General features: G+C 45.6%; 2 protein-coding genes across 6 annotated transcripts; both read right to left on the bottom strand.

Annotated features, from left to right (window-relative positions):
- Positions 1-42,428: 42,428 nt before the first annotated feature.
- On the bottom strand, positions 42,429-57,932 carry LOC146064621 (5'-AMP-activated protein kinase subunit beta-1-like). 5 transcript variants are annotated; one of them, XM_083178348.1, is made up of 8 exons: positions 57,804-57,932; positions 53,627-53,825; positions 52,579-52,745; positions 51,547-51,640; positions 51,097-51,211; positions 50,502-50,635; positions 43,990-44,058; positions 42,429-43,903 (listed from the first exon to the last, which is right to left on the bottom strand). In XM_083178348.1, exons 2-8 carry the CDS (start codon positions 53,768-53,770, stop codon positions 43,826-43,828), a joined length of 801 nt encoding a protein of 266 aa, XP_083034474.1. In that variant the 5' UTR covers positions 53,771-53,825; positions 57,804-57,932; the 3' UTR covers positions 42,429-43,825. The 5 variants fall into 5 exon arrangements, with proteins under 5 accessions (XP_083034474.1, XP_083034500.1, XP_083034484.1 ...); XM_083178374.1 differs by lacking the exon at positions 57,804-57,932 and adding an exon at positions 57,556-57,769 and having other exon boundaries at positions 53,627-53,845; XM_083178358.1 differs by lacking the exon at positions 57,804-57,932 and adding an exon at positions 57,556-57,768.
- An 8,724-nt stretch (positions 57,933-66,656) lies between these two features.
- OSTC (oligosaccharyltransferase complex non-catalytic subunit) lies at positions 66,657-84,784 on the bottom strand. The gene is made up of 5 exons (XM_083178408.1): positions 84,632-84,784; positions 84,388-84,547; positions 73,433-73,526; positions 67,871-68,068; positions 66,657-66,834 (listed from the first exon to the last, which is right to left on the bottom strand). The coding sequence occupies exons 2-5, from the start codon at positions 84,524-84,526 to the stop codon at positions 66,816-66,818; spliced, it is 450 nt and encodes a 149-aa protein (XP_083034534.1). The 5' UTR covers positions 84,527-84,547; positions 84,632-84,784; the 3' UTR covers positions 66,657-66,815.
- Positions 84,785-144,179: the final 59,395 nt, after the last annotated feature.

Below are 144,179 nucleotides of genomic sequence, written 5' to 3' on the forward strand. Positions count from 1 at the left end.
TATGTCTTTCAAAGCTATTGAGCATATAACTTTAGATGAACGTGGTGGAGATGTTCTAAAAAAACTTAGCAAAAGGGAAACCTTCTGGATCTATACGTTAGGTACGCTCTCTCCGCGTGGTTTGAATGAGGGCTGTGACATCACCTCCTTTTTGCAATAGTCGACATGGGTGTGTCGACCTCCCTTGGTTGAAGTTACACTGTTGAGCTGTGCTCTGTACCTCTGGCCATTAGAGGGAGTTCTGACCTCCTGCCGACTGTGCATCTGGTGATTGTCATAGCTTAATATTGAAAAATTCTGGTCTCTTTTATTAGTAGTATACTAAATTATTATTATTCTCCTGTTTTTTATATATATATATATTTTGATTTTAGTTTATGGTTTATGATGTATTAATGTGTATTTCTTTACAGATTGGAGCCGATATTGGAGTAAAACATATGCGCTTATTTGATTGTTTAGATTGCTGCTATATATGCATATTTGCACAAGTCTATATATATAGATTTTTATCCATATGGATTTTTATTATGTACTATATATATTTTTAGTTAATAAATTAGTTAGTGAGTGAAAAGTGTTAATAGAATGTAAGGATGTGCCGCACTAAAGCCACCCAGCTCAACAAGTCCAGGGGCACCGCACCCCACACCACCGTTACCCTAAATTGGGTCTACGATTAACCAGCCACATGATAATGGCTCCTTACTTGATATATCCAAACTAAGAGCTACCTACCTTGGAGCAACCCCAGACTACTCCATGTTGCATATCATGACCCATATCTCCTCCTAATATGGGCTCCCTTCTGCCTCTCACAATATACATATGGAGAGTGGTAGATGCTCAATTAGTTCAGTAATACCACTCAGGTGCATGCAAGGGAGGGGTTAATACTGAGTAAGTAAAAAAATACATTTTTTCCCCCCAGCTCACTGAATGGTATTAGTAACCAATCTTGAACACTACATGATAATAGAATTCAGAGATATTGGTTACATATACCTGCGCAGGTGTATGATATGTCCCCAAGCCATGTAAATATAGATGATAGGATATTATTGCATCTTTCAGGAAACAGCTTTGCGCTCTTGAATAAGATAGAGATAGTAATTCCTTAAATATTAGGGAATTTTGATGCTGGCACAAGCAAAGAACTGTTTATGATTGTTTTACATTCAACTGTACATTAACAATTCTCTCAGGTACTAACAACTTCTATTTGTGAATAAGTAACCTACCCAGAATATTACATTAACCTAAGGATTTTTTATGTATTTTATGTCTTTTATTTCATATGTATGTTTCACGTACAGTATTACTTTTATTAAAACTGGCTTCACCATTATAAGCCCTTTTTCTCATCCTGTGCATGTATTGAATCTCAGTTGGAGACTCATTACTCATTACACCTGAAGAAAAGAGCAGGGTGGAATAATGTTTATGATAATGGAAGTATATTTTAATTATTTTACTATATACCTCAGTATTTAACTGTTAACCAATCTTTTTTACTTGTGGCTCCATTTGTAGTTATATTCTTTGTTACCAATTGTATTTATCAGTTTGGAGGATCAGGAATACCCTCCATTTATCATTTCTGTGGCAGCCTATAGAAGCGCAGAATTAGGGATTTTATTTGTTCTTTTTCATATTCCCACTGATGTAATGGTAAAGTTGCCCAAAGCATATGAGGAAACTAATTTGGGGTCCATGTGCTGAAATCTACAAATTGCCCCCCAAAAAACATCCATGTTGACCTTTTGTCTATGTTATCCATTTCCATGTTGACAATTTGGTTGACCTAGACACAGCGGCGTAGCTTTGTTTGGGGCGGCCCCCCGCCGTTAATGGGGGGGCGCCCCCCTCCCCGCCCGTCCGACCGGCCCCCCGTGCCCCCTCCCCCCATCGCTGCATGCTTACTTAACTGTCCGCGCGTCCCGGCTCCCCTCCTGGCTTCAATAAATTCTATGCAGACGGACCACGATAAAATGGCCGCCCCCATACTGCAGACCGTTTCAGAGAACATTCTGCTTTATGGGGCGGCCATTTTATCGTGGTCCGTCTCCATAGCATTGATTGAAGCCAGGAGGGGAGCTGGGACGCGCGGACAGGTAAGCATGCGGGGGGTGGGGGGCGGGGGGATTACCATAGCACCGCAGCCCCCCCCGGCGCCCCTATATGCACAGCGCCCCCCCCCCCCGCGACCGCGGGGGCTGCGGTGCTATAGTTACGCCACTGCCTAGACAATGTCAGCTTTTTGGCTAATGCAGGAAGGCCGATGCATGCTTGGGGTGGGCAGTGATGTCATATGATGCCTCCTGTGGTATTCATGTACTTGTATACAGCAGCTCTGTAAATCCATACATCCCAACTTTTGAGAAGTTAGAATTGTGACCTACCAGGTTGGAGGCATGACCAGAACAAAAATTGGGAGGGGCCACTGATGAGCATGGACTCAGGTGTAGGACGTGGCCTAGCACTGCAACCCCCCATTTTCTTAATTTTTGGGGGCATGCCCAGTGCTCCCTGAGCAGCTGAGGAGCCCCAGACTCCCCTCCCTGCACTGATAGATGCCTGAGATCCTACGTGCAGCACATAGGATAAATCGGAATGCTTTCAAGCGCCTGCAATGTATAGCATCCGATTTCCCTTGAACTCCCCCTCAGCTCCACTTTTACACGCGATAAATCACATGTGATTTAGTTAATGCAAAAAATGCCAAATCGTATAAAAGCCCTCCTGTGGAGCTGCCTTGGGAGTTCAAGGGAAATCAGCTCCGACTTGTGCCTCAGACAAGTTGGATCAGTGTATGGGCACATTTAATATTAAAATTGCATCCCTATTTTACACATTTATGCAATTTTTGTACTTTTATATATCTAGGGAGACATTGCAGCCTATAGTGTATGGGTTCTCTACATGCCTCCATGGCTTTGCCTCACCTTCTCCACTTCTCATAATAGGCCTTTGGAAATTTTGAGCTCCGACCCATTAAGCCATTAATCCAGGCCTGCATTCCACTGGTAGGCCCTTCATGCCCTAGTTCGAAACTGTTTGCAAGTCAAAATGTAGCATATATTTGTGGCCCTTATTCTGATCGGTGCGTACTTTCCCGACTTCTTACGGAGCGGGCCGCACGCCACGCTATGCGGACATCGTCCGTAGAAACGCCCATTGAGCCCCCGCATTCGGACAGACTCACTCTTTAAGAAGAGGGCGTGTGTACGGACGACATATAAACCCTGCGTGTGCGGAGGACACGTATAGATTCTGCACGGCCTTACCGCGTAAGCACGGTCTTACCGCGTCAGAACGTACGGGAAGCAGCCCGTACGCACCGATGCGGAGTATTTACGCACAAAACAACACTATTCTCATAAGAGCCAAATCTGTGCCATTACCCGCTTATGCAATTAGCCAACCTCATTCAAAAGGGATTGTTTTTAATGGTCATCTATTATTTCTCTAATTGATCATTAAACACTTTACTACCACTTTACATTAACCCTTTCATCATGCTAAGTGCACAACGTTTTTTCATGCCCCTTTACGCCCATGTGTTATCTATGAATATGTATATACATTTTGCACCTTATATAACTAAACACCATTATTTAAAGATATATATTTATAGTTATATTTATACTGTAAAATAAAATAATAACACACATACCACTTCGAACTGTCAACACAAATATTTATTACAAATTGGTTGTTTATGACATTGGTTGTAGTGATTAGGCGTTCCGTTTGCCTAGCACATGACGAGTGGTGTCCGCAAAGCAATACTTGCTTATGGACACCGCATATTTCTAGCCTTTTTGTTCGCGTGCATTCGGTGTGCTGTCCGAATGCACGCCCACCAAAATAAGTGCACTCCCCCGTGTCCGCCCATTTTTCCGCCCAGTTTAGCCCACTTTGAAAGTACGCCCCTGTGTCATACCGAATGACGCCCATAATACGCCCATATTTCACGAGTGATTGCGGTGCACATTTCTGTACGGTATTAGTGAGTACAAGTACGGAGACCATGCGTGGCACATGCGCATAGCGTTCCCCACGCATGCGCAGATGGCTAAAAAACGCCATCCGAGAGTATACGGAAAAGTACGCACCAACCAGAATAAGGCCCTGTGTGCAATAAGAGATACATATTTTTGTTCATGCAGGACATACAAAAATTGTTACGCAATGTTTGTCTTTCAGTTACACGTACTCATTTAAAAAAATATACCTTATTTTGTTTATGAGCTACAGCTCTGATCTCTTCAGACAAAGCTGCTCATACAACCCTGGCACTGTCAGATACTTGCCCTCTGGTGAATACCTGTAAAACAAACCGGTTATATCTAGTTTTGTGTGTACAGATCACCAATGTCATTCTCTTGTGACATAACAACAAGGTTGGACAGATGTATTTAGTCAGCAGGTTCTTCTCAAAACACAAATTGATGTTATTATGCATTTTTTGTGCGTGGTTATTTTCTTCAAACATCCACGAATAAGCCTAAAAGTTGATCAAGTACATTGGTGTCAAACTCATGAGCCGGCAGCTGTTGTAGAACTATATGTCCCAGCATGCCCTGCCACAGTTTTAGTAATCCATTACATAAAATCTGTGGCAGGGCATGCTGGGATGTGTAGTTCCACAACAGCTAGAGGGCCATGAGTTTGACACCACTGATCTAGTAGTAGATAATTAATAGGGTTTTTGGACAGGTGACTTAGTTTTAAAATATTACAGCAGTAGACTGTTAAGCACTGCATACCTTCCAACAGTCCTGATTTTCATGGGACAGTCCCATTTTTCGCATCCCGCCTGGGGCCAGCGGTGTCCTGCAGTGATGTGGGGGGCAGTTGGAAGTCCCCCTACTTGCTGCAGCTCTGAGCACAGCGTCTATTCCAGTCTTTTTCAATCGGTGTGCCTCGACCAGTTGCTAGCTGTGCTGCCACCTGCCTGACAGAACTGCAGCCAGGGCCGGGTGCCGCCACATTGAAGCCTGGAGCCAGCCTGCTTCTAAACTGCTCTTTGCATGCTGTGCGGCGCCTGTGTCTGACTTAAGACGTCGGCGCCGCACAGCGTGCATAGTGCGCACTGAAAAGTTCAGCAGCTTTAGTCCGCCCGTGGCCCACCACACTCCCCCCTCCCTCATCATTGGCACAAGTACTCTGCGGCCATAGCTGGCACTGTTTGGGCATTTATGTATTTGGCACTGTGGGGGCATTTATGTATTTGGCACTGTGGAGGCATTTATGTATCTGGCACTGCTGGGAGGGCATATCATGTCTATCTGGTGCTGCTGGATAAAAATATAAATAATAAACTAATATCAACATATATTAAATCTGTGGGTTTGAAGAATAACAGGTTGGATTGAATCCGGGATAGAAAAAAAAATGCCCCAGGATCAGCATTCCTAGACACAATATGCGCCACAATAATACATATCTCCCCGTTTATATAAACATCCATTCACAGGGTAGTGTACGGGGGCGAATCATCAAATGATTTTTTCCTGCTCACAAATCTATGTCAGTCTGGACCGACCTAGACTTGCAGCGTACAGGTCCGAGAACTGGGCGGGCAGGTGCCCACCTGCGTTCGCATGGGGATGCCCAGCGTTTTCATCTTTACTCATATTAGTTATTGGAATTGGGGAAAAGGTACTTTTGGTGTGAGCTTTTAATACGGTATTTACAAAAAAATATCTTTCAGTTTATGCTGCCTGTGAAATTTATATAGTTCATAATCAAAATCTCTATGTCAATGTTTCAGTGCCAAAGAAAGACTCATGGAAAATTCCCACTGATTTATAATCTCACTATGAATAACCCTATGGATTGCCATCCAAATGCTGGTGCTACAAGTGGTCTCATGGTACTTGTATTTGTCAATATTGCGCCAAAACCAAGTCTGTGTTACAGGAACCCTACCACAGCCCAAAGTTATCACATCTCCCCTGAGGTGTCAGCAGTGCTTAAAGTGGTCCTGGAGAGTTGGTGGAACTCATTCCCCCCACCGATCCCCCCCCCCCATATGTCACAGCCACGGTGGGTGCTAGGGATTTGGCACCCCCCTGCAAGCTTTAAATTTGTGGCCTATACCATGAAAACAATAATGCCACATAATACCACCCCTAATTCAAATTATGCCCCACAGTGCAACCCAACGCCAGAACAAAATGGAACATTGCGCGCCAAAGGCGTGCCGAGAAAGTTAGGGCATGGCTTTGTGGGACAGGGGATTATGCACACCGTAATGCCTATTACACAATATGCCACACACATGGATGCCCATTTCATATTATGCCACAAAAGTGCCGCTTACCTACATGCTCATTGCTAGGGGTTACATGCTCAGTGCCAGGGGTTTCATGCTCTTTGCCAGGGGTTTTGTGCACAGTGTCAGGGGTTACATGCATGGTACAAGGGGTTACAAGCGTGGTGACAGGGGTTACATGCACAGTGACAGGTGTCTTATCCGGCTGGCCACAGAGATAAGGGGAAGAATCTGACTGCTCTGTGAACACCATTACCAGAAACTCACGACCACACTGCTTGCAGCAAGCAATCCCCCAGAAGAGGGTAGGTAGTTATAGGCGAGGAGGCCAAGAGGGGGGAGGAAGGGGAAAGGGGGTGGGGCAGAGTTTTGTTGTTTGGTCATTATTTATAAATATACACATATGTGTGTTTAATTATTACTTACTGTGCCAAGATTATAATTAAACATTCAATGTAACTGCGCCACACCTTTCCCGGATCAGAGAGATGCTGCTGCTGCAGCCAGGTTCTCTCTTGTGTCCAGACAGCCCCTGAGTGGGGGTAAAATGAATAATCTCTAGAAACTAAGGCCCGAAATGGCTGCTGCACCTATGAATTATACTGTATTCATGGTTTCAGTACTTTATGCAAGCCTAAACCTCTGCGTTATTCTAGGAGTACCTTTTGTAAAGTGCTTTGAGACCAGTTCTGTATAAATAAATATTCTCAGTTTTTTTTTAATAATAATAATTATTATTATTGTTGGTTATCAGGAGATTACCACCCATATATCATGACATTATTGGCTTGCATTCATCTTTTAAATATATTGTCATCCTACCAATCCTTGATCACATATTACTCATAATTTCTCCAGAAATCTCTTTCATTTATATTGCCCCAGCAGAGGTCCTGAGGACTACATCCCAAGCGGGGGACCCGAAGGCCACAGTTCCAGCGGGGATCCCGAAGGCCACAGCTTGCAGGAGGCTGTGCAAGTGTAACAGCGCCACCTAGTACCATCTGGTGTCAATCATAACACCCACCCACTAACCCTGCATAACTTAGTCATCCCCTTATTTCCTCTTATTTGTTTTTCAACTTTTTTTCGAATGGTGAAGAACGCATCTACACTTGGGGCGCATATGCCATGGTGACTGATCTAGAAAGAAGAGAGAGAGAGACTGTTGAAATGGGTAGTGGAGACTGAGAGACATTATAAGGAACGAGAGAGAGGGGTAGAGGGAGAGAAAGACAGATAGAAGAAGTGAGTAGGGGAGGGAAAGATACAAGATTACGATTCCTGCCAGTGAGCTGTTCATTGCAAGGTCCTTGAATCTGCATGCGTGACAGGGGCTACACTGAACTGGGACGCGCGTGCGTCTCACATGCACGCGCGTCCCAATCCTCCGTCGGCAGGGCAGCAGCATCCTGCCCGTTTCTGCTTCAGGGAGACGGGCAGGGTTAGGGGGGGTCGGGGCGGCGAGGGGGACCGGCGGCGGGGACCCGGGGTAAGCTGTGTTGCCACGGGGCGCGCAAGCATGTCGTGCGTGCATGCCCCCGAAAGTATCGCCAGCACCTGCAAAGTTTAGGCCAGCTCCATCTGTATATTGAGATTTCCTCTTCAATCTTTAGCTACGTGAGGAATAGTATGAGCTCAATTTTAACTATGGTTATGTTGTTTTTTTAAGTTAGTGTATCTAGCTTTATCCTGCATGCAGGATTGTAATCGCCCGGCGATAGCACCCTGCATTGCTATCAGTGGCGTAGCTCTGTTTGGGGCGCCCCCCCGCCGTTAATGGGGGGGGCGCACCCCCTCTCGGCTGCCCCGCCTCTCGGCTGCCCCCCCTCTCGGCTGCCCGTGCCCCCTCCCCCCATTGCCGCAGGCTTACCTGTCCGCCGCGCGTCCCGGCTCCCCTCCTGGCTTCAATTATTTCTATGCAGACGGACCACGATAAAATGGCCGCCCCCATACCGCAGACAGTTTCAGAGAGGTCTCCATAGCATTGATTGAAGCCAGGAGGGGAGCCGGGACGCGCGGACACTGGACAGGTAAGCCTGCGGGGGATGGGGGGCGGGGGGATTACTATAGCACCGCAGCCCCCCCGGCGCCCCCATATGCACGGCGCCCCCCCGCGACCGCGGGGGCTGCGGTGCTATAGCTACGCCACTGATTGCTATGGCCCCTCCACACGGAGCAATGTAGGGTAATTTTCTAAGCGATCTTGTCAGATTGCTTAGAAAATGGGCTGAAATCGCCCCATGTGTAGGCCCAATTAAACAACTTTAAAGTAAACATAAAAAAATGTAATCTATTATCTATCCTGTATATGCAGGAAGAGCAGCAGCCTCTGTACTACTTACATACTGAGACAGAACTCAGGAAAGGTAGTTATATCACTATGCTCAGGCCAGAGGGGCCCTGACAGTGCAGGGTATGGCAGTACAGAAATGACTGCGTCCCCCCTTCTGACTATGGTCTACATGGCATTGGCCCTGCCCACACTGCACTGGTTACTTCCCCCTCTGCTTCTCATAATAGGCTCTTGGAACATTTTCATCCACAGGCACATGAGGCCCTTAATATAGCCCTTCATAGGAGCCTCATGCCTCACACCGAATAGACCACGCTGAGTGCAAAGAAGTGGGAACCACTCCATATTCCTGATGACCTCCATCTATCTTCTGGGATATTTTTAGGAAGATCATCCAATAAAAACTTTTGTGATCTTCTGTGCCTTATTTCTTATAGGCACTTGGGGGGATTAGTTGTCATACTCCATGTAGAGGGCAGAGGGTAAAGAGCTAATCACAGGCTCTCTCTGGTCTTAATACGCCTCTGACCACTGAATTGCAACATGACATTTCATTATTGGGCAAAGCTGCCTTGAATGCTGGCTGACAATGCATGTAATATTACACAAGCCATTCACTTCACCTCGCACATACACTGATTGCAGAGTGCCAAAAATTTATTTGGTGACACTGCTCATTCTACAGTACAAACTATCCTCCACCAGCACAGGAGACAGGAGGTCACAATGTAACAAAGAATCTTCCGGAATGGAATTTGCAAACAGCGTGGGAAGGAGGCTATGGCTTTAGGCTGCCCAGCTGGTGCTGTAGCACAATGTACACAAAGTAATGGTTCCATCAGTAAGTTACATTGGCACAGCCATCTGGCAGTCACCCTAAGAACTTTACCCAGTGCAGTACATTGGAATGGGTGATAGCTAACATGCATGGAATAAATTAGGCCTTTGTTTTATTTCTCAGCCGTCACGTGCAAGTGTCGTCTGCCCCCCTCCCACTCACCCCCAGTCCTGGTGGCCTAGGCTGAAGCCTAATGAAACTCAATTTATATCACATCAAATAAAACGGTGCAAACAGTGTCCAACGTTTCAGGGCATATCCCCGTTTTCAAGGTGCAGGAAAACAACGGACACTGTTTGCACCGTTTTATTTGATGTGATATAAATTGAGTTTTTCACTACAAGCCTGCAAGTGCCGCCTTTATTCTTCCCTAACTACCAATTGTATAGGAAGGCACTGCAGCACGCAAACCTGAGGGACAGAGTGCCGGTCCGCCCCACCAAGCTATATATATATATATATATACAAATAAAGAAAACGATGGGGCACTCACCGGATTTTGCTTGCAGAAGCAATTTTTAATCACATATCGACAATAACACCATTGTGTGACAGTGGGTATAGGTCAACGTTTCGGTCCTCCCTGGACCTTCTTCAAGACCCCCTTTGCTGCCTCCTCTGCATGCAACTACCCATTTGCTCCAATGGTCCTTAAATACCCCAGTCCAGTGTCACATAGCCACTCCCCTTCTCATATGCAGGAAGTAATCAGATCACATTAAAAACTAGGCTTACCATCGCCCTGAGTTCTCTATATAATTATAACGTGCCATCTGCCATCAAGACATCAACCTTCACACAAAACGCATGCACCAAAATAACAAACATAGGTAAACTACCTGAATGATAGCTCTAGTCCTGCGTTTCATAAACGCCAGCGTGCGCTCCAAGCCTCATTATAGACTACCGCCAGGAAGTGATAATACATATTGGTCTCGCAGATTACCGCTTCCGCATTGCGGTTCATCTGCGTTCCAGCCAGCCTCATTATACGTCACCACCAGGACGTCCTCAATAGTGGCGTTTACACATCAATCTAGCAGATTTCCGCTTCCACGCTGCGGTTCATCTGCGTACCAGTTGCCGGACATGTCGCCTCAGTAGGCGGACCGGAACTGGTAATCACCAGTCATTATAGGCGGGGAGGTAGATAGAGGCTGCGCAATCCTCTAGTGCTCTAATGCGCTCCACCACCCGGAAGGGGGGTATATTCTGAGCGCTGATATGCGTTCCAACCACGCTATTAGTAATAATGCAACCATGTTGAAGACAAAAGCATCATTTCATACTATTACCTGGTGATTTATCCAGTCTCCTGGTGTCGTTTTTTCCATCGAGTGCCGCCGTCTCCCACAACATATATTCACAGCCTGCGGCAGCAGGTGATTAGTGGCGGGCACCGTATCATTTGAGAATTCCGTTTGACCTGGCAGTGCCGCTCTACCCAGCACATATATATATATATATATATATATAATTTAATACAATAGCACTATAGTTTTTGCACATTTCTACAATTGCTAAACTTTAAGAATGTCTTTAGAATTGTAAGCTTGCGAGCAGGGCCCTCCTATCTTTATTTCGGTTAGTTTCTACCCAGTTTGTTTAATCACTGTTGTTTCCAATTGTAAAGCGCAACGGAATATGCTGTGCTATATAAGAAACTGTAATGAAATAAATAAATAGAATTATGTCAGGGTATAAAATGCAACAATATATAACATCCGGATCATTTGTAGGGTACCGTAGGAGACTTCTTTCAACAACACCTACATCTGAAGTACTGTAAAGGTGCATACATACCTAGGGCCAGATGTATCAAGCTTCAAAAAGTGATAAACAACCAGTCAATCAGCTCCTACAGTGACTGCCATTTTTCAAACCCAGCCTATAACACAGTGGTTCTCAACCTCAGTCCTCAAGACCCCCACACAGTTCACGTTTTCTGGGTCACCAAGCATGTGCACAGGTGCACTCATTACTCACTGACACATTTTAAAAGAGCCACAGGGGGAGCTAATTATTTCACTTGTGATTCTGTGTGGAAGCATGGAAAATGTGCATTGTGTTCTGAGGACCAAGGTTGACAACCACTGCTATAACATGACAGGTATTAGCTGATTGGTTGGCTGTTTATCACTTTTTGAAGCTTGATACATCTGGCCCCTACAGATTTATCTGTCCAATATAACCTGGAAATGTATGGAGCAAATGGCATTCAAAAATAATCAACATTTTTGGGCTGCAGCCACCCCAGGAAAAAACCATCACTGTGCTCAGAGTTAGTGAGACAGTCTGATCCTGTTTTGGGGGTGGTGACGGGCTCCATTTGGAAAGATAAAGGCGTGACACTCTGGCTTGCACACATGACCCCCTGCAGTGGCAAACGCAGGATTTTCAGAAGGGGGTTTCCTGAGGGGAGGAGCAAAGCACAGAGATGGACACTTAGGTGACCCAGTATATGCCGGGTCAGTTAAAGTATTATAGATAAACCAAATGTATATAAATAATAATAATAATAATATACACACACACATATATATGTATATGTGTATATATATATATATATATATATATATATACATACATAACAGCAGTGTAGAACCCTGGGCATAGCAATGTATTGGGGCCCCTATCGATCCTCCAGCGGTAGGGGTGGGGGAAGCTTTGATGTCCCGCGGGTGGTAGGGGGAATTATATCAACCGCTCAGCATGTAGGGCCTGGATCAGTAATTTCCACTAATTACCCCTTTACAGCACAGATGGTGGGAGATGGGGTGGGAGAAGGGGGCATTGGGCTGAATGAAGGGGCCCTGATACATAACTTCCAGGGTGGTAGAGGATGTTTAATATGCAGAGGAGGGGTGTTGTATAGTGGAGTGGGTTTATTATTCCTAATTTTCTGGTGGGAGGACAACTTGCTTGACTGCAGATATCTCCAGTTCCCAGAAATAGATTTCTTAGATTTTAATGGAATTAAAAACTAGAGAATCCCACCTACCAAATGGTATTGAGGACTAGGGGATCAGAATTCAGGAGGCAGAGAAATCTGCCAATGAGAATATAAAACTACATACCAGGTGTGTGGAGCTGGAGCAGTAACCAGCTGCTGGAAGGCTGATATCTCTGGTTCTGGGCACAGTAGAGACAAGCTACTAATGTCCCTCAAAGGGGGGGAGTCCCAGCTTTTGGAATATATATTCAAAAAAACTCTAAGTCAGACAGAACCTGAAATATCTGACTGGGAAGAGCAATTAACAGGCTTGGATGGGGGCCACTGTTTTGAAGTCAGATATCTCTGGTTCCCAAGGGCCGATTTTTAAAATTCTTGTATCCATGGAAAGAGGGGACCCTCAGCTTTCAGCCTAGAGCCCTTAGACTCCTGGGGGGGGTTTCTGAGTACTCAGAAACCCCCCCTGCGTGCGCTACTGCCCCCTGAACTAAACAGCTTGCACTAAAAACTCATCTTTAATGGTGAGCTTTCTATCTCTTCAGCTTGGGATAAATGGTATTTTGTATGTGAAAGTTCTGTTAGTAGCACTAAACCATTCATGGGAGATTTTCTGGGAGATTAACCCACAGATATAGCCCATATGGTAAATTAATTGGAACTGGAACACGTGCACAACTTCCTGAACAGACAAATAAATGATACTTTACACAGTATACAGGTGAGATAAGTGTTATGGCTAACTGTAATACTTTATAAAATATCACAAATCTAATCATTAACTAAAATGATCACAATTAATACATTACATTGACATTGATGCCTTATACATGTGTTACACAAATGAAAGGAACTCAGCAAAAAACTATACGCTGACAGGTTTCATTAGCTGTTTTGATAATGAGGTCAGTGTTTTGTGGAACTTTTCAGTTTGCTGAGAAAGTACAGCTTTTCACAGCGTCTTTGTGCTTGGCCTGCAAATGGATTGACATTCAGTTAACATATTGTATGTTTCTTTCCATGGGAAAACCACTGACTAGCTGCTGGCAGATGACTCGGGGCATGTGAGGTCCTCCTGGGCTGATTACAGAGTGATTCTAATCCAACCTGTAAACAGGTTTATTTCACATACTGAAAACTGAATAGCAACACTGATTTTGATTCAACTTTTTATAGTACTAGGCAGCCCTGTATAATAAATAATACAGTAAATCATGATTATTTGGGCCCATTTACATTTTTGTTAGTGGAAAAAGACTTTCAGGTATAAACAAACAAATTTTACTCACTTTACTCACTTCCCTCAGAACAAAAAAGGTAGTGTTTGCTCAAATGTGTCCCATGCTCAGGGTGAGAACAACTTCCTCCCAGTGCAAAATACACATATCAATGGTGGTGCTTATAGGCATTTGCCTCTGCTTGGCTGCATGCATCTTGGTGCCTTCCACGTCCTACTGCTATTAATAGTGTAGGCGTTGTGATCTATTAGCATTATTGCACAATCAAAAGCATAAACAATGTAATTTTTTTTTCAATGAAAAGGCAATGGATGTTTGTACTTTTTTACCTAATTAGTACTTTTATTATGAATTTGTTTTTATTTTTTTAATGCATTTTACATGGTAAATATGACTATTATTTAGTAATAACACCGTCAAGACTAGGGATGTGCACCGGCCACTTTTCGCGTTTTGGGTTTTAAGTTCTGATTACCTTCAGGTTTTGGGTTCTACTGGGTTTTGCCAAAACACCCCCTCAACGTTTTTGGTTTTGGGTTCTGATTTTTTTTAAAGAAAACATAAAAACTGCTAAAATTGCAGAATTGTATTTATTTATTTTGGTACTTGTGTAATATCTGGGCGCCCAAATTTTTCATTGTATTAGATCGCATCGCATCGCATGCAATATAGTGGCATACAATTCATGCGATGCGATTTTTCATTGTAAAGACCCGATTTTTAATTGTATAGTCACCCACTATCCAACTACGCATGGAGTTGATTTTATATTGTAGAAATGTGCAGAATTCATGTAAAACAATCCGCGCCCCCTCGCGGGGCACGCTGCGCTCGCCACACTATATAAAATCAACTCCATGCGTAGTTGGATAGTGGGGGTATGAAATCACCCATGGGTGACTATACAATAAAAAATTGGGTCTTTACAATGAAAAATCGCATCGCATCGCATGCCTTAAGTAGTGGCATGCGATGAAAAAATCAGGCGCCCAGATAATACACAAGTACCTTTATTTTTGCTCCTACGCTATTATTAACCTCAATAACATTAATTTCCACTAATTTCCAGTCTATTCCGAACACATCATGTAACATGCGAAGGTGCGTGCGAGCAGTGGTGGTGGGCAGAGCCCTCAGCCGGGACCGCTGTTTAGGACGGCCATGGCAAAACCCTACACTCTCTCTATTGGCCTTCTCGGGCAGGTGACCGTAGATTCTCCTTTAGTCGCCGCGTTCGAAGGAGCGAGTTAAGCCCGCTCCGACCCCGTAGGATGGCACAAATCTATGGCGACCGTCAGAGATTGGACCAAGAGGATGATCTAACTAACAGGGTCTATCTGGACAGAACACCCTAGCTAACAGCACGAGGCCAAGAAAGGGGGGTGAGTCCAAGTCACAGGCACCGGACCAACCAATAACGGGGTGCCACCAAAAAAAATACACGCCAACATAAAACAGTACCCTTAAAGAACGGTACCCCAAAACAGGCATGAACCCACAGCTGTGGGCCTCTCCGAATCACGGAGAGCTGGACTAGGACAAAAATAAGGTACTTGTTTCCTAGCACGGCCACACCGATTTCCATCGGGGTGGTCGTGTCAGATAAATCGTGTCGATCGCATCGCATGCGATTTGGTCGCATGCGATGCGACTGACGCGACCGACCCGATTTTTTGATTGAATCAAATGTGAATAGGGTCCCTGGGACCCGATTTTACATTGGATTCAATGTAAAATATTCCCTAGACCCCCAATTTTACAGCATAAACCCCACCCCACGATTGACGTGAACCCGAAGCGCGGCGAGTGCAGCGAGCCCGCGAGGGGTGGCGGTGCGCGTCCTCCGACCTTTTCATTCCCCTACTATCCACGTCGGCGTGGAGTTGAGAACGTATAGGGCCTTATTCTGGTTGGTGCGGCCGGGCCGTACGCGTACGTCCCGGGGTTTTTTATGATCTGCGCATGCGTACATTCGCTAATGCGCAGGCGCGAACACTCCACAACGCTTACGGACGGGTCTCAACGTGCGAAAAAACCTATACGCGAGTGTACGGGCATTGGGGGCGGCATAGGGGCGTGATGAGGGGAGCGGCCGAAATAATGAGGGAAAATGGGCGTAAATATGGGCGTACACGGGGGTGTGCACCAAAAATGAGCGCTGCTACTACCGCACGATCGACTAAAGCACCGTTCATTTCGGACACAAAACAGGCGGTCGCCAACCGCCATCTCAAACCACCCCTACAGATACCGCATGCCAGCGTGCGCCTGGATTTGCTAATTTACGCTGATTACTACCAAACACATACACCTGAATGTAATAACCAATGCTGCAGTCTATTAAGTCCAAACCATGATTTCACTACCTGCAAGCCACACACAGCACTCTACATTTAAAGGTTTGTTTAATTTAAGGTAAGAATCTTTGTAAGACCTGCTTATATATGCTAAGGTAGGTATTTGTTAAACAGTTATACACATTCACTACGTGCTTTCATAGACTTTACACAGTAGCACACTCAATCTACACAAGTCGACATGTGTCAACGTGTTCACTCTAATACAAACAAAGGTTTTGTATTTAGGATACAATAACATAAACCACATCTAACACCTACAAAGGATGTTTCAGCAATGTTTTAAGCCCATGGCCACTATTTTGCACATTAATTAATTCAATCAATTAATTAATTTTCATAATTATAGTTGAAAGGCAAGATTTGCAGGTCCATATATGTGAAGGGTATGTCAGCGTACACAGACGTACGCTCACTCTCACGAGCGGTGACATAAGCTGACTTTTCTATTGAAAACAATAGGGACCCGTCCGTGCAAGCTGGCGTACGCTCAGATAGCCGCAAGAAGTCGGTGGGAAGACGGACGAGAGACGTCCGTAAACGGTGGTGTACGCTCAATTGTACGCCAGTTGTCGGAGTGTAAGGGCTGGCCCGTCCGTGTACGTTGGCGTACGCACAATTGTACGCCACTCCCCTTTGACGTTGTTTCTGGCCGTACGTATGCGGCTGAGTTGTGGGTGGACTTAACCCCAACGGCCGCGTACGGATAGCGTACGTTAATAGCGAACGTACGCACGTTTGGCCGCTCCGATCAGAATAACCTCCATTGTGTGGCGAGCGTAGCGAGCCACCGAGCCCGAAGCGTGGCGAGCGTAGCGAGCCCTGCACGGGGACGCGCATAACTTCACAGGTATACGCGTCCGCTCGCCACACTTCGGGCTCGGTGGCTCGCTGCGCTCGCCACACTATATATTCTCAACTCCACGCCGACGTGGATAGTAGGGGAATGAAAAGGTCGGAGGACGCGCACCACCGCCCCTCGCGGGCTTGCCACGCTTCGGGTTCACGTCAATAGTGGGGTGACGACGGGGCCATATCTAATGTGAAATGGGTCATATTGGCCCATTTCACATTTTTTACTATGTGAGATGGACTTTATCATCTTGTGCCATTATAAAGTGGGTTTTGAGGGAGCGCTTGAAGGAGGTAAGGGAATCAGAATGCTTGATGGGTGGCGGGAGGTTGTTCTAGTGCAGGGGGGCAGCGCAAGAGAAGTCTTGGACACGGGAGTGGGAGGAGGTGATTAGGTGAGAGGTCAGTATATACTACTGCGGTAGGTACTGGTCGCCAGGGGCAACAGCCGACTGGAATTATATACTACTGCGGTAGGTACTGGTCACCAGGGGCAACAGCCGACTAGAACTATATACTGCACTAGGTACTGGTCGCCAGGGGTAGCAGCTGACTGGATTTATATACTACTGCGGTAGGTGCTGGTCACCAGGGGCAACAGCCGACTGGAATTATATACTACTGCGGTAGGTACTGGTCGCCAGGGGCAACAGCCGACTGGAATTATGTACTACTGCGGTAGGTACTGGTCGCCAGGGGCAACAGCCGACTGGAACTATATACTGTGGTAGGTACTGTTAGCCAGGGGCAACAGCCGACTGGAATTATATACTGCGATAGGTACTGGTCGCCAGGGGCAACAGTCGACTAGAACTATATACTGCACTAGGTACTGGTCGCCAGGGGTAACAGCCGACTGGATTTATATACTACTGCGGTAGATACTGGTCGCCAGAGGCAACAGCCAACTGGAATTATATACTACTGCGGTAGGTACTGATCACCAGGGGCAACAGCCGACTGGAATTATATACTACTGCGGTAGGTACTGGTCACCAGGGCAACAGCCGACTGGAATGATATACTACTGCGGTAGGTACTGGTCGCCAGGGGCAACAGCCGACTGGAATTATATACTGTGATAGGTACTGGTCGCCAGGGGTAACAGCCAACTGGATTTATATACTACTGCGGTAGATACTGGTCGCCAGAGGCAACAGCCGACTGGATTTATATACTACTGCGGTAGGTACTGGTCACCAGGGGCAACAGCCGACTGGAATTATATACTACTGCGGTAGGTACTGGTCGCCAGGGGCAACAGCCGACTGGAATTATATACTACTGCGGTAGGTACTGGTCACCAGGGGCAACAGCCGACTGGAATTATATACTACTGCTGTAGGTACTGGTCGCCAGGGCAACAGCCGACTGGAATGATATACTACTGCGGTAGGTACTGGTCGCCAGGGGCAACAGCCGACTGGAATTATATACTGTGATAGGTAATGGTCACCAGGGGTAACAGCCGACTGGATTTATATACTACTGCGGTAGGTACTGGTCACCAGGGGCAACAGCCCACTGGAATTATATACTACTGCGGTAGGTACTGGTCGCCAGGGGTAACAGCCGACTGGATTTATATACTACTGCGGTAGGTACTGGTCACCAGGGGCAACAGCCGACTGGAATTATATACTACTGCGGTAGGTACTGGTCGCCAGGGGCAACAGCCGACTGGAATTATATACTGTGATAGGTACTGGTCGCCAGGGGTAACAGCCGACTGGATTTATATACTACTGCGGTAGGTACTGGTCACCAGGGGCAACAGCCGACTGGAATTATATACTACTGCGGTAGGTACTGGTCGCCAGGGGCAACAGCCGACTGGAATTATATACTACTGCGGTAGGTACTGGTCACCAGGGGCAACAGCCGACTGGAATTATATACTACTGCGGTAGGTACTGGTCGCCAGGGCAACAGCCGCCCGGAATGATATACTACTGCGGTAGGTACTGGTCGCCAGGGGCAACAGCCGACTGGAATTATATACTGTGATAGGTACTGGTCACCAGGGGTAACAGCCGACTGGATTTATATACTACTGCGGTAGGTACTAGTCACCAGGGGCAACAGCCGACTGGAATTATATACTACTGCGGTAGGTACTGGTCGCCAGGGGCAACAGCCGACTGGAATTATATACTACTGCTGTAGGTACTGGTCGCCAGGGGCAACAGCCGACTGGAATGATAGAATTATATACTACTGCGGTAGGTACTGGTCGCCAGGGCAACAGCCGACTGGAATGATATACTACTGCGGTAGGTACTGGTCGCCAGGGGCAACAGCCAACTAGAACTATATACTGCACTAGGTACTGGTCGCCAGGGGTAACAGCCGACTGGATTTATATACTACTGCGGTAGGTACTGGTCACCAGGGGCAACAGCCGACTGGAATTATATACTACTGCGGTAGGTACTGGTCACCAGGGGATACAGCCGACTGGAATTATATACTACTGCGGTAGGTACTGGTCGCCAGGGCAACAGCCGACTGGAATGATATACTACTGCGGTAGGTACTGGTCGCCAGGGGCAACAGCCGACTGGAATTATATACTGCGATATGTACTTGTCGCCAGGGGTAACAGCCGACTGGATTTATATATTATTGAGGTAGGTACTGGTCACCAGGGGCAACAGCCGACTGGAATTATATACTACTGCGGTAGGTACTGGTCGCCATGGGCAACAGCCGACTGGAATTATATACTACTGCGGTAGATACTGGTCGCCAGGGGCAACAGCCGAATGGAATTATATACTACTGCGGTAGGTACTGGTCGCCAGGGCAACAGCCGACTGGAATGATATACTACTGCGGTAGGTACTGGTCGCCAGGGGCAACAGCCGACTAGAACTATATACTGCACTAGGTACTGGTCTCCAGGGGTAACAGCCGACTGGATTTATATACTACTGCGGTAGGTACTGGTCACCAGGGGCAACAGCCGACTGGAATTATATACTACTGCAGTAGGTACTGGTCGCCAGGGGCAACAGCCGACTGGAATTATATACTACTGCGGTAGGTACTGGTCGCCAGGGGCAACAGCCGACTGGAACTATATACTGCACTAGGTACTAGTAGCCAGGGGCAACAGCTGACTGGAATTATACACGGCAATAGGTACTGGTCACCAGGGGCAACAGTCGACTAGAACTGTATACTGCACTAGGTACTGGCCGCCAGGGGTAACAGCCGACTGGATTTATATACTACTGCGGTAGGTACAGGTCACCAGGGGCAACAGCCAACTGGAATTATATACTACTGCGGTAGGTACTGGTCACCAGGGGCAACAGCCGACTGGAATTATATACTACTGCGGTAGGTACTGGTCACCAGGGGCAACAGCCGACTGGAATTATATACTACTGCGGTAGGTACTGGTCGCCAGGGGCAACAGCCGACTGGAATTATATACTGTGATAGGTACTGGTCGCCAGAGGTAACAGCCGACTGGATTTATATACTACTGCGGTAGGTACTGGTCACCAGGGGCAACAGCCGACTGGAATTATATACTACTGCGGTAGGTACTGGTCGCCAGGGGCAACAGCCGACTGGAATTATATACTACTGCGGTAGGTACTGGTCACCAGGGGCAACAGCCGACTGGAATTATATACTACTGCGGTAGGTACTGGTCGCCAGGGCAACAGCCGCCCGGAATGATATACTACTGCGGTAGGTACTGGTCGCCAGGGGCAACAGCCGACTGGAATTATATACTGTGATAGGTACTGGTCACCAGGGGTAACAGCCGACTGGATTTATATACTACTGCGGTAGGTACTGGTCACCAGGGGCAACAGCCGACTGGAATTATATACTACTGCGGTAGGTACTGGTCGCCAGGGGCAACAGCCGACTGGAATTATATACTACTGCTGTAGGTACTGGTCGCCAGGGGCAACAGCCGACTGGAATGATAGAATTATATACTACTGCGGTAGGTACTGGTCGCCAGGGCAACAGCCGACTGGAATGATATACTACTGCGGTAGGTACTGGTCGCCAGGGGCAACAGCCAACTAGAACTATATACTGCACTAGGTACTGGTCGCCAGGGGTAACAGCCGACTGGATTTATATACTACTGCGGTAGGTACTGGTCACCAGGGGCAACAGCCGACTGGAATTATATACTACTGCGGTAGGTACTGGTCACCAGGGGATACAGCCGACTGGAATTATATACTACTGCGGTAGGTACTGGTCGCCAGGGCAACAGCCGACTGGAATGATATACTACTGCGGTAGGTACTGGTCGCCAGGGGCAACAGCCGACTGGAATTATATACTGCGATATGTACTTGTCGCCAGGGGTAACAGCCGACTGGATTTATATATTATTGAGGTAGGTACTGGTCACCAGGGGCAACAGCCGACTGGAATTATATACTACTGCGGTAGGTACTGGTCGCCATGGGCAACAGCCGACTGGAATTATATACTACTGCGGTAGATACTGGTCGCCAGGGGCAACAGCCGAATGGAATTATATACTACTGCGGTAGGTACTGGTCGCCAGGGCAACAGCCGACTGGAATGATATACTACTGCGGTAGGTACTGGTCGCCAGGGGCAACAGCCGACTAGAACTATATACTGCACTAGGTACTGGTCTCCAGGGGTAACAGCCGACTGGATTTATATACTACTGCGGTAGGTACTGGTCACCAGGGGCAACAGCAGACTGGAATTATATACTACTGCAGTAGGTACTGGTCGCCAGGGGCAACAGCCGACTGGAATTATATATTACTGCGGTAGGTACTGGTCGCCAGGGGCAACAGCCGACTGGAACTATATACTGCACTAGGTACTAGTAGCCAGGGGCAACAGCTGACTGGAATTATACACGGCAATAGGTACTGGTCACCAGGGGCAACAGTCGACTAGAACTGTATACTGCACTAGGTACTGGCCGCCAGGGGTAACAGCCGACTGGATTTATATACTACTGCGGTAGGTACAGGTCACCAGGGGCAACAGCCAACTGGAATTATATACTACTGCGGTAGGTACTGGTCACCAGGGGCAACAGCCGACTGGAATTATATACTACTGCGGTAGGTACTGGTCACCAGGGGCAACAGCCGACTGGAATGATATACTACTGTGGTAGGTACTGGTCGCCAGGGGCAACAGCCGACTGGAATTATATACTGCGATAGGTACTGGTCGCCAGGGGTAACAGCCGACTGGATTTATATACTACTGCGGTAGGTACTGGTCACCAGGGGCAACAGCCGACTGGAATTATATACTACTGCGGTAGGTACTGGTCGCCAGGGGCAACAGCCAACTGGAATTATATACTGCGATAGGTACTGGTCGCCAGGGGTAACAGCCGACTGGATTTATATACTACTGCGGTAGGTACTGGTCATCAGGGACTGGAATTATATACTACTGCGGTAGGTACTGGTCGCCAGGGGCAACAGCGGACTGGAATTATATACTACTACGGTAGGTACTGTTCGCCAGGGGCAACAGCTGACTGAAATTATATACTGCGATAGGTACTGGTCGCCAGGGGCAACAGTCGACTGGAATTATATACTGCGGTAGGTACTGGTCGCCAGGGGCAAGAGCCCACTGGAATTATATACTGCGGTAGGTACTGGTCACCAGAGGCAACAGCCGACTGGAATTATATACTAATGCGGTAGGTACTGGTCGCCAGGGGCAACAGCCGACTGGAATTATATACTGCGATAGGTACTGGTCGCCAGGGGTAACAGCCGACTGGATTTATATACTACTGCGGTAGGTACTGGTCACCAGGGGCAACAGCCGACTGGAATTATATACTACTGCGGTAGGTACTGGTCGCCAGGGGCAACAGCCAACTGGAATTATATACTGCGATAGGTACTGGTCGCCAGGGGTAACAGCCGACTGGATTTATATACTACTGCGGTAGGTACTGGTCATCAGGGACTGGAATTATATACTACTGCGGTAGGTACTGGTCGCCAGGGGCAACAGCGGACTGGAATTATATACTACTACGGTAGGTACTGTTCGCCAGGGGCAACAGCTGACTGAAATTATATACTGCGATAGGTACTGGTCGCCAGGGGCAACAGTCGACTGGAATTATATACTGCGGTAGGTACTGGTCGCCAGGGGCAAGAGCCCACTGGAATTATATACTGCGGTAGGTACTGGTCACCAGAGGCAACAGCCGACTGGAATTATATACTAATGCGGTAGGTACTGGTCACCAGGGGCAACAGCAGACTGGAATCATAAACTGCGATAGGTACTGGGAGCTAGTATCAAGAGCAGACTGGAATTATATACTGCTATAGATACTGGTAGCCAGTGGCAACAGCAGAGAGCAGACTGGAATTATATATATATACTGCAACCGCAATAGGTACTGGTTGGCAGGGCACCAGCAGACTGGAATTATATACAGCAGTAGGTAGGTAAGTAGGTAGGTAGGTATTGGCATACCCTCAACAGTACAGATTTAGCCGGTACAGTACCATTTTTTAACGGTCTGTACCAGCAAATAAAGTCTGTACCGAATGTACCGCTTTATTGCCCCCCTCTGGCTCCTGTCAATCAATGCTGCGCTCTCCATGTCCCGAATCCTCCTCCTGGATCCAGGATCGGTGTCAGCCACTGGTGCGCCATTCTCCCCTGCACAGCACCGGTTCCCAAGTGTGCATTGCGGGTGGTCCCGTGCTGGGCCAGCGTGTGATGCGTCATGATGTCAGGTGCCGGCACTGCGGACCCTGCACACTCAGGGGAAAGGACAGTCAGCCCTCTCCACATGCTGCCTGAGGGTGAGCAGCGCATGGGGTGCGGTGGCCAGCGCATGGTGGGGGGGGGGGGTCGGATCATCACATGAGTTAGTGAAGCAAGCACTGCAGCAAGTAAGGTGGCTGCACTTATTGATTCAATAATATTTACCCTCCAACTTTACTATTGAAAGTATAGAAAAGGAGGCGGTACTTGTTTCCTAGCACGGCGCCCATCGCATACCATATTTAGTGGTATAGAAACATAGAATTTGACGGCAGATAAGAACCACTTGGCCCATCTAGTCTGTCCCTTTTTTAAACATGTTGCCTCAAACCATATTTGATCCTTATTTTTTGTAAGGATATCAATATGCCTATCCCAAGCATGTTTAAATTGTACTACTGTATTTGCATCTACCACCTCTGATGGTGGGCTATTCCACTTATCTACTACTCTTTCTGTGAAAAAATTCTTCCTCACATTTCCCCTGAATCTTCCTCCCTCTAGTTTCAGTGCATGTCCTCGTGTTCTGTTGCTCCTCTTCCTGTGAAGAATGTCTCCCACCTGTACCTTGTTAAAACCTTTGATATATTTGAAAGTTTCTATCATATCCCCCTTTCCCTTCTCTGCTCTAAAGTATACATATTAAGATCTTTTAGTCTTTCCTGGTACGTTTTGTGATGTAGGCCATGCACCATTTTAGTTGCTCTTCTTTGTACAGTCTCTAATGTATTTATATCCTTCTGGAGATATGGCCTCCAGAACTGAACAAAATACTCTAGGTGAGGTCGTACCAAAGACCTATACAGTGGCATTATTACTTCTTTCTTTCTACTGCTGATACCTCTCCCTATGCAACCAAGCATCTGACTTGCCTTCTTCATTGCTTTGTTACATTGCCTACCTGCTTTTAAGTCCCCTGAAATAGTGACACCTAGATCCCTCTCTTCCTCAGTAGTTTCCATCATAGTGCCATTTATACTATATTTAGTCTTTGGATTTCTGAGACCCAAGTGCATGATTTTGCATTTTTTGGCATTAAACTGTAGTTGCCATTCTCTTGACCATTTCTCTAATCTACCTAGATCCTCAATCATTTGTTTTACCCCTCCTGGTGTGTCTACCCTGTTGCATATCCTGATATAGCTACAGTATGTCCCAGTCATGATTTTCATTGCACCATGTCTCTGTAATAGCCACAATATCCAGTTCATCCCTTGTCATTATTGCAATTAGTTCTGGGATTTTATTTCCTAAGCTCCTAGCATTTGCACACATAGCTCTTAAAGTTGTGTTTGTGCTTCTCCTGCTGCTAGCTACTGTATGTTCATCTTTCTGCCTATATCTATTCGGTTTTGATCGGCATTATCTTCTGTTGCAGTGGATAGGCTTCCTGTTCCATTTGCCTGCAGAGACAATACCTCTAGGTTGGGGGAGCAGATTTATTCATTCTTATTTGGTTCACTGCCCCCTCTGCTAGTTTAAAAAGTTGCTTATGAAGCTTCCAAACTTCTCACTTAATATTCTCGTTCCCCTTGAAGATGGGTGCAGGCCATCACTTTTATATAAGGCTCTGTCTTGCCAGGTAGCTTGACTTTGACCTAAATATCCAAATCTCTCCTCGTTGCACCAATTCCTTAGCCAAACATTGAAGTTTCTAATTCTCAGAGTTCTATCTTCCCCTTGGTGTACTGGCAATACTTCTGAAAAAGTTACAGTGGTTGCCACCTGTTTTAGAGCAGTTCCTAACTTTCTAAATTCATCTTTTACGGCCATGACTTCAGCATTAACCAGGTCATTTGTGCCTAGGTGTCAGGAACCAGGTTCAGTCTGTTTTGTTTTCTGTCAGTTTATGTTTGGCATTTTGACTCACTGGTGGCCTCCAGTGGCAGGGCTGTTGCCATTACAGCTTTGTGTTCTGGGAGCTAATTTATTCACTAGGCTGTGAGATAATTAAGCTAATCAAGCACTTGCTGGGAGACTGCCTGGAGAACCACCAGGTGTTATCAATCACATGAGGCCTTGATAAGGCATGCTCTTCTTTGGATCTCTGCCAGTTATAGCTTGCGGTTTTCTGTGCTGGTAGCTGCAGATCTACTGCTTTCTGGTCCTAGTTCCTGCTCCTGTTCCATTCAATCTGGATTCTGTCTGAGTCCTTCTCACTTCAGTCTGGGTCCTGTTTACAGTCTTGTCCTGTGGCAGTCTGGGTCCAGTCAAGTGTCCTATCCTGCTGCAGTCTGGATCAAATATCATTGTCCCGTTGCTGTCCTAGTCCGGGGACCGTCCAGCCGTGGTGCAGCAATTGTCCAGCTGCCGTCTCACTGCGGTCACCGTGCAGCCGTTATCCAGCTGCCCGATTGCTGCGGTCAGTGTCCAGTCTTGGGCTGGTCACGTAAGTGCTCCAGTGGAGCCTGGTTCCTTATTCTTTATTCCTACGGGCAAGCGGCCCTTTCTCCTTAGTTATTATCATTATTATCCTGGTTCTGCTCTCCGTGGTTCGGAGAGGCCCACAACTGTGGGTTTACGCCTGTTTTGGGGTACCGTCACTTTAAGAGTACTATTTTTGTGTTGGCGTGTGTTTGGTTTGGTGGCACCCCATTGTTGCTGTGTTCTGGTGCCTGTGACTCGGTCACGCTCCCCGACCTTGGCCAGGTGCCGTGAGTTAGGGTGTTTAGATCCTCCTTTTGGTCCAGTCCCTGACGGTCGCCGTGGGTTTGTCCCCACTTAAAACCTGGTTGCATCAGGGTTGGAGCGGGCCTAACTCGCTCCTTCGAATGCGGCGACTAAAGAAGAAGCCTAGCACCCTGCAGCCTGCGGTCACCTGCCCGGGACGGCCAACAGAGTCAGTGTAGGGTTTTGCTGTGGCCGTTCTAACCAGCGGTCCCGGCTACGGGCTCACGCCTGATCTCCAGCTCCCTGCCTCCTGCAGCACCACACCAACATCCTCACGTCACTGTCTCCGGACTCCAACGGTGGGTAACACCCAAGTCCGTAACACTAGGTGGACGATGACATCCACCTCCCCATCTTTTCTTGCTGCCTTTACAATTCTTAGCATGCGTTCTTTATCTCTTGGAGCTGTGGCTCCAGGTAAGCACCTTACTTGTTTCTCTACTATAGTAGCATTTCCCAGATGAACTCCTCTAATGATGGAATCTCCCAAAAGAAGTGCAGTCCTTTTTGGAGGTGAAATTTTCCTAGTCCTACAGTTAGTAGAGGTAGAAGTCCTTATATCTTCCTGTTCTTTATTGCCTACGTTGGTCATACATTCCAACCCTGCAAGAGCAGCATATGAGTTTTGCAGTGTGACCACTTGGGGAATGTGTCTGATGCCCTTTGTCAGTCTCTGCCTTTCAGAGCCCACAGCAGTCCAGGCAGAATGTCTTCTGAGGGCTCTCTGAGGCAGTGGTGGTTGCAAGGACATAGACATCCTACGTAGCTCAGCATGCAGTTTAGCTATCTCCTCCTGCAGCAAAGAAAATCGTTTGCAGATTGGACAGCAGCCGAGTCTCCAGAATGTCTCCCTCAAAACAAATGCATTACATCCACTGCACTGCACCAGGCCAAACATTGTATGCGTTGTGATGCAATGCAATATTCACGTTAAATTAACAAATGGCATGCAATGCGATGCAATTTTTAATTGTACAAGCACCCTGATGGGTGTTTACAATGTTAAATGCACCCCCATTGTCAACGCCAACCCGAAGCGTGGCGAGCGCAGCGAGCCTGCGAGGGGCGGCGGTACGCATTCTCTGACCTTTTCATACCCCCACTATCCACATTGGCGTGGAGTTGATTTTAGTGCTCGTGTGGTGAGCGCAGCGATCCACCGAGCCCGAAGCGTGGCGAGCCCCGTGAGGGGATGCGGAATACGAGCCCGAAGCGTGGCGAGGGGACGCAGAATACATGTAAAGTAATCCGTGTCCGCTCGCCTCGCTGCGATCGCCACACTATTTAATATGAACTCCACGTCGACGTGGATAGTGGGGGTATGAAAATGTCGTAGGACACGTACCGCCGCCCCTCGTGGGCTCGCTGCACTCGCCACTCTTCGGGGTGGCGTTGATAGTGGGGGTGGCGTTGACAATGGGGGTGCATTTAACATTGTAAGCACCCATTAGGGTGCTTGTACAATTAAAAATCGCATCGCATGCCGATATGTTGCATACGATGCAATGCGATTGCATAAGATGCACTGCGATCAAAATTGGGGGTGCCGTGCTAGGAAACAAGTACCAAGGAGGCTTTGCCACGCCCCCTTTCCCAGTGCTCACGCCCCCTTTCCTATTGTGTACCTAATTCTCCCCCTCAGATGTAGGAGGGTATGTACTGGCAACCACTAGGAAGTGCAGGGCAGGCACTAGCATCACCAGTGGACTAAACAGCAGAGGCAGGCCCCAGCATAAAGGAGAATAGACAGTACACAGCAGTTGTCCTTGCAATGGTGATGATCCCAATGAGCAGAGAGGAAAAACACAGCAGTACACAAGGCCCCAGCAGAGACACAGCAGCACACCCTATCCCAAACTGTTCCGAGACTGGAGTGAAGCTGGCGGTGCCGGGAGGCGAAATTTAAGGGATTCCGTGATCTCGCGAGAATCCGACGGGTGATGACGTTTTGCCTGCGCGCCCGGATCCAAGTCATGCGGGAAGCTCCGAGCGTCACTCGGATCCGGGCTCGGATTCATGCGAGCTCGGATCTGGGAAATCCAAGCCTGCACATCTCTAGTCAAGACATAAATAGATTATACTATAAAATATCGACTATACTGCATATAAATTGTTTACTGTAACTTTGGAATTTCATACTATCACTATCAAGTCACACATTTAGGCAGTGGAGTTGCATAAAGCATCCATTTCCTCTAGGCATAAACCAGTCACCCATGGCAACCTTGCAACTGCACATATGTTGATATCTGGCCAGATTTGCAATCAATAGATGTATCCAAACCTCTCACTGCATAAGATAGAGCAGCACTGGATAAGATAGAGGGTATAACTTCATACCAGGCGCCTGAAGGAGATATAGGGCGGTATTCAATCCAGGACTGACTGTTCCGACAGTCAAAGTCCTGGGCTATTTTTGCTCTGCTTCACAGATACTCGACAGCTGGAATTCAATGTTCTGCCTGTTGAGTGTCAAAAAGTGGGTGTGTTGCCGAAAATGGCTGCAGATTGTTGAAAAACAATTAGACCATCCGCAACCGTTTCCAACAAAACAGATCTGACTTGTTTTAGAGTTGGATCAGTTTTGTCGGAATCCGCCTTCAATCCTGTCGGAAACGGCTGCAATGAATAGGCTATGGCCACTATTTTCCCCGCAGATACCCCTATAGTTGTCCCCCACTCCAGATGATTCTGGCTTGATCATGTAATGTGCCAGTCATCATGTCAGTTGTGAATAAACTCTAGCCACCCCCATTCTCTCCAGCCTTATTTGCCCTTGTGTCTCTCCAGCATATCTTTCCAGCCCCCAGTGTCTTTTCAGCTCCACTCATCCCTTCTGTCACTCAAGCCCCTGATGTCTCTCCAGCTTCATCCAGCCTCCTTCTGTCTCTCCAGCCTCCCCAGCATCTCTCCAGCTCCAGTCAATCCCCTCTTCTGACTCTCAAGCCCCCTATGTTTCTGAGATATAGCTATGGTACAGCTTTTGAAGTAAGCAAGGTTTGGGGACAAAGATTTACTTAAAATATGCCCTAACTGAATCTTACAGATAAAACATTCATTATTAGGATTTATTTTTGATCAATAAATTTAAACCGGTTTTATGAAAATTATTATACAAGGCACATAGTTAACATTTTTGCACATAATAAAAATTAGAACTGTTTAAACAGTAAACCTTTATTATATGCAGTATGTTCACTGGATAATTGCCCAAAAAACTGCAGTTATATAAGTTAGCAATAAATTAGAATGCTAAATGCCATCACTCTGCCAAGGAACTTGATATTCTGCCATCACCCTGCTGAGTACATGTAGGGCTGAGACTGTTTCTCAAGCAGTAACTGTTGTTATTGCTGGCGAGACTCTGGCAAGCATGCTGAAATGAATCAATAAGGGTGCACAAAGATATGGCCATGCATGCTGCTCTTTTCAACTTTAATTATGACCACAAAGTCCATGTTTAATTGGACAATTATGTGCATATTTGTTGTCTAATATTCAAAAGGTAACACAAAGTTCATAAATCTAATATTAGAAGCAGGAGACTGAGTAACCCTTTGATTGCCAACATCTCTGTGAGAGTTGGGTACTTGTTTCCTATCTGGGCGCCCACGATCAAAATCGCGGTCATCGGGGGTAAAAATCGCGGTCATCGCGGTCATCGCGGGCATCGCGGGTAAATTGGGATGGCCGCGATGCCCGCGATGACCGCGATTTTCCCATAGGGAACAATGTTAAAAATCCTGATTGACCGCGATTTTACTGTTAAATGCCTCAATGGACCCGATTTGGGTCCAAATAGGGCAAATTAACCCTTAAATGTCCCCCCCAATTTTTGACGCCACCCCACGATCGACGCCAACCCGAAGCGTGGCGAGCGCAGCGAGCCCGCGAGGGGCGGCGGTACGCGTCCTCCGACCTTTTCATGCCCTACTATCCACTAGGGCGTGGTGTGAGAATATAATAGTGTGGCGAGCGCAGCGAGCCACCGAGCCCGAAGCGTGGCGAGCGCAGCGAGCCCCGCGAGGGGACGCGGATACCTTCACTGTGAAGGCCGCGAGGGGACGCGCATAACTGTGAAGGTATCCGCGTCCCCTCGCGGGGCTCGCTGCGCTCGCCACGCTTCGGGCTCGGTGGCTCGCTGCGCTCGCCACACTATTATATTCTCACACCACGCCCTAGTGGATAGTAGGGCATGAAAAGGTCGGAGGACGCGTACCGCCGCCCCTCGCGGGCTCGCTGCGCTCGCCACGCTTCGGGTTGGCGTCGATCGTGGGGTGGCGTCAAAAATTGGGGGGGACATTTAAGGGTTAATGGGCTCTGTGGCCCATTTAACATTGATTCCTATGGCCAAATCGGGTGGATTGAGGCATTTAACAGTAAAATCGGGTCCATCGCGGCTTTTAACATTGATTCCTATGGGAAATCGTGAGCATCGCGTCGCGGGCATCGCGGGTACATTTATGGCCGGCCGCGACGCGACCGACACGATTTCCAAGTTTAACATTGGTTTCAATGGGAAATCGCGGGCATCGCGTCGCGGCCATACATAAATGTACCCGCGATGCCCGCGACGGGCGCCCAGATAGGAAACAAGTACCGAGAGTTGTGTTAAAAAAGGCCAGCGTTGCTCACATTTGTTATATAAATTAAAAAAATATATGTTGAATAAAAAAAGATTATATTTCCTATATAAGGTAAACATTACAGGTCATTGTGATAAATAAAAGTGTTTGCTTGGCAATTTTCACACCTATATTGACAAATTCACTTGGCACTCAATGGGTGTTATCTATGAGAAAAAGGAGGATATTTTTGACCCAAAAAGGGTAAAAAAAAACCAGGTGCCTTTGTGGGTGTGCTGTCAAGCAGCTCCCACTAGGGGGTGTCAAACCCCAGAAGAATATACAGAAAACAAAACAAAAAAAGGTGGTGGAGCGCTGGATAAATAAATTGGATCAATTGGGTATTACAATAAAATACAATTTTCTAATATAATCAAACATAATCAAACTGTTAATCAAAGTGTTATCTATGAGCAAAGTTTTGTCAATTTGTGATAAAGCTGCCCTATTAATTTAGGACTAAAAACTTGAAAATGTAGATGCTGTCCACACTAGCCAGAAACACCTTAGACCTTATATAATTACAGTTTATTAAGCTATTTGCAGGACTATTTTTGTTGGAAAGGGAGCTAGGTTGCTATGGAGTATGGAAGAACCTGTACAGTAGCTGCTGTGCATCCTACAATGACAGTAGTATTGCCACAACCTGATGATAGCTATGCTTCACTGCTCATGGGCATGTTCAGAAGGGACTGTGGGAAGACGCACTGCATCACCAGATGCCCCCTATATTTTGACCACATCAATGTAGCGGTGTATTCCTGTACTGAGACACTACATACTGTCATTACTGCCATTACCTGCCATAACTGGCAATATTCAGACTGGCACAACAAAAAATATGATAGAAATTCAGAAAAAGGTAATGACTAAATGAATTAGGAATAATGGAAATAAATATAATGAAAGACTATTAGAACAAGGAGATCAAGGTGGGGTATAAGATCGTTGCAAATACTTAAATAGCACTAATGAATTGAGGTTAATAGAGGTTAGCAATTATTGCGGCATTCTCTCATTCAGGGACGTGCAGTGGTGGCTGTGAATGGAGAGGCACTGTCCCCCCCCTCCCCCCCCCCCCCCTCCCCGGCTCTTGTGCCTGGCTGCAGCCGACACCCGCTGCCCCCCTCCAGGAGCCGCCATCCATCAACCTTTCCCCGCCGCCATCTCCATCTGTTCTCGCCCACCAACCCCCCATCCCGCACCTGGCCGCCGCCGACACCAGCAATGCAGCAGCCGTCCCCCGCCGCCACCTCTGTCCCCCGTCATAAAATTGTACTTACCAGGCAGGGGAGAGGGACACAGCACGCGGCAGGGAACCGGGACTCGGGAGCCAGGGCACAGGGAAGCAAGGGAGGGGGAAGCAAAAGTGACACTGTCATGCTTAAATGACGGGGGCTGCTGTGATTGGACAGCAGCTGGATCTGCTGTCCAATCACAGCAGCCCCTGTCAATAAGGCACTTCTAGAAGTGCCGCTTTTGGCGTTATTTTTAATGGCTTTTTTTAGCCAACTGCTTAGCCCCGCCCCCGCTTCATCCCCTTGCCGTTCTTTGTGGGAGGCACGCTTATCGGTGCCTCCCAAACTAGGTTAAATAATTCAATCTAGTAAAATAATCTAAAGAAAATACTTATGACACAGAATATGTGTCATAGGTATATTCTTTGTATTATTTTGAAACAAAATGACAGGGGAAGCACTGCCTCCCCTGACTGCACGTCCCTGCTCTCATTAGATGTCAGTGACATAAGTGGAGGGGGGGGGGGGGGTTACAATGTTGTGCCTATGGGCGGCCTATTACTTAAATCTGGTGATGGGATGTGTTGGTTTGGTGGCCTGAAAAGTTACATTTTAGTCTCATCTGAACAGAGCATATATTTGTGCCTTCTTTCTTCTATTGAGATGTTGCCCATACCAGCCAATTATATTAATTATATTATCTTCTAGAAAGTGCTAAATAAAGTAGAATCTAATTGGTTGCTATGAGCAACATCATGTCTTCAGTAGAACTTCCATCTTAGTAAATTTACTCCTAGAGTGCCAAAAAAGGCAATAAAGGCAGCCTTGGCAGTATAGGATACATAGGTACATTTTTAAAAATTCTTTATTAATACAAATATATATATTAATGTAGGAAAAAGCATATCAAATATAAAAAAAAACACAAGTAAAAGAAAATACATATACTAATGTGTTACTGTGTCTTTTCTAGAGATACTTCAAAGTACAGTTTCAAAGTTGGAAAGTCATGTATGAGGCTTGTGCACGCCCTTATTTACTGGAAACATTTCATAGCAATAGCAGTTTGACATATCCCCTGGTATTGCATGGCCTGGGGGTAGGGAGGTGATAATTGGTGTTTGTGAGCTCTTCTCTGATGCTGTGCACCCAACCCAAATATTACTCGGTTCTCCAGTGGGAAGTTTATTGACTATCCCTACAAGGTGTCAAATTGTGTAGTTAGCAATTAAGAAATGCACTTGGTCCTGGGGCCTAACTCAGACACCTGATCGCAGGGCAAATTTGTTCTCAAAATGGACAAAACCATGTTGCACTACAGGTAGGGCAAATGTAATATGCAGATAGTTAGATTTGGGTGGGGTTTGTTCAAATTGAAATTAAATTGTAGTGTAAAAATAAAGCAGCCAATATTTACTCTGCACGGAAACAAAATATCTCCTCCAAAATGAACACTTTCTGCACAGATTACATTTGCCCCACCTACAGTGCAGCATGGTTTGACTATTTTGAGAACTAATTTGTCCTGCGATCAGGTTTGAATTAGGATTGTGAACTCTTAAATAAAGCTGGGTACACAGTAATAGATATATCTGCAGATTAACCATGAATATATATGCAGGTAACCATGAATAAAAGAGGAATAACAATGATTTCAAGCACCCAGGGCCGGATGTACTAAGCTTCAAAAGTGATAAAATGGAGAGTGATAAACAACCAGCCAATCAGCTCCTGCCTGAAATTTTTCAAACACAGTCTTTGACATGGCAGGCAGGAGCTGATTGGCTGGCTGTTTATCACTCTCCATTTTATCACCTTTGAAGCTTAGTGCATCTGGCCCCCAGTCTGTTATTCTAACATAATTAGTCTGACAAAGTTATCTCCAGCCTTATCCTCATCAACACTCTCACCTGTGTTAACGAGAGAATCACTGACATGATGTCAGCTGGTACTTTTGTGGTAGCGCTAAAATGCAGTGGAAATTTTGTTTTTGGGGATTAAGTTCATTGTCGTGGCAAAGAGGTACTTGCAATTCATCCGATCACTCTTCATGACATTCTGCAGTATATGCAAATTGCCATCATAAAAAAGGCAGCAGACTTTGTGAAACTCAAACGTTTTGGCCATCGCTATACAGTTTACTATCTAAGAGATATAGGGAGACTGATTACAAGTAACACGCAGACGTGGCTGTGTCTTTTGCTGTAGTAAGTATTTATGCTGGCCGATTTTGTGATTGCTGAGATACCTACTTGCAATGTTTTACAGCAGTGCAAATCTAGTTTAGTCATTTCTGTACTATTGATACATTATTGGACACAACATCAGACTTGCATCCAGGGCCATTTCTAGATAGCATAACGGATACCAATGTGCGTGCTGAAGGGTGTGTGGCCTCACTTTAAGGGGCATGGGCCAGTAACATGAATATAACACATTAATAATATAGATAGAGCAGCGGCGTAACTAGAATTTTTGCGCCCCCCCTGCCGATATCGGCAGTGCCGCCCCCCTCCCCCTAGCCCTCCCACCCACCTTCCCAAGTGAAGTTAAAACCCCCCTTACCCCTCCGCATGCCGCATTCAGGGTCCTGCCGCACATATCTTCTCCCGGCTCCGTCTCCTCCTGCAGTTCTATAATGACTATCAGAAAATGGCTGCCCCCTAACAGCAGACAGTTTTTAAGGATGCTAGAGGAGGCCTGCGCCTCCTCTAGCATCCCAAAAAACTGTCTGCTGTTAGGGGGCAGCCATTTTCTGATAGTTATTTTTCATTAGAAGTGAACTGCAGGAGGAGACGGAGCCAGGACAAGATCTGCGCTGCGGCCGGGACCCTGAATGCGGCGTCGGCATGCGGAGGGGTAAGGGGGGTGTGTAAATTTACTTGGGTGGGTGGGAGGGCTAGTAACTATAGCCCCGCAGATCAGCGCCCACAGTCCCTCCCCGCCACCGTGGGGGCTGCGGGGCTATAGTTACGCCACTGAGATAGAGGTATATGTACTCCAAAAAGGTAGCATGACAAATCAGGCACAGCTGGTTCCCCACAGTGTAGTAAACAGTCCTTTGCTAGTGAGAGAGGGCGACTCATTTAAAGCCGATGCCTCAGAGTATGGAAACTATATTTAAGTTAATCTATTCAAGCAGGCAGCGTATAGTAAATAATCAGGTCTCTGTACAGAGTATATACTACATTATAAAAGTATATGTGATGCATAGGTGCCGATTCTGTGGGTGCTTAAGGGCCCGAGCACCCACGGAAATTGATGAGCACCCACGGACCTGAGTCCCGCTGCTGGGCCACCATAATAACTTGCTCACAGTGCACCAGGTGACATCTCTTCAGAATGTGTCATGGTGTCCAGTGTACTACCTGTCTTCATTCTTATCCACCAGCCCCATACACCAGGAACTCAGTCAGAGGGCCACGAACTGCTGCTTCTTTTGAGCAATATCAATCACAATATCGCCCACTGTGTACACCATGCCCAAAGAATTATGCACGTTCCTGCGGGTCGTTAACGCCCCCCCCCCCCCCCCCCCGAGCACATCACTAACAACGTGGGCAATGGTGCTGAATGATCATGCCTATATCATCCTGGTGCTGCAGATTGGTGCTACTCTGCCTCAACAGGAGTAGACAGCTCTACCACTTGCAGCTATGGCTCAAGTTGCAGGGACCTTGACTCGGTTGTGAATTCCCAACCCCCAAAATTTGATGAGGACCACAAACGTATGTTTTTTTTTTTAAACTAGTTTTCAATACAATTTGAATTGCAGACTTCCAACTTCCTGATAGAATTCTCTGTGCAGGCTCTGGCCTGGGCCTGTCCCTTATGGAAAAGAAACAGCATACCTCCCAACATGACCCATGCCAGGAGGGACAAACTCCTCTGCTGCTGGACTTTCCTCTTAATGTAAGATTGCCATCACCTGCGTTGAACAGGTTTACTAATATGAAAGGTGTTTCACCACAGGTGATGGCAATCATAAATTAAGAGGAAAGTCCAGGAGCAGAGGAAAGTGTCCCTCCTGGAGAGGGTCATGTTGGGAGGTATGAAACAGTCCCCTGGTACACAGTAGTGTCAATTTCCTTTCACTGTTGAGAGCCAAAGCATTAAACTCACTCCGTCAAAGCATTAAGCTCACTTCTATATTCCCATCTGTTGACCTGTGCTAGTTGGGACTTACCAACAGGAGAAAGTGCGCAGTATCTCATCCTCCTCAACTTTTATCCAATAATCAACCATATAAGTTTAGGCTGTGTTCACAAATGCAGCACATATACATATAGGCACATATACATATAGGCACATATATGTGTTTTAATGAAATCACGTATAGTTTAATTCAAACATAAAGGAATGAACAATAACAACTTATGTACTAGGGGATTTCAACATGACGTGGGTCAAGCCAGATAATGATTACAGTAAAATAATGCAAAGTTGTGGTCTGTGCTAGACCTCCACTGAAGCTTGATTAAATGGGATGCGGTCAATATGCCGGTGGTCGGAATCCCGACGGACGAAATACCGACGCCGGAGTCCACGACACCCATAGAGGGAGAATAATCAACTGTGATGAATGCTATCCATACTTTCTCGAATAAGAATGATGAAAGGAGTAATTTTTTGTAATGTTGATCTGTAGATCAGGTGGGCAAATGATGGATTCTTTTTAATATTTCCAAAAACTTGTCTAGCATGCTGAACTTCCTGACCAGCCTGCAAATCATGCCTACTGCTGTCCTCTGCTCCATGCCAGCATGCTACACCAGTGGAATGACAGGCGAGGGAGCAGCATATATTCAGTTCACTATTAACCTGTTCCTTGGCAAACAGTGGAAAAGAGAAATAGATTTTTTACAGATGGGTTTTGGAAAGTTAGTACTAAATAAAACAGGATCTCTCAAGAGAGGACTTGTCCATGGCTGACTGATGTAATGTATTTTGGCAATATATTCGGTACTTGTTTAGTTTCACGGTGGCAGTATAGCCACCCGCTACTTCCGGGTTCAGCGCTCGGCAAACTTTCTAAAATAAAGTCCATGCCAACGTGAACAGTTCATACCCCCACTATCCACGTTGGCATCGAGGTGATTTTAGTGTGGTGAGGGCAGGGCCGGCAACAGAAATCTTGGGGCCCTGTACAATGATATTTCTGGGGCCCCCCACCTAATCCCAAATCCACACAATGCTCTTCTGCATGAGCCTCATTTAACCTTTTGGTGCTCCAGATCCTGCTTTCAGGTGTGGACTTCTCTCGTTCTCAGTCCTGCTGGCTTGGCTCCTGGCTGCATCTTCCTGCTGGCCTGTCACTTTCACAAAAGAATGCAGAGCACTATGAGCAGGCAGGGCAGATCATTCGCAGAGTGCAGACGACCCGCGCATGCGCAGTAAAAGTACAGGAGCCAGAGACTGAGGCCACAGCATCAGTGGTGGGTACGGCTGTGCACCTGTGGCACCAGGCCATGCGCACACACAGAGTAGATGGCTCTGCTCGCCAAGTGGCAGGGCGCACACACGGTAGACGGCAGTGGCACACACTGAGTCAGCCAATAACTGGCGGTGCACAGTAGACGGCCAGGCCGCAAGGGTCACTGACAGGCCAGCTAGTACAGGCATTGGCCGCGCCGGGGTATGGAAACACTGGGGCCCTTGAGATCTCTGGGGCCCGTCACACTTGTCCCCCTTGACCCCCCCTGTTGCCTGCCCTGGGTGAGGGTAGCGTGGGCGACCGAAGCGAGCCCCGCAAGGGGACACAGACGCTGCAGCAACTGAGACGCTGCCGCCGTGAAACTAAACAAGTACCATATATTCTTCTACTTTTACTGAATTATAACAAAATAAGTAATATGAACTATAACTTGTATAAGATATGTGAAGAGATTGTATGAAGAATGTTTGTCTATAATTGTACACTAGTAAAATATGCCAATAAAAAAATCAAAACTCCCAGGTACCAGACCTTTGCCTGCCTACAGTACTGTATATATGGAAAATGTATACCCACATTTTTTCCCCTCATGCAAGTAGTTGTTTGAGCATTTTTCGCTCAGCAGGGTCGCTGTGTGTATAGGGCCCATGACAGTGAGTTTTATCTCACAGTGGGGCAGATGTATTAAGCCTGGTAAAGTGGGTATAAAGCAGTAATAAAGTGTAAGGTGATAATGCACCTGCCAATCAGCTATGTGTGAAAAATGACAGTTAAGAGTTGATTGGCTGGTGCGTTATCACCTTCGACATTATTACTTTACTTAGGCTTAATATATCTGCCCCAGTGTATGATCAGCATAAAGGGGCATAGTCAAAATCATAAGGAAAGTTTGTCAAATTCGAAAGTCAAATTCGCACAGTAGGCACAATCTATTTTTACTTTATAAAATACAGTGAATTAGTCGTATAAAACCTATTCCAACTGATTCTTTACTTTAGCTTACACAGTTGGGATCACATCTTATATTGATTTGGTCCTATTTACTAAGCTGCAGTATCAGGAAACAATTCTGTATAATAGAGTTCTGCAGCCAATTTGAGAATGTAGAAATATATTTCCGCCGCCTAAAAATATGTTAATAAAAAACAAATAAAACTCAAACAATTGATTAAAATCAGAATATGAACATAAAATGATTGCTGTTTTGGACATTTATCAGACAAATATCAGTGTACAACAGTTGTCTGTGTCTATATACTTGTACCGGGTTACGTAATTGAAATTTTTCAGAGAAATGTTAACTATCTGCATAGTTTTTATACTTTCAATACAGTTTGTTCATACAGGTATATTGCTATTTCTTTGGCCTGGCTTTAGATTTAAATCGGATTTTAAATGGTTATATAAGGCTATGTACACACTTAAACATATAGCTGCAGAATAATTAATTGGGCAGTGTGTACTGCATGTCGAGACAATTGGGTGGGCATTTGTGACTGCGCAGTTGCACTGTCAGTGTGTACCGGTGGTGGCTCGCCCGTACACACAGTATAATGTCATAATGCTTTAGCTACAGTATATCAGCCATCGGCTGTGCTACACAGATGACGCAATATATCTGTGTACAATGTCGTTCACAGAAATATTGCTGGCACACACCGGTCGACAGAACAGCAATATATTGCCCGTTCAATTATATTGGCCAATGTGTACTCAGCATAATGCACATTTGTGTCATACTATGTGAGAACTTGTTACAGAAATTTTAGTTTAGAAAATACAGATCTGGTGACCCCTAGTGGACATCTGACATTTGTACTTCATTACAATACTGTATTATGCAACAGTAGAGTTAAACAAAATGGTTTAAATTATAAAAGAGGGGCAGTATGAAGAACCGGGAAGTGTCAAATGCTGTATAAAAAGCGGTATCAGAAAATATCTAACAATTTCACCATTCAAAAGTTACTAAAACCATACCTCCATACTGTCCTGATCAGGGCTGCCATCATACATGATAGGATATGAGAGAGAGAGAGAGAGAGAGAGAGAGAGAGAGAGAGAGAGAGAGAGAGAGAGAGAAATGATAAGTGGAAATGGAAGAGAAAGGGTGGGTGACATAGGCGGCAATTCGGACGTGATCGCTTAGGTCCAAATTCGCCCCCGGTCCATATAGTGGGGACATGCGTTAATATGTGCAAGCCCCCAGAGTGAACACTTGCTGGGGCATTCGCTCACTGATGGGCGGGGGAGATTGCTGTGGTCCGCATGATAGTTCGGGGATTCGCTCATCAGGGGAGGCATGTGCGTGCCTAGCGAGCAGGTCTGAATCGGGCCCATAGTGACAGACAGAAGAGAGAAAGAGGGATATAAGAAAATTGGGACACCCCTCCTTTTAACAGGCAGTGCACTATCTCCATGCAGCTCTCATGTTAATTTCTGCCACCTGAGCAGCTGCTCTCCCTGAGCATCGTTTATTCTGGTCTGGTCCTGGACAGCAGGGACTGCAGCGATGTGTAGTTTTTTTAAGTGTCTGGCTGCACACACCACGGGACAGATAGCAGGGGCACAGATAGTACCTCAAGAGCTTGGTAAGGTATTTCATGTTATTAGTTGTAGGGGCAGGTCCGGACCCCGTTCTCTGTCAGGGCAGGGACTTCAGAACCCACAGTCTACCCTGATGGCGGGCCTGGTCCTGATTTTTGCTTGGCAATCCAGTTTTTTAACACTGTCCCTCTGTTCTACCCCGGGAAGTGCAAGGGGAAGATTCATTATAAGCTAAAACCTGTACCCATTGGTTAGGGTACTACTAACAGGTTTAGAACCACTGCCTGAGGTGTGAAAGAAAGACAAATATGGGCTGAAGTTCTGGCCAAGGATCCAAGGAGGAGCTGGACAAGTGTATCTAGTGATCAGCTTACACAGTAAAGGTACGGGAGAAAAACAGTGACACGGGAGCTGAGGGCAGGAAGCAAGAGTGAGAAAGATGGAGGATAAAAGAGGTTGAGGGAAGCTATGTGGTGACCAGATAAAGTGGTTGGCTGATGTGCTTTTATTAACAAGTAGGTTATCACCACATGTTTGAAGCTATGTAGTCTAGAGGGTAGTCTGATACAATGAGGTAATGTAGATCATTCTAGTAATGGGGGAGCACAGGAGAAATCTTGGATTCAGGAGTGAGAGCTATTAACCAGAGAGGAAGGAAATCGGTGGTAATTAGAGAATAAATGGAAGACAAGGCTATGTTGAGGTTTGAGAAAGTGCATGGACCCCAAGGAGGAGATGGCAGAAAGGCAAGTGGACACAAGAGAGTCACAAAAACCCTTATCCTACTAGTATTCTATACAATCACCTTGAGGATAGCTCACTGTACATACAGGTTGTTTTAGAATGATATCAAAGTATGAAATAGGCCTTATACACAAAGCCACTGAAAACAACCTTGTGTTTAGCAACCTTCAAAAAATCCCTGATGCATTTATGTAGTAAAAAAGCTTTCATATATGTTATTTACATTCTTATTTGGCATACAAGCATTGAAATGTGCTTAGCACAATGAGCAGGGTCGCCATCTGGAATCATGGGGCCCAGTATGAGCTACTCCCTCAGGGGCCCACAGAGGTACTCATGTGGAGGGGGCTCTCAGAGTGGGAAGGATTAAGAAGCACTTTAGGGGGAGAGATGGTAAACATGGGGATGAGGGAAAGCAATCATCTGAGTGAGGAGAGGGGGACTGAGGCACATATGGTAAATGGAGGAAAGGCAGGGGCAAACATGGGCTGTGGAGTGGGAGGAAGACATATGGGGACTGGAGGGGAGGGAGGCACTCATGGAGTTGTGAGGCAGAATTTGGAGGAGGCCAGAGGCAATGTACTAACCTATATAGTGTAAAGACCAATAGGGACAGACATTTAAGCTGGCAGCCAGCAAACAGAGCTACAGACACATGGGGTGAGATCCCTGTACTCATAACGGTCTTAAAGGATTCTTCCTGGGAAGTGGTCTGAGTACCTGGCCTGCATGCTCCAGCATCCATCACAAGTCCAGTATCTGACAGTGCTTCCTCATGTGCTACTAGCCTGGGGCCTGATTCCGACTCAGTTGTAATTTTAAAAGACTGAAAATTACAATGGCTAGCGCTAGGCAGCAGAGAAGCACCCAGCACAGGACAAGGCCGGTCTGCTTGCTGTATGCCCCCATGTGATATCGGTTATGTTTTGTGTCGCAGCAGCTGCAAGTTACGTTATGCAGCCGCCGTGGCCCTAACGACGAGAGGTCCGGACACTCCTGTGCTGTCCGGATCGCTTCCACATATCGGCCGGTCGCCAGCCCTGAAACTGCTATTGCCTATGATCACAGTTTCAGGACTCGTGCATGCTATTTCCACACTTCACTGCCAGGTCTGAAACAGGCCCCTGGGTTAGGTAAGTTAACACACACAGCTTAGACACAGTTCGTGTGAAAAGTGTCAGATCATATGTAATTTACTTACGATTCTGATCCTTTGTGCAGCCCCGTACACAGTGGATCAGGTCTGTCAGTGCTCCACCAAGGATACATTGTGTCCCATGGCAGTGAATGGGATTGTATGAGATTTATTGAATCCGATCTAGCTGGCGGAAAGTTACTGAGGTATGGCATGCGCGGCTGCATGCAATACCTCAGCTTAAGATATGGGGGCCTTTAGTGTAGTAATCAATTAACTCTGTTGGCTGCCAGCTCCATGAGCAGTCCGGGCCCGGTATGAGAGTACTAGCTATCACTGTCCGATGACAGCTCTGGCAGTGAGTGAAATGTAAATAGAATACTGAATTCAGTAGCTGATTTGTGAGCACAAACAATAACACACCACACATTAAAATACGAATAAATATGTTTATATAGATTTTGTATTTTAAAAAAAGATAAATACACTGTACATTTCAACACACATGTATGGAAGATACCAAATGAGGTTTGTGATGTTGGCAAGTAAAAAGGAAATAATAAAATGACATCCTCCTGTTCATTTCAAGTGTTCCTGGAACAGACGCCCAAACATGCATGAGCTTGCAGATTATTTTTAACTAGTTAACAGCCCATCAAACAGTAATGTCAGCGCTGGCGGCTGTGTGCGTCCGAACGGAGCAACACTTGAATTACACCATCGAGCGCCATCTAGTGGCCACCAGCACACAAAAAAGTTGACTTCCTCCCATAGAGGTGAGGAGCAGCATTAGTCTTTTATTATATCGGAGGTACTTGCATAATTCAATGTATTCTATGTAATAGAGTTCTTTTGTGCAATAGATGATTATCTGTTAAAGATGGGAAGTTTATCCTTTCCTGAAATGGGTCATCTGGAATCCAGTATTTTCCCATGAGAAAAATCAAAGTAAATAATCCGATGATTATAGGATTGGGATCATTTGGTCTACAGCATGTTGGTCGACACCACTAGCTCGACATGGGGAAAGGTCGACATGGCTCTAGGTCGACAGGTTATTAGGTTGACAGGTCATTCGGTCAAAAGGTCAGCAGTCAAAGGGTCGATATGGGGTTTTTCAGTGTTTTTTTTTTACCCGAATGTCGACAAAGTCGACATGGACACAGTTTCAAGTGCACCGCATCCCCTTACATCGCTGTGCTCGGCACACTATTTTATTCTCCCACCACGCCCTAGTGGATGGTAGGGCATGAAATAACGCCTGTCAGCTCGTCGGCTCAAAAAAACAGTGAAAAACCCCATATCAACATTTTGACTGTCGATCTAATGCTTGTGTCAACCTAATGACCTGTCGACCTAGACCCATGTCGACCCAATGCTTGCTGACCATCAAACTGTAGACCAAATGACCGTATCCCGGTTCTAGTGACCATGTAGGCTGCTATGAGCCAAAAACCCTACAAATCAAACTTCAACAGTGTACCACAGAAGCACCAATGCTTTATAATTAGCATACTCTGAGTATCAATTCAGCAGCCTATATTTATTGCCCATAATGTCCCTTCCAGCAGCATTGATTGGTAAGTTATCCAAGGCTGCTTGAAGCAGTCCCAAGCCCAACACAGCCAGGCACAAGAGAAGCTGGGAAGTGCATAACCAATACCTAGGCATCTGTATTCCTACTTTCACCACATAAATGTGCACTACAACATGCTACAGCAACTGATGCTCTGCTAATAGTAGATTTAGTTACTGAATCTTTATAATGCTCAATTCACTACTGACAGCTATAGCTTATTCCCCAAATATTTAATGCAGTCTATGGATGCAGCTCATATTGGTTTATACATCAGTGTGGTTACATATTTCTTCTTGTAACGGTGAGTAGCACTTAAAACCATCACTCCATCCTAAAAAAAAAGTAAAATACAATATAACATATATATAATTTTATTTTACAAGATAAATTCATTAAATTGCAGAAATATTTAGTTACCTTAATGGAAAGGGCATACAGGTGATTTAACATAACATGATTTGGTTCTGGTAGCAAAGCTGGATCACACTGAAAGACAAAACAAGTTCTTGGTTATATTAAGACTGCAACTAAAGGTGCCCATAGACGCTCCAATGCGTCTGTGTCCGTTTTGTACTTTGAAATGCGCACTCCCGCGGCATCTCATCGTACAGTACAAAAAGTTTTGTACATGCTTTTCATCGCATCGCATGCACAACGCATGTGATGCAATGCGTGCTATTCAAGCACAAAACAGATGCCCACATCGGAGCGTCTATGGGCACCTTAACACATTTCCTAGGTTTCTTAAAAACTTTTTACCACCTTTAGATGAATACAAATAGATATTTCCTATAAATATGGTGATTCTGAATTTGTGAAAAACCTACAAACATACCAAACAAGATAAAACAGAGAACAAACAAGATAAAACAGAGGGTGGTGTATATTTAAACTGTATACATTTGTTTGCATTTTGTACTGAGAATGTACCTGGTGTTATTAAAAGAGAGCATTGTATCTAGGCGAGTACACATTAGATAATATTTTAATTAAACCACATGAATGATAAGGACTAGTCAGAATTACATATCGTGCATATTGAGTAATTAATTTATTTTTTTAAATGAAGTAAATTGTGTTTATACTTCAGCCTTATGTTATGTGGTGAGGGACAGATTCACTTCTGTTTGTCCACATATTTTATGATTGTAAGCCACCAGCACTGGTATGCCTATTACACAGACCATAAATAATTTGAATTGGTCCTGAACAACCAACCCAGGGCATCCCTGCAAATGCTCTGTGACACCCCAGGGTGCCACGGCACACAGTTTGGGAACCACTGGTCTAGTGTATATAGACTATATCAATAATGATGTTTGCTCTTGTATGTTTTTTGTCATCTGTACATGCAGCTTAATCTGAGGATATTGTCAGCAACAGCATACTAATAGAATGTGGCCAATAATGATATAGTTTGTAAATCGTTTAGTGTGTACTATATTGTTTGTCAAAGAGTACCAGGCAGTTCAAGGAAAATGGTTGACAACATTGCATTGTTTGCAGTGTCGTCGAATGTGTATGCAGCTTAAATCTGTAGACCTTTTCTGTTCCCAGATGTTATGGATGATTGCTTTCTGGCTGATGGAAACCAAGGCCAGTGTACCAAATGTATAAGGAGTGAGTTGCCCAGTTTTAGTGCCCCCCCTGCACACCAATACTGATTGGTGTATCCTTTTACATCACCATCTGTCTTGCACCACTGAAACTCGTACTGGCTCAATGGCAAGTATAGTTTCTCCATCTCACAATGGCCATCTATGCTTTTTTTTCTGTCCTTGGATATAAGATGGGAGATATTAGGAAATAGGAAATCATCAGAGAAAGCATGAAAACAAAAAGAGACGCTGGGACAGATTTGCAGAGGATTAGAGAAAGCAAAAATAAATCAGTTCCTTAAATCATGTAGAAAATGTCTCAGATTTTGGCAAGTGAGACACAAGAGAAACCTGGACATTGCTGAAGATCCAGAAAGATGCAGGCATCAACTCAACTCCACGCCAATGTGGATAGTGGGGGTATGAAAAGGTCGGAGGACGCGTACCACCACCGCTCGCCACGCTTGGGGTTGGCATTGATAGTGGGGGTGGCGTGGGGGTGGCGTGGGGGAGCATTTAACATTGTAAGCACCCATTAGGGTGGTTATACAATTAAAAATCGTATAGGGGGACCATTTAACATTGAAAAAACCCATTAGGGTGCTTATACAATTTAAAATCGCATCGCATGCGGGTATATGGCATGCGATACAATGCATAAGATGCCATACGACTGAATATCGTGGGCGCCGTGCTAGGAAACAAGTACCATTTGTATCCAAATAAACTTAAAAAACGTTGTAGATCACTTTACAATAAGTATTGCTACCACTGAGTACTCCATTCATAAGCTAAAAAAAAATGATCATGGTGTAAAGGTGGCCATACACAAGCAGATTTATCTGCAGATCAGTCTGGTTGGAACAAAAACATGGTTATGGATGAGAGCAAATGACAGTTGACCATTTGCTTTGAAATGCTGGAAAACAGACAAACTGTCATTCATCCATAACCATGTTTTTGTTCCAACCAGCCAGATCTGAAGATAAATCTTACTAGTGTATGGGCACTATAATACTCCAAGTAGATAAGATTACACTTTGTCCAAAGGATAGCAGTATTCACTTGTTATGGCTGTATTAAATTGTTCCAAACAGCAAATATGATGGCACTCAGTGGCGTAACTATAGTCCCGCAGCCCCCGCGGTGGCGCGGAGGCGCTAGGCAGGTGTGGGCGCCTGGGGGGTCTGCGGGACTATAGTTACCACCTGGTCCCGGCTCCCGACTCCTGCCCTCCCCCTCCTTACCCCATTGCCGCCGGCGCCGCTGCCTCTAACTCGACACGCAGATCTGTTTTGGGTGACGGGCGGTCCCCGGCTCCGGCTGCAGTGCTAATATAATAAGAGACACTCGGAAAATGGCTGCCCCCCTAATGCTGTATGGGGGCAGCCATTTTCCGAGTGTCTCTTATTATATTAGCACTGCAGCCGGAGCCGGGGACCGCCCGTCACCCGACACAGATCTGCGTGTCGGGTTAGAGGCAGAAGCGCCGGCGGCAATGGGGACGGGTAAGGAGGGGGTTAATATTTTTTTTTTGGGGGGGGGGCCAAAATGTCCGGCGGGGGGCGCAAAAAAAGCAGTTACGCCTCTGATGGCACTGTAGATAAAGTCTTTAGTTAGGTAATAATAACCCACACAGCAGACACGCATGTGCTTTGCTATGCTCTAACTCCTATATAGTGCCGGAGTCTCACCATGGTGTTGAAATCTCAGCTGTGATCTATGTGGCTTGATTTTAGCCAACGTCAACTCATTGATAACTGCACATTCAATTTATAACTCATGTGGTCTTTGGAAATATATCAATCAAAGTATATCAATCAATATGTGACCTGATAGAAATAATAAATCAGTCTGATACTGTATTTATATGCTTCATCACTTATTAACCTATACTACTCATTCCTTTTGGAGTATGCGCTGTTTTGCCATATACTGGTGCGAATATATCTTCAGAAAGTTCTCCCGATGCTCTGCCGGAGAAGCTGATGAAACAAAATTGTTCCAATTTGTCATGTCACGGTCAACAGAGTGATTATGATAGAGTGGGGGTTATACAGACCAAATCGTAAAGCACATTTTGTAGCAAATGGACAAAGAGAGTTAGATTTGGGTGGGGTGTGTTCAAACTCAAATCTAAATTGCAGTGTAAAAATAAAGCAACCAGTATTTACCCTGCACAGAAACAAAATAACTCACTCAAATCTAACACTCCGCACATGTTACATTTGCCTCACCTGAACTTCACATGGTTTTGTCCTTTTGCTAATCAAATCTACTCTGTGATCAGGCCTGAATAATGGTGTGTACACATGGTGAGATTCCCTTGCTTTTCGACTTAAGATTCGGATGCTATGCAATCTTTGCTAACTCTGTACTATTTATATACAATTCATACAATCTGCATTAGATTTGCATAGATAGTCATTGCTGCCCTGTCTATCTGGGTTTCAATTTGTGCTGTCACGGGAGCATCGGGATTGCAAGGTAAAAAACCTGTGCGATCTGCATACGATTTGGACTATATAGTCAAAATGTAATGTCAAATCTCACCGTGTGTACACAGCATTAGCTGAAGAACAGGGGAAGCTGAGGGATTCGAGTAGTTCTCGGTACTTGTTTCCTAGCACGGTGCCAGCGATAAAAATTGTATCCATCGGGTCCTAAAAAATCGCGCTGATCGCATCGCATGCGATGGATGCGATTTTTACATTGGAACAGATGTAAAATGGTCCCTGAGACCCGATTTTACATTGGCCCCAATGTTACATGCCCCCCAGACCCCAATTTTCACGGTATCCCCACCCTGATGGGTCAAATGCCCCCCCGCCACCCTACGATTAACGCTACCTCGAAGTGTGTCCTCTGACCTTTTAATACCCCCACTATCCACGTCGGCGTGGAGTTGAATTTATATAGTGTGACGAGCGCAGCGAGCCCCGTGAGGGGACACACATTACTTCACAGGTATTACGCGGCCGCTTGCCACGCTTCGGGTTGGCGTTCATCGTGTGGTTGCGTTAAGAATGGGGGGGCATTTTACATACAAATTACCAATCAGGGTGGGTATACAATCAAAAATCGGGTCCATTGGGCCATTTAACATTGTTCCCTATGCAAAATCGGGTCCATCGCAGCAGTTGCATTGTATGCCATTATAATGGCATACAATGGACCCGATTTTACAAAGGAATTTAACATTGAATACAATACATTCAATGTTAAATCGCGTCGGTCGCATCGCATACCTTAAGTTAAGGCATGCGATGGACGCAATTTTTTAAGTGTCGGGGAAAAGGCTAAAAATAGCCCAAAAATCCCGTCGGTCGCATCCATCGCATACCTTAACTTAAGGTATGCGATGACACACGACGGGCGCCGAGCTAGGAAACAAGTACCTAGTTCTCATTCGAAGTGTGCCAGAGTAACAAAGAAGTGCAAAAAATAGCATAGTACAGGTAGATATTTATGAAAGCACTGGAAAGGAATACTCAACCCATCACTATCAATGTAAGAGGAGAGAATGAATCATAAATGTGCAATATCAGATAAGAATATGAAGCCCGTCCAATCCATTGTTGAAAGGCCCTATTGGTTACAACGGGAAGGGAAGTGTGGATTATCTCATAAAAGGGGTAAGGCAGGGATGGGCAAACCAGTCCTTCAGATCTACCAACAGTTCATGTTTTCCAGGTCACCTGTGGCTGTAGAATTTTTCAGTTAGGAATGAATGCAGTCACAAATGTGTACATCTATGCTCCAGATACTTTCCTGGTCTGGAAAACGTGAACTGTTTGTAGATCTCAAAGACCAGATTGGCCAGGCCAGGGGTAAGGGATGGAGCAGAAGACAGATCAAGATCACAACTGTGAATGTTTAAGTGGGAAACTGTAAAGCAGAGGCATTTCCATCTACATGACAAAGATGGGCAGTATAAAAGTAGAGGTGAAGGAGTATGCAAGAACTTTAGCCAGATACTGGGTCTCCTCCAAAGGAATCAAATCAATATACGCTGGAGTCCCATGAGAGTGGCCTAGGGGAGATTCACCGGAAGAGCTTGAAAAAATGTAAATGGGACAGTATGTTCATTTTTAAGTCATTTGATTGACTATTCAAGGATATAAAATGGGGAAGACCAGTTCTGAAGATCCCCGTATAGTTTGCGTTTTGTTAGGATAATTTAAGGCAAATGGACCTGAGCGAATTTAAGAGGCCAAAGTCTAATACTGCTGTTTTAGAAGTATTCATTTTTAAATTAGATCTCCAAAGTCCCTGAGCACCTTCAACAAAATAGTGAGGGAGAAAAGAGGATTAGTAAGCGTTAGCAGGATATCATCCACATGTGGAAGAACCTATACAGACACATTGGGCCTGATTCAGACCTCTTAGCAAACTGTCATTTTTGCAGATGGGCAAAACAATGCTGTACTGCAGGTGTGAGAAATGTAACGTACAGAGACAGTAAGATTTAGGTGGGGTATGTTCAAACTGAAATCTAAATTGCAGTGTAAGAATAAAGCAGCCAGTATTTACCCTGCACAGAAACAAAATAACTCCCCCAAATCTAACTCTCTCTACACGTGTTACATTTGCTTCACAAGCAGTGCAGCATGGTTTAAAATAGGATTATTTTTTATGAGCCCAAAAGCCCCAACTGTACCGCCATTCGCAAGGCGGGATCTGGTTCACTAGGATACGAATTCGCATCTGAGCGAATAAACCAGAATACCCCCTAAATGTACCAGTAAATGTCCTGCTGTCAGAGTGACATGGACTTTTGTCAGGGTGGAAGGTTTCTCCAGAATAAGCAAGAAAGCTCATCTCATGGGACAACACATCTTCAGAAACCTTATTAATGGTTCATCTGTGCATGATCTGTGCAATGTGTTACTGATAACAGGTGTGGTATGGGGCTCAAACAGTCGGGATCCCGACAGTCATTAGCCCGACATCGGGATCCCGACTGCCCGTACTCAGACAGCATGGCCCTTGCAGGATCGCTGCAGGCACGGTGGCTCGCTACGCGAGCCACCTATACAATTCTCCCTCTATAGGGGTCGTGGACCCCCACGAGGGAAAATAGCGAGTGGCCGTCGGGCACCCGACTGTCGGCATTTTGACAGTGGGGATCCCGACGTCGGGTAAATGACTGTCGGAAACGCGTCCGGCACCCCTGATAACACCTGTGGCAAAATACATTTGGGACAACCCGTACACAGATATAGACACAGTAAACACATTATTTTCTTTACTTACCTAATGGCAACCTCAAAAAGAAATACTGCATTCCAGTACAGAATGAAACCTGTACATTCCAGAATATATACTTACTGAAATACCAGTGTCTTTATTAAGGATTACTTGAAGAAGATGTGGTGGGAGGATTGGAGGAGATTTTAAACGTTCTTCTATTTTACAGTTATATGGGTCTTGTTGGTAAGGACCAGGTGGTGAGCTGGACAACTCTGTTCAAACAAGAACATAAATATACATAATGATGCAAGGGGAATGGTTTGTTAGGATGAACATGTCTAGTTCGAAATAGCCAAAAGGTCGACAAATGATAAAGGTTGACATGCATTGGGTCAACATTGTCAAAAGGTCAACATGAAAAATGATGTGATTTTGAACACTTACAATATGTATTTGCCTGAGGTAGATGGCACCATGGAGGGCAGCATGGATGTATGGTGACATTTACATAAAACGGTTTGTATTGCCAGTAAAATAGACACCATACTATATAGAAAACACAATCATGTCATTAATAATATATGGGCTGTGTATATTTTTTACATTTGGTACATAATTTATATTTGTTTAGGCACAAAAAGGCAACGGATATGTGGCTGACTGACAGAATGCTAATAGGCCAACCCACTCTACTACAGAGACTACCATAGCTAGCAATCACATACATACATACCTGATACATCAGAGCATTTCTGAGAATCAACCATCAATGCATCAAACACTTCAAAATCCGTTTTCTTCACATGTATGACATTGTTTATAGTGCCAAGCTGGCTGGTTACTACTGGCTAGACATGGAAACAGAACGAGAAATTAGGAATTGTAGGTTAAAGTCATTCTGAAGATCTGTACACAAAAGGAAAAAAAAATACACTGTATGCTTATAGAATGAGCGTGTGATGACGGCTATATTCCACTTAATATTGGATTGGAAAGTTGGCAGGGCGCATGGACACCTGTTTAGTCTGTATGTCAGAGTAAGTGTGGGACCAATGTAAGCTTCCTTCATTTCACAATTTAACTTTGGGAGAGAGCTATTCATTACGGTTCATACATTTAACTAATAAGTCATACAGCAGCAATTCACATTTGTTAACCCATTCACAAACATGACTGAAAGTACCTCAGCAGGATCATGAGTCCACTGGCCGTCTACAAAAAATTTGTACTGATGTTCTCCTTCTGGAAGGTCTAATATTGCAACAAAGTTGTTGTGGCTGTAATACAATACATGTGTTTAAGAGACTAAACACTACAGTATACAGTCCATACACCGATATTTTGTTTCTGTGCAGGGTAAATACTGGCTGCATTATTTTTACACTGCAATATAGATTTCAGTTTCAACACACCCCACCCAAATTTAACTCTCTCTGCACATGTTACATCTGCCGCACCTGCAGTGCAGCATGGTTTTGCCCATTTTGAGAATAAATTTGTACTGCGATCAGATTTGAATAAGGGCAATATTAAGATTTCGACCCGATGAATATATTGTTTACGGTGTACTCAACATTAGGTTCATTGTACTCATGCCAACTGTAAACTGCATGTATTTTTATTGTTTTATATTTGGACATGTTGGGCTTTCTTTTGAAAGCATTTTAAAAAAAATGCAATTTGACTGACAGGAGATCGGAGTTTGAGGGTGGTAACCTGTCATTTTCTGGGACTGTCATAAATAAGGCAGGCGAACTTAGGCATTTTAAAGGTGCCCATACAGGGTACAATTATTGTATACAATATTGCATCGCATCTCATCGCATAGATTTTGCAATGCAATGAGATGAGATCTAGTACAAAAAGTATGTGCAGCACATACTTTTTGTGCTGTGCGATGAGATGTGTGATCGCACCCAACAGTTGTACCGTGTATGGGCACCTTAAGGAAGGAACAGAACTTGTTATGGGGAAAAAAAAGGATACGGCTGCAAAATTGTAGGACTGTGTGTACAGATTCAGTCACACAACATATACAAGATTAATCAGAATAGTCTCCAAGTATGTTCCAACCGAGATGCATTTTCAGATGCCCAACACTAGAAAACATGAACCGTTAGTAAAACTCGAGGACCAGTTTGGCCACCCCTGATTTAATGCAACATTCCGTTTGTAAACTGATCTCACAAGGGAATGATTATGTATAGCAATGTACCTTCTAATAAGAGGTATTTTCCCCCAATTATTAAATGACCCAGATAAGTAAATCTCTTTCCCGCCTCCAGTCCAGCGAAAGACAGTTGGTCGCGCCTGAGTTGGTGCTTTATCATTTACTTCTAAATCATGTTGCCATGCTAGGAATTCATCTTTCTCCATTGGAGCCTGCAAGAAAGACTTGGGTAGTAGTTTCCAAACAAAAATATAATGGACAAATAACCAAATGTTCATTAGGATCAAAATGTGTATCAAAATAGTGTTAAAAGGCTACATACATTAGGGAAAATAATATGGCACGAATGTAGAGAACGCGTAAAAAAAATTCCCAAACAAATATTTTTATTTATCATAATGACCTGTAATGTTTTCCTTTTATAGGAAATATAATATTTTTTTATATGAATTTATATAACAAATGTGAGTGACACTGGCATTTTTAGTGGATATTTTCAACATCTCTCACAGAGGTGTTATCACTCAAAGATTAAAATCAGTAACCCTTTCTATGTCTGTGCTGTCTGCAGGAATGCCCAGCTTCTCCGTCCATGTTGTTCCTTGTAGGCCAGAGCAACAAAATGTAGCTTTTACTGTCTGATGGAAATCTAGGTCTTCAAAACATAAGACACCGTCCTGCTCATGCGGCGATTTCTTGACCAAGGGAAGTGCTAAATGTAGCAAACATGACTTCTTCAATTTTATAATAAAAAGATGACTTACAATATATTAAGGTTCAAATATACTATACACCTTTTAAACCTGATCCAGGCTCTTCTTGCCCTGTAATATTTACTGTAACAATATCTCAGGCTGTGCTAAATATATAAGGAAAGAACTCTGTGAAGATCGGACTTCATATATAATTTCTTGGCACAGGCGGCGGACCTTGCCCTCCTACAGTAACACACTGCTCAGATGTCGCTGCCAGTCACTGCTTACAGCCAGGACACAGCCGAGCTGAGCCTAGCACTACCAGCTAAGTGTGTATGATTCGCGGCTTGACCCAGGCTCTCTGCATGCAGTGCTGATAATGGAAGCAACACACTCACCTTGTTCTCCTCGGCCGAGTACATATCTGCGTCCTCTGGGCTGTCCATCAGAATCTTGGTCCTGCCATCTCCCTTTATTGTGGTCCCGCCGCTGTCCCTCCGCCCTTTTAGTGGACCAGGTCGTTCGCTGCTGGTGTTCCCCATCTTGTGATTAGCAGGTCAATGCAGGGCAGGGTACTACTCAACACTGTTGCCAACACTGAAATGAAAAACAAGCAACTGAAAAGAGAAAAACCAGGCCAAAAGTAAACCAAAAAAGTTGAAAAGAGCCCAATTTAACCATTAAGTGTTTGTGGGGGTGGTAGAGTAATGTAATGAAACCCACAAACTTTAAAGTTTATTGTTTATTTTATTAAAAATACATATACTTATACAATCTGCTGTAATGTCTTTAGAATATTGATAAGCATGAGCCTATACATTACCCCCAGTAAATATGGTACATCCCCCTTTCCATAGTATAGATCAGCAGTTCCAAACCTTTTTTTTCTCCTGTACCCCTACATCAGGGTTTCATTTAGGAGTACCCCCTCCTCTCATTTTTAAATATCCACAGTAATAACGCGTGGAAAGGAAGTGAGCGGTATGTATATCCTTATGGGCTTCCTTACATTAAGGAGTAGCAGACTAGTGTGCAGTCAGTCCCTCTGTGTCTGGCCGTTGGCTGTGTACTGTCTCCAGGGTTCCCACTAACAGTGGTAGGATTAATGCTGCTGCTTCCTCCACCCGTGTCAGCGCTGGGCCAATGAACGCTGACCTCTACCTCTGCAGAGCAGGTAGCTCCCAGTGGATTGCTGGCTGGGCAAAAGCACAAGGAGACACTGATGATGATGCAGATGGAACCAGAAGTTATTCGATGTGGTTCATCTTCACAGCAACGGAAGACTTCTTCCGTCATCAGAAGACTTCTCCGCCATTAACAATATTATTTTCAAATACCCCCAAACTGTCTGCAGAGTAAACGAATCTGGGAACCACTGGTATAGATGGTACATTACATATTATCTTACATAGGCTAAAAATATTAATTATCTTTTCAATTGTGGACATAAAAATGCCACTTCAAAGCACTGCTTTGCTCTTATTAGACAGTCAAAGTACATATTTTGTAAGCTGTAACCCATTGTATAATGGTACAGATGGTTACAAGGAGACTAAGAACTTCATGCAGTTTCCCCAATCTGAGACTTTTTTCATATTTGTTTCTTTAACTAAAAACTCTGGTTGGCAATTCACACTGTTTCCCTGCTGAAATACATGTGTTACCTATTTTAAGTAATCCGTTACACCTCGGACAGACTTTTTAACATTCAGGTTGGGATGCTGTAACATCCGCTGCCCATTATCGCCGGGCATCGCATTATTAATAAAGGCATATGCTCTAACATATGCGGTTATTAACGCAAGAGACAGCTCTTGCGATAAGAGCTGTCCCTTGCGATGCAGTGTCGGTGCACTCACACAGCGCTGCGGTAAGAAGCCCATAGGCTTCTGCAGGGAATCACCAGCTTTTGCTGGCAATTCCCTCCGCAGCGCTGACACTGCAGAGGGGGGTTAGAGCATACAGAAATGCGGTAAAAACCCAGATAACAGGGTTTTTACCGCATTTCTGTGTTAGAGAAAATCGCGCCCATAGACAGACAGTAGAGCTCTCATCCATTTCTTCCTGAACATCTGAAGCCCCACTAAGGTTGATGCTTGCATACACTAGGACTAGGTTGTGAGTAATCACATCAGAGATGGATTTTTCACAAGGCAACATCGCTGGATTTTCCACAATGCTAGGGCCAGGTGGGGTCCTCGGGGACCACTAACACCAGGTAAACAATAAAAAAAAAATCTTTGGGACCCAGGATAATGCTGCATTATGACACTAGGGAGACAAATATCAGATATGGAAAGCAGGAATGAGGATTAAAAACAAAATGTGTAGTGTCCTAAATATTACCACTCCTGGCGCTTAAGCTAATGATGGAAAATCCATGAATATGGGTTTGTAACACAAATACACTTTCTGCTGCAAGTGATCAAAGGAATTTGGCAAAAATCCCCAAAATGGAAAAACAAAAATTAGGAATGAGGATTTACCTCAATCAGTATCGCAAGCACTTTCTCCTCTGGTAGCCATGTTATTAGGTAGCGACGGAAGCGTCGGTGGCTTCTAACATCACACCAAGGGGGCGGAGACTGATGTCATGATAGGGGGTAGTAACTGCTTGGCATCACATATGGAACAGTGACTGCTGAAGTCAAGCAAGTGAAGGGCTGAGAAGCGTGGGAGAAACAGAATGCAGGCGTGGTCACCGACAGACAGGTGTGTGTGTGTGTGCGTGTGTAAGTGTGCTAATGATGATGAGCCGCATGGTCAGGATGGGAGGGGTATCCTAATTCCTGATATAAGAATTGTAGGGGGTGATGTAAGTTGTGATATGATGGTGAAGTTAGCAGAGCAATGGTGAGTTGTGGATGTGAGCAAAATAATGATGAGGGGAATCGTGTGGGGTGATGTAAGCTTGGTATTTATGAGGAAGTGGTGTGGGGAGAATAATTGAGAAAGGTGTGATGTAAGCTTGTTAATGATAAGAGGGTGATGTGGACAGTGTAATAATGTAGGGGTGTTGTGAGGAGGGTAATACATAAAAAACTGCAAATAAATAAGGAGGTGATGTGAGTATAGTAATGATGAGGGTGTGATGTGAGTGAGGGGTTTCAGAGGGGCCTTGAACAAATAAAATACAAACGTATTATTTTCATAAAAAAAAAAAAAAAAGGGTACTTGTTTAGTTTCACGGCGGCAGCATGGCCGCCGTGAACTTCCGGGTACGGCACTCACCAAACTATCTAAAATAAACGGAATTAACTCTATGCCAACGTAGAGAGTTCATACCCCTACTATCTACATTGGCATAGAGTTGAATTTAGATAGCGTGGCAAGCGCAGCGAGCCACCGAGCCCCGCAAGGGGACTCAGACGCATGGCCACTGCCACCGTAAAACTAAACAAGTACCAAAAATTTTAACTAAATGGTACTTCCTCATCTTTTTGAGGCCACGCGCTTTCAGAATACCACTATTGTCCCCTTGAGGGCTCTCTTTGTGCACCACGCTTCGATGTCTCGCTCTGCTTTGTTTGCCACAACTTTACTAAAGGTAATAGATGGTGGCGTGGACACAGGGTGGTGCGGGTTATGCTACGTACGTTCCATCGCGTAAGCTGTGGCCACAAAGATGAGGAAGTATCAACCAAATAATGCAACATTAAAAGATGCAAAGATCTGTGGAAGATAAAAATAAGGTTACAAATAATTTTTGTTCCACTGTGTGTCTTCACATATTTCATTGCTACTATGGTGTACACCTTGCTGGGTGTAAGATTAGCAAAGGCTGATTATCATAAGTAAATTTACTAAGTTGGGAGTTCTATTGAAGATGGGATGTTGCCCATAGCAACCACATTCAAAATTTACCCCGGAGTGAAAGCATGATGCAGATGGATCTCAACATTGTGCGCAAAAGGCACATGGATGGAAATTACACTCCAGTGTCAGACTGATTTTTTTGCATACTCCAGATAGTAATGATGATGACTGCAGCTATGGACAAAACAACAGGCAAACCTAACCCTCCCCCCCACATCAGCCTAACCCTACAATTGGATGTTGGCGTTCTGGTGCCAGTCTTCTGGCGGCAGTCAGGATTTTGCCGCTGGGATTTTGATTGCATCCCATGTAAAGGTACAGAAATATATGTATATAGACCCAACTAGGAGGGACCTGAAACAAATATCTTGCCTATGGCCCCATAGGGTCTATATCCGGCTCTGAATTACATGCAGGGTATTTGAGGTACAGTATAAATTAAATAATTACCAATATCAATGCCATACATGTACCAAGCCAAGTCTAGCCCGTAACCACCCTGTGACCCTACCTCGCTGCTGCCAGTTACCAGCGACTGAAGCTGAAGGTCTGAAGGGAACAACACGCTGAACTGCAAGGCCCCGCCCCATTGCAGTTGCTGACCAATCGAAATTGACTCAATGACATTGGATTGTCAACCTCTGGGCCGGGCCGTGATGCACATTGCCTTGTTAACTGTGTACTCCTCCCGTTGTGCTGCGGCACACACACAAGCGACCTGCGGCCATACAGAAAAAGCAGCCTGAAAAAAAATGTTACCTGCCAACATTGATCCTAATGGACTTTGGTTGCGGGTAGATAGAACTTTGTTTATGTCTCCGCTGCTTCCAGCTCCCGTTTCCGGCAGGGCAGCATTGGCACGCATTGCGTTCCACGCCTCAACTCTGGGCGCCTGCACTACTTACACACTTTGTTTAGCAACTAGTCTACTCTATACAGAAGCGGAGTAAAGGTGATACAGTCATTGTTCCTCGTTATAATGTTACTGTATGCTATGCTGTAGGTTTGCAATGCAAACTATTATTATTTAAATAAGAATTCAAAATTGTATTATAGATTATTTGTAGGTTCTAAATTCTAATTAGTAAATTGCAGCTAAACACACATTTCCCATCAAATACAAAGATGTAATACTCAGTTTGTGTTGTATAAGCTCTGTATGGAGTTGGACAAACAATCTCATTGCATAATACTGATTTGTTTTTTTCCGGATACTGAAATACTTATGCATAATTTTGTCACAATACAATATAATAAAGCATGACTAAATTATAATGTGTGTATTTCTACTTGCATGATGTGTGCTAGAGATCAAGATCAAGTAGTGATGGCGTTGTCAAAATGGTAACCATTCGATGGTTCCATGTGTGCGCGATGGAATAGAGGTTCCGCCTTCCTGGTATCAAGAGTGGATAAAATCAGCCATCGATGGAAAACATTGCAATCATTGCAACAAATAGAAAAAACGGTACTTGTGAGTTATCTGGGCGCCCGATTTTGGGTACTTGCGATTTGCATAAGATTTGCTATTCATTTCATTACCCCACTATCCCCAAAGTGTGTCTATCAACGTGAACCCGAAGCGTGGCGAGCGCAGCGAGCCCGCGAGGGGTGGCGGTACGCGTCCTCCGACCTTTTCATGCCCTACTATCCACTAGGGCGTGGAGTGAGAATAGAATAGTGTGGCGAGCGCAGCGAGCCACCGAGCCCGAAGCGTGGCGAGCGGACGCGGACACCTTCACAGGTATCCGCGTGCCCTTGCGGGCTTCACAGGTGTCCGCTGCGCTCGCCACGCTTCGGGCTCGGTGGCTCGCTGCGCTCGCCACACTATTCTATTCTCACTCCACGCCCTAGTGGATAGTAGGGCATGAAAAGGTCGGTGGACGCGTACCGCCGCCCCTCGCTCGCCACGCTTCGGGTTCACGTTGATAGACACACTTTGGGGATAGTGGGGTAATGAAATGAATAGCAAATCTTATGCAAATCGCATGCTAAATCGCATGCAAATCGCATGCGATATCGCATGCAATCTAGTACCAAAATCGGGCGCCCAGATAACTCACAAGTACCGAAAAAACATTCCCATGCATCCATCAGTTTCAAATGGCCATCCCTAATGAATTACTTTACTGCACAACTGGTATAGGGGGTTAATCAGACCTTATAGCTATTGTGTCAATTTGCAAACCATATTGGTTATGGGAAAAATATGCATGCGTATGGATGTTTGTATGCACAGACAAGCCAAAACAGTGAAGGAAATAGCAAAAATATCGATACTCTTTACCTAGAAGGGCGGCCATCGCGGGCATTGAATGCACTAAAAAATCGGGTGCGATGCGACCGACGCGATGCCCGCGATTTCCCATAGGGAACATTGTTAAATGTCCCAATTGACCCGATTTTCCTGTTCAATGTCTCAATTGACCCGATTTTTCCATAGGAAACAATGTTAAATGGGCCACAGAGGCCAAATAGGCACCCTGAAGTGTGAAATGGTGCATTCAATGCCCGCGATGGCCCCGATTTTTTACTAATGATGCCCACGATCAAAATCGTGGGCGCCCTTCTAGGTAAAGAGTACCAAAATATCTATTTGAAATTCCCTTGCAATTTGACAGACAGGAAGGTGCCGTATGTGGGTGGTCACCTGCTCTGTTCTGGGAATATCAGGAAAAACTTAAGGGAGGGTCGTCACCAGCCTCAATTAGCCTGTCTCTGTCACAGACTTGTGGAAGGGTCAGACTTTCGCACATTTGCACAGACTGGGAAAATCATTAGAGAATGAGCTAATTGTTTATTGATATCGAATAGATATCCATTGGCAATTCTCTTGCAGATTTGTATGGTGTGGGTTTTTTTTTTGCCTGGGCCCTGGATGACAACTCACAGTCACCAGTTTTTGCATGGGGAATGGGACAGAATACCAGTGCACTAGTACTAATCAAATTGTGATTATCAATTTTCAACAAAAATTGTGTAATGAATCATCTATCAGTGCCTGGGCACTAATAGATGATGTGGAGGTGCTCCCCTGAGAGTAATTGAAGTTATGAAGAAAGAAAGAGAAAAGCCTTATTCTAGTTCACTCTTAGAGGCAAATTCCTTCTTAGCTGGACAAAACCATGTGCACTGCAGGGGGGCAGATGTAACATGTGCAGAGATTAGCTTTGGGTGAGTTATTTTTTTTCTGTGCAGGGAAAATATTGACTGCTTTATTTTTACACTGCAATATAGATCTCACTTTGAAGGAAAACCCCACCCAAATCTAATTCTCTCTGCACGTTACATCTGCCCCACCTGCAGTGCACATGGTTTTGTCCAGCTAAGAAGGAATTTGCCTCTAAAGGCCCCCTTACATTTGTCTGATTTTTTACAACGACAAGTCGGACCCGATTGTCCCAGCAGCTCCCCGGGAGGGATCACATGCGATGGCACTTCATGTGCCAAGTTTTGCATGTGATAAATCGCATGCGAATTATCACATGCAACTCCCGGGGAGCTGCAGGGACAATGGGAGCGGGGGACAGCAGCAGGGATGTGCCCGCAACCAGAGAGAGGGCGGGCGGGGGGCGCAGGGAGCCGGGCAAGAAGTCGCTGGGCAGGGAGCAGGGGGGGCGGCGGCGCAGAGTACCAGGGAGCCGGGCAGGAGAAGGCGATGCAGCAGCAGCAGCGTGAGTGGCACAAGCAGCAGAGCGCTTCCAAAAAAAGAAAAACCCCATACAAACGCCTAGGAAGCCATTTATTGGCTGAGACCTCTCTCAGCCAATCAGCGATTGGCTGAGAGAGGTCTCAGCCAATTAATGGCTTCCTATGCGTTTGTATAGGCTTTTTTTTGTGTAAGTGTTGCTGCTTGCAGCGTCTTCTCCTGCCCGGCTCCCTGGTACTCTGCGCCCCCCCCCCCTGCTCCCGCTGATGCTGCCCGGCTCCCTGCGCCTGATCCCTCTGCTCTGGTAGGTCCCCTGTTGCGGGGGAGCACGGCTCCGGGCAGCACATAAGCTCAAATCTTATGTGCAGCCCGTCCGACCTCCCGTCTCTGATCCGATGCGCACGGGCCGCGCATCGGGTCGGAGGGGATGTCTCCATATGCGATTTGGGACGGTTTCACGCCCCGATTCATCCGAATCGGGCAAAATCGTGCCCAAATCACATAATGTAAGGGAGCCTTAAGAGTGAACTAGAATAAGGCCCTTTGTTTGGGGGCACACTTATTAAAACTTAATGTTTAATTATGTATATATATATTTTTTAAAAGACAAATTTTTGGCAAATTAGTCATCACGAAACACATACATGACACCAAAAAACATGTAAACAACGTGAAATAGCAATAAGCTCTATTTACAAGATGTATGTTAATCTTATGTACCAGTCAGATTTCACTCATAAGTAAAAAACTGTCTCTCTGACAGTCATTAAACACTGTAGTGTGAGATACCTCAATGTATATGGTAGACCGAGTGCCTTATTAAGAGAAATATTTTTTTATATTGGTGAGCAATTTTTCAGAAAAAAGAAAAATAGGCCCCATAAGATCTGAGGGAATCTGTAGAGATAAACAGTTTTTTGTGTCTATTATATAATGTCACTCTAGTGGCATCTAGTGGTCTTAGTAGTAGAAAGTATACACAGCGAGAGGAAAAAAGCTGAAAAATTGTGTCAATACTGTACAGTATATCCCTGCAATGTGTTTGTTGCACGGTAATGCTGCTGATTGTTGTACCTGGGTTGGCTTTACCAATCCCCACAATTGAGCGAGTTGATCCGTGTGACAGTAGCAGATATGGATATAGAAACAGAAAGTGGTGATAGATAAATTGGATAAATAACACTGTTTAACTACTGGACACGCTGCTTTCTCCCATATACCTATTGCATTGATGGGCGATGAGCAGTGTATTTCGTCTCTAGTGTAATTGGAAAAAGATGCGAAAGAGACTGAACATCTTTAGGTATGTGACAGATTGTGGCTTTTTAATAATTTTTTAATATTTTATGTACAGCCAGAAAATTCAGAAAAAAGAATAAAGGGTACTGCTTTCCTAGCACAGCGCCCACGATTAGCATCGCAATAATCGCAAGCATCGTATGCATCTTATGTGTTTCTGCACCACAAGATGCATGCGATGCTTGAGATTAATGCGACTACAGTGATTTTTTTCATCATACCCATTTTTAACGCATGCATCGCATCACTTGTACTGTAAACATACATACAATGTATGCGATGGACGCGATTTCATACATTTGGCGCTCACAGGCCCATCACGAATAGGTCCAATTACCCTTTTTCTGCATAGTGACATCTCTGATTGGTTTATTAACCATTATTCTGCATAGTAACATATGTTTACATAACACTAAACATGTTTTCACTGTAATTCCAATCCCCTGTGTGAGACACCTCCTTCCCTGAAGTTTCTTTGTGGGTTTGTGTGAGAAGTGGAGGTGTCTTGGAGAGCTGGTGCATTTTTATTGAGATTTGGAGAGTGAGTTTCTGATGTTAAATGCAGCCCCATGCCAAACCCCCACTATAAACGTAAACCCGAAGCGTGGCGAGCGGCGGCGGTACGCATTCTCCGACCTTTTCATACCCCCACTATCCACATCGGCGTGGAGTTGAGAATAGAAAGTGTGGTGAGCGCAGTGAGGGGACGCGGATACCTGTGAAGCCTGCGAGGGGACGCCGATACCTGTGAAGGTATCCGCGGCCGCTCGCCACGCTTCGGGCTCGCCACACTTTATATTCTCAACTCCACGCCGACGTGGATAGTGGGGGTATGAAAATGTCGGAGGACGCGTACCGCTGCACTCGCCACGCTTCGGGTTCACGTTTATAGCGGGGATTTGGCATGGGGCTGCATTGAACATGGTAAGCACCCATTTGGGTGCTTAACAGCACCCGGGGGGTTGATGTGGGGCTGCATTTAACATTGTAAGCAACCATTTGGGTGCTTAAAAGCACCCTTTAGGGTGATTAGACAATTTGTACGTATAGGGGGCATACATACACCATAGTATATCGCACCCATCGCATTCATTGTACATCTACAACTACATACAATCCATACAAGTGACTCGATGAGTGTGATGCTTGCGATTTAAACGCATACATCGCATTGCACGCATCGTAGCTAACTATAGTACTGTTTTTCATACGATGCCTGCGATTTAAAACCCTAAATCGCAGGCATCGCACAGATTGTATGCCATATAAAAATGTACATGATTACTGCGATGGGCGCCGTGCTAGGAAAGCAGTACCAAATAAAGATCAACATAAGAATAACTGTATAACTCAGATAAAGACAAGTGTTTATAGCAGAGGCACTTATTAATAGATATCTCTGATCCCTATACACAGTACTGATACATCCTTGCTGCAGTCACACCAAAGAGCCACTATTGGCACCCCAGGTCATGTGCCAATATTCTTGTGTCGGGCTTCTTCTTTGCCGAAAATGATATTCTGTAGGACACTTGTATATCTATGTGCAAATAAAAGATTGCTAACAAACTATTATAATCGATGATGGGTTTCCAGGGCTAGAATATAAAATGTAATCTAAAAGATAAAAAACAGTGCGCTCAGTGACAGTCCCTCTTTACATCTGCCATGAAACTACAGGTCCCATGACAAGTCTGCACAGCAAGCTGCCTTTCATCACAAAAGGGGTCCACAATTCTGGACCTTTCTCCTTATACTACCCATACACTTGTGAGATACAGTATTGCATGCATGATAAATCGAATGATTGTATGCATTTTTAAGGGACCATTCCACTTAATGCATGGGCACACCATCAAATGTTGCGTCAATAGATGGTATGTGCTGCACATATCTATCAAATTGCAGGAGCGTTTGTATGAGGTTTTTAACCACATGCGATCGCTCAAATGCAATCCATGGGTGGGGAGCGGAGGGGATGCTTCCAGAGGCGTGGGGTTTCAGGTGCAAATGCAAGATTTGCAAGGGGGGAGTGATGCATGGGGTTGAGACTGAGGTGAATTAGTATATACCTAAACCATTAAACAAGTGTAACTAGATACAAAAAATAAATTATATAATATCTGGGTGTGGTATGACCGGCCGTGATCTCGTGGTCAGTATACTGACATCGGAATTCAGGCCGCCAGTATTCCGACAGAGGGGTGGGTGCTAAAATGCCCCTTGCGGGCTGGGCGGCTCACTGCGTTCGGCCACAGGTTCTATTCTGCCTTTATGGACCCTAATGAGAGAATAGCCCGTTGGTTGGGATCCCGACCATCGGCCAGTCATCCACCACCCCAATATCTATCTACTGAGCTAGTCTATATACCGGATAGATAGATGAACCATTTCAGTGCCATTGTTGCTGCGAGAGATGTGCAAAATATCTGCTAAAAATGCCAGCCTCACAGCAACTATTTTATTGGGATACAGTCATTGGGTCACCAGTGCCTTGCATACAATCCTATGTTGTACAGTCTATCAAGTTATACATAACATTTGATTTTGTGCTCTATGCATATCTCCCTTGTCCTCTTGGGGAGAAACATTATCAAATCTAGATCAAGTTTAAAACGGACTTCACTATCCATATGTTCCCATTCTTTCTTATGATACTTTTAATAACCTAGTGTACTTGGCTTTTCTTTTGTTGATCCATTAGAAAGTAGCTTGGATACCATCTATCCCCATGATTAGAATGAAACATTTAAGTAAAACAAAAAAAATATATCCGAAAGTCACAAATCTGACCACATTTAAGGCCCATAAACACTAGTTCAGAGGTTCTCAAACTCTGTTCTCAGGACCCCACACAGTTCACGTTTTCCAGGTCATCTGACAGGTGCACTCATTACTTATTGACACATACTGTATTAAAAGATCCACAGGTGTAGCTAATTATTTCACTTGATTCTGTGAGACTTGTAAAACATGTAGTGTGGGGTCCTGAGGACTGACTGAGAACCTGTGCACTATTCGATTTTGAGCTGAAAAGAGCTCACTTTTTTTCAGTTTCAGCTCAAAACCGCCTAGCGCAGGCATGCCCAAACTATGGCCCTCCAGCTGTTGGGAAACTAAAAATCCCATCATGCCACAGTTTTGCTATTAGGGAATGCGAAAACTATGGTAAGGCATGCAGGGATGTGTAGTTTCACAACAGCTGGAGGGCCATAGTTTGGACATACCTGGCCTAGTGTGTATGGTGATGGGCGCTCCCGCATCATTGCCGGCCATTGTCCTGGTTAACAGTAGGAGTAAACAGCTTTCCATAGTCTCCTACTATGAAAAGTCATTCACCCCCATGAAAATCGCTGTTTGTATGCACTGGATGATTTTCTGGCCAGCGATGTGCACTTTATCGCTGGCCATACACAGTGGGCAAAAACACCCAGTGCGTATGGATCTTTACTTGTGGTAAACTTTATAAGGATGATGTGGAGTATAAAAATGCTAGTGTAGATCATTTCTGTTTTCATCAGAGATCAAAAATGTTGAACGGAATTGCCGTAGTGTCGGCCACGTGAGAGGATAGGACTTTCTCTTTCTTACGTACTGTTTCAAATAAGTTTAGAAGGGTATATACACATGGGCATGTGCAAAGTGGATGTGCTGAGGTGCAGTCAGTGACATGGTACGCTGGCTAAAAACAGCCCCTCAACAATGATGTCCCCTATTTAGAACCACCAGCCAGTGCATATAAGATTAAGGGTAATGCAGATTAATTCTTGACCATTTTTACTATTCACAAAACTGTACTCATGTATACTGTAAACGGATACACATAGGTGTATTTGGGGTGTAATATAGCTCACAGACAATATCTAGGTAGACAGTCAAAAGGTCGACACCAAAAGTTAGACATGTATTAGCTAGGCATTGACAAAAGTAAAAATGTCAACATGGAAAAATCAAGGTGTACATGGACACCATTTAAGTGAACCTCATCCCCTCACATGTCTCTCTGCGCTCACCATACTTTGGGCACGATGCCTAGCTGCGCTTGGCACACTACTTTATTCTCCCTTTATGCCCACTGGGATGGTAAGGTATTATTAAGCCTGTTTAAAAATAAAAGTATGTTGTTGGGATATTGAGTGATTTGGCATGTCTAACTAATATATGTCTAACTTTTGTTGTTGACCTATTGACTAACTAAACCTTGCCTGTCAACCACCTGGAACCCATGTATTTCATCTGTTCTCCACTGTGACAAAACACACTAGCATTTAAAATTCTCTCACGCACAGTATATATTTAACCAAAAGTAACGTGGAGGACAAACAACCGGTATGCAGCGGGCTGCTTTTGTTTGAAAACATAAATCAAAGTTCAACTTTTTTTAGTAAGTTATTAATTGTATATTTCAGATTAATTGAAAGGTAAAATTCAAGCAAAATATAAATACATGCAATTCATAGTATATTTCTTTTGCTCACAGCAATTTTAAAACCTTTTCTGATTCAGTTTTTATGGCTTCTGACACATTATACCTTCTCTTGCTTTGTACATGTGATTTTAAATAAAAATGAAACACCAATAAGAAAAAAAAAAAAGTTTTATTTTGAACCAAATAAGGACATGAGCAGTAAAAATGGGGTGGGGTGGGGGGGGGGTGGGGGGGGTGTATACAAAAATATTTCATTATTGTTAAACAAGGTCCTTGAGGAAATTCACTTTCTTGTCTCTAGAACACAATTTCGACATCTTCTTACAGTGTGGACATTATTTTCTTTTCATTATTACTGCTCAAAAACTGCAAATGTAAAGTGCTGGCAATGTGTTTAGCCCATAAGGTATCCGCTGTACGGAAGAAAAGAAAAATCATTAATTATGTGTTTGAGACGTTACCTTCAACAGCCATGCTGATCTGGAACCAATCCTACAGTAAGGAAATTATTGAGAGAAGACGAATGATATAAACTGTATGGGTCAGAGGCATCTTTTGCATAAATACATACTAAGGCAGCACGGATGGTGTAATGGTTAGCATTACTGCCTCACAGCGCTGAGGTCATGGGTTCGATCCCCACCATGGCTCTAACTGTGCGGAGTTTGTATATTCTCCCCGTGCTTGCGTGGGTTTACTCCGGGTGCTCCGGTTTCCTCCCACAATCCAAAAATATACAGATAGGTTAATTGGCTTCCAACAAAATTAACCCTAGAATGTCTGTGTGCGTGTACATGTGGTAGGGAATGTAGATTGTAAGCTCCAGCGGGGCAGGGACTGATGTGAATGTTCAAATATTCTCTGTAAAGCGCTGCGTAATAAGTATGCGCTATATAAGAAACTGGTAATAAATAAATAAATAAATAAATAAGTTAACAAAACAAACTCTCCCACACGAAGATAAACTAAATAAAATAGTACTTTAGCGCACATGGGGAAAATAGTGCACCTTTTTAAGTTATTTTAGAAATCAAAGTGCCAGTATGCCCACCGAGCCAGGATTCTACTTGTACAGCAACAGAACAGCTTTAGGTTCCCCATTCTGATTCGGTATACGGTCCTTAAGTTCGACATGCATTGGGTCAACCACTAAAGGTCGACTTCACTTAAGTCTACATATAAAATAGGTCAACAAGGCTAAGGTCGACAGGGTTGGAAAGTCGACACAAGCATTAGGTTGACAACGGTTAGGTCGACAGGGTGTGGTGGTAGAGTGGAAAGCATCAAGAATATAAAATAAACACGTGCTAAAGAGTTCTGCAGCAGAATAACCTCTGTCTGGCTGTTCCAGCAATACAATCTTTTTTTTTAAATCAACATGGCAGATACGTGGATTGACACATTATCATCGGTCCTAGTATCACATAAGTCATTAAGAGGTCAACTTACGGCAGCTTCATTCTCATGAATACTCTGGCCATGAAGAAACTGAGCAAGACACAGACAAATCCAATGAACAGCAGCAAGAATCTGTTCAGCTTGGGGATATTTGGTGCATTAGATCGATCCAGGATTATGAATCCTAAACCTCCCATTGTAAAAAGAAAGCTTGACGCCAGGCCCTCCATGATATACTGACCATTCACTCTGTAGTGGAAAAACAAAAACATAATGAGCCTAAAGCCAAATATTATTAAAGCTACTTAAAAGGTCCATGTATAAATGCACCATTAATCAATGTAAGACACTATACCCCCATCTCCTAAGGTAGCTACATTGTGGGCAGTATCAATAAGCGTTATTTGTTTCTAATAAACTAATACATTTATGAAACTGTGCACCACCACAAAATGGCTGCCTACGTTGTACTACATGCAATCTATTTTTGTTTTTCATGATAATGTGCTACCACAAAACTGGTGACTACATAATATATTCTAATTAAGTTTACAAATGTAGAGCATGTATGACAAGTTTCTTAACACACACACTCCACTTAGAAAAATAGGGCAAAGTAAAAAATCCAATTAAAAATAGGAAATTAAGTACTGTAAATGTTGTCATCGTATTTGAAAGTTACAAGACCAGCCAAGACTAGAGTAGTGTAGGAGGCTCCCTGTTCTGGCTCCTCTTATAATCATCCCTACTCCAAAAGGGTAGATTTGTCTCTTAAATAGGGGGTTATTCAATCACTGATGTTTTTGCCAGGCAAACAGCCAGCATCGATTTGCCAATCAGTAATTAATCACGGCCGTTATCACCCTAACAACGGGTGAACATTCCTGGAGAAAATTCCTTCAAAGGGGGTGAATTATCAGAACACCGGGCTCACTTTATGGCCGTTGGAATTCTCTGAAAAGTGCTCCATAGGGGTACTCCATAGGGGTGCGAGCAATTTTCAGCGAATTCTGCCCTGCGAAGGGTGCGAGTTAGGCTTAATTCGAGTGCCGTTTTCAGCATTAAAATGGCACCCAAATGGCAACTCGCACCCTTCAGGGTTAATAGGATCAACCACTAAGATTGAATAACTCCCACTCCCATTTAAACCCACAGTTAACCCCTTCCCGACATTTGACGTACATGTACGTCATGGTCGGGAAGTACTTCCCGACATTGGACGTACATGTACGTCATGACTTGTAACTGTCACTGCGTCTAGAGACGCGGTGACAGTTAGGAGATGTCTGCTGTCCCTGACAGCAGACATCCCCCCTCGCCGCCCAGGGGGGGCAGGGGTGCCCCCCCCGGTCGGCGATCGCTGTGATTGGCTGTTCAAATCTGAACAGCCAATCTCAGCGTTTCCTGTGTTACCGGCGGCTAAGCCGCTCGGTAACACAGAAAACGGTGGTGATCGGTGCAGCACCGATCACCACCGAGCGGCAGCACCCCCCTCCCACCCACCCGGCACTCACCGGGCAGCTCCCGCAGGTCCCCCGGCAGCAGCAGCAGCACGCCAGGTCCCCCGGCAGCAGCAGCAGCACAGATCCTCAGCGCACGCAGCGCTTCCCCCCTCCCACCCCACCAATGAGTTAAACAATATAAGGTACTGAAATATATATATATATATCTCAGCCAATCTCAGCGTTTCCTGTGTTACCGGCGGCTAAGCCGCTCGGTAACACAGAAAACGGTGGTGATCGGTGCAGCACCGATCACCACCGAGCGGCAGCACCCCCCTCCCACCCACCCGGCACTCACCGGGCAGCTCCCGCAGGTCCCCCGGCAGCAGCAGCAGCACGCCAGGTCCCCCGGCAGCAGCAGCAGCACAGATCCTCAGCGCACGCAGCGCTTCCCCCCTCCCACCCCACCAATGAGTTAAACAATATAAGGTACTGAAATATATATATATATATATATATATATATATATATATATATATATATATATGTGTGTATGTGTATATATATATATACACACATATATGTATGTGTATATATGTATATATATATATATACACACACATATATATATATGTATATATATATATATATATACAGATATATGTGTGTATATATATGTGTATATATATATATATATATATATATATATATATATATATATATATATATATATATATATATATATATATATATATATATATATATATATATATATATATATATATATATATATATATATATATATATACATACACACACACACACACACACACACACACACACATATATATATAGAAAGATATTCCCGACATATGACGTATATATACGTCATGGTCGGGAGGTCCCTGACAGCAGACATCCCCCCTCGCGGCGATCGCTGCGATTGGCTGTTCAAATGTGAACAGCCAATTGCAGCGTTTTCTGTGTTACCGGCGGCTAAGCCGCTCGGTAACACAGTGATCGGTGGTGATCGGTGCTGTTAAGTACAGCACCGATCACCACCGATCGCCAGCCCCCCCCCCCTCCCACCCGGCAGCCCCCCTCACTCCCACCCACCCGGCTGCCGCAGCGCCAGCACCCCTCCCACCCCCCCGCCAGCCGCAGCGCCAGCCCCCCTCCCAAAGCTGGTGACCAAAATGGGGTCACTTGTGGGGGGGTTCCACTGTATTGGTGCTTCGGGGGTCTTGCTAATGCAAAATAGCACCCACCATTCATTCCACCACCAAAAATCACTCCTTCCCTTCTGAGTCCTGCCATGCACCCAACTGGTATTTTTTGGTCACATGTGAGGCATTGCCGTACTCGGGAGAAATTGGGGCACAGATTTTGGGGTGCTTTGTATCCTTCATTCCTTGTGAAAATGAAAAATTTTGAGCCAGAACTGCATTTTTCTGTAAAAAATTACATTTTTTTACACACAAATGCAGATCTGGCTCAAAATTTTTCATTTTCACAAGGAATGAAGGATACAAAGCACCCCAAAATCTGTGCCCCAATTTCTCCCGAGTACGGCAATGCCTCACATGTGACCAAAAAATACCATTTGGGTGCATGGCAGGACTCAGAAAGGAAGGAGTGATTTTTGGATTTTGCAGCACAGATTTTGGTGGAATGAATGGCGGGTGCTATGTTGCACCAATACAGTGGAACCCCCCCACAAGTCACCCCATTTTGCAAACTACACCCTTCAGGGAATTCATCAAGGGGTATAGTGTACATTTCAAACCCCCAGGGGTTTCACCAATTTTGATACAACTGAGCTGTGAAAATGAAAAATTAATTTTTTTTATTTTCACTGCCCAGTTGTACCACAATTGGTGAAACCCCTGGGGGTTTGAAATGTACACTATACCCCTAGATGAATTCCCTGAAGGGTGTAGTTTGCAAAATGGGGTCACTTGTGGGGGGGTTCCTAACTTTTAGCATCTTATGGTGCCTAGAAACCTACATGGTGCCTAAAAAGTAATCTCATAAAAAGGAGGCTCCAAAATCAAGTAGGTGCTCCTTCTATTATGAAGCCTGTGGTTTGGTCACCGTGCACACTAGGGCCACATATAGGATATTTATGAAAACCAAAGAATTGGGGGAATCAATTTTTAGTCACATTTCTCTAGTAAAATCTACTGTATTCGTTAGAAAAATGTATTAAAATTGAAACTCTGCAAAAAAAATGAAATTTTGAAATTTCACCTACACTTTGTTTTAATTCCTGTGAAACACCTAAAGGGTTAACAAACTTCCAAAATGCTGTTTTGAATACTGTGAGGGGTGCAGTTTTTGAAATGGCATCATTTATGGGGGTGTCTCACATACAAGTCCCTCAAAGTCACATCAGAACTGAACTGGTCCCTAAAAAAATCAGTGTTTGAAATTTTCTTGAAAATTTGAGAATTTGCTATTCATATTGTAAGCCTCCTAGTGTCCAAAAAAATTAAAAGGAAGTTGAAATAATGATGGAAATATAAAGTAGACATATGGTCTATGTTAGTTATTAACTATTTTGAGTGGTATGATTATTTGTCTCACAAGCAGAAAATTTAACATTTTGCAAATCGCTAAATTTTCCATTTTTTCACGACATTTTGGTATTTTTCACAAAAAAACACAGACTGTATCGACCCAAATTTACCACTAATTTGAAGTACAATGTGTCACGAAAAAACAATCTCAAAATCACTGGGATAAGTAAAAGCAAAAAAAAGTTATCCCCACTTAAGTGAGAGATGTCAGATTTGAAAAAAATGGCTCTGTCAGGAACGCCAAAACTAGCTCTGTCAGGAAGGGGTTAAAGGGACTCAAAATCTATAGAACATGAAAATTATTTTAGATTTCATATATTCATTGCTTGGATACTCCTTATCCCCCATCACTGGTAATCCCGGAAATTTTCCAGGCTCTGAACCAGTGCTAACACTGGCATTCCTGGAAAATTTACCAGTGTCTCCCCCTCCTTGCGCTGGGCAGCGCCGCAGAGCGACGAGCTTAGCTTCAGCCCGGATCCTTTCTCCTGGCTGTGTGTAGCATGACCTTGCTAATGACATTCCACACACAAGCCGATGTTTTTTTTAGAGAGTGCTCTATAAAAAAAAAAAAACACATACATTCTCATCCTCATGGCACACAAAAGTTGCATGCACACGGTGAGATTTTGGCTATGTACAATTCTGACTATGCAATTTCCCTTGAACACCCTAGAGCCCAGATCCATACAATATTAATTAGATTTATTTGAGATTTTGACTATACGGAACACAGGGCTATTTTTCAGCAGGCTCCAGCAGGAACTGAGGCCCTTGTTCTAGTTCACTCTGACAAAATATTTCTTAGATGGACAAAACCATGTGCACTGCAGGTGTTACTTGTGCAGAGATAATTAGATTTGGGTGGGGTTTTACACCTGCCTCACCTGCAGTGCACATGGTTTTGTCCGTCTAAGAAATATTTTGTCAGAAAGAGTGAACTAGAATAAGGGCCTCAGTTCCTGTTGGAGCCTGCTGAAAAATAGCCCTGACGGAACACTAACTTGTACACAATACACTCCAAATTGGCTCGCTTGCACAGTAAATAATTTTCTTGTGATGTCGATCCCATGAGGGCAAGCATTGGCATCGCAAGTGGTATACACACTGCGATTTATGCTCAAATCTCACTGAGTATATGTACCTTTATTACAGTCCAAAATTTAGGGATATCCATGCTTCAGCCCAGGTGATAATTAGTACCTCAGTTATTTTTACTTGCTGAAGCCTGGCTACCACTAAAAACTGCACTTGAGGACCAAGTTTGTCTGCTTTAAACAATAATTGAAAGCTTCTTTCAGCCTCTCAAACAAAAAGCTTGTTTATCACTAGTCCTGATTACAGACATGTTAGGAATCAAATTTTCAAGTAACTTGAAGAAGGTATCCCACACAAGTCATTCTCTTACATAAAAGTTAAAGACCTATTTAAGTATGTATCTGACATAAAAATTGTTTCTTAAAAAAAAAAAAAAAAAAAAAAAAAAAAGATGTATACGACTGCTTAGATGCCTTCCAACAAATCATGATCTCTCTAAAATCAGTTTGAACAGGTCACTTTATTTTTCTGAAAATGTCTCCCAGCGATCTCACCTGTAGGCTAGAAAAGCCACCGGTCTCTGGTGTCCATGTTCATCTGTCATTGAGCCAACGCTGGGTGGCTCCACAATGACATCATAAATGATCCCTAAAAACAGTGACAGATATTAATGGCATGTGGATTGCAATAAAAAAAAAAAACACATTAAATTGCTAGGTATATATGGATATGCTGTTTAGACTGAGGATATTAAAATAGGGAAGCAATTACATTGAAGAATACAGACTAATGACAGCCAATCACAGTATCAAGATAGTCATACAAACTGCAGCCTAAACCTAGTTACAATATATTTCTGTCACTCTCTCTAGTATACAATGTGAAATATAAACTAGTCCAGTAAATTAATATATTCTATTTACAGGACCAATAGCTTTGCTATTCAGTAAAAGTTCACTCACACACTGACTTGCCATCCCCAAAGTAGACGGTCCAAAACTGACTAAGATCACCCTCACCTTTTCACTCAATGACTCTCTGGGGACTGACCGACCACATGTTCAAGATCGACTGATCAGACAATTCTTGACCAAGAAACCACCCTCAAGGTTCTGGAACCTTTTTCACTCCCAATTGACCACTGAAGTCAGTGCACCACGCAATGGCTGTCCTGGGTTACCAGAGCTGAGCAGAGGCTATCTGTCTGCGTTGATCAGTCCGTGGTGGCCTGTCACAGCATGTAGCATCTAGGAGGCTGGTAGGAAATTACGAAGAGTAGGCCACGAGTGAGGAAATGGCCCAGCAGCATCACAGAGTAAACATATAGAACATGGTCTATAGCAGTGGTTCCCAAACTGTGTGCCGTGGCTCCCTGGGGTGCCTCGGGACACTTGCAGGGGTGCCCTGGGTTGGTGGTCCAGGACCAGTTCAAATTATTTATGATCAATTATTTATGGACAAAACCAGTGCTGGTGTCTGTCAATCATAAATATGTGTACAATCAGAAGCAAATCCTGCCCTTTACTATATAAATGAACTTAAGAAATGAATATAAACACAATCTACTTAATTTTCTATATATATTTTTGGGCCTAGGGGTGCCGTGGAAAAATTCTGATACTCTAGGGTGCCGTGATTCGAAAAAGATTGGGAACCCCTGGTCTATAGTGTTCAAACTTAAATTTCATGCAGGCCAATTATATATTAGGGTTTTAACCCCTTTCATTGATCAGCCATAAGATTATATGTCAATTTTAGTCATCAGTAATTTGATTATGTAAATGCCTACATATCCCTAGTTTCAGAATATTACTCTTCAGAAAAATTCATATGCTTCTACCTACTTTTTTAGTTTAATGTAATCAGAAGAAAGAGCAAAAACTTAAATGTTTGGATCTTGTTTTACTAAACATCACAAACTTGGAACTCAATTGTTCTACTCTACAGCTGCCATTAGATGACACACGACAAAGCAATTCATTTGTTCCTCCGTTCGAGCGCAAATAGCCATTGGTACACATACAACACTGGCACCTTTGCGGAGGTGGGTACAATTGAAATGCCCTGATGGCCAACCAAATAACAATGTATTTCTCCAAGAAACATTTTAAAGTGCTGCATTTGTAAGGATATATTTATTTTTCTTGCCATTTTGAAAGACATAATAGGCCAAATGCACCAATCTCCAAAAGGTGATAAAGTGGAGAATGAAACCCCCAGCCAATCAGCTGATTGTTAATCACTCTCCACTTTATCACTTTTCAAGCTTAAGAGGCCTACACAAGTAGCGAATGCTCAGCTGAGCGATCTGTCAGGGCCAGTGTTCTCTGATGAGAACACTGGACCTGACCGATTAATATCCAGCGTGCTGAATATTGATAGCCGGAGAATAGTGATGCACGGGGCAGCACATCACTACGGCCCCCACACACAGAGTGATGTAGGGGCATGTTCTAAGTGACCAAAAATCCCTGTATATAGTTACATGTGTAGGCCCCATCAGTACATCTGGCCCTGTATGTGTAGCCAAGAAAGAATACCATTTTTCAAACTAAACTACTGACTGCATCAAAATCAGGGTACCCCTGACAGTATTGAAGACTGGATTAGGGATATCTGGACCTTATCACTGAACTTTACTCTATGTAATCAGATGTTGCTTACTAAGGACAGCATTGAGTCGGAAACTACAGTTTGTCGGAAAACGTCAGTTTACACTTTTTTTTAGTCAAATCCATGATTTGAACTATTACATTTTTTTTTTATTCCCGACAGGTCGAAATGCTCTGACTGGTCAGAAACCAAATGGATTGGTGGAATAGCCAATCCAAAAATCTGTGTGATTGTCAGAAACGGGGCCAAATAAGACAGGTTTTGGCCCGTTTACCGACAACCTCAATTCGACTTGGATTGAGGAGATTAGGCGGGGAGGATGGCGCCGGTTGAGCAGCAGCAGCTCACCCCTTGCCGCCCTCCTGCTGCTCACCCGGTCTGGCAACAGCTATCAGATTTGGCCACAGATTGAATAGGTATTGTCAGATCCATTCTGACAAATGCCTGTAGGAATGGATCCGACTAACTGAATACTGAACTGAAAGACTGAACTGAAAGACTGAAAACTGAGACTGGAACTCATTGCCGGTGGGGGTGATTACAGCGACTACGGTTAATGAATATAAATCAAAACTGGATGCATTTTTGGCCACTATGGGAATCCTATAGATATGACTTACTCAAGTCAGTAGTTACAATTTAGATAGGTTGAACTCGATGGACTAACATCTTTTTTCAGCATCAATTACTATGTTACTATGTATGTTTTGTTACTATATGAATATACCCATAAGTGGTAAGTAATGTGGAAGATGGGGCACTCACTAGTTTTTAGGTACCAGAACAGGGGTGAATAGGTACACTTTTGTGTGCCCTAAATCCACCCTCCCGGCTCAAGAGTGTTTCTGCAGTGACCGGTGGAATGGCTTTAATTTCTAAAGTTGGTCACACACACACACACACACACACACACACACACACACACACACACACGTATATGTACAATCTGTCTGGTGGGAACAAAAATCTGACAATGTATAGGAAATGACATTCAAGCATTTGCTCCCAAACACTGGAAAACAGACAATTATTGTTCACACAAATTGGTTAAATCCATCTGATCTAACAGATATGTCCAAATAATAGTTTTTGTTCATTTTCCAGCATTTGGAAGCAAATTATTTAATGTCAAATGCTGTCATTATCACATTTTTGTTCCCACCAGACAGATTGGACAGAAACATCTGTATGTGTGTATCCAGCTTAAGAGGTCAAATTGTGATCCAGGTCCAAATACTCTCTATAGAGGTGTCAACTTTAAACGCCACCAGATAAAAAGCCCCGCCAATAACCAGAGACCAGTCTGTGGTGTGAAGGTATACGGTCATTAGGTCTACATCAACTAGGTCGACAAGCATTGGGGTTGACACCCCTAGTTCGACAGGCAGCAAGGGCAACATGGGTCTAGGTCGACAAGCATTAGGTCGACATGGGCTAGGTCAACAGTCAAAAAGTCGACATGGGGTTTTTCATTTTTTATTTGAGCTGTGCCGACAGGCGATATTTCATGCCCTACCATCCACTAGGGCGTGATGGGAGAATAAAATAGTGTAGAGAGCTTAGCGAGGCACCGTGCCCGGAGCATCGCGAGCGAGTGGATGCGGTGCACTTCAAACTGTGTCAACATTCAGGTAAAAAAACAAAACAAAAAAAACCCCATGTCGACCTTTTGACTGGGTAGACCCATGTCGACCTAGTTGGTGTAGACCTAACAACCCACACCCGGTGTGAACAGGTTTCAAAGACATTATGGGGAGTACTCAATGTAGGGGCCCTACAGCCATGACCCTGTCCCGTTCTTGGCCGACTCGACAGGGATTTTTCGGCCTGGATTCAATGTCCCACCTGCCAAGCGACGAGAAGGGGGCGTGGCTGCGAGAAGCGTCTGAAAATCAGCAAGCTGCGGCCGGGAGCTCAATTCCCGGCCGTTCTTGGCAGAACATGCACGATTGCTTGTGAAGTGGGGCACATTCTGCCGAGATCCCTGTTCAATGCTGTCAGGGAATACAGCCTTGAATAGGGCGCCGCCGCCATTTACACTGTTGGGAATGGCGGCGGGAGAGGGAATATCCCCCTATGACACAGCTTGAAATCCAAGTTCAGTAACCCGGGCTGGACCTGGCATTTTGATATCAATGTGTTAATGCCAGGATGGGGAAAATGCTCCTCCAAAACTCAGAAATCTTTGATTCCTGCAGTGCAATGTTTTTTTCAGATGATCACACATGATCTCCATTTTTTAATGGGCCACAGTGTTAAAGAGTTAACAATCTTTCAAAGGCGGGTGCACAGAGAGTGAAGGTGCCCAGATTAGAGGAGCAGGCACTTCAAGTGCCCATACCGCCTTTCCTGGCTGCAAATATTTTTCTATAATGCAGAGCTTGACAATTATTTTTTAAATCTAGGAGCTAGGATGAAAGTGTAGGAGGCAAACACCGTGCGATGTACACCATGCATTTTGATTTAGATCACATGGCATTTAGATCAAAATGCATGCGCGTTTTGACCTAGATGCAATGCGATCTAGTTAAAAAAGTACGTGCTGCACATATATTTTGTACCGTATGATGCACGGTAGTGTCCATGGCCTCTCACGGTACAAAATGTACCATGTATGGGCACCATAAATAACCCACAAAAAAAAGCTAGAGGGGGGTTGGCCACCGCTGCCGTTGACTGTGGGAGAGAGTGAGGGGATTGAGGGTGGAAGAGAGGAGGAGGGATGAAGAGGAAAAGAGAAATACATAGTAGATGACTTAAGGTGCCCATACACTGCTGCGATGTCTCGCAGCAGTGTACGGACACCCGACAGACAGCTGCCAGGACCAGGGACGCATGCGATCCGTTGTGATGTATCGCATGCATCCCTGCTTCCCGCCCACCTCGCCGCCAGGAGAAACGGGTGGTCAGACGGCCTGCCGGTCCGACCACCTGGTCGGGTCCGATTCACACGGGACCGCGCATCGGACCCGACGGCATGTCAGGGAGGTCGCAATGGGCCGAAATGGACCAAAATCGCCTCAGTGTATGGGAACCTTTAGAGATAGGGTGGGAGAGATGGGGAGGGGAGAGAGATAGTGGGTGTGATGGAAGGAGGCAAAGGAATAGAGGGTGAGAGGGGTAGAAATTTAATTAGAATGGAATATAAGTAAATATTACCCCACTGCCTGTCTTATGATGCATGTTGCTGCCAGTGGGCATCAGCTGTCTCATCGATGGGGAGGGTACCAGTAGCCAGTTCCAGCAGCTGTCGTGTGGAACCATCAGCACTGCAGACCATGCTCCTCTTCTTCGTTTGTGGCCGCGGTGCGTGTAAGTGATGTTGTATGGGCCAGCGGCGCGAAGGCAGCATAATTACGTCAGACCAGGTGATGGGAGTGAACACAGGATTAAGCCTACTTTCGGGCGGGAGACAGACGGACAATGACGTTGGATGCCTGGGGTGGAAGACAGCATGTAGGACACATCCGCTTGTGGCATTAACAGGGGTGCGGGTCGGGTACGGCACAGACGCCGGAGAATTTGCATGAGCAAACAAGGGTTGTATAAAGGCACAGTGTAAAGTAAAGTTCGAGGACTGGCTCTTCCATACAGGCAGGGCCGCCTCCCTTAGCCACTCCCCTCACAGACTGGATAGACTCCCACAATACCATCCAGCCCAAGCATCCTCTTGGAACCTCTTCACCCCCGATCCGGCTCCGCCTTCCACAGACAGTCATTGGCTGTCATGCACCTGTCCTGCCGCATACACAGCCTCTGGCAGTCAAACTCCCAATGATCCCTGCTGTCAGTGGAGCCAGCCCTAGGCTCGGAAGGCATACTCCTGAGCTTTCCAAATGCTCTAGGCATTTGCCTATGCCTAGGGCCGTCACTGCCCACCAGATGAGGTCACAGAATTGCATTCACCAGGAGGGGGTGAGGTCGGAGGGGGCTGACGCTGGCCTCCACTAGGAGGGAGAGAGAGAGAGGTTTAGCACCAATGCACGTGTTGCCTTTGATCTGTTGAGGAGGGCAGCGCTACCACGCTGGTCAGTGAGGACGGAGGGGGAGAGGGCCGCACTGGTCAGTCAGGAGGGAGAGAAGGGGGGGGGGGGGTCGAGCACTGCCCACGACCAGATCATGCTTCCTCCCTGCAAAAAAAATCTTGTCGCCATGGCGATCTGGCCCCCAGGATTTGTCGAGGCCTGTTGTATGTATTATCACAGGGCTGGGCAACACCGGCCCTTCAGTTGATGAACTACACATCCCAGCATGCCTTGCATCAGTTTCAGCATGGCCACATAGCAAAACTAATGCAAAGCATCCTGGGATGTGTAGTTCACTAACATCTGGAGGGCCGGTGTTGCCCAGCCCTGTATTATCATCTTGCACAGATCTTTATTTTTTAAGCGCTGCACACACTGGGCGATAAAATGAGCGATATCCGATGCATGCTACCACAGGCCATTAACGACCCCCTCCGTGTATCAAAGATGACAGGGCGGATTGTTAATGAGGGTCATGCAGAATGGCCCCCAAACCCCCCATATGTGCCATAATCTGCAAGTGCATTAGGTGTGAATGCACCTTCACTTAAATTAAAGGCCCATACACACTAGTAGACTTTCATTTCAAAAGACTTTGCCAAAATCTTTGATAGATATATCTTTCACCAAAGTAGTGCGTACACACTAGACTATTTTCCTCAAAGAGCGAGAGACTTTACTGAAAATCTTTCGGTACTTGTGAGTTATCTGGGCGTCCGATTTTTTGATTGTATGCCTTAAGTTAAGGCATACAATCAGATGCGATGCGATGCGATATCGCATCGCATGCGACCATCGGATGCGATGACCCGATTTTTCCATAGGAATCAATGTTAAAATGGACTGAGTCCATTTTAACATGGAATTCAATGGGAAAAAGGGGTCCTTTTCATACCCCTACTATCCAAGTGGGCATGGAGTTGGATATAAACCTGTGGCGAGCGTAGCGAGCCACCGAGCCCGAAGCGTGGCGAGCCCCGCGAGGGGACGGTATTCCGTGTCCCCTCGCGGGGCTCGCTGCGCTCGCCACGCTTCGGGCTCGGTGGCTCGCTACACTCGCCACAGGTTTATATCCAACTCCATGCCCACTTGGATAGTAGGGGTATGAAAAGGACCCCTTTTTCCCATTGAATTCCATGTTAAAATGGACTCAGTCCATTTTAACATTGATTCCTATGGAAAAATCGGGTCATCGCATCGCATCGCATCCGATGGTCGCATGCGATGCGATGCGATGCCCCGATCCGACCCGATTTAAAAATCGGACGCCCGGATAACTCACAAGTACCAATCTTTCATATACAAGGCTATTTACATAATGGGCTGGGTTTGAATTCCAAGGGTGGGAGCAGGGTCCATTTTAATCAGTGCATTCCTGTTCTTGGTGCCTGATTCAGAACTGATTGCTGGCAAAATCCCAAACGTGTGCACGGCAAACATTTTATTTGTAGCCGTGCACATAGGGAGAAAATTATTCACACCATCATGTCCATTACACATTATACCACATACTAGAACGCCCATTACACAATATGCCACACACCATTGGGTGATCGGCAGTGGGTGATAGTGATGGATAGCGGGTGACAGCAGTGTAAGGGTGGTGGATGAGGGTGACGGGCAGTGGGTGATAGTGACAAATAGTGGGTGATAGCGATGGATAGTGGGTGACGGCAGCATAAGGGCGACATCGGTGTGAGGGTGACGAGCAGTGAGTGATAGTAATGGATAGTGGGTGACCGCAGCATGAGGGTGGTGGATGACAGCAGCGTGAGGGTGATGGGCAGTGGGTGATAGTGACGGATTGTGGGTGACGGCAGCGTAAGGGTGGCCGGTGATGGTGACGGATAGTGTACTGGCTGGGGGGGCACATGCCATCCTGCCACCCGACACAGTCCGCTACTGGAACTTGGGCCCCTAGGATTATGGGGCCCTAGGGCAACTGCCCATCAAGCCCTTGCATTAAGATGTCCCTGAATATATACATTGCTGGCCTGTGCCAGCAATGTATATATTACTTGCTAATACGTAATCATTGGTGCCCTGTGGCACCAATAATATATACATTGCTGGTCTGTGCCAGCAATGTATATATTACTGGCTTATTAATAACATTGGTGCCCAGTGGTGCCAGTAATATATACATTGCTGGCATGTGCCATCAATGTATATATTAATGGATTATTAATAACATTGGTGCCAGTAATATATACATTGCTGACCTGTGCCAGCAATGTATATATTACTGCATTATTAACATTATTGGTGGCCAGTGGTGCCATCAATATACACATTGCTGGCATGTGCCAGCAATGTATATATTAATGGATTATTAATAACATTCGTGCCCAGTGGTGCCAGTAATATATACATTGCTGACCTGTGCCAGCAATGTATATATTACTGCATTATTAACATTATTGGTGGCCAGTGGTGCCATCAATATACACATTGCTGGCATGTGCCAGCAATGTATATATTAATGGATTATTAATAACATTGGTGCCCAGTGGTGCCAGTAATATATACATTGCTGACCTGTGCCAGCAATGTATATATTACTGGCTTATTAATAACATTGGTGCCCAGTGGTGCCAGTAATATATACATTGCTGGCATGTGCCATCAATGTATATATTAATGGATTATTAATAACATTGGTGCCAGTAATATATACATTGCTGACCTGTGCCAGCAATGTATATATTACTGCATTATTAACATTATTGGTGGCCAGTGGTGCAATCAATATACACATTGCTGGCATGTGCCAGCAATGTATATATTAATGGATTATTAATAACATTCGTGCCCAGTGGTGCCAGTAATATATACATTGCTGACCTGTGCCAGCAATGTATATATTACTGCATTATTAACATTATTGGTGGCCAGTGGTGCCATCAATATACACATTGCTGGCATGTGCCAGCAATGTATATATTAATGGATTATTAATAACATTGGTGCCCAGTGGTGCCAGTAATATATACATTGCTGACCTGTGCCAGCAATGTATATATTACTGGCTTATTAATAACATTGGTGCCCAGTGGTGCCAGTAATATATACATTGCTGACCTGTGCCAGCAATGTATATATTACTGCATTATAAATATCATTGGTGGCCAGTGGTGGCAGAAATATATACATTGCTGGCATGTGCCAGCAATGTATATATCACAGACTTTAACATTGTTGGTCAGCGGAGGAGCAGGGAGGATGCGGCCAGTGGGCTGGGGGCGGGGCGTTCGGCTGGGGGGGCGGGGCACTCCGACGTGCTGCTGTGTACTGTAGCCTGGAGGAGGGGGAGAGGAGGCTGAGCTGCGTGCATATCTGCAGCCTGTGACCGGACAGCGTGGGAGCAAGGAAGGGTGAGTATAAGCAGGGGAAGGGAGCGGGCGGTCAGCTGGGCTGAAAGTCTGGGATCTTTCAGCCCGGCTGCCGTACACATTTAGCGATGATTGCTAAAAAACCAGCCATCATCGCTAGATGTGCTGGTAAAACCAGCAGACTTCCCACCTCGCTAGCGATGATGCGGGAGCGCGCATCATCGCTAGTCGGGGATCTCTGGCCCATACACACTAGGCGATTTTCAGCTGAAAAAAAGTGTGTATGGGCCTTTAATGTGTGCTTAGGATAGTTATAATTTTAAAAAGTCCCAATTGCAGATGCATTGTAGAGCATAATGGTTAGATTTTCCCATCAAGAATGGACAATGTAATGCTCTTCAGAGCAGGCATTTAACTTTTAAAAAGTGCCATGCATTACCCATAAATTCTATAAAGGTAAAAAAATGCATTTAATCAAAGAAAAGAGGCACCTACTGTATGTTATGCCATAAACAATGCAGACAATAAAACATGCATTAACAGGGGGTTACAGGTGAAGGTTTGAAGTGTCTGTTGGTCAGATTTATACGCACCTACTGGGATTCTTTTGACGTTAATTTACTAAAATGGGAGTTCCACTGAAGATGGGTTGCTGCTATGGGCAACCAATCAGAATAAACTTATTTATCACCTACTTGAAGATAAAATAAACTGATTAGTTGCCCAAAGCAACACCCCATCTTCAATAGAACTCCCATCTTAGTAATACCCCTTTTACACCAAAACGCCGGGTCGCACCTGGGTTTTTGGACCCAGTTTCAACCCAGGTGCGACCCACCATTTGTTACCTTTTACACCAGCAATTTTCCCCTGCACGCCTCCCCCCGGCGGAGGCAATTCCTGAGCCAGCGCTGGGACCACCGATCGCCGTGCCCTCGACTGCCACACTGGGGGCAAGCCCAGCCCCAAGGTAAGCTGATGGCCTGCCCCCAGCCCCCGTGCACCCCCCCCCCCCCCCCCCAAACCAACCTGCAGTCAGGAGGTTGGGCTTCCCTGTAGACGGGAGCATTTACACTGCTCTCTACCCAGGTCCTGCCCGTGTTCTACTCTGGTCAGGACCTGGGTAGAACTCCCGTGTAAAGGGACACGGGTTAACCCCTTTTACACCACTGCTGACCCGGGTCAAGGATGGTAAAAACCCGGAATTTGCAGGTGGTGTAAATGGTGTGTAAATAAACCCCTCTGTACGTAGTCTGTCTTTTGGATCTAGGCATTCCCCATGCTGGGATATCGTATGTGTCCATCCTTCCTTGAAGGGTGTAGAGTGGTAAGAGCCTCTATGTCACCTTGCAACCTCAGACAGCAGCAGATATTACAGTTATACCTGTCACACACACCGGAATAGCAAGTATGTAGACACAGTGATTGCACTACTACAGGTGCACAGGCACAGAGCGTGCAGGCTGCTGGGGGTACATTTGACAGCAAATGACCCCTTCATAGTACATTGCAGGCCGGGGCTGGATGCACAACACTCACCTCCAGTGATGAGAAAGTAGGAGACCACTACCATGGCGTACACCGTCATAGCGGAGGGCATATGCAGCCAGGACGGCTTCTTTAGCTTGAGGTTCGGGCATTCCAGCACCGTGAAAGGGATTCTGTACAGGCTCTCCATCCTGCAGCCGCCGCACGCTGCCTACACAGCACACAGAAGGTTAGTAATGAGCGGGCACCGCTGCTGCTGGCTGAGCTCCGGCGCACAGGAACACAGCTCACTTACCGCCTACAGCCGGGAAGGGAAGGGTTTGTGCTGCGCCGGCACTCACTGATCAGACCGGACCTGCATAGGCCTGACGTGGCGGTGCAGCTGGAGAGGGGAGGCGCGCACAGCGGAAGGAGGCGGGGCCGTGGCTACTGGCGGAAGTCATGGAATGGCAGGAATGGCAAATAACACATATCCGGTTGATGCTCCAATTCCGGGAGTTGCTGCAGCCAGAGATGGGCGAAACGGATCATTAAGCTGAGCTGGGACACGGCGGTTCTCTCAGCGAAAAGATGCGGATCTTTTAGACGGGGCCTCAAACATTTGAGGTCCTTCTCCTTTGCAGATGGGACTAGAAAGCAGGAGGCTGAGTTTAAATTTGAGTGACTTTTGTGCAGTGCAGTGTAGTGTGGAGTGAGCTTTCTATCAAAACGGAGTGCCTGATAAGCATATGGCCCAATATCACGTCAGTAGTCTGATGGGCGGGGGCGAATGCATTGCAGGAGAAAATGATAGGGGGAGCACCATGATATGAGAGGGTTTGGGAGGGGGATGGGGTGTTAGTGGTGCCAGTGTACATGCTAAGAGAGGAGGAGGAGGGTGGGAATGGGATTAAAAATAGGCCCTGGCGTTTAAAGTACACATGCCAATCTTGGAGACAAAAATGAAGGATGTAGTTGTGCACGCGCCGAAGGCACGCTATGGAAAAGATGATGTGTCCACTCAAAAGGGGGTGTGTCCTTGTGTATAGTGCTCACTTGCCTACCTGACCCTCTCCATGCGGGAGAAAATGCTCTGTTTCTGGACTTCCCTGGTAATGTATAACAGGGTTGCCGACCCTCCCGGAATTTCCGGGAGTCTCCCGAAAATCGGGTACCCCCTCCCGGATTCAGGGGGGACCCCCGCTGACCCCCGGATCGCGGCATTACAATGCCGCAATCCTCGGGTCTCAGAGTAGGGGGCAGAGCTAAAACGGCACAATCGCGTCATTTTAGCCCCGCCCCCTCCATGGAGCTCAGTGAATTCGCTGCTTTAACAGCATGGGGACGGGGCTTAGTGATGTCACTCATAAGCCCCGCCCCCTGAGCGGCTGCTGAAACTCTCCTCTCCGGGCTTCTCCCGGAGAGGAGAATGTTAGTCGGCAACCCTGATGTATAATTGCATCACCTGTGGGGAGCTAGGTAAAGGTATTTCAGAACAGGTGATGGCAATCATACATTACAAGGGAAGTCCAGAAACAGAGCATTTTCTCCCGCATGGAGAGGGTCAGGTAGGCAAGTATGGTATAGTGTACCACACCATATACAACTTCTACATATTATGCACCAAAATTATAGCCCCCAATATACTTGCCCCTTACACATGATGCCAAATGGAATGAGCCAAAATTCACAAAATTCCAAATGGATTGTGCCAAAATCCACATAATGCCACACGGATTGAGCCAAAATAACAATATGCTTTAAAAACAGGGACATTGCGTGCCAAAGGTGCGCATTAAAAATTTACACCATAATGTTCATTACATGTTAAGCCACACATCATAATGTACATTAGGTATTATGCCAAACACCATAATGCCTATTAAAAATTATGCTACATAAGTGCTGCTTACCTACATGCTCATTGCTAAGGGTTCCATGCTCGTTGTCATGTGAGAATATGCTCATTGCCAAGGGGAATACATGCTTGCGGTAACTGGGGGAAAGCCGCCGCAGGGCAGAAGTGACAGCGCACTGCAGGTCCCAGCTATTTGAAATAATACCCCTTTCGGTACTTATGTAATATCTGGACTCCCGTTTTTCTTATGAGACAGCGTCCCCTCGCGGGGCTCGCTGCGCTCACCACGCTTTGGGCACGGTGGCTCGCCACACTATATAAAATCAACTCCATGCGTAGTTGGATAGTAGGGGTATGAAAAAATGGGGTGCATTTAACATGGGAGTCCAGATAATACATAAGTACCCCCCTTTCACACCAGAAAATGCAGGGACATTCCCGGGTTGGCCCTTTTACACCAGCCTAGTCCCTGCATTTTCTGGTGTGAGGGGCAGAGAAAGCCACCCCCCTCCCCCCCCTTTTACCTGGATATCTTGTTTAACCGGCTATAGCTTCAGAACCAACTGATCCATTTACATGAGACCTAAAAAAGAGTATGACTGTGCACTTGGAAGACCACTCTAATGGATGAATTCCTCTTAAAGCTGCTGTAAACTGTGGCTACCACCCCACCCAAAACAAAAACAAGATAAAACAAAAGACACTGCGCTATAATGGAATTATTTTAATAAAAATATTGTAAAATATTAACACTTTTATGACAGATGTAAATAAAATGTGTCCTCTTTAGATTTATTAAATATATCAACAATTAAAAAATGGAGATCGACATAAGAATAACAGTTAATCACAGAAAAAAACATTTCCTTGAAAAGTTTTTTAAATATGTGACCAATTTATAGCAATAATTAAATAAATAGCATTATAGCTTCTTCAGAGACAGTGTAAGCTATCAGCCTACTTTTTGACTTAATATAGGCGCCTTAATTGTATTTAATTACCTTTTTTTGCGGGCGCGAGTGTCCACCCGCTTCCCACGCCTCACTATTAGGCGAATCTGCGCTCCAAGCCTCACTGCCATTTATAGCTCCGGCTGTTTCATAGTTTACTGGAGCACTTCCGCAATTCATAGCTCTTTTGCCTTCTAAGTCTCTATTTTATTCATTCTGACCATTGGTTAGTATCTGGTCATGTGAGCGGACTTTTGATCACATATATGTTTTCTTGCTTTTATTATTATTATTATTATTACTATTGGTCACATATTTCATTCTAATTAGAAACTCATCTTAATGTGAATCCCTTTCAAAGCATAAATAAATATAAAGAGGGATGTAAATCCATGTAAATAGATAAATAAATAATTCTCAATCTGTCATATTATGTTTAAGAAATCATACAGGTGTGTGTGCTTCCACCTCTAATTAGTAAATCTCTTAGGTACATAATTATTATATCAATTCGATAAAAATACTAAATAGATATGGATATTCTCAATATACATATAATAAAAAGAAACATAAAATAATATAGATTAGCATTCATTATGCGCTAAAACAGTAACCTCACGTGGGCAAAATTTTCATAAATATGCATCAGTATAGAGATTTTACTTGACCATTTATTTAGTACCCGTTATACACAGAAAGCACTAATGTTCTAATAACTAGATACAGTAGGGGGAAGAGAGACTCTTTTCTCTGTGAATATATCACCCATAGCTAATAATACTATCACATTTATAGTTATTAGCACAATATTTATTCAAAAAATCCCATTTTGTTTATTTATCAACATCAATATTCGAATACCTATTGATGTTTTTATTTGAGAGATGTATATAAAGCTATATAAAGGGCTGATTGTTATAGCCACTGAGAATTCTTGAGGATATATACGTCAACCATTTCTATGATTTGAACTATAGGATTTCTATATCTGCTAGCGGCTAGGGAGACAGGTATTTATGAAATAATGCACCTAACCATCTAACACACACAGAGCGATTAAGACATGAACTAGGTCCCAACAATTGGTCACTAAACTAATGCCATATATATATATTAGAGATGTGCGGCGGGCACTTTTTCGGGTTTTGGTTTTGGATCTGGATCTCCCTTCGTGTTTTGGATCTGGATTGGTTTTGGCAAAACCACCCTTGTGGGTTTTGGTTTTGGATCTGGATTTTTTTGGAAAAATGCTAAAAATTGCTAAAATAATAGTTTTCGGGCCTGTTTTTGCCCCTAAAGTGTTATTAAGCTCAATAACATTAGTTTCCACTCATTTCTAGACAATTTTGATCACTTCACAGCTCACAAAATCGTTTTCATTTACTGTAGTAGGGCCATAAGGTTATCCCGAGGTAGCTGGATGACTAAGCTAGGCGACAGCAGTGGGCATCACATACATGTGGACCTTACACTTCCAACCTGGCACATGTTGGAAGCAGAGCAGCACTACAGGGGCAGACAGGGTGGCAGTTTAATAACCCCTCCCCCCCCCAAAAAAAGAGCAAAGAATACAAATATGTGCAAGTTGAAATTGTCCTTGTAGCTGCGCTCCTCTGTTAGAACCTCCACACAAGTACCAAGAGCCCAATGTGGATTGATTTTGCAGTTTGGCATGTGCAGCCAAGGAGCAGTGGGTGTTTGGTGCAGCATTGACTGTGTCTGCAAGGTAGTATCTGATTGGATCAGTTTAATATCTAACAAGACCCCTATCTGGCGTGAGGTCACGTGGTTTGTGAAGTTACCTCCTTATCAAACTTGATCAGACTGGCTATGCGTGCGTTCCATTTCCTCCCTCACCACTTCACCACTTTACATGTGTTCCTCCCGAAGCCACGCACTTGGTCTAGTACGCTGACCATCAGCAGCTGTTGGGACTTCTTCTTCCCAAACATTTATCAATCCATCCATACTATCCCAAAAGGAGGATAAATACTCTGGATGTCACTGATGACATATATTCTTCCCCAATAGAGAAGGACCGATCTTCGTTCAAAGCTATACTAGTAGCTGCCCTCCTCTGGTAGAAGATTCAATCAAGTACCAAAACCCCTGTTTGGCTTGATTGTGCACTCTTCCTCATGTTCAGCCAAGGAGCAGTGGGCGTTTTGTGCAGCACTTATTTAGTCTGCAAGGTAGTATCTGATTAGATCAGTTTAATATCTAACAAGATCCCTATCTGGCGTGAGGTCATGTGGTTTGTGAAGTTACCTCCTTATCAAACTTGATCAGACTGGCTATGCGTGCGTTCCATTTCCTCCCTCACCACTTCACCACTTTAGATGTGTTCCTCCCGAAGCCACGCACTTGGTCTAGTACGCTGACCATCAGCAGCTGTTGGGACTTCTTCCCAAACATTTATCAATCCATCCATACTATCCCAAAAGGAGGATAAATACTCTGGATGTCACTGATGACATATATTCTTCCCCAATAGAGAAGGACCGATCTTCGTTCAAAGCTATACTAGTAGCTGCGCTCCTCTGGTAGAAGATCCAATCAAGTACCAAAACCCCTGTTTGGCTTGATTGTGCACTCTTCCTCATGTTCAGCCAAGGAGCAGTGGGCTTTTCGTGCAGCACTTATTTAGTCTGCAAGGTAGTATCTGATTAGATCAGTTTAATATCTAACAAGACCCCTATCTGGCGTGAGGTCACGTGGTTTCTGAACGCTGGGAGCATTACCAGTTGCCTCCTCATCCATCACCTAATGGGTGGAGGGGGGTGGGGTAATTGGTGGCAGGGGTGGGGTAATTGGTGGCCTCCACCTCTCTAGGACCCCAGGTTAGGAGATCCCTATATAGTCTAGCCTTATAGACCGCTATCTAGGTAGTAGGGTCAATTTGTCTGCGACATCTGTCACCCAATTCACCGCTAAGGTTAATTTGTTTGAGCTGGCTGGCTAGGTGTGTTTTCCCTTACCTCCCTCACCACTTCACCAAATCACGTGTGTTCCTCCCGAAGCCACGCACTCAGTCTAGGAATGGATGAGACCATGGATGTCCATGAGGACATATTTTCATCCATAATGGATGATGTGGATAGAGAAACCACCCATCTCCCCACCATTCATCCATCAAAGATTTAAAAATTTAGGACGCTACAAGGAGCCAACAAATGACGCAGAAAGAGGTGCAAGAAAAAGATTTGCTGGGGCCCTGCCACCCAGCAATCCATCCATCCAGGACATCCCATCCAAAAAGTAGTACGATAGGAATGGATAAGACCATGGATGTCCATGAGGACATATTTTCATCCATAATGGATGATGTGGAGAGAGAAACCACCCATCTCCCCACCATTCATCCATCAAAGATTTAAAAATTTATGACGCTACAAAGAGCCAACAAATGACGCAGAAAGAGGTGCAAGAAAAAGATTTGCTGGGGCCCTGCCACCCAGCCATTCATCCGGGACATCCCATCCAAAAAGAAGTACGATAGGAATGGATAAGACCATGGATGTCCATGACTACATATTTTCATGTGGAGGGAGAAACCACCCATCTCCCCACCATTCATCCATCAAAGATTTAGAAATTTATGACGCTACAAAGAGCCAACAAATGACCCAGAAAGAGGTGCAAGATGACATTGTCCTTGGGCCCTCCCACCCACCCTTATGTTGTATACAGGACATGCACAGTTTAACAAACCAATCATTTCAGCGACAGGGACTTCAGCGGCAGGGACTGTCAACTGTGGCTGAAATGATTGGTTTGTTTGGGCCCCCACGAAAAATAAATGGCAATGGGCATTGCACAAACTGGCTTTACAAGATGTCATCCTCAGCATCAGATTCCTCAGCCTCATCCTCTTCTTCACACACAAATAATTTGTCGTCGCTGGAATCAACCAATACAGGAGGACTGTGTGTATTAGGAGGACGTAAGTGCTGGTGAAGGAGGTCAAGTTCGTGGAATTTGAAATTCATTTTTATGAACATCATCTTCTCCACATTTTGTGGAAGTAACCTCCTACGCCGATCGCTTACAAGGTTCCCAGCTGCGCTGAAGACTCTCTCAGAATATACACTGGAGGGTGGACAACTTATGTAAAGCAAAGCCAGTTTGTGCAAAGGACGCCACATTGCCTTTTTTTCTTGCCAATAATGGAATGGACAATCTGGCATACCTATATCGATGCTATCGGCAAAGTAGTCATCCACCATTCTTTCAATTGTGATAGCATCATAGTCAGTAGCAGTCGACATGTCCATTATGCTAGGAAGCTCCTTCAGTCCGGACCAGATGTCAAATATATTTCCGGACTGAATAGCAGTGGGTCTCTTAGGAAAATTTAGCTTTTTCCTCGCAACCCCAGTGGTAGAAATTGAAGGAGAAGTTGTGTGCCTGCCACTTTCCGCTTCAGCTGACAAATTTTGGAGCAAGAGGTCTTTGCACCTCTGCAGATTTGTTCCCATTGGTAACAAAGACACAATGTAAGACTTAAAGCTAGGATCCAGTATTGTCGCCAAAATATAATGATCTAATTGTAAGAGATCGACGACCCTTGGATCCTTGCTAAGTGAACTAATAGCGTGATCCACTAGTCCTACATATTTAGCAGATTCACTGTGCTTCAACTCCTCCTTCAATTTCGCCAACTGCTTTTGCAAAAGGCCTATCAAGGGAATGACCTGGCTCAAGCTGGCAGTGTCTGAACTAACTTCGCATGTAGCAGCCTCAAAGGGCTGCAGGATCTTGCACACCACGGAGATTATTCTCCACTGAGCTTGACTCAGGTGCATTCCCGTTCCTCTCCCTATGTCATAGGTCGAGGTGTAGGTTTGGATGGCCTTTTGCTGCTCCTCCATCCGCTGAAGCATATAGAGGGTGGAATTCGACCTCGTGACCACCTCTTGCTTCAGCTGATGGCAGGGCAAATTTAGCTTTTCTTGCAAGTCTTGCAATCTCCTGCGCGCACTTGCAGAATGGCGAAAATGTCCACAAATTTTCCGAACAACTGACAACATCTCTTGAACACCCCTGTCCTTTTTCAAGAAATGGTGCACCACCAAATTTACTGTGTGAGCAAAACATGGGACATGTTGGAATTCGCCCACATGTAATGCACTCACAATATTGGTGGCATTGTCGGATACCACAAATCCCGAGGAGAGTCCAAGTGGGGTAAGCCATTGCGCAATGACTTCCCGTAGTTTTTCTAGGAGGTTTTCCGCTGTGTGCCTTTTACTGAAACCGGTGATACACAGTGTAGCCTGCCTCTGAATAGCAATGGGAGATGATGTTGCTGCTGCTGCTGTTGGTGCTGCTGCTGAAGGCAATACATCCACCCCGTGAGCAGTCACAGACATGTAGTCTTTTGTTTGCCCTGTTCCGCTTGTCCACATATCCGTGGTTAAGTGGACAGTGGGTACAGAGGCATTTTTAAGGACAGTAACAACGCTTTTTTTAATGTCCGTGTACAGTCTGGGTATTGCCTTCCTGGAGAAGTGGGACCTAGATGGAATTTGGTAACGGGGACACAGGATCTCTAGCAACTGGGTAAAACCCACAGAATTAATTGCGGATACTGGACGCACGTCTATTACCATATTATGGCGTCAGTAATACGCTGTGCAACGGGGTGACTGCTGGCATACTTCATCCCCCTTTCAAAGGATTGACTTACAGTCAGTTGCTTGGCTAAGTGATCAGGACTAGCATTCCTGGTCCCCTTCCTGGAAGCAGCAGCAGAAGCAACAGGTGTAGCTGTTAAGGATGCTTCTGAGGAATCCAGGATAGGAGAGGATTCAGTCAGGATCATGACATTGGGTGCAGGACTACTTCCCAATCCCATAATCTCTGAGGATGGGGATGATGCAGTTGTTTGAGGAGATTGCAGGACCTTGGATTTAACAGAGAAAGGGGAGCAGGACGGTGACGATGGGCGGGCTGCTACATGTTTGTTCACAGTTTCTTTTGACAAAAACTTCTGATGGATGCGCTGCAAATGACGTAACAGTGAGGAGGTCCCAAGGTGCTGCACGTCCTTACCTCTACTTACAATAGCTTTGCAAACGCTACACACGGCTTGACAGTTGTTGTCCGGATTTGGGTAGAAATCATTCCATAAATACGAGGTGGATTTTTTGGTCTTTTGCCCTGGCATGACAATGGGCTTTTCCACACCCCGGACAACAACTGTCTCCGTTGGTGCCTTAAAACAAACAACATCATCCTCAACATCGTCATCATCCGCATCCCTCTGTGTGCCAGCTTCACCAACAGAATCCACATCCTTATCCAATTCCTCAGAAGCATCCTCAATAACCAGGTCAAAATCTTGACTGGGGATGCTCTTGCACACACTTGCAGAGGGCATGCAAATGGTGGAATGAACCTCCTCTTCAAAAACAGTATTTGAAAGGTCTGGCTCACATATGGCATCTGCGGACACACTTAGACTCTCCTCTCGCCTTTGTCTTAAAAACTTTCATTCTTTTTTTTGTAGTAGCAGAAGGGCTACCATCATTCTTCTGAGACGCTGTACCATCAGTCAGAAACAAAGGCCAAGGCCGTAGCCTTTCCTTCCCACTGCGTGTGGTGAACGGCATATTGACAATTTTATTTTTCTCCGCACGTGACTTAATTTTTTTTTTATGGACCATTGTAAAATTAGATTTCTGCTTTGCTTTTACATGGCCTCTAGGCCTTTGACCATCGGCCTTGCCATCATGAATCTGACTGGTGGTAGCAGCTTCAGAAGTTCTATCAGGTTGCTGATCTCCCACTATTTCCTCCTCCATCATCCTCCAAATTATTTTTTTTTTTTAATACTTTTATTTATTTTTCTGATTTTTTACACTGGACAAAGCCTGTGACACTGGACACTGCCCCTGGTCACTGGACACTGCCCCTGGACACAGCCCGTTACACTGGATATATGTCGTCACACTGGACACAGGATATATGTTGTCACAGTGGACACTGAATATATGTCGTCACACTGGACACAGGCTATATGTCGTCACACTGGACACAGGATATATGTCGTCACACTGGATACAGGATATATGTCGTCACACTGGACACAGGATATATGTCGTCACACTGGACACAGGATATATGTCGTCACACTGGACACAGGATATATGTCGTCACACTGGACACAGGATATATGTCGTCACACTGGACACAGGATATATGTCGTCACACAGGACACAGGATATATGTCGTCACACTGGACACAGGATATATGTCGTCACACTGGACACAGGATATATGTCGTCACACTGGACAATGGATATATGTCGTCACACTGGATATATGTCGTCACAGTGGACACAGGATATATGTCGTCAGACAGGACACAGGATATATGTCGTCACACAGGACACAGGATATATGTCGTCACACTGGACACAGGATATATGTCGTCACACTGGACACAGGATATATGTCGTCACACTGGACACAGGATATATGTCGTCACACTGGACACATGATATATGTCGTCACACTGGACACAGGATATATGTCGTCACACTGGACACAGGATATATGTCGTCACACTGGACACAGGATATATGTCGTCACACTGGACACAGGATATATGTCATCACACTGGACACAGGATATATGTCGTCACACAGGACACAGGATATATGTCGTCACAATGGACACAGGATATATGTCGTCACACTGGACACAGGATATATGTCGTCACACTGGACAATGGATATATGTCGTCACACTGGACACAGGATATATGTCGTCACACTGGACACTGGATATGTCGTCACAGTGGACACAGGATACATGTCGTCACACAGGACACAGGATACATGTCGTCACACTGGACACAGGATATATGTCGTCACACAGGACACAGGATATATGTCGTCACACTGGACACAGGATATATGTCGTCACACTGGACACAGGATACATGTCGTCACACTGGACACAGGATACATGTCGTCACACTGGACACAGGATATATGTCGTCACACTGGACACAGGATATATGTCGACACACTGGACACAGGATATATGTCGTCACACTGGACACAGGATATATGTCGTCACACTGGACACAGGATATATGTCGTCACACTGGACACTGGATATATGTCGTCACACAGGACACAGGATATATGTCGTCACACTGGACACAGGATATATGTCGTCACACTGGACACAGGATATATGTCGTCACACTGGACACAGGATATATGTCGTCACACTGGACACAGGATATATGTCGTCACACTGGACACAGGATATATGTCGTCACACTGGACACAGGATATATGTCGTCACACTGGACACAGGATATATGTCGTCACACTGGACACAGGATATATGTCGTCACACTGGATATATGTCGTCACAGTGGACACAGGATATATGTCGTCACACTGGACAATGGATATATGTCGTCACACTGGACACAGGATATATGTCGTCACACTGGACACAGGATATATGTCGTCACACTGGACACAGGATATATGTCGTCACACTGGACACAGGATATATGTCGTCACACTGGACACTGGATATATGTCGTCACACTGGACACTGGATATATGTCGTCACACTGGACAATGGATATATGTCGTCACACTGGACAATGGATATATGTCACGCTGGACACAGGATATATGCCGGCACACATTACATGTCACACTGGACACAGGATATATGTCGTCACACAGGACACAGGATATATGTCGTCACACTGGACACAGGATATATGTCGTCACACTGGACACAGGATATATGTCGTCACACTGGACAATGGATATATGTCGTCACACTGGATATATGTCGTCACACTGGACACTGGATATGTCGTCACAGTGGACACAGGATATATGTCGTCACACAGGACACAGGATATATGTCGGCACACTGGACACAGGATATATGTCGTCACACTGGACACAGGATATATGTCGTCACACTGGACACAGGATATATGTCGTCACACTGGACACATGATATATGTCGTCACACTGGACACAGGATATATGTCGTCACACTGAACACAGGATATATGTCGTCACACTGGACACAGGATATATGTCGTCACACTGGAAACAGGATATATGTCGTCACACTGGACACAGGATATATGTCGTCACACAGGACACAGGATATATGTCGTCACACTGGACACAGGATATATGTCGTCACACTGGACACAGGATATATGTCGTCACACTGGACAATGGATATATGTCGTCACACTGGACACAGGATATATGTTGTCACACTGGACACTGGATATGTCGTCACAGTGGACACAGGATACATGTCGTCACACAGGATACATGTCGTCACACTGGACACAGGATATATGTCGTCACACAGGACACAGGATATATGTCGTCACACTGGACACAGGATACATGTCGTCACACTGGACACAGGATACATGTCGTCACACTGGACACAGGATATATGTCGTCACACTGGACAATGGATATATGTCGTCACACTGGACACAGGATATATGTCGTCACACTGGAAACAGGATATATGTCGTCACACTGGACACTGGATATATGTCGTCACACTGGACACTGGATATATGTCGTCACACTGGACACTGGATATATGTCGTCACACTGGACACTGGATATATGTCGTCACACTGGACAATGGATATATGTCACGCTGGACACAGGATATATGCCGGCACACATTACATGTCACACTGGACACAGGATACATGTCGTCACACTGGACACAGGATACATGTCGTCACACTGGACACAGGATACATGTCGTCACACTGGACACAGGATATATGTCGTCACACTGGACAATGGATATATGTCGTCACACTGGACACAGGATATATGTCGTCACACTGGAAACAGGATATATGTCGTCACACTGGACACTGGATATATGTCGTCACACTGGACACTGGATATATGTCGTCACACTGGATATATGTCGTCACACTGGACAATGGATATATGTCACGCTGGACACAGGATATATGCCGGCACACATTACATGTCACACTGGACACAGGATATATGTTGTCACACTGGACACAGGATATATGTCGTCACACAGGACACAGGATATATGTTGTCACACTGGACACAGGATACATGTCGTCACACTGGACACAGGATATATGTCGTCACACTGGATATACTGTATGTCGTCACACTGGACACTGGATATGTCGTCACACAGGACACAGGATATATGTCGTCACACTGGACACAGGATATATGTCGTCACACTGGACACAGGATATATGTCGTCACACTGGACACAGGATATATGTCGTCACACTGGACACAGGATATATGTCGTCACACTGGACACAGGATATATGTCGTCACACTGGACACAGGATATATGTCGTCACACTGGACACAGGATATATGTCGTCACACTGGACACAGGATATATGTCGTCACACAGGACACAGGATATATGTCGTCACACTGGACAATGGATATATGTCGTCACACTGGACACAGGATATATGTCGTCACACTGGACACTGGATATGTCGTCACAGTGGACACAGGATACATGTCGTCACACAGGACACAGGATACATGTCATCACACTGGACACAGGATATATGTCGTCACACTGGACACAGGATACATGTCGTCACACTGGACACAGGATACATGTCGTCACACTGGACACAGGATATATGTCGTCACACTGGATATGTCGTCACACAGGACACAGGATATATGTCGTCACACTGGACACAGGATATATGTCGTCACACTGGACACAGGATATATGTCGTCACACTGGACACATGATATATGTCGTCACACTGGACACAGGATATATGTCGTCACACTGGACACAGGATATATGTCGTCACACTGGACACAGGATATATGTCGTCACACTGGACACAGGATATATGTCGTCACACAGGACACAGGATATATGTCGTCACACTGGACACAGGATATATGTCGTCACACTGGACACAGGATATATGTCGTCACACTGGACAATGGATATATGTCGTCACACTGGACACAGGATATATGTCGTCACACTGGACACTGGATATGTCGTCACAGTGGACACAGGATACATGTCGTCACACAGGACACAGGATACATGTCGTCACACTGGACACAGGATACATGTCGTCACACAGGACACAGGATACATGTCGTCACACTGGACACAGGATACATGTCGTCACACTGGACACAGGATACATGTCGTCACACTGGACACAGGATATATGTCGTCACACTGGACACAGGATATATGTCGTCACACTGGACACAGGATATATGTCGTCACACTGGACACAGGATATATGTCGTCACACTGGACACAGGATATATGTCGTCACACTGGACACTGGATATATGTCGTCACACAGGACACAGGATATATGTCGTCACACTGGACACAGGATATATGTCGTCACACTGGACACAGGATATATGTCGTCACACTGGACACAGGATATATGTCGTCACACTGGACACAGGATATATGTCGTCACACTGGAGACTGGATATATGTCGTCACACTGGACACTGGATATATGTCGTCACACTGGACACAGGATATATGTCGTCACACTGGACACAGGATATATGTCGTCACACTGGACACAGGATATATGTCGTCACACTGGAGACTGGATATATGTCGTCACACTGGATATATGTCGTCACAGTGGACACAGGATATATGTCGTCACACTGGACAATGGATATATGTCGTCACACTGGACACAGGATATATGTCGTCACACAGGACACAGGATATATGTCGTCACACTGGACACAGGATATATGTCGTCACACTGGACACAGGATATATGTCGTCACACTGGACACAGGATATATGTCGTCACACTGGACACAGGATATATGTCGTCACACTGGAGACTGGATATATGTCGTCACACAGGACACAGGATACATGTCGTCACACTGGACACAGGATATATGTCGTCACACAGGACACAGGATATATGTCGTCACACTGGACACAGGATACATGTCGTCACACTGGACACAGGATACATGTCGTCACACTGGACACAGGATACATGTCGTCACACTGGACACAGGATACATGTCGTCACACTGGACACAGGATATATGTCGTCACACTGGACACAGGATATATGTCGACACACTGGACACAGGATATATGTCGTCACACTGGACACAGGATATATGTCGTCACACTGGACACAGGATATATGTCGTCACACAGGACACAGGATATATGTCGTCACACTGGACACAGGATACATGTCGTCACACTGGACACAGGATACATGTCCTCACACTGGACACAGGATATATGTCGTCACACTGGACAATGGATATATGTCGTCACACTGGACACAGGATATATGTCGTCACACTGGAAACAGGATATATGTCGTCACACTGGACACTGGATATATGTCGTCACACTGGACACTGGATATATGTCGTCACACTGGACACTGGATATATGTCGTCACACTGGACAATGGATATATGTCGTCACACTGGACAATGGATATATGTCACGCTGGACACAGGATATATGCCGGCACACATTACATGTCACACTGGACACAGGATACATGTCGTCACACTGGACACAGGATACATGTCGTCACACTGGACACAGGATACATGTCGTCACACTGGACACAGGATATATGTCGTCACACTGGACAATGGATATATGTCGTCACACTGGACACAGGATATATGTCGTCACACTGGAAACAGGATATATGTCGTCACACTGGACACTGGATATATGTCGTCACACTGGACACTGGATATATGTCGTCACACTGGATATATGTCGTCACACTGGACAATGGATATATGTCACGCTGGACACAGGATATATGCCGGCACACATTACATGTCACACTGGACACAGGATATATGTTGTCACACTGGACACAGGATATATGTCGTCACACAGGACACAGGATATATGTCGTCACACTGGACACAGGATATATGTCGTCACACTGGATATATGTCGTCACACTGGACACTGGATATGTCGTCACACAGGACACAGGATATATGTCGTCACACTGGACACAGGATATATGTCGTCACACTGGACACAGGATATATGTCGTCACACTGGACACAGGATATATGTCATCACACTGGACACATGATATATGTCGTCACACTGGACACAGGATATATGTCGTCACACTGGACACAGGATATATGTCGTCACACTGGACACAGGATATATGTCGTCACACTGGACACAGGATATATGTCGTCACACAGGACACAGGATATATGTCGTCACACTGGACACAGGATATATGTCGTCACACTGGACACAGGATATATGTCGTCACACTGGACAATGGATATATGTCGTCACACTGGACACAGGATATATGTCGTCACACTGGACACTGGATATGTCGTCACAGTGGACACAGGATACATGTCGTCACACAGGACACAGGATACATGTCGTCACACTGGACACAGGATATATGTCGTCACACAGGACACAGGATATATGTCGTCACACTGGACACAGGATACATGTCGTCACACTGGACACAGGATATATGTCGTCACACTGGATATGTCGTCACACAGGACACAGGATATATGTCGTCACACTGGACACAGGATATATGTCGTCACACTGGACACAGGATATATGTCGTCACACTGGACACAGGATATATGTCGTCACACTGGACACAGGATATATGTCGTCACACTGGACACAGGATATATGTCGTCACACTGGACACAGGATATATGTCGTCACACTGGACACAGGATATATGTCGTCACACTGGACACAGGATATATGTCGTCACACAGGACACAGGATATATGTCGTCACACTGGACACAGGATATATGTCGTCACACTGGACACAGGATATATGTCGTCACACTGGACACAGGATACATGTCGTCACACTGGACACAGGATACATGTCGTCACACAGGACACAGGATACATGTCGTCACACTGGACACAGGATACATGTCGTCACACAGGACACAGGATACATGTCGTCACACTGGACACAGGATACATGTCGTCACACTGGACACAGGATACATGTCGTCACACTGGACACAGGATATATGTCGTCACACTGGACACAGGATATATGTCGTCACACTGGACACAGGATATATGTCGTCACACTGGACACAGGATATATGTCGTCACACTGGACACAGGATATATGTCGTCACACTGGACACTGGATATATGTCGTCACACAGGACACAGGATATATGTCGTCACACTGGACACAGGATATATGTCGTCACACTGGACACAGGATATATGTCGTCACACTGGACACAGGATATATGTCGTCACACTGGACACAGGATATATGTCGTCACACTGGAGACTGGATATATGTCGTCACACTGGACACTGGATATATGTCGTCACACTGGACACAGGATATATGTCGTCACACTGGACACAGGATATATGTCGTCACACTGGACACAGGATATATGTCGTCACACTGGAGACTGGATATATGTCGTCACACTGGATATATGTCGTCACAGTGGACACAGGATATATGTCGTCACACTGGACAATGGATATATGTCGTCACACTGGACACAGGATATATGTCGTCACACAGGACACAGGATATATGTCGTCACACTGGACACAGGATATATGTCGTCACACTGGACACAGGATATATGTCGTCACACTGGACACAGGATATATGTCGTCACACTGGACACAGGATATATGTCGTCACACTGGAGACTGGATACATGTCGTCACACAGGACACAGGATACATGTCGTCACACTGGACACAGGATATATGTCGTCACACAGGACACAGGATACATGTCGTCACACTGGACACAGGATACATGTCGTCACACTGGACACAGGATACATGTCGTCACACTGGACACAGGATACATGTCGTCACACTGGACACAGGATATATGTCGTCACACTGGACACAGGATATATGTCGACACACTGGACACAGGATATATGTCGTCACACTGGACACAGGATATATGTCGTCACACTGGACACAGGATATATGTCGTCACACTGGACACAGGATATATGTCGTCACACTGGACACTGGATATATGTCGTCACACAGGACACAGGATATATGTCGTCACACTGGACACAGGATATATGTCGTCACACTGGACACAGGATATATGTCGTCACACTGGACACAGGATATATGTCGTCACACTGGACACAGGATATATGTCGTCACACTGGACACAGGATATATGTCGTCACACTGGAGACTGGATATATGTCGTCACACTGGATATATGTCGTCACAGTGGACACAGGATATATGTCGTCACACTGGACAATGGATATATGTCGTCACACTGGACACAGGATATATGTCGTCACACTGGACACAGGATATATGTCGTCACACTGGACACAGGATATATGTCGTCACACTGGACACAGGATATATGTCGTCACACTGGACACTGGATATATGTCGTCACACTGGACACTGGATATATGTCGTCACACTGGACAATGGATATATGTCATCACACTGGACAATGGATATATGTCACGCTGGACACAGGATATATGCCGGCACACATTACATGTCACACTGGACACAGGATATATGTCGTCACACAGGACACAGGATATATGTCGTCACACTGGACACAGGATATATGTCGTCACACTGGACACAGGATATATGTCGTCACACTGGACAATGGATATATGTCGTCACACTGGATATATGTCGTCACACTGGACACTGGATATGTCGTCACAGTGGACACAGGATATATGTCGTCACACAGGACACAGGATATATGTCGTCACACTGGACACAGGATATATGTCGTCACACTGGACACAGGATATATGTCGTCACACTGGACACAGGATATATGTCGTCACACTGGACACAGGATATATGTCGTCACACTGGACACATGATATATGTCGTCACACTGGACACAGGATATATGTCGTCACACTGGACACAGGATATATGTCGTCACACTGGACACAGGATATATGTCGTCACACTGGACACAGGATATATGTCGTCACACAGGACACAGGATATATGTCGTCACACTGGACACAGGATATATGTCGTCACACTGGACACAGGATATATGTCGTCACACTGGACAATGGATATATGTCGTCACACTGGACACAGGATATATGTCGTCACACTGGACACTGGATATGTCGTCACAGTGGACACAGGATACATGTCGTCACACAGGACACAGGATACATGTCGTCACACTGGACACAGGATACATGTCGTCACACTGGACACAGGATACATGTCGTCACACAGGACACAGGATACATGTCGTCACACTGGACACAGGATACATGTCGTCACACTGGACACAGGATATATGTCGTCACACTGGACACAGGATATATGTCGTCACACTGGACACAGGATATATGTCGTCACACTGGACACAGGATATATGTCGTCACACTGGACACAGGATATATGTCGTCACACTGGACACTGGATATATGTCGTCACACAGGACACAGGATATATGTCGTCACACTGGACACAGGATATATGTCGTCACACTGGACACAGGATATATGTCGTCACACTGGACACAGGATATATGTCGTCACACTGGAGACTGGATATATGTCGTCACACTGGATATATGTCGTCACACTGGACACAGGATATATGTCGTCACACTGGACACAGGATATATGTCGTCACACTGGACACAGGATATATGTCGTCACACTGGAGACTGGATATATGTCGTCACACTGGATATATGTCGTCACAGTGGACACAGGATATATGTCGTCACACTGGACAATGGATATATGTCGTCACACTGGACACAGGATATATGTCGTCACACAGGACACAGGATATATGTCGTCACACTGGACACAGGATATATGTCGTCACACTGGACACAGGATATATGTCGTCACACTGGACACAGGATATATGTCGTCACACTGGACACAGGATATATGTCGTCACACTGGAGACTGGATATATGTCGTCACACAGGACACAGGATACATGTCGTCACACTGGACACAGGATATATGTCGTCACACAGGACACAGGATATATGTCGTCACACTGGACACAGGATACATGTCGTCACACTGGACACAGGATACATGTCGTCACACTGGACACAGGATACATGTCGTCACACTGGACACAGGATATATGTCGTCACACTGGACACAGGATATATGTCGACACACTGGACACAGGATATATGTCGTCACACTGGACACAGGATATATGTCGTCACACTGGACACAGGATATATGTCGTCACACTGGACACTGGATATATGTCGTCACACAGGACACAGGATATATGTCGTCACACTGGACACAGGATATATGTCGTCACACTGGACACAGGATATATGTCGTCACACTGGACACAGGATATATGTCGTCACACTGGACACAGGATATATGTCGTCACACTGGAGACTGGATATATGTCGTCACACTGGATATATGTCGTCACAGTGGACACAGGATATATGTCGTCACACTGGACAATGGATATATGTCGTCACACTGGACACAGGATATATGTCGTCACACTGCACACAGGATATATGTCGTCACACTGGACACAGGATATATGTCGTCACACTGGACACAGGATATATGTCGTCACACTGGACACTGGATATATGTCGTCACACTGGACACTGGATATATGTCGTCACACTGGACAATGGATATATGTCATCACACTGGACAATGGATATATGTCACGCTGGACACAGGATATATGCCGGCACACATTACATGTCACACTGGACACAGGATATATGTCGTCACACAGGACACAGGATATATGTCGTCACACTGGACACAGGATATATGTCGTCACACTGGACACAGGATATATGTCGTCACACTGGACAATGGATATATGTCGTCACACTGGATATATGTCGTCACACTGGACACTGGATATGTCGTCACAGTGGACACAGGATATATGTCGTCACACAGGACACAGGATATATGTCGTCACACTGGACACAGGATATATGTCGTCACACTGGACACAGGATATATGTCGTCACACTGGACACATGATATATGTCGTCACACTGGACACAGGATATATGTCGTCACACTGAACACAGGATATATGTCGTCACACTGGACACAGGATATATGTCGTCACACTGGAAACAGGATATATGTCGTCACACTGGACACAGGATATATGTCGTCACACAGGACACAGGATATATGTCGTCACACTGGACACAGGATATATGTCGTCACACTGGACACAGGATATATGTCGTCACACTGGACAATGGATATATGTCGTCACACTGGACACAGGATATATGTTGTCACACTGGACACTGGATATGTCGTCACAGTGGACACAGGATACATGTCGTCACACAGGATACATGTCGTCACACTGGACACAGGATATATGTCGTCACACAGGACACAGGATATATGTCGTCACACTGGACACAGGATACATGTCGTCACACTGGACACAGGATACATGTCGTCACACTGGACACAGGATATATGTCGTCACACTGGACAATGGATATATGTCGTCTCACTGGACACAGGATATATGTCGTCACACTGGAAACAGGATATATGTCGTCACACTGGACACTGGATATATGTCGTCACACTGGACACTGGATATATGTCGTCACACTGGACACTGGATACATGTCGTCACACTGGACAATGGATATATGTCGTCACACTGGACAATGGATATATGTCACGCTGGACACAGGATATATGCCGGCACACATTACATGTCACACTGGACACAGGATACATGTCGTCACACTGGACACAGGATACATGTCGTCACACTGGACACAGGATACATGTCTTCACACTGGACACAGGATATATGTCGTCACACTGGACAATGGATATATGTCGTCACACTGGACACAGGATATATGTCGTCACACTGGAAACAGGATATATGTCGTCACACTGGACACTGGATATATGTCGTCACACTGGACACTGGATATATGTCGTCACACTGGATATATGTCGTCACCCTGGACAATGGATATATGTCGTCACACTGGACAATGGATATATGTCATGCTGGACACAGGATATATGCCGGCACACATTACATGTCACACTGGACACAGGATATATGTTGTCACACTGGACACAGGATATATGTCGTCACACAGGACACAGGATATATGTCGTCACACTGGACACAGGATATATGTCGTCACACTGGACACAGGATATATGTCGTCACACTGGACACTGGATATGTCGTCACACAGGACACAGGATATATGTCGTCACACTGGACACAGGATATATGTCGTCACACTGGACACAGGATATATGTCGTCACACTGGACACAGGATATATGTCATCACACTGGACACATGATATATGTCGTCACACTGGACACAGGATATATGTCGTCACACTGGACACAGGATATATGTCGTCACACTGGACACAGGATATATGTCGTCACACTGGACACAGGATATATGTCGTCACACAGGACACAGGATATATGTCGTCACACTGGACACAGGATATATGTCGTCACACTGGACACAGGATATATGTCGTCACACTGGACAATGGATATATGTCGTCACACTGGACACAGGATATATGTCGTCACACTGGACACTGGATATGTCGTCACAGTGGACACAGGATACATGTCGTCACACAGGACACAGGATACATGTCATCACACTGGACACAGGATATATGTCGTCACACAGGACACAGGATACATGTCGTCACACTGGACACAGGATACATGTCGTCACACTGGACACAGGATATATGTCGTCACACTGGATATGTCGTCACACAGGACACAGGATATATGTCGTCACACTGGACACAGGATATATGTCGTCACACTGGACACAGGATATATGTCGTCACACTGGACACAGGATATATGTCGTCACACTGGACACATGATATATGTCGTCACACTGGACACAGGATATATGTCGTCACACTGGACACAGGATATATGTCGTCACACTGGACACAGGATATATGTCGTCACACTGGACACAGGATATATGTCGTCACACAGGACACAGGATATATGTCGTCACACTGGACACAGGATATATGTCGTCACACTGGACACAGGATATATGTCGTCACACTGGACACAGGATATATGTCGTCACACTGGACACTGGATATGTCGTCACAGTGGACACAGGATACATGTCGTCACACAGGACACAGGATACATGTCGTCACACTGGACACAGGATATATGTCGTCACACAGGACACAGGATACATGTCGTCACACTGGACACAGGATACATGTCGTCACACTGGACACAGGATACATGTCGTCACACTGGACACAGGATATATGTCGTCACACTGGACACAGGATATATGTCGTCACACTGGACACAGGATATATGTCGTCACACTGGACACAGGATATATGTCGTCACACTGGACACAGGATATATGTCGTCACACTGGACACTGGATATATGTCGTCACACAGGACACAGGATATATGTCGTCACACTGGACACAGGATATATGTCGTCACACTGGACACAGGATATATGTCGTCACACTGGACACAGGATATATGTCGTCACACTGGACACAGGATATATGTCGTCACACTGGAGACTGGATATATGTCGTCACACTGGACACTGGATATATGTCGTCACACTGGACACAGGATATATGTCGTCACACTGGACACAGGATATATGTCGTCACACTGGACACAGGATATATGTCGTCACACTGGACACAGGATATATGTCGTCACACTGGACACAGGATATATGTCGTCACACAGGACACAGGATATATGTCGTCACAATGGACACAGGATATATGTCGTCACACTGGACACAGGATATATGTCGTCACACTGGACAATGGATATATGTCGTCACACTGGACACAGGATATATGTCGTCACACTGGACACTGGATATGTCGTCACAGTAGACACAGGATACATGTCGTCACACAGGACACAGGATACATGTCGTCACACTGGACACAGGATATATGTCGTCACACTGGACACAGGATATATGTCGTCACACTGGACACAGGATACATGTCGTCACACTGGACACAGGATATATGTCGTCACACTGGACACTGGATATGTCGTCACAGTAGACACAGGATACATGTCGTCACACAGGACACAGGATACATGTCGTCACACTGGACACAGGATATATGTCGTCACACAGGACACAGGATATATGTCGTCACACTGGACACAGGATACATGTCGTCACACTGGACACAGGATACATGTCGTCACACTGGACACAGGATATATGTCGTCACACTGGACACAGGATATATGTCGTCACACTGGACACAGGATATATGTCGTCACACTGGACACAGGATATATGTCGTCACACTGGACACAGGATATATGTCGTCACACTGGACACTGGATATATGTCGTCACACAGGACACAGGATATATGTCATCACACTGGACATAGGATATATGTCGTCACACTGGACACAGGATATATGTCGTCACACTGGACACAGGATATATGTCGTCACACTGGACACAGGATATATGTCGTCACACTGGAGACTGGATATATGTCGTCACACTGGACACTGGATATATGTCGTCACACTGGACACAGGATATATGTCGTCACACTGGACACAGGATATATGTCGTCACACTGGACACAGGATATATGTCGTCACACTGGACACAGGATATATGTCGTCACACTGGACACAGGATATATGTCGTCACACTGGACACAGGATATATGTCGTCACACAGGACACAGGATATATGTCGTCACAATGGACACAGGATATATGTCGTCACACTGGACACAGGATATATGTCGTCACACTGGACAATGGATATATGTCGTCACACTGGACACAGGATATATGTCGTCACACTGGACACTGGATATGTCGTCACAGTAGACACAGGATACATGTCGTCACACAGGACACAGGATACATGTCGTCACACTGGACACAGGATATACAGTATGTCGTCACACAGGACACAGGATATATGTCGTCACACTGGACACAGGATACATGTCGTCACACTGGACACAGGATACATGTCGTCACACTGGACACAGGATACATGTCGTCACACTGGACACAGGATATATGTCGTCACACTGGACACAGGATATATGTCGACACACTGGACACAGGATATATGTCGTCACACTGGACACAGGATATATGTCGTCACACTGGACACAGGATATATGTCGTCACACTGGACACTGGATATATGTCGTCACACAGGACACAGGATATATGTCGTCACACTGGACACAGGATATATGTCGTCACACTGGACACAGGATATATGTCGTCACACTGGACACAGGATATATGTCGTCACACTGGACACAGGATATATGTCGTCACACTGGACACAGGATATATGTCGTCACACTGGAGACTGGATATATGTCGTCACACTGGATATATGTCGTCACAGTGGACACAGGATATATGTCGTCACACTGGACAATGGATATATGTCGTCACACTGGACACAGGATATATGTCGTCACACTGGACACAGGATATATGTCGTAACACTGGACACAGGATATATGTCGTCACACTGGACACTGGATATATGTCGTCACACTGGACACTGGATATATGTCGTCACACTGGACAATGGATATATGTCATCACACTGGACAATGGATATATGTCACGCTGGACACAGTATATATGCCGGCACACATTACATGTCACACTGGACACAGGATATATGTCGTCACACAGGACACAGGATATATGTCGTCACACTGGACACAGGATATATGTCGTCACACTGGACACAGGATATATGTCGTCACACTGGACAATGGATATATGTCGTCACACTGGATATATGTCGTCACACTGGACACTGGATATGTCGTCACAGTGGACACAGGATATATGTCGTCACACAGGACACAGGATATATGTCGTTACACTGGACACAGGATATATGTCGTCACACTGGACACAGGATATATGTCGTCACACTGGACACAGGATATATGTCGTCACACTGGACACATGATATATGTCGTCACACTGGACACAGGATATATGTCGTCACACTGAACACAGGATATATGTCGTCACACTGGACACAGGATATATGTCAGGACACAGGATATATGTCGTCACACTGGACACAGGATATATGTCGTCACACTGGACACAGGATATATGTCGTCACACTGGACAATGGATATATGTCGTCACACTGGATATATGTCGTCACACTGGACACTGGATATGTCGTCACAGTGGACACAGGATATATGTCGTCACACAGGACACAGGATATATGTCGTTACACTGGACACAGGATATATGTCGTCACACTGGACACAGGATATATGTCGTCACACTGGACACAGGATATATGTCGTCACACTGGACACATGATATATGTCGTCACACTGGACACAGGATATATGTCGTCACACTGAACACAGGATATATGTCGTCACACTGGACACAGGATATATGTCGTCACACTGGAAACAGGATATATGTCGTCACACTGGACACAGGATATATGTCGTCACACAGGACACAGGATATATGTCGTCACACTGGACACAGGATATATGTCGTCACACTGGACACAGGATATATGTCGTCACACTGGACAATGGATATATGTCGTCACACTGGACACAGGATATATGTTGTCACACTGGACACTGGATATGTCGTCACAGTGGACACAGGATACATGTCGTCACACAGGATACATGTCGTCACACTGGACACAGGATATATGTCGTCACACAGGACACAGGATATATGTCGTCACACTGGACACAGGATACATGTCGTCACACTGGACACAGGATACATGTCGTCACACTGGACACAGGATATATGTCGTCACACTGGACAATGGATATATGTCGTCACACTGGACACAGGATATATGTCGTCACACTGGAAACAGGATATATGTCGTCACACTGGACACTGGATATATGTCGTCACACTGGACACTGGATATATGTCGTCACACTGGACACTGGATATATGTCGTCACACTGGACAATGGATATATGTCGTCACACTGGACAATGGATATATGTCACGCTGGACACAGGATATATGCCGGCACACATTACATGTCACACTGGACACAGGATACATGTCGTCACACTGGACACAGGATACATGTCGTCACACTGGACACAGGATACATGTCGTCACACTGGACACAGGATATATGTCGTCACACTGGACAATGGATATATGTCGTCACACTGGACACAGGATATATGTCGTCACACTGGAAACAGGATATATGTCGTCACACTGGACACTGGATATATGTCGTCACACTGGACACTGGATATATGTCGTCACACTGGATATATGTCGTCACACTGGACAATGGATATATGTCACGCTGGACACAGGATATATGCCGGCACACATTACATGTCACACTGGACACAGGATATATGTTGTCACACTGGACACAGGATATATGTCGTCACACAGGACACAGGATATATGTTGTCACACTGGACACAGGATATATGTCGTCACACTGGACACAGGATATATGTCGTCACACTGGATATACTGTATGTCGTCACACTGGACACTGGATATGTCGTCACACAGGACACAGGATATATGTCGTCACACTGGACACAGGATATATGTCGTCACACTGGACACAGGATATATGTCGTCACACTGGACACAGGATATATGTCGTCACACTGGACACAGGATATATGTCGTCACACTGGACACAGGATATATGTCGTCACACTGGACACAGGATATATGTCGTCACACTGGACACAGGATATATGTCGTCACACTGGACACAGGATATATGTCGTCACACAGGACACAGGATATATGTCGTCACACTGGACAATGGATATATGTCGTCACACTGGACACAGGATATATGTCGTCACACTGAACACTGGATATGTCGTCACAGTGGACACAGGATACATGTCGTCACACAGGACACAGGATACATGTCATCACACTGGACACAGGATATATGTCGTCACACAGGACACAGGATACATGTCGTCACACTGGACACAGGATACATGTCGTCACACTGGACACAGGATATATGTCGTCACACTGGATATGTCGTCACACAGGACACAGGATATATGTCGTCACACTGGACACAGGATATATGTCGTCACACTGGACACAGGATATATGTCGTCACACTGGACACATGATATATGTCGTCACACTGGACACAGGATATATGTCGTCACACTGGACACAGGATATATGTCGTCACACTGGACACAGGATATATGTCGTCACACTGGACACAGGATATATGTCGTCACACCGGACACAGGATATATGTCGTCACACTGGACACAGGATATATGTCGTCACACTGGACACAGGATATATGTCGTCACACTGGACAATGGATATATGTCGTCACACTGGACACAGGATATATGTCGTCACACTGGACACTGGATATGTCGTCACAGTGGACACAGGATACATGTCGTCACACAGGACACAGGATACATGTCGTCACACTGGACACAGGATACATGTCGTCACACAGGACACAGGATACATGTCGTCACACTGGACACAGGATACATGTCGTCACACTGGACACAGGATACATGTCGTCACACTGGACACAGGATATATGTCGTCACACTGGACACAGGATATATGTCGTCACACTGGACACAGGATATATGTCGTCACACTGGACACAGGATATATGTCGTCACACTGGACACAGGATATATGTCGTCACACTGGACACTGGATATATGTCGTCACACAGGACACAGGATATATGTCGTCACACTGGACACAGGATATATGTCGTCACACTGGACACAGGATATATGTCGTCACACTGGACACAGGATATATGTCGTCACACTGGACACAGGATATATGTCGTCACACTGGAGACTGGATATATGTCGTCACACTGGACACTGGATATATGTCGTCACACTGGACACAGGATATATGTCGTCACACTGGACACAGGATATATGTCGTCACACTGGACACAGGATATATGTCGTCACACTGGAGACTGGATATATGTCGTCACACTGGATATATGTCGTCACAGTGGACACAGGATATATGTCGTCACACTGGACAATGGATATATGTCGTCACACTGGACACAGGATATATGTCGTCACACAGGACACAGGATATATGTCGTCACACTGGACACAGGATATATGTCGTCACACTGGACACAGGATATATGTCGTCACACTGGACACAGGATATATGTCGTCACACTGGACACAGGATATATGTCGTCACACTGGAGACTGGATATATGTCGTCACACAGGACACAGGATACATGTCGTCACACTGGACACAGGATATATGTCGTCACACAGGACACAGGATATATGTCGTCACACTGGACACAGGATACATGTCGTCACACTGGACACAGGATACATGTCGTCACACTGGACACAGGATACATGTCGTCACACTGGACACAGGATATATGTCGTCACACTGGACACAGGATATATGTCGACACACTGGACACAGGATATATGTCGTCACACTGGACACAGGATATATGTCGTCACACAGGACACAGGATATATGTCGTCACACTGGACACAGGATACATGTCGTCACACTGGACACAGGATACATGTCCTCACACTGGACACAGGATATATGTCGTCACACTGGACAATGGATATATGTCGTCACACTGGACACAGGATATATGTCGTCACACTGGAAACAGGATATATGTCGTCACACTGGACACTGGATATATGTCGTCACACTGGACACTGGATATATGTCGTCACACTGGACACTGGATATATGTCGTCACACTGGACAATGGATATATGTCGTCACACTGGACAATGGATATATGTCACGCTGGACACAGGATATATGCCGGCACACATTACATGTCACACTGGACACAGGATACATGTCGTCACACTGGACACAGGATACATGTCGTCACACTGGACACAGGATACATGTCGTCACACTGGACACAGGATATATGTCGTCACACTGGACAATGGATATATGTCGTCACACTGGACACAGGATATATGTCGTCACACTGGAAACAGGATATATGTCGTCACACTGGACACTGGATATATGTCGTCACACTGGACACTGGATATATGTCGTCACACTGGATATATGTCGTCACACTGGACAATGGATATATGTCACGCTGGACACAGGATATATGCCGGCACACATTACATGTCACACTGGACACAGGATATATGTTGTCACACTGGACACAGGATATATGTCGTCACACAGGACACAGGATATATGTTGTCACACTGGACACAGGATATATGTCGTCACACTGGACACAGGATATATGTCGTCACACTGGATATATGTCGTCACACTGGACACTGGATATGTCGTCACACAGGACACAGGATATATGTCGTCACACTGGACACAGGATATATGTCGTCACACTGGACACAGGATATATGTCGTCACACTGGACACAGGATATATGTCATCACACTGGACACATGATATATGTCGTCACACTGGACACAGGATATATGTCGTCACACTGGACACAGGATATATGTCGTCACACTGGACACAGGATATATGTCGTCACACTGGACACAGGATATATGTCGTCACACAGGACACAGGATATATGTCGTCACACTGGACACAGGATATATGTCGTCACACTGGACACAGGATATATGTCGTCACACTGGACAATGGATATATGTCGTCACACTGGACACAGGATATATGTCGTCACACTGGACACTGGATATGTCGTCACAGTGGACACAGGATACATGTCGTCACACAGGACACAGGATACATGTCGTTACACTGGACACAGGATATATGTCGTCACACAGGACACAGGATATATGTCGTCACACTGGACACAGGATACATGTCGTCACACTGGACACAGGATATATGTCGTCACACTGGATATGTCGTCACACAGGACACAGGATATATGTCGTCACACTGGACACAGGATATATGTCGTCACACTGGACACAGGATATATGTCGTCACACTGGACACAGGATATATGTCGTCACACTGGACACATGATATATGTCGTCACACTGGACACAGGATATATGTCGTCACACTGGACACAGGATATATGTCGTCACACTGGACACAGGATATATGTCGTCACACTGGACACAGGATATATGTCGTCACACAGGACACAGGATATATGTCGTCACACTGGACACAGGATATATGTCGTCACACTGGACACAGGATATATGTCGTCACACTGGACACAGGATACATGTCGTCACACTGGACACAGGATACATGTCGTCACACAGGACACAGGATACATGTCGTCACACTGGACACAGGATACATGTCGTCACACAGGACACAGGATACATGTCGTCACACTGGACACAGGATACATGTCGTCACACTGGACACAGGATACATGTCGTCACACTGGACACAGGATATATGTCGTCACACTGGACACAGGATATATGTCGTCACACTGGACACAGGATATATGTCGTCACACTGGACACAGGATATATGTCGTCACACTGGACACAGGATATATGTCGTCACACTGGACACTGGATATATGTCGTCACACAGGACACAGGATATATGTCGTCACACTGGACACAGGATATATGTCGTCACACTGGACACAGGATATATGTCGTCACACTGGACACAGGATATATGTCGTCACACTGGACACAGGATATATGTCGTCACACTGGAGACTGGATATATGTCGTCACACTGGACACTGGATATATGTCGTCACACTGGACACAGGATATATGTCGTCACACTGGACACAGGATATATGTCGTCACACTGGACACAGGATATATGTCGTCACACTGGAGACTGGATATATGTCGTCACACTGGATATATGTCGTCACAGTGGACACAGGATATATGTCGTCACACTGGACAATGGATATATGTCGTCACACTGGACACAGGATATATGTCGTCACACAGGACACAGGATATATGTCGTCACACTGGACACAGGATATATGTCGTCACACTGGACACAGGATATATGTCGTCACACTGGACACAGGATATATGTCGTCACACTGGACACAGGATATATGTCGTCACACTGGAGACTGGATACATGTCGTCACACAGGACACAGGATACATGTCGTCACACTGGACACAGGATATATGTCGTCACACAGGACACAGGATATATGTCGTCACACTGGACACAGGATACATGTCGTCACACTGGACACAGGATACATGTCGTCACACTGGACACAGGATACATGTCGTCACACTGGACACAGGATATATGTCGTCACACTGGACACAGGATATATGTCGACACACTGGACACAGGATATATGTCGTCACACTGGACACAGGATATATGTCGTCACACTGGACACAGGATATATGTCGTCACACTGGACACAGGATATATGTCGTCACACTGGACACTGGATATATGTCGTCACACAGGACACAGGATATATGTCGTCACACTGGACACAGGATATATGTCGTCACACTGGACACAGGATATATGTCGTCACACTGGACACAGGATATATGTCGTCACACTGGACACAGGATATATGTCGTCACACTGGACACAGGATATATGTCGTCACACTGGAGACTGGATATATGTCGTCACACTGGATATATGTCGTCACAGTGGACACAGGATATATGTCGTCACACTGGACAATGGATATATGTCGTCACACTGGACACAGGATATATGTCGTCACACTGGACACAGGATATATGTCGTCACACTGGACACAGGATATATGTCGTCACACTGGACACAGGATATATGTCGTCACACTGGACACTGGATATATGTCGTTGTGACGACCCCAGGCTCATAATGTGCATTACTTTTGCCTCATGTATTTTCCGCCTTGAGAAAGGCAGCGTTTAGAGCTTTGCACGGGTCCTGGGGCCACACACGATTCTGCGATCACACAGAAAGCACGCAATAGCAAGGTCCAACGGAACCTTTATTACATAGAGACTAAATAAACATGTAAACCGTAACCACACTATGTACATATATATACAGGTAGCATTAACATTAAACACAGTTATGAATAGACCAATATGACTAGAACCACACAAAGCAAGAACCCCTCCCCCAATACCGGGAATATCCACCTCAGGGAATACTTGCGTCTGCTGGATGTTGGTTGCTGGGAGGGCGATGATGGTGTCCTGCTGATCTTGGCCTGCGCCAATCACTACTCCTGGGAGTAGGGCACCCTGGAAAAGTCACCCAGCTCCTGCTGGCACACTTAAGCCAGGCACCTGTGATGCTCTGGTGGGGCAGTATGCTTGGCTGTGTCCCCATCTACCAGCACCAGGCGGACAGGCTTGGTTCCTGGCAGCCGCCTCTCTCTGCAGTCTCTCAAACTCAACAACAACCCCCACCCCTGGTGCGTGCCCTCTTCAAAACTTCCATCCTCCCAGAATGCTCCGCTCCCCTGGTGACCTCACGGAGTGTCCTGATTGGAGGGATTTCAATCCTGCTCTTTAGAAGGTGTCTCAGAGCTATGTGGAGACCCCCTGTGGTTTTGGAGACATGTAGTCTGCAATGACTGCCCTTAGAACAAAGGCCAGGTAATTATGCTGATAAGGAAAATGTCCACTTTGGGATTGTATAATGAGCCATGTTAACCCCTTGTAGTCATTTGTGATGTCACAGCCCCCTCAGCTGATTGCTGCTTCCTGTGCAGGGGGAGAGGGGGGGTCAGTCCTGGCTTTCCCATGTATCACTCACACACTGGATGGCAGGAAATTGCACACATGCAATAAACAGTACATTACGGAGACAGACATCTATCAGGCTCAGGGGTATATGCCCTGATAGGCACAACACTTATAAGAACAAGGGACTACTTCCCGAAACATCTGGTATCTAATAAAGTCACATTCTATTACTATAGAACACACAGTCCTGTGGATGGCTCCATTAGTGTGAGAGGCACAGCTCCCAGGAGGTTGCAGTCTATGAATTCAGCTAAGAGGGTGTCTGTGTCTCTGGGCTGTATTTAGGAATTTTGGGGTGTCTACCCCCTCATGATCCAGGTGCGGGGGTGCCCAAATGATGGTTCATGACACACCTCCCCCTTCCTAAATCCGGTCAGAGGGGCTAGCTCCGCGATCGGAGCCAGTCAGGATGACCGGGCCCAGAGATCGCATGCGGGCATGATCCCGCTCATCCTGTCGGGACAACCCACAACCCTTTGGGTGTTCCTTCTTCCTCTTGGGTTTGGCGAATCGTCCCAGGTGCTGCGGGTCAGGTAGAACCACTACTTCTGTGGCCTGGGCCGACATCACCCCTTTCCCGCCTGGGTCACCCCCAGGTGTGCATATGTTACCCTTGGGGAGGACCGGCTCCTGGTCCGGGTGAGTGGGGTCTGAGGTCAGCAGTTTACCATTTGTAACACACCTTCCCGCATCCCCGTGACCGGGTTTTCCCCTGTCATGTGGAAAGCTTTCCTCCTCGCCTTCCCTTTTGGTTGTTCCTCCTCCCTCCGCCTCTGGCGCAACTGGGAGGGGCTTGATCTGCACACTCAGACCAGCATCATGGAACCTGGCCGCTCTCAACAACAGTGCTGATGTTGGCTGTAGAGGAGTGGTGGGTACCGACAATGTTCCTCCCTCCAATGCCTTCACATCCACCCCACTTGGGTCGGAAACCTCCCCCAGCCCCGGAAACTGCTGGGCCTCCACTGGGCAACCTTCCATCCCTGTCTGTTCATCCACCTCGCAGGGCTTCCGCACACTCTGCCCCCACCTGCCCCTAGCAATAGGCAGTGGCCCAGGGAATTCTCCTCCACCCCATGGCTGCAGAAGAGCAGGGGGTATCCGCAATCCTTCCCTTGCTCTTCCCTCAAAAGCTCCCCCCTTTGGGTCGAACACCTCCCCCAGCCCTTGGAACAACAACTGCTGGGCCTCCCCTGGGCAAACTTCCATCTTCCCCAGGGTGCACTGCTTCCCCAGCCTGGCTATGAGAGGGACTGGTGGGGTGGCATTGTACAGCAGCACTGCTGGCATCTCCCTTACAGCCCCAGGTGCAAACTCACATTCTCTTGCTCGTGCCATGCTGGGTGGTGAGGGGTCTTCCTCTGAGGCGCAGGGGGGTGATGAGCTATGCCTCTGACCATCCCCTCCATGTTTGCTTGCTTGGCTGCCTGTTTGCTGCAGTGGCTCCCCGGGCACATAATTACAGTTAGTCACTCTTGCAGGGGACTCACAGTAGCGCTGCACCCCAGCCTCTACTCCCTGCTCTGGCACCCCGGTCACGTACCTGCCTTTTAACTTCAGATCCTCCTGGCTCTGATGGCTAAGTGGGAACAGTCCTGGATAATCCTCCTGGGGGGGTGGAGCGGCGGAGCACACACCAGACACATTTTCTTCCATCTCCCCCTGCTGAATATGCTGGGGATCCTGTGGCAAGATGCCCTCATTCGCTGGGCCGCTGGTGGTCCTGTAAGGGAGAATTACTGCCCCCTCGGCTGGGGCACAATCATTGCAGACCCCCTGGCCGCTAGTTTCAAAGTCTCCATCTCCCACATCTGCAAAAGGGAAGATGTACTGCCATTCTTCCTGGGGTGCCATTTTTGGGTGCACCCCCATCCTTTGGCTAGCTGCTTGGAGCAGTGGCTGACCACTGCTTTGTACCTCCTGTGGCGAGGACTCAGCAATCACAGCCCCAGCCTCCGAGGTCTGCTCTGCTCTGGGGCTATTCTCTGGGGCAGCCCCTGCACTGTATACTGGCACTGCTCCATCTATCACGGGCTCCGTGTGCACCAGTCCATCATCACCATGTGGGGCCACAGTGCCCAGCTCTGCCACACTACTTGGCACAATGCAGGGGGAATAAATATCCTCTTCCCGATATCCATCTGCCACAATCACAGTCCATGATGATAGGGCTCCTTTAGAGTCCCAGGTCCCTGGTGCGATATCGCAGGGACACTCCACAGCTCGTTCCTCATTTCCCAACTCGCTGAATGGGAACAGTTCTGTGATTTCTCCCGGTGTCAGAGGGGAATTTAGTTCAGTGTCTCTGTGCGGATGCACAAACTGCAGCAGCCGACGTTCCTCTGCCTCTACCCTCTGACACTGGTCCAGCCACTCTGGAGAATTCAGCTGCCCCTGTGCTAGGGCGACTCTCTCTGCATTCTCATAGCAATGCAGGAGACACTGCAACTGCTCCTGGACACTTCTCAGTTCCCCTGGACACAGGACCCAGTTCCTATACACGCTGAATGCATGTAGCGGGTCCTCTTGCTGCTCGTACACCCATCGAATAAGAGTGCAGTGTGAGCGGCCTTCGGGGGGTGTGCTGCATCGTAGCCTCCATTCCGCAATTAGGTCCTCCAGACTCATTCTTGCTAATGGAGCTCCAGATTCTGCAGGCCACAGATCCTCCGCCTCCCCCCCTGGGATCTCGGTAGTGGACCCCTCGGTCATCCACCCCGGTGGCACCATCAACTCCTCCTCCCTTTGAGTTCTCTTCGCGGGCTCCTTCCCAGGACCCACTTTACCCGGTGCTGGCACGCTGGCCTCAGCGACCCGGCTTCTGTGCATTAGCTGATGCGTGGCGTTACTTACTTCTGCGACAAAAGCCTTCCACGCCACCGTATGCAGCAGGTTCCCTGCAGCAGCCTCAAATACATACTGCTCAAATTCATCGGTCAGGTAAGCTGCTTTCTCCTCTGTAGTAGCTCCTGTCCATACATTAATCCACCGATATGCTGCTTCCCAATCCTCCCAGAGGGGCTGCATCAGCGTGGATGGACTGCTCAGGTCCCATTCCTCAGCCAGACGACTCCATGACGATTCCTCATCTATGAGCCTCACTGCTCTGGGCAACTGTGGGCACCTCTTGCCTCTCTTTAGACGTTTCTGTCCTTTTCCTGGCCCCATTCTCCAAACGTGCTGCACTAGTAGGGCTTGGCCAGCGTCACTTGCTGAACCCCCTCACTTCAGCTTCCGTTTCTGGGCCACGGCACACTCCACCGTTCTCACGCTTGCAGGGAAAGTCCCCTGGACAAGCAGGCACTTAAGCGGAATTCTTCCCTCGCGTAATGCCCTCGCACAGGAACCTTTTTCTTCCTCCCCGGTGTTCCAGCTAGGTTTATAAGAGCTCTGCTCTGTGTGGTTCTATACTACTGGGTTACGGACTATTGCGCCTTTAGAGCTTGGCCGCATACCGATACGGACCCCTGGCTCTGCCCGGACGTCGGGCCTGTGTGATCCCCACTGCTTGCCACCAATTGTGACGACCCCAGGCTCATAATGTGCATTACTTTTGCCTCATGTATTTTCCGCCTTGAGAAAGGCAGCGTTTAGAGCTTTGCACGGGTCCTGGGGCCACACACGATTCTGCGATCACACAGAAAGCACGCAATAGCAAGGTCCAACGGAACCTTTATTACATAGAGACTAAATAAACATGTAAACCGTAACCACACTATGTACATATATATACAGGTAGCATTAACATTAAACACAGTTATGAATAGACCAATATGACTAGAACCACACAAAGCAAGAACCCCTCCCCCAATACCGGGAATATCCACCTCAGGGAATACTTGCGTCTGCTGGATGTTGGTTGCTGGGAGGGCGATGATGGTGTCCTGCTGATCTTGGCCTGCGCCAATCACTACTCCTGGGAGTAGGGCACCCTGGAAAAGTCACCCAGCTCCTGCTGGCACACTTAAGCCAGGCACCTGTGATGCTCTGGTGGGGCAGTATGCTTGGCTGTGTCCCCATCTACCAGCACCAGGCGGACAGGCTTGGTTCCTGGCAGCCGCCTCTCTCTGCAGTCTCTCAAACTCAACAACAACCCCCACCCCTGGTGCGTGCCCTCTTCAAAACTTCCATCCTCCCAGAATGCTCCGCTCCCCTGGTGACCTCACGGAGTGTCCTGATTGGAGGGATTTCAATCCTGCTCTTTAGAAGGTGTCTCAGAGCTATGTGGAGACCCCCTGTGGTTTTGGAGACATGTAGTCTGCAATGACTGCCCTTAGAACAAAGGCCAGGTAATTATGCTGATAAGGAAAATGTCCACTTTGGGATTGTATAATGAGCCATGTTAACCCCTTGTAGTCATTTGTGATGTCACAGCCCCCTCAGCTGATTGCTGCTTCCTGTGCAGGGGGAGAGGGGGGGTCAGTCCTGGCTTTCCCATGTATCACTCACACACTGGATGGCAGGAAATTGCACACATGCAATAAACAGTACATTACGGAGACAGACATCTATCAGGCTCAGGGGTATATGCCCTGATAGGCACAACACTTATAAGAACAAGGGACTACTTCCCGAAACATCTGGTATCTAATAAAGTCACATTCTATTACTATAGAACACACAGTCCTGTGGATGGCTCCATTAGTGTGAGAGGCACAGCTCCCAGGAGGTTGCAGTCTATGAATTCAGCTAAGAGGGTGTCTGTGTCTCTGGGCTGTATTTAGGAATTTTGGGGTGTCTACCCCCTCATGATCCAGGTGCGGGGGTGCCCAAATGATGGTTCATGACAGTCGTCACACTGGACACTGGATATATGTCGTCACACTGGACAATGGATATATGTCATCACACTGGACAATGGATATATGTCACGCTGGACACAGGATATATGCCGGCACACATTACATGTCACACTGGACACAGGATATATGTCGTCACACAGGACACAGGATATATGTCGTCACACTGGACACAGGATATATGTCGTCACACTGGACACAGGATATATGTCGTCACACTGGACAATGGATATATGTCGTCACACTGGATATATGTCGTCACACTGGACACTGGATATGTCGTCACAGTGGACACAGGATATATGTCGTCACACAGGACACAGGATATATGTCGTCACACTGGACACAGGATATATGTCGTCACACTGGACACAGGATATATGTCGTCACACTGGACACAGGATATATGTCGTCACACTGGACACAGGATATATGTCGTCACACTGGACACATGATATATGTCGTCACACTGGACACAGGATATATGTCGTCACACTGGACACAGGATATATGTCGTCACACTGGACACAGGATATATGTCGTCACACTGGACACAGGATATATGTCGTCACACAGGACACAGGATATATGTCGTCACACTGGACACAGGATATATGTCGTCACACTGGACACAGGATATATGTCGTCACACTGGACAATGGATATATGTCGTCACACTGGACACAGGATATATGTCGTCACACTGGACACTGGATATGTCGTCACAGTGGACACAGGATACATGTCGTCACACAGGACACAGGATACATGTCGTCACACTGGACACAGGATACATGTCGTCACACTGGACACAGGATACATGTCGTCACACAGGACACAGGATACATGTCGTCACACTGGACACAGGATACATGTCGTCACACTGGACACAGGATATATGTCGTCACACTGGACACAGGATATATGTCGTCACACTGGACACAGGATATATGTCGTCACACTGGACACAGGATATATGTCGTCACACTGGACACAGGATATATGTCGTCACACTGGACACTGGATATATGTCGTCACACAGGACACAGGATATATGTCGTCACACTGGACACAGGATATATGTCGTCACACTGGACACAGGATATATGTCGTCACACTGGACACAGGATATATGTCGTCACACTGGAGACTGGATATATGTCGTCACACTGGATATATGTCGTCACACTGGACACAGGATATATGTCGTCACACTGGACACAGGATATATGTCGTCACACTGGACACAGGATATATGTCGTCACACTGGAGACTGGATATATGTCGTCACACTGGATATATGTCGTCACAGTGGACACAGGATATATGTCGTCACACTGGACAATGGATATATGTCGTCACACTGGACACAGGATATATGTCGTCACACAGGACACAGGATATATGTCGTCACACTGGACACAGGATATATGTCGTCACACTGGACACAGGATATATGTCGTCACACTGGACACAGGATATATGTCGTCACACTGGACACAGGATATATGTCGTCACACTGGAGCCTGGATATATGTCGTCACACAGGACACAGGATACATGTCGTCACACTGGACACAGGATATATGTCGTCACACAGGACACAGGATATATGTCGTCACACTGGACACAGGATACATGTCGTCACACTGGACACAGGATACATGTCGTCACACTGGACACAGGATACATGTCGTCACACTGGACACAGGATATATGTCGTCACACTGGACACAGGATATATGTCGACACACTGGACACAGGATATATGTCGTCACACTGGACACAGGATATATGTCGTCACACTGGACACAGGATATATGTCGTCACACTGGACACTGGATATATGTCGTCACACAGGACACAGGATATATGTCGTCACACTGGACACAGGATATATGTCGTCACACTGGACACAGGATATATGTCGTCACACTGGACACAGGATATATGTCGTCACACTGGACACAGGATATATGTCGTCACACTGGAGACTGGATATATGTCGTCACACTGGATATATGTCGTCACAGTGGACACAGGATATATGTCGTCACACTGGACAATGGATATATGTCGTCACACTGGACACAGGATATATGTCGTCACACTGCACACAGGATATATGTCGTCACACTGGACACAGGATATATGTCGTCACACTGGACACAGGATATATGTCGTCACACTGGACACTGGATATATGTCGTCACACTGGACACTGGATATATGTCGTCACACTGGACAATGGATATATGTCATCACACTGGACAATGGATATATGTCACGCTGGACACAGGATATATGCCGGCACACATTACATGTCACACTGGACACAGGATATATGTCGTCACACAGGACACAGGATATATGTCGTCACACTGGACACAGGATATATGTCGTCACACTGGACACAGGATATATGTCGTCACACTGGACAATGGATATATGTCGTCACACTGGATATATGTCGTCACACTGGACACTGGATATGTCGTCACAGTGGACACAGGATATATGTCGTCACACAGGACACAGGATATATGTCGTCACACTGGACACAGGATATATGTCGTCACACTGGACACAGGATATATGTCGTCACACTGGACACAGGATATATGTCGTCACACTGGACACATGATATATGTCGTCACACTGGACACAGGATATATGTCGTCACACTGAACACAGGATATATGTCGTCACACTGGACACAGGATATATGTCGTCACACTGGAAACAGGATATATGTCGTCACACTGGACACAGGATATATGTCGTCACACAGGACACAGGATATATGTCGTCACACTGGACACAGGATATATGTCGTCACACTGGACACAGGATATATGTCGTCACACTGGACAATGGATATATGTCGTCACACTGGACACAGGATATATGTTGTCACACTGGACACTGGATATGTCGTCACAGTGGACACAGGATACATGTCGTCACACAGGATACATGTCGTCACACTGGACACAGGATATATGTCGTCACACAGGACACAGGATATATGTCGTCACACTGGACACAGGATACATGTCGTCACACTGGACACAGGATACATGTCGTCACACTGGACACAGGATATATGTCGTCACACTGGACAATGGATATATGTCGTCTCACTGGACACAGGATATATGTCGTCACACTGGAAACAGGATATATGTCGTCACACTGGACACTGGATATATGTCGTCACACTGGACACTGGATATATGTCGTCACACTGGACACTGGATACATGTCGTCACACTGGACAATGGATATATGTCGTCACACTGGACAATGGATATATGTCACGCTGGACACAGGATATATGCCGGCACACATTACATGTCACACTGGACACAGGATACATGTCGTCACACTGGACACAGGATACATGTCGTCACACTGGACACAGGATACATGTCTTCACACTGGACACAGGATATATGTCGTCACACTGGACAATGGATATATGTCGTCACACTGGACACAGGATATATGTCGTCACACTGGAAACAGGATATATGTCGTCACACTGGACACTGGATATATGTCGTCACACTGGACACTGGATATATGTCGTCACACTGGATATATGTCGTCACCCTGGACAATGGATATATGTCGTCACACTGGACAATGGATATATGTCATGCTGGACACAGGATATATGCCGGCACACATTACATGTCACACTGGACACAGGATATATGTTGTCACACTGGACACAGGATATATGTCGTCACACAGGACACAGGATATATGTCGTCACACTGGACACAGGATATATGTCGTCACACTGGACACAGGATATATGTCGTCACACTGGACACTGGATATGTCGTCACACAGGACACAGGATATATGTCGTCACACTGGACACAGGATATATGTCGTCACACTGGACACAGGATATATGTCGTCACACTGGACACAGGATATATGTCATCACACTGGACACATGATATATGTCGTCACACTGGACACAGGATATATGTCGTCACACTGGACACAGGATATATGTCGTCACACTGGACACAGGATATATGTCGTCACACTGGACACAGGATATATGTCGTCACACAGGACACAGGATATATGTCGTCACACTGGACACAGGATATATGTCGTCACACTGGACACAGGATATATGTCGTCACACTGGACAATGGATATATGTCGTCACACTGGACACAGGATATATGTCGTCACACTGGACACTGGATATGTCGTCACAGTGGACACAGGATACATGTCGTCACACAGGACACAGGATACATGTCATCACACTGGACACAGGATATATGTCGTCACACAGGACACAGGATACATGTCGTCACACTGGACACAGGATACATGTCGTCACACTGGACACAGGATATATGTCGTCACACTGGATATGTCGTCACACAGGACACAGGATATATGTCGTCACACTGGACACAGGATATATGTCGTCACACTGGACACAGGATATATGTCGTCACACTGGACACAGGATATATGTCGTCACACTGGACACATGATATATGTCGTCACACTGGACACAGGATATATGTCGTCACACTGGACACAGGATATATGTCGTCACACTGGACACAGGATATATGTCGTCACACTGGACACAGGATATATGTCGTCACACAGGACACAGGATATATGTCGTCACACTGGACACAGGATATATGTCGTCACACTGGACACAGGATATATGTCGTCACACTGGACACAGGATATATGTCGTCACACTGGACACTGGATATGTCGTCACAGTGGACACAGGATACATGTCGTCACACAGGACACAGGATACATGTCGTCACACTGGACACAGGATATATGTCGTCACACAGGACACAGGATACATGTCGTCACACTGGACACAGGATACATGTCGTCACACTGGACACAGGATACATGTCGTCACACTGGACACAGGATATATGTCGTCACACTGGACACAGGATATATGTCGTCACACTGGACACAGGATATATGTCGTCACACTGGACACAGGATATATGTCGTCACACTGGACACAGGATATATGTCGTCACACTGGACACTGGATATATGTCGTCACACAGGACACAGGATATATGTCGTCACACTGGACACAGGATATATGTCGTCACACTGGACACAGGATATATGTCGTCACACTGGACACAGGATATATGTCGTCACACTGGACACAGGATATATGTCGTCACACTGGAGACTGGATATATGTCGTCACACTGGACACTGGATATATGTCGTCACACTGGACACAGGATATATGTCGTCACACTGGACACAGGATATATGTCGTCACACTGGACACAGGATATATGTCGTCACACTGGACACAGGATATATGTCGTCACACTGGACACAGGATATATGTCGTCACACAGGACACAGGATATATGTCGTCACAATGGACACAGGATATATGTCGTCACACTGGACACAGGATATATGTCGTCACACTGGACAATGGATATATGTCGTCACACTGGACACAGGATATATGTCGTCACACTGGACACTGGATATGTCGTCACAGTAGACACAGGATACATGTCGTCACACAGGACACAGGATACATGTCGTCACACTGGACACAGGATATATGTCGTCACACTGGACACAGGATATATGTCGTCACACTGGACACAGGATACATGTCGTCACACTGGACACAGGATATATGTCGTCACACTGGACACTGGATATGTCGTCACAGTAGACACAGGATACATGTCGTCACACAGGACACAGGATACATGTCGTCACACTGGACACAGGATATATGTCGTCACACAGGACACAGGATATATGTCGTCACACTGGACACAGGATACATGTCGTCACACTGGACACAGGATACATGTCGTCACACTGGACACAGGATATATGTCGTCACACTGGACACAGGATATATGTCGTCACACTGGACACAGGATATATGTCGTCACACTGGACACAGGATATATGTCGTCACACTGGACACAGGATATATGTCGTCACACTGGACACTGGATATATGTCGTCACACAGGACACAGGATATATGTCATCACACTGGACATAGGATATATGTCGTCACACTGGACACAGGATATATGTCGTCACACTGGACACAGGATATATGTCGTCACACTGGACACAGGATATATGTCGTCACACTGGAGACTGGATATATGTCGTCACACTGGACACTGGATATATGTCGTCACACTGGACACAGGATATATGTCGTCACACTGGACACAGGATATATGTCGTCACACTGGACACAGGATATATGTCGTCACACTGGACACAGGATATATGTCGTCACACTGGACACAGGATATATGTCGTCACACAGGACACAGGATATATGTCGTCACAATGGACACAGGATATATGTCGTCACACTGGACACAGGATATATGTCGTCACACTGGACAATGGATATATGTCGTCACACTGGACACAGGATATATGTCGTCACACTGGACACTGGATATGTCGTCACAGTAGACACAGGATACATGTCGTCACACAGGACACAGGATACATGTCGTCACACTGGACACAGGATATACAGTATGTCGTCACACAGGACACAGGATATATGTCGTCACACTGGACACAGGATACATGTCGTCACACTGGACACAGGATACATGTCGTCACACTGGACACAGGATACATGTCGTCACACTGGACACAGGATATATGTCGTCACACTGGACACAGGATATATGTCGACACACTGGACACAGGATATATGTCGTCACACTGGACACAGGATATATGTCGTCACACTGGACACAGGATATATGTCGTCACACTGGACACTGGATATATGTCGTCACACAGGACACAGGATATATGTCGTCACACTGGACACAGGATGTATGTCGTCACACTGGACACAGGATATATGTCGTCACACTGGACACAGGATATATGTCGTCACACTGGACACAGGATATATGTCGTCACACTGGAGACTGGATATATGTCGTCACACTGGATATATGTCGTCACAGTGGACACAGGATATATGTCGTCACACTGGACAATGGATATATGTCGTCACACTGGACACAGGATATATGTCGTCACACTGGACACAGGATATATGTCGTAACACTGGACACAGGATATATGTCGTCACACTGGACACTGGATATATGTCGTCACACTGGACACTGGATATATGTCGTCACACTGGACAATGGATATATGTCATCACACTGGACAATGGATATATGTCACGCTGGACACAGTATATATGCCGGCACACATTACATGTCACACTGGACACAGGATATATGTCGTCACACAGGACACAGGATATATGTCGTCACACTGGACACAGGATATATGTCGTCACACTGGACACAGGATATATGTCGTCACACTGGACAATGGATATATGTCGTCACACTGGATATATGTCGTCACACTGGACACTGGATATGTCGTCACAGTGGACACAGGATATATGTCGTCACACAGGACACAGGATATATGTCGTTACACTGGACACAGGATATATGTCGTCACACTGGACACAGGATATATGTCGTCACACTGGACACAGGATATATGTCGTCACACTGGACACATGATATATGTCGTCACACTGGACACAGGATATATGTCGTCACACTGAACACAGGATATATGTCGTCACACTGGACACAGGATATATGTCGTCACACTGGAAACAGGATATATGTCGTCACACTGGACACAGGATATATGTCGTCACACAGGACACAGGATATATGTCGTCACACTGGACACAGGATATATGTCGTCACACTGGACACAGGATATATGTCGTCACACTGGACACAGGATATATGTCGTCACACTGGACAATGGATATATGTCGTCACACTGGACACAGGATATATGTTGTCACACTGGACACTGGATATGTCGTCACAGTGGACACAGGATACATTTCGTCACACAGGATACATGTCGTCACACTGGACACAGGATATATGTCGTCACACAGGACACAGGATATATGTCGTCACACTGGACACAGGATACATGTCGTCACACTGGACACAGGATACATGTCGTCACACTGGACACAGGATATATGTCGTCACACTGGACAATGGATATATGTCGTCACACTGGACACAGGATATATGTCATCACACTGGAAACAGGATATATGTCGTCACACTGGACACTGGATATATGTCGTCACACTGGACACTGGATATATGTCGTCACACTGGACACTGGATATATGTCGTCACACTGGACAATGGATATATGTCGTCACACTGGACAATGGATATATGTCACGCTGGACACAGGATATATGCCGGCACACATTACATGTCACACTGGACACAGGATATATGTCGTCACACTGGACACAGGATACATGTCGTCACACTGGACACAGGATACATGTCGTCACACTGGACACAGGATATATGTCGTCACACTGGACAATGGATATATGTCGTCACACTGGACACAGGATATATGTCGTCACACTGGAAACAGGATATATGTCGTCACACTGGACACTGGATATATGTCGTCACACTGGACACTGGATATATGTCGTCACACTGGATATATGTCGTCACACTGGACAATGGATATATGTCGTCACACTGGACAATGGATATATGTCACGCTGGACACAGGATATATGCCGGCACACATTACATGTCACACTGGACACAGGATATATGTTGTCACACTGGACACAGGATATATGTCGTCACACAGGACACAGGATATATGTTGTCACACTGGACACAGGATATATGTTGTCACACTGGACACAGGATATATGTCGTCACACTGGACACAGGATATATGTCGTCACACTGGATATATGTCGTCACACTGGACACTGGATATGTCGTCACACAGGACACAGGATATATGTCGTCACACTGGACACAGGATATATGTCGTCACACTGGACACAGGATATATGTCGTCACACTGGACACAGGATATATGTCATCACACTGGACACATGATATATGTCGTCACACTGGACACAGGATATATGTCGTCACACTGGACACAGGATATATGTCGTCGCACTGGACACAGGATATATGTCGTCACACTGGACACAGGATATATGTCGTCACACAGGACACAGGATATATGTCGTCACACTGGACACAGGATATATGTCTTCACACTGGACACAGGATATATGTCGTCACACTGGACAATGGATATATGTCGTCACACTGGACACAGGATATATGTCGTCACACTGGACACTGGATATGTCGTCCCAGTGGACACAGGATACATGTCGTCACACAGGACACAGGATACATGTCGTCACACTGGACACAGGATATATGTCGTCACACAGGACACAGGATATATGTCGTCACACTGGACACAGGATACATGTCGTCACACTGGACACAGGATACATGTCGTCACACTGGACACAGGATATATGTCGTCACACTGGACACAGGATATATGTCGTCACACTGGACACAGGATATATGTCGTCACACTGGACACAGGATATATGTCGTCACACTGGACACAGGATATATGTCGTCACACTGGACACTGGATATATGTCGTCACACAGGATATATGTCGTCACACTGGACACAGGATATATGTCGTCACACTGGACACAGGATATATGTCGTCACACTGGACACAGGATATATGTCGTCACACTGGACACAGGATATATGTCGTCACACTGGAGACTGGATATATGTCGTCACACTGGAGACTGGATATATGTCGTCACACTGGACACTGGATATATGTCGTCACACTGGACACAGGATATATGTCGTCACACTGGACACAGGATATATGTCGTCACACTGGACACAGGATATATGTCGTCACACTGGACACAGGATATATGTCGTCACACTGGACACAGGATATATGTCGTCACACTGGACACAGGATATATGTCGTCACACAGGACACAGGATATATGTCGTCACAATGGACACAGGATATATGTCGTCACACTGGACACAGGATATATGTCGTCACACTGGACAATGGATATATGTCGTCACACTGGACACAGGATATATGTCGTCACACTGGACACTGGATATGTCGTCCCAGTGGACACATGATACATGTCGTCACACAGGACACAGGATACATGTCGTCACACTGGACACAGGATATATGTCGTCACACAGGACACAGGATATATGTCGTCACACTGGACACAGGATATATGTCGTCACACTGGACACAGGATACATGTCGTCACACTGGACACAGGATACATGTCGTCACACTGGACACAGGATATATGTCGTCACACTGGACACAGGATATATGTCGACACACTCGACACAGGATATATGTCGTCACACTGGACACAGGATATATGTCGTCACACTGGACACAGGATATATGTCGTCACACTGGACACTGGATATATGTCGTCACACAGGACACAGGATATATGTCGTCACACTGGACACAGGATATATGTCGTCACACTGGACACAGGATATATGTCGTCACACTGGACACAGGATATATGTCGTCACACTGGACACAGGATATATGTCGTCACACTGGACACAGGATATATGTCGTCACACTGGAGACTGGATATATGTCGTCACACTGGATATATGTCGTCACAGTGCACACAGGATATATGTCGTCACACTGGACAATGGATATATGTCGTCACACTGGACACAGGATATATGTCGTCACACTGGACACAGGATATATGTCGTCACACTGGACACAGGATATATGTCGTCACACTGGACACTGGATATATGTCGTCACACTGGACACTGGATATATGTCGTCACACTGGACAATGGATATATGTCATCACACTGGACAATGGATATATGTCACACTGGACACAGGATATATGCCGGCACACATTACATGTCACACTGGACACAGGATATATGTCGTCACACAGGACACAGGATATATGTCGTCACACTAGACACAGGATATATGTCGTCACACTGGACACAGGATATATGTCGTCACACTGGACAATGGATATATGTCGTCACACTGGATATATGTCGTCACACTGGACACTGGATATGTCGTCACAGTGGACACAGGATATATGTCGTCACACAGGACACAGGATATATGTCGTCACACTGGACACAGGATATATGTCGTCACACTGGACACAGGATATATGTCGTCACACTGGACACAGGATATATGTCGTCACACTGGACACATGATATATGTCGTCACACTGGACACAGGATATATGTCGTCACACTGGACACAGGATATATGTCGTCACACTGGACACAGGATATATGTCGTCACACTGGAAACAGGATATATGTCGTCACACTGGACACAGGATATATGTCGTCACACAGGACACAGGATATATGTCGTCACACTGGACACAGGATATATGTCGTCACACTGGACACAGGATATATGTCGTCACACTGGACAATGGATATATGTCGTCACACTGGACACAGGATATATGTCGTCACACAGGACACAGGATATATGTCGTCACACTGGACACAGGATATATGTCGTCACACTGGACACAGGATATATGTCGTCACACTGGACAATGGATATATGTCGTCACACTGGACACAGGATACATGTCGTCACACTGGACACAGGATATATGTCGTCACACTGGACACAGGATATATGTCGACACACTGGACACAGGATATATGTCGTCACACTGGACACAGGATATATGTCGTCACACTGGACACAGGATATATGTCGTCACACTGGACACTGGATATATGTCGTCACACAGGACACAGGATATATGTCGTCACACTGGACACAGGATATATGTCGTCACACTGGACACAGGATATATGTCGTCACACTGGACACAGGATATATGTCGTCACACTGGACACAGGATATATGTCGTCACACTGGACACAGGATATATGTCGTCACACTGGAGACTGGATATATGTCGTCACACTGGATATATGTCGTCACAGTGGACACAGGATATATGTCGTCACACTGGACAATGGATATATGTCGTCACACTGGACACAGGATATATGTCGTCACACTGGACACAGGATATATGTCGTCACACTGGACACAGGATATATGTCGTCACACTGGACACTGGATATATGTCGTCACACTGGACACTGGATATATGTCGTCACACTGGACAATGGATATATGTCGTCACACTGGACAATGGATATATGTCACGCTGGACACAGGATATATGCCGGCACACATTACATGTCACACTGGACACAGGATATATGTCGTCACACAGGACACAGGATATATGTCGTCACACTGGACACAGGATATATGTCGTCACACTGGACACAGGATATATGTCGTCCCACTGGACAATGGATATATGTCGTCACACTGGATATATGTCGTCACACTGGACACTGGATATGTCGTCACAGTGGACACAGGATATATGTCGTCACACAGGACACAGGATATATGTCGTCACACTGGACACAGGATATATGTCGTCACACTGGACACAGGATATATGTCGTCACACTGGACACAGGATATATGTCGTCACACTGGACACATGATATATGTCGTCACACTGGACACAGGATATATGTCGTCACACTGGACACAGGATATATGTCGTCACACTGGACACAGGATATATGTCGTCACACTGGAAACAGGATATATGTCGTCACACTGGACACAGGATATATGTCGTCACACAGGACACAGGATATATGTCGTCACACTGGACACAGGATATATGTCGTCACACTGGACACAGGATATATGTCGTCACACTGGACAATGGATATACGTCGTCACACTGGACACAGGATATATGTTGTCACACTGGACACTGGATATGTCGTCACAGTGGACACAGGATACATGTCGTCACACAGGATACATGTCGTCACACTGGACACAGGATATATGTCGTCACACAGGACACAGGATATATGTCGTCACACTGGACACAGGATACATGTCGTCACACTGGACACAGGATACATGTCGTCACACTGGACACAGGATATATGTCGTCACACTGGACAATGGATATATGTCGTCACACTGGACACAGGATATATGTCGTCACACTGGAAACAGGATATATGTCGTCACACTGGACACTGGATATATGTCGTCACACTGGACACTGGATATATGTCGTCACACTGGACACTGGATATATGTCGTCACACTGGACAATGGATATATGTCGTCACACTGGACAATGGATATATGTCACGCTGGACACAGGATATATGCCGGCACACATTACATGTCACACTGGACACAGGATATATGTCGTCACACTGGACACAGGATACATGTCGTCACACTGGACACAGGATACATGTCGTCACACTGGACACAGGATATATGTCGTCACACTGGACAATGGATATATGTCGTCACACTGGACACAGGATATATGTCGTCACACTGGAAACAGGATATATGTCGTCACACTGGACACTGGAAATATGTCGTCACACTGGACACTGGATATATGTCGTCACACTGGATATATGTCGTCACACTGGACAATGGATATATGTCGTCACACTGGACAATGGATATATGTCACGCTGGACACAGGATATATGCCGGCACACATTACATGTCACACTGGACACAGGATATATGTTGTCACACTGGACACAGGATATATGTCGTCACACAGGACACAGGATATATGTTGTCACACTGGACACAGGATATATGTCGTCACACTGGACACAGGATATATGTCGTCACATTGGATATATGTCGTCACACTGGACACTGGATATGTCGTCACACAGGACACAGGATATATGTCGTCACACAGGACACAGGATATATGTCGTCACACTGGACACAGGATATATGTCGTCACACTGGACACAGGATATATGTCGTCACACTGGACACAGGATATATGTCGTCACACTGGACACAGGATATATGTCGTCACACTGGACACAGGATATATGTCGTCACACTGGACACAGGATATATGTCGTCACACTGGACACAGGATATATGTCGTCACACTGGACACAGGATATATGTCGTCACACAGGACACAGGATATATATCGTCACACTGGACACAGGATATATGTCGTCACACTGGACACAGGATATATGTCGTCACACTGGACAATGGATATATGTCGTCACACTGGACACAGGATATATGTCGTCACACTGGACACTGGATATGTCGTCACAGTGGACACAGGATACATGTCGTCACACAGGACACAGGATACATGTCATCACACTGGACACAGGATATATGTCGTCACACAGGACACAGGATATATGTCGTCACACTGGACACAGGATATATGTCGTCACACTGGACACAGGATACATGTCGTCACACTGGACACAGGATACATGTCGTCACACTGGACACAGGATATATGTCGTCACACTGGACACAGGATATATGTCGTCACACTGGACACAGGATATATGTCGTCACACTGGACACAGGATATATGTCGTCACACTGGACACAGGATATATGTCGTCACACTGGACACTGGATATATGTCGTCACACAGGACACAGGATATATGTCGTCACACTGGACACAGGATATATGTCGTCACACTGGACACAGGATATATGTCGTCACACTGGACACAGGATATATGTCGTCACACTGGAGACTGGATATATGTCGTCACACTGGACACTGGATATATGTCGTCACACTGGACACAGGATATATGTCGTCACACTGGACAATGGATATATGTCGTCACACTGGACACAGGATATATGTCGTCACACTTGACACAGGATATATGTCGTCACACTGGACACTGGATATATGTCGTCACACTGGACACTGGATATATGTCGTCACACTGGACACTGGATATATGTTGTCACACTGGACACTGGATATATGTCGTCACACTGGACACTGGATATATGTCGTCACACTGGACAATGGATATATGTCGTCACACTGGACAATGGATATATGTCACGCTGGACACAGGATATATGCCGGCACACATTACATGTCACACTGGACACAGGATATATGTTGTGACTTGTGACACTGGACACAGGATATATTGTCGTCACACTGGCCACTAGATATATGTCGTCACACTGGACACAGGATATATGTCGTCACACTGGACACAGGATATATGTCGTCACACTGGACACAGGATATATGTCGTCACACTGGACACAGGATATATGTCGTCACACTGGACACAGGATATATGTCGTCACACTGGAGACTGGATATATGTCGTCACACTGGACACTGGATATATGTCATCACAGTGGACACAGAATTTATGTCGTCACACTGGACAATGGATATATGTCACGCTGGACACAGGATATATGCCGGCACACATTACATGTCACACTGGACACAGGATATATGTCGTCACACTGGCCACTGGATATATGTCGTCACACTGGACACAGGATATATGTCGTCACACTGGACACAGGATATATGTCGTCACACTGGACACTGGATATATGTCGTCACAGTGGACACAGGATATATGTCGTCACACTGGACAATGGATATATGTCACGCTGGACACAGGATATATGCCGGCACACATTACATGTCACACTGGACACAGGATATATGTTGTGACTTGTGACACTGGACACAGGATATATTGTCGTCACACTGGACACTGGATATATGTCGTCACACTGGACACAGGATATATGTCATCACACTGGTTACTGGATATATGTCGTCACACTGGACAATGGATATATGTCACGCTGGACACAGGATATATGCCGGCACACATTACATGTCACACTGGACACAGGATATATGTTGTGACTTGTGACACTGGACACAGGATATATGTCGTCACACTGGACACAGGATATATGTCGTCACACTGGACACAGGATATATGTCGTCACACTGGACACAGGATATGTCGTCAGTCGTCACACAGGACAGGACACAGGATATATGTCGTGAGTGACTCGTGACACTGGACAATGGATAAGATATAGGCCGTCACACTGGACACAGCCCCTTGTATTACTGCAGCCCCTGTACACAGTGTACTACTCAGCAGCACTGCAGCCCCTGCGTGTGAGCACTGCAGCACTGAGTTAGTTAGTTAAATCACAAAAAACACAGGGTTCAGGGCTAAATAAATCACAACACAGGGCTTAGGGCTAAATAAATCACAACAGGGCACGGGCCACAGGACAGCCCCTGGACAGTGGACACTGCAGCCCCTGCGTGTGAGCACTGCAGCACCTAGTTAGTTAAATCACACTACAGGGCTCAGGCCTATAAACAGTCACTGACTCTCAAGTCTACAACACAGGGCAGGTCACGGAGCACAGCACAGGGCAGTGAGGACACAGGGCAGGTCATGGAGCACAGCACAGGGCAGTGAGGGCAGAGGGCAGGTCACGGAGCACAGCACAGGGCAGTAAGGGCACAGGGCAGGTCACGGAGCACAGCACAGCACGGAGCACATGGCACGGAGCACAGCACAGGGCAGTGAGGGCACAGGTCAGGTCACGGAGCACATGGCACAGAGCACAGCACGGAGCACACGGAGCTTCCCAACCACCCTCTTCCCTCTCCAAGATTGGAGTGAAGATGGCGGGGCGCGCGTGCGTCTTTTATAAGATCCCGCTCCCGCGAGAATCCGACAGCGCGATGATGACGTTCGGCCTCGTAATTGGTCCGGAATTCAGGCGGGAACTCCCGAGCCGGCTCGGATCTGACCCGGATACCTGATATTCGGATCTGTCGGATCTCGGGGATCCGGACCCACTCATCTCTAATATATATATATATATATATATATCAGCAAAGGAAAAACGTCACTCCGGGACTTGTGATGAAAAATAAACTGTTACATGTCAACGGCGTTTCGAGCCGCGGCTTGTCTTCAGGACACTTAACAGAGTGCAACAAACAAAGCAAATTTATAGAAGTGTACATACCAAAAGAATCAGCACACCCGTCGGCGTCCAGCGCTCCGTCCGGGACTCCCCTTGACTTCCGGGATGGAGACCGGAAATGACGTGTCACCGGCATCAGAGTGCCCAGCGCTGCTGGAGGGACTGTAACAAACAATAAAGATAATTGAAACAAACTTTTTTTTTTGTAACAGTAATAAAACCAATAAGTGAATGTATCATAAATAACAGTGCCAGGTAAGATCCTAGTTCTAAGACAGGGAACATTACACTGTTAAATAGTGAGAAAAAAATATATAAAACAAAATGAAAAATATTTTTAGTGAAAAAATGCGAAAACAGTGAATAAGCACACTAAAATTAAGATGATATGACAATTAGCTCACTGATTGATAATGTAAACAAAAGTGGTTTGTTGAAGAAAAAAATGAAAAGTGTAAACACTCTAAAGATTCAAAACGGTTTAGTGTACAGAAACACAAAGTGGTCAGATCCCTCCACCAGCGCAAAGAGATAGAGAAATATTACGTCCCTACTATGTAGGTGGCGTCTCCTCTTCTCCGCCTCCGTAACCAGGGTTTGGTATAATCAAAACTTTCCCTGAAGACTGTATTCGGGTCTCTGTCTCTCTTCTCCCTGTATATGGGCCAACTTCCCCGGTGTATCAAGCCGTGGTCGTTAAACAGGGATATAAGCACAAGTAGAACCGAATATAGTGTAGTAATTTTGACAAATGACAAAGACCTCAGTGGAGGTTGAAACGTGTTGGAGGAAGCTGGGAGAGCGTGTGTGGACTGCAAGGTGGACATCCTGTATTACCATCCAGCCTTTGGGAGAAGGAAACCGGTACCTGCCTAAAAGACTGCTTGCCCTTTATACGAGTTCGAGAGCTGCCTAAAAACCAGTTCTCCATCTGAAAGGGTAATTGTCCACCTTTCTATGCCTACACCCACCTGGCTCAATTTTAAAAGAAAGTTATATCTTATTCTATTGTATGTCTATTGGAAATTTTTTTCTTATTAAAAATTACTACACTATATTCGGTTCTACTTGTGCTTATATCCCTGTTTAACGACCACGGCTTGATACACCGGGGAAGTTGGCCCATATACAGGGAGAAGAGAGACAGAGACCCGAATACAGTCTTCAGGGAAAGTTTTGATTATACCAAACCCTGGTTACGGAGGCGGAGAAGAGGAGACGCCACCTACATAGTAGGGACGTAATATTTCTCTATCTCTTTGCGCTGGTGGAGGGATCTGACCACTTTGTGTTTCTGTACACTAAACCGTTTTGCATACTTATCCCGGGGTGTGGGGACACCTCAGGTTCTGATCCCTATTGTCAGCTGCAGTGCTACTACATCTGCGCAGATCTGGGGGAGATCTCAACTCATACTACTTTGCAACTCTAAAGATTCACTAGATGGCAGCAACCAGCCATCAAATGATCTAGTAAATACTGAATGTGAACTTTACCCCAACCAGCTTCATGCAGGAAAAAAAATTGAAAAAATTTGCAGTGAAAAAAGTGTGTATATAAAAAAATCCTGCAGGAGTGGCAATATACAGCAACATTGCCCTACAATAAATAACCAATAGGATTACTGTATAGCTGACAGAACTGTTATTAGACCATCTACAATTATAGAGTTATCTGTATAATACGCTGGTCCATTAAATCATCAGTGCAATGTTGTGAGGTTTTAGTCTACCATACTTTCAAACTGCTGACCCCTCACCATCTCTTAAGGCTGTTGGTCGATGTACATATTATAGAAAACAGTGAAAATGAATGGCCTCATTAAGGCCCCCTGGGTTGACAGTGTTTAACAGAAAGATCCATTTGCTCTCAAGTTGTAACAATTTCCTGTCCCTGTCCCCCCCTCTGAGGGAGGCACGGACATGTTCTATCATTCTGTAGCAGAGGCATGCCATGTTATGACGTGCCGTAGCAAAATGGCGTGCCACCGCCTGTTCACTGGTGCCAGAAATAAGTGCCGCTCTTATGGCGGTCCTGTGTTGGGCCATGCTTTACTTGAACTGTCTTGCTGTCTTGCCCACATAGTGTAACCCAAATGGACAAAACAGCAAGTATATCACAAATCTGAAAGAGCAGGTGAGTGGGAAACAGATTTTGTACAACTTGCCAGAATATGGATGTCTGAAGCTGTTACCAGCCACCATATATGTGCAAGTCGCACATCCTGTACATTTGAACCAGCCTGCCTTCCGGGTGAGAAAATATGTGGGATTGGGTTTATCCATACCACTTATGACAGTTTTCATAACCAAATCCTTAATATTGGGCCCTCTCACATAACTAGGAATGAGTCTGGAGTTATGTAAACTTTTTAAGTCAGCTTCGCTATTAATGGGCCATAATGATTTGACTTTTGTGACCATATCAGGTGTTTTTGTGGTATAGTGGGTAACCCATATCATATTGTTATTGGCGGCTGTATCTTTTTGTTTCTCACCTAGCAGTTCTTGTCTAGATTTTAAACACGCCCTTTCTCTGGCAGCCTTGATCTCTTTCTTTGGATACCCTCTCTCGAAGAAATTTTTCTCCTTCTCATGTGTTTATGTTGGTGTTGATACGGCATATGCGCAAAAATTGCAAATATGGAAGACCAGACATGGTATGTCGGGAATGAAAACTTTGGTGATGGAGGATGGTGCTGCGGTCAGTAGGTTTGGTGAAGAGTTGCATGTTAATCTTATTGTCCTGTATGTTAATTTGAACATGAAATTTATTTCTGATGTACTCATCTAAAACGTGAATTTTACTGGATCAGGCCTAGTGTTGTGTCTTTCCAAAAAAACACTTAACAATTCTGGAGGCCCTGTTCAGAGCCCCAGAATGTCATCAATGTACCAGTGATATTATAATATGTGTTTGGAAAAATCGGGATCTGAAAAGAACAACTTTTTTTCTACAGCATACATACTGTATACGCATTGGCGTATGCCAGGGCTGCAGCCGAGCCCATGGCACAGCTACTATTTTGATTGTAAAACTTCCCATCAAACAGAAAACAATTATGTGTTAGCGTAAACTCCAAAATGTTCACCAAAAAATCAATATCAGGACCTGATTAATATACATTGTCTGTAATTAAAGATCTAACTGCTTCCAACCCAGATTGATGGGGAATGCAGGTATATAAATTGCAAATATCTATACAGGCTAGAGTTAGGTTATCAGGTATTACTTGTAAGGCATTAAGTTTACGCAATAACATAGTGGTGTCTTTTTAAGTACGTGTCCGTATTTTGGACACAAGGTTGTAGAAAATGATCCACCAGCAATGCCAAGGGTTTGTACAGAGAACCTCGGGCAGAAATGATAGGTCTGCCTGGGGGTCTCTGCGCGTCCTTATGCATCTTGGGGATCGTATAAAATATTGGAAGTTTGGAGACAGATCTATATAGCCATTTTTTCAAGTCCATTGTAATGACTTGCACCTCCACCGCTGTGGTAAGTATGGTGTTATGTTCCTGTGTATACTGTTGCGAGGGATCCTTACTCAACGGACAATAAGTAGCAACATCATTTACAGTAGTTGACGTCAACATTCAGCACGATAAGTAGCCAAGTCCTGCACCACAATTGGCCCCCCCTTATCAGCTCCCCTAATTACTGTGTCTTTGCGGGCGCCCAGATTTTTGAGGGCCAGCCGTTCCTCTTTCGTGATATTGGAGTGCTTGATCATCTTTGCCTGAGCACTGGTGGCGTCTACCATCCGTGAAAAGGTTTTAAGGGTGGGGTTGAATGTCTGGGGGTCAAAGGTGCTTGTACAGTAAGACCTATTTTTTTGTTTAAAGAAGAGAAGGTATCTTGTTCAATTACCTGACTAGTGGTGTGTTTATCAATTGAACAAGATACCTTCTCTTCTTTAAACAAAAAAATAGGTCTTAAAAGCACCTTTGACCCCCAGACATTCACCCCACCCTTAAAACCTTTTCACGGATGGTATACACCAGTCTCTCTACATGGTGTGTATGTATGTGTATGTATATATATATATATATATATATATATATATATATATAAAATAGCTCGCACAACGCTTAAATTCCAATGGTGTCCGTGCCAGGTTTTTATGTATTCATATATATGCCATCCACATGGAGACCAAGTCCCTATTAGGAAGAAACCAGCACTGGACCAAATACTTTGCAGAAAAAGTTTTATATCTAACCCAGGGAATGCTTCAAATTGGCATGAATCCGGCTTATCACAGCATATAACCACTTTGTATGGAACATTGAGTCCCCACCCTCAGGCATACACATATACGTTACTGTGAGAT

The sequence above is a fragment of the Crinia signifera genome, chromosome 1 (assembly GCF_055691185.1).
Source record: "Crinia signifera chromosome 1, ASM5569118v1, whole genome shotgun sequence".
Taxonomy (NCBI): domain Eukaryota; kingdom Metazoa; phylum Chordata; class Amphibia; order Anura; family Myobatrachidae; genus Crinia; species Crinia signifera.

Coding starts and splice junctions, on each gene's coding strand:
- LOC146064621 (XM_083178348.1), bottom strand. CDS start 53,770: ATGGGGAACACCAGCAGCGAACGACCTGGTCCACTAAAAGGGCGGAGG. Junction 52,746..53,626: donor ACTCGGCCGAGGAGAACAAG/GTGAGTGTGTTG, acceptor TCTTTCTTGCAG/GCTCCAATGGAGAAAGATGA. Junction 50,636..51,096: donor GAAATGCTCTGATGTATCAG/GTATGTATGTAT, acceptor TTGTTTGAACAG/AGTTGTCCAGCTCACCACCT.
- OSTC (XM_083178408.1), bottom strand. CDS start 84,526: ATGGAGAGCCTGTACAGAATCCCTTTCACGGTGCTGGAATGCCCGAAC. Junction 73,527..84,387: donor CTACTTTCTCATCACTGGAG/GTGAGTGTTGTG, acceptor CACTGTTTTTAG/GGATCATTTATGATGTCATT. Junction 68,069..73,432: donor GTGGCTTTTCTAGCCTACAG/GTGAGATCGCTG, acceptor TTTCCACTACAG/AGTGAATGGTCAGTATATCA.